At 41.1% G+C, this 144,179-nt stretch overlaps 1 protein-coding gene and 1 long non-coding RNA gene across 2 annotated transcripts in view; one reads left to right on the top strand and one right to left on the bottom strand.

Annotated features, from left to right (window-relative positions):
- Positions 1–43,561: 43,561 nt before the first annotated feature.
- Positions 43,562–121,749, top strand: LOC119801307. The gene is made up of 3 exons (XR_005283160.1): positions 43,562–43,685; positions 54,341–54,438; positions 120,522–121,749. It is a non-coding gene; the product is annotated as an uncharacterized LOC119801307 (long non-coding RNA).
- A 21,280-nt stretch (positions 121,750–143,029) lies between these two features.
- LOC119800661 (60S ribosomal protein L7a-like) overlaps positions 143,030–144,179 on the bottom strand; it is a 1,633-nt gene continuing 483 nt past the window's right edge. Inside the window, exon 2 of the mRNA XM_038310841.1 lies at positions 143,030–143,516. Coding sequence (XP_038166769.1) covers positions 143,076–143,516 — 441 coding nt within the window. The 3' untranslated portion in view covers positions 143,030–143,075. The remainder of the gene's footprint in view (positions 143,517–144,179) is intronic.

Raw genomic sequence — 144,179 nt, 5'->3', positions numbered from 1 at the left:
ATTGACTCTGTGTATTGCTTTTGGTAGGATGCTTGTTTTCATATTAGTTCTACGAATCCATAAGCATGGGGTGGAGTGGGGAGTCTTTCCATTCTCCAGCATCTTCCCCAATCTCTGTCTTCAGGGATTTGAAGGTTTTACTGTAGAAAGTTTCCACAACTTTGGTTAGGTCTATTACTAAATATTTTATTTTTTTTGAGGTTATTATGAATAGGAATGTTTCCATGATCTTTTTTCTCAGAGTGTTTGTTGTTGCTATATATAAACCAATTGATTTTTTTTTTGTGACTTGATTTTGTATCCTGCCACTTTGCTGAAAATATTGATAATTTCTAGTTTTCTGGTGGACTTTATTAGGATCTCTTATGTATATCACCTGAAAATAGTGATAATTTAACTTATTTTCCCATTTGTATCCCTTTAATTTCTTACTCTTGACTGCTCTAGCTAGAACTTCAAGTAGTATGTTGAGAAGAAATGGAGATAGTGGGCAGCCCTGTCTCATTTCTGATTTTGATGAGGATGGTGTTGGCTTGGGTTCTTCATGTATATAATATTTATAATGTTGAGGATGTACCCTCTAGTCCTGTTCTCTAGGATTTTTATCATGAAGATATATTGGATTTTGCCAAAGGCCTTTTTGTGTCTATTGGGATGATTCTGTGATGTTTGTCTTTAGATCCATTTATATAATTTATTATATTTATTGTATTATGTATATCGAGCTCTCCCTGAATTCCTGGAATAAAGACAACCTGATATTGGTGAATTATCTTTTGGTTATATACTTATATTTAGTTTGTTAGTATTTTACTGAGAATTTTTACATCTATGTTCATCTGATATGAATCTGTATTTTTCTTATTCTGTTGTGTCTTTCTTGGTTTTGGCATTAGAACAATACTGGCTTTGTAATAGGAGTTTCTATTTTAAAAAGTAATTGAAGAATTATTGGCTGAAGATCTTTAAAATTCTGGTAGGATTCTGCTCTGCATCCATCTGGCCCTGAGCTTTTTGCACTTGACTTTTATTACTCTTTCAATCTGTCTATTTACTATGGGTCTGTTTAAATTGTTGATCTCCTCTTGATTCAGATTTTTTCATTTAGTTGAAAATAGGAACTTGTCCTTTTTTTATATTTTCTTACTTAACAGAGTATTTTTTTAAAGTATTGTCTTATATTTTGGGTTCTTTGGTGTCTGTTTTAATGTTTCCCTTTTCATCTCTGATTCTGTTAATTTGGGTCATCTCTTTCTACAGACATGCAGAGCAATGAAGCAAATCAGAAGACCCGAACACTGAGCACACATAATTACAGCCATCTCGTATTTGACAAAGATGCACATTAAAATGTGCACTGTGGAAAAGAGCAGCATCATCAAAAACAGGAGCTGGAGAAACTAGATGTCCACAAGTAGAAGGATGAAATTAGATTCTGCACAAAAATTAACTCCAGATGAATCCTGGGACTCGGTGTAAAACCTGGGATTCTGGAACTGCTATGAGAATGCATAGGCATATCTTACAAGTTGTAACCATAGGAAAGGACTAAATTCACTAAATAGGGCTTCATTCACACAGGAATTACCGCCAACAATTGACAAATGGGTCTTCAAGAAATAAAAAAGTTGTGTATGACAAAGCAGCCAACCAAGTAAAGAGGAAGCCCGTTGAGTAATGTGAGAATATTTCCCATACACATCTATTTGATAAACGATTAATACCTGGAATATACAAAGAACTCAAAAAAGCAAAGTCAAGAAAAGAACGCCCCCCCCCCCTTAAATGGGCTAGGGATCTAAACAGAGAATTCTCAAAAGAAGAAATAAAAACAGCTAGGAAATATCTTAAAAATTTTCCAACGTTCTTAGCAATTATGGAAATGCAAATTAAAACTAGCATGAGATGGTTAAGATAAGGAAAATAACTGATGACAAATGCTTGTGAGGACATAAGGAAAGGGGAATCTTCACTCATGGTTGCTGGCATTGCAAACTGGTACAGCCGCCATGGGATTCACTGTGGAGAATTCTCAAGAAGCTAAAAGTAGATCTCCCATATAACCTAGCCATGCCACTTCTTGACATCGGCCCAAAGGGTCTGTCATCCCACTGCTCAGATACTTGCTCGGCCCTGATCATTGCTTCTCACTCCACAATAGCTAGGAAATGGAAGAACTTAAATGTCCTTCAGCTGATGAATGGAAAATGAAAATGTGGGACATAACATATACACTATAGAAAGAAAAATAAAACCATAAAATTTGCAGGTAAATTGATGTAATTAGAAAGCACATAGAGTGAGGTAACCCAGATTAGAAGGACAAATGCTTTGTGATTTCTCTTATTTGTGAATCCGAGCTAGGAATCTTTAAATATGAATTTATAAGCTGGAATAACTACGGAAACCAGGAAAGTAAAAAGGGACCATAGGGCAGGGAGTAGGGGGAAGCTCTAGAGAGGAGGGCAATAGTGCTTTGAAGGGAGACATGGGAAAAACAGGGAGCAGGATTTATCTGGGAAGAGGGAAGGAGGAGGGATAAGGTACACTAAGATTGATTGAAAAAGTCATAGGGAAACACTTAATATTTACTTAGAAAACATATAATATGTAAGTGTTATGCTACTTGTATTGATGATGCCCCACAAGAGCCATAGTCATCTAACAAAACCCTAGCACAAGGCATGGGAAATCTGCATTAAGTTGTTGGTCAGAGGGGTGCATGAGATTCCCAAAAGAATATAGGCTATTGCCATTGCTCTTGATGCCCCCTAGACCTTGACGGTAAGGCCCTGTTGCTGAAGGCACCATAAGCTTTGGACACAGGACTTGGAGGCACCAAGTGGAAACTGATCCAGAAGCCTCTGTCCCTGAGGACTAGCTCTCTTAGTATCATAAGGTGCCGTGAAAACGGCAAAGGGGAAAAAAGTAATTAATAGTCCTGCCTAGTTGTGATACTTGAAACCACAGCAATGACCAGCATTTATGTCAAAATATACACAAGAGTAAAATAGTGGCATTTATATTTGGGAGTGACCAACAGTCATCTTTATTGGACTTAAAGTCTGATCACTGGGGGGTGGGAGGGATCTCCTGAATAGTACCATAAATCTAGCTAACTACCTATAGCTACTGAGATTATTGGCTCTAGAAGAGAACCTACTATAGCTACTTTCTTAAACCAGTATAATTTCCAACTGCATTTTAAATACTTATCCTTGTATCCACAAATAAGTGTAGCTTACCACCTCATCCAGGAAGCTCTGTTTACAGAAGGTGGAGATCATTACAGAAAAAAGTCCACAAATGTCAAATACAGAGAGCATCTAACTGTGGGGTTCCCATTCCCAGTTGACAAACCTGCAACACAACCCCTAAATCTCAGAGAACATTGCCTAAGGGTTGTGGTGTCAAAGGGTCTCTGAGATGAGATAGTATCTTCTGTTTATGATAGAAATTTCACACGAAATATTTTTTAAATGAGAGCAATTTTTCAGACAATGTTTTCTGATCATGATTTTTTCTCTCCCAACTCTTCCCACACTCTCCCCACCTTCCTACCAACTCCATGCCTTTCCTTTCTCTCTTCCAAAAACAAAAATCTCCCACCAACACACTAACCAACAAACCACACACAACCCTACCTACAAAACCATAAAATCAAAACCTCAAGATACACAAGCACAAGACCAATAAGTCAAAAAAATACTGAAAATAAGTTTTATGAGAAAAAGTCTACAAAGACCAATACTGAGTTTGTTTTGTGTTGACCAACTACTCTTGAGCATGGAATCTACTCTGAAGTGTGGTAAATATACTCAGTGGGATTCAATTAGAGAAGACAAATCTTAAATGTGGTCACCTACACAAGACTGACACCATGATAGCAAACAACAGGTAACAGCAAAATGTGAGTGGGGGAAATCTCACAAATCCACCTCTAGAAGAACAGCACAGGCAATTAATGACCCTTGTTTTAATTTATTTTTTTTATTTTACTTGCCAACCACAGTTTCCCCTTACTCCTCTCCTCCCATCCCCCCTTCTTTTTACCTCACTCCCATCTGCTCCTCAGAAAGGGTAAGACCTCCCTATGGGGAGTCAACAATGCCTGGAATATGAAGTTGAGGTGAGACCATTTTTCTCCCCCCTGTATCAAGGATGAGCAAGACATCCAACCATAGGGAATCGGTTCCAAAAAGTCAGCTCATGTGCCAGGGACAGATCCTGGTCCCAGTGCTAGGGCCCCCACAAAATTAATGACCTCTAAGAGAGGAAGAATCAGTCTTCTCTAGACACACACTCCCCGATAGATTATCCAATCCCAAGTGGTCAGCCTCAGACACATATACAAATAAGCAACACTAAATGAACCTAGTAGGGTGTGTGTGTGTGTGTGTGTGTGTGTGTGTGAGTGTGTACATATATGTAACAAAGAAGAGGTCATGAATTGAGAGTTAAGGAATTAGGGAATAACGGGAAGAGTTGGAAAGGAAAAATTTAGGGTGGAAATGATGTAAATACAGTACTCATATCACACACACACACACACACACACACATGCACAACCAGACAAACAATCAGAATATTTCCCTAACAACCCCTACCAGCTTCTGTTTGCTATCTGAGCCAACAATTGCTGTCTAAATCTCTCTTTCCCCCAAACCATTTCATGTTGCTTTGGAATGCCAAGCTACATTGATTTCTCCTGCTGTCCTAATCCCAATGTGGACATGAGTGGATGATCTCACACTGTGGATGTGTCTGGTTTCCTTATTATGCTCTCATGTTGAGGAGAGGTCTCCCTGGGTTGACCTCTGGCAGGACTCAGGATTCAGAAGTAGTTTAGGAACTTCGCATCTTTGACCCTAGTAGAACAAAACTGGCAAACCTAAGAGAAATTCGATCTTTAAATGTCAATGTGCAAGAGCTAAATGATCTGAATGTGCTGAAATAATGCAGTTATTAATGGGTGTAAGTGCTTCTTTATGACATCATAACACCGGTGGCATAGTTTGGGAGGATAATATGTCTGTAAGTACTCCTGACATTCCATTGTAAAGTTGATTTCTAAATAAATGGGCTGAAACTCAATTACTAGAAGGGTTCTAGGGCTACCTTGGTCTAAATGATGGAGTCATAGGTGCCAACTAAAAAGCATATTCCAGATGCTTGCATTAAAATATGTAAACTGAGAGTGTCTTAAGTGCATCTGAGTACTTTGGTATTTCTCAAATAGTCCAGTAACATTATCAAGCCCGGATACTGAGACACTAATAAGCTAACTGCTTACTTTTGATAATGATGTGTGCTTGAGCCGAAGGAAATACCGAGGATGGCTAGGGTATTGTGGTGCTCCTTTTTTGCTCTTGTTACAGAATCCTCAGCAATCTAAGGAAGCAGAAGAGAAGTATTTACTGTATGCCACATACTGTCTGTTATAAATGGAGTCCTCTGAGGTTGTTTGGCTAAGATGATAAACATGGTAACAGGAAACTGTGCGCATGGCCAAGTACATTCAGCTTCCTGGTTTTCTACTATTCACTCGATGAATAGTTGATCTCTTGGTTCAATGACGTTCAAAAACTACATTAAGGAAACTGAGATTGCCCGCATTTATAATCTCCCCATTTAGGTTATGCGGACAGGGCCATGTCTTTCATAATTGTTTTCCTCAGTGAGTTTTCTGTATAGTGGGAATTTCCCCATAGATACTGATTGTACATTTAATAAATTACTCCCCTCCTTTATTAACCAAAGCAGCCGTCTCACTGGTAAAACTAAACATAGTTTTTGATCATAGAGTCTTGGTTATGTTCTGCAACCATTTGTATCACTTTCTCCCATCTCTACATATTAATTCTCTGCATTATGTCCCAGATCTATGGTATTTCTGAGACAGCCTGTGACATGCAGGATTATGATTCTTTCACACCTGAGCGGAACTGTTGGTGGCTGAAGCATGCATTTCAACTGGAAGGCATCATAAAGACAGATCAGAGTGTCTTTCTCCCTACAGCTTCATTCCCCTGCTCCCTTCCTAAAGCACCACAGAAGCCCGAGGAGGTATTACTAATTTAGATAAACTTAGAGCACTTTTCATGTTTGTTTAACGCAACAAAATCCACAAAAATCCTGTGTTATATAGGGCAGAGACAGGCAAGGTCTCTTCTGCTAAGCATTAATTATTTAGAATCGGAGAACAGACTTCAGCCCCAGTCAGCCCGATTTCTGTCAAGTAACAAAGAAGATGAATGTATCATTCTTAGAGGGCAGAAGATAGGTTGGAAAATCGGGTAACTTAATTTGAAATATGCAATGTAGCTAATTGATTTGCAATACTGTCCCTGAGGTATGGCCCATTGCAAATGCAAGATTCAGAGGTTTGTGGGACTGTGACACTAGATACGAAAATATCTACTCTTTCTGCTCTTTTTTAGGAAACAGAAGAAATGGGAGAAATATGAGGGCGGGTGTTGCATGACTTTGCAACTCCTGGGGGCTGCTTCGCCTCAGCCACCTCTGGAAGACGGATAGCACAGAAACCTGTAATGGGGGTGCCTCGCTCTTAGCTGTGACATTAACTAGTGTATGTATATTGCCCAACCCTTAATGAAGACTCTCAGATAGTTAACAGGATTTAGATTAGGGTGTGGGTGGGCCAAAAAGTCTGCTTTCTGGCAAGAGACAAAAATGTTCTTTTATCCAGCTTGTATTTATTTGGCTAACGAAGTAATATTACCAAGTGGTGAGTGAATTCTTTTATTCTTGGGGTCTAACTTAGGTCATTTCTTTTCTCTGTCTCTAGAAGGGCATTACACTTCAGAAATGGAACTCTAATTAGTATTACAGTCATCCCAATTGCCAACAAAGGTTTTAAAGCTCATCATCATCAAAGTTCTGAAAGCCGTTTTAAAGATGCGCAAGAGGTTTTAAAATTCTGAGGAAGTACTGCCGTTTCTTACAAGCATAGATCTGGACAGCTAGAAAGGATTAAGATAATGGTTGCTAAGAATAGCAACATCCTCAATAAATATGGTCAACTACTGAAAATCACTATGTTCTATCTGTTTTCTTGAATGATGCCTCCCCTTCCAGAAACAGGCTATTGGAGAGTTCTGTTTCAAAGAAAGGACATCAGAAATAATTTTGGCTAGTTAGATGGGGGCCAATTTATTTGTCTATTATCTAGCTACAAAGTGTTAAGCATAGTATATTAAAATGATATGGAGTATGTGAATAATTAATTTCAAAAGGTAAATTAATACTATAGGTGAAATAAGAAAATCACTACTATCATTATCACATATATATATATGTGTGTGTATGACGTCTGTGTGTATGCATACTTGCATATGTGTGTATAGGTGCCTATGTATTTAGGGGTACACACAAGTGGAAGTTTGTTGTGGATGTTGGGAGTCTCCTTGGGTTGCTTTCCACCTTATACATTGAAGCAGGGCTTTCCCTCAAGCCTATAGGTCACCAATACAGCTAGCTAGTCTAGCTAACCATCTTGTTCTGAGGGTACCCTGTCTCTGCCCTGAGAACACTGGAATTACAGGTGGGTCTCCACATCCATCCAGCATTTATGGGCATTCAGGGGATCTGAACTTTGGTCTGTACACTTGCTGCTTGTGTGGTGAATGCTTCAACCTCTGAGCAGTCTTCCCAGTCCCATAAATAAATTACTAAGTGAAGTATGAATTAATTAAGGTGCAATGATTATTACTTCTAAAAACTGAACAGCTAGCAAAAAAGTAACACATTTTTCTGGGTGGTGGTGGCACACGCCTTTAATCCCAGCACTTGGGAGGCAGAGATAGGTGGATCTCTGTGTGCTGAAGGCCAGCCTGGTCTACAGAGTGAGTTCCAGGACAGGCTCCAAACCCTGTCTCGTTAATAAAAATAAATAACACATTTTGTCAATTGTATGTATTTTCCTTTTTACAAATTATAATGATGGCTTTTATGGATATTTATCTTTGACATAGTTTAAGGTTATTGCCTATGAATGTAGAAACTGGCTTTTGAATAAGGATGGTTTATTAAAATTCTTAAATTTGTTGTTGAGATAAAATAATACATTAATTACTGAAGCATTTCATACAGTCCTAGTTTATGACTGTCTATATACACATATGGCTACATACATGTTTATTTATATATACACATAGCATACATTAAGAATATTATTTATCATGTAATGTATATATGTATTATATACCATTTGATAAAGATGTCTACTAATAATATCAGAAATAACTTCTGTGTTCTGATTCTCAAATCAGTCTAATGTTTGTGTCTTGTTGTCCAGATATATTCATATTATTTTATTTCTGGTAAAAATCTTTCCTGATGATATGTTAGCATCTGACGGACCCCAAAGCATCACTTTGATGCTCTTTAATTTCTGTTGTCCCCTTCCCGCTGCCAGAATCCTGCAGCTGCTTGTTTGCCTCTAAATGATATTTCAGCTCTGAAGAGCTTGGTATGGTAATGAGTTTTAAAGTTCAGCTTGCATGTGCTCAGCACATTTCTTCTTGTCAATTTCTGTAACATTCTCAGGCCATGTTTTAAATTAGAACACCATTAATTTATCCTCAAATATGCAAAGTCTAGGGCACCAGTTAGCAACAGTATCATTCCACTTATGTCTTTAAAAATCTAAATTACCAGGTAACTTCAACATCATCTTTGCCTTAAAAGGTTTTTTTTTTTTTTCCACGGCGATTTTTATTTTGAGTTACTTTCCATCATAAAATATGCCGGAACTACAAAAATCTCTAAGAATTGTTAATCAATGGAATATTCTCTTAAATTCACTAAGCAATATGACTTGCTTAAAACAAGAAATACAGTCATTGGTTTGCTTAACGCAGTGGAGTAAAGCTTGTGCCCCTTTTAGTCCGTGCTTCTGTCTGAGGAGATTTGGAGGCACAGGGAGAACTCAGGAGTCTACAGTGCAAGCATTCAGGTTTGAATTCTAGGTCTCTGTGTTCCTGAAGTTCTCTGAGCCTTCAGTCTCCTGATAAGGGGTGACGATAGACGGTTTATCTTGGATTAAATATGAATTAAGTAAAATATTATCTACTTATCACGGTACCTGACATACATTTGATCTGACATGCTCTAAAACGTGTTTGTCTAGTTTGGCAGAAAGTCAAACATTGGTGTTCAGCGATTCTTCTCAATTGAATGGATGACCTGGTCACAGGACAAACACAGTTATGTATTAATAGTTGATTCTGGGTCCCTTAATTCATGTCAATGAACAAAGCGCCTACCCAGCATTTTGCTCATTCCGTCTTTACACTGGTCTGTATTACATTCCTGGCGGCATCCTTGCCGGCTGAGTGTACTGGATCTGCTGAGCTAAACAAGTTCATCCACAGCTAATGTCCCCTGGATTGAAGATTCACGGAAAGGGCAGGAACAGGGCAAACAGTTTATCCCACCTGAGAGCATCTCCCTAAAGGATACTGGTGCTGACAAGTACCCCATCAAGAAAAGAACAAGAAAGATGATTTGATACTTAGAGATCATTTTGGACACCAAGAGTCCCATCACAGCAAACCAAATGAAGAGACTAGCTGACCTCAGTTAATCTATTTCTGTGGTTGTGAAATAAAGACAACATTTGCCTGGCCTTGTTTCCCCCTTGGTTAGATTGTAACCTACTAAAAAACAAGACAAACAGGGAAAGGAGACGCAAAGGAGAATACTAGAGAGGTCTGGGGAATGTCCACTGCTGGATAGAAGGAACAACTGATACTTTTCGAAGATTGATTCATTTGCTGGGGACCTAGAATGATAAGTGTGAGCCACAGTTGAGGTTCCTAGTGGCAACTGCTGCCAGTTTAACAAAAGAGCAGTACTTTGGGAGCCAGATTTGGAGAACAGATTTTGTGAAGAATCCAGGATTCTGCTGCTTCCCAGGACTTGGTTCTAATTTTGGTGTTGGGCTGTCCTCCCTGCTCCCTCCTCTCATGCATTCATTCCATTTGGGGGCTTATTGTGGAGGAAGCCAGCTAATACTACATCGAGAGAGAGAGGAGAGAGAGAGAGAGAGAGAGAGAGAGAGAGAGAGAGAGAGAGAGAGAGAGAGAGAGAGAGAGAGAGAGAGAAACAAAAAAGCCCAAGTATATTTTCCTTTGTTATTGAAACAGAAAAACAAACTCAAAATGATCTGCATTTTGTAAGTTTACAGATGCCCATAGTCACTGACAGCCCAACAATGGACTCATCTCTGCTTACTGGGAACAGATCCTTCAGGGCCATTTTACCCCTCACCTGTGAAAGCAAATTTCGGTATAGTTCAGCTCTACTTCCTCATCTTTTGGCCTCCAGAGGTTTTACTCTGATCTTTTGCTTACCCTCCCCCCCCATCCCTGCTCTTGTTGATATGAGGACTCGGGAGTGGAAGAAAAGGTAGCTTTCAGGCTCTTACTGGTGCTGCTCAGTGTGGGTAGATATGAGGGCAGCGCATTGGGCTTCTTGCAAACACTATTTCTCCCTCATGCTTGGAGCTTGGGCTGTCCTTTGCAACAAGCTTGGCCATTCAAGCAGGTCAACTCATATTCTTTAGTAGCTTCTGGGGTGAGGAGATGTAAGCAAAAGTGCTTGCCTTATCATTGCCTAGTGGGCAAGGTGCTTGCCTTGTAAGCATAAAGAGGTAAGTTTAGCACCCATGTGAAAGCTGTGTGTGTGGTGTGTGGGCCTGTAATCCTAGCTCAGGAGAGACAGAGACAGGTGGATCCCTGGAGCTTGTTGGTGAGGTCCAGGTTTAATGAGAAACCCTGTCTCATAAAAGTAACATGGGTAGTGATCAAGGAAGACACTTAGCAGTGACCTCTGGCTTCTACATGCATGCACACACGTACCTCATATACATGTGTGCACACATGAACTCTCTCTCACACACATGTGAACACACACCCTTCCTGTGAATAGACTCCTTTGCTGTTAGGCTTCTGAGGCTGTTAGGACTGAGAACAAAATCAAAAGTGAGGACGGAAGATGCCATGCAGCAGGACTGCTTTGTTCTGATATGTGAAAGAGTTGCATAGGACGGTAGGTTGACTCAGCATACCCATGCCTCCGTACGCTGTTTCCTACAGCGTGCACTGAATCAGTCTCCCAAGATCTCCCACCTGCCCCATGGGTTAACTATGTCTAGTCACCCCAGACAGGGCACCAAGAGCAGACCCAAATATATTATTTTAACCATGTCTAGCTAGCTTGGTGAACCAATGCATTTTTTGGAGTCACTTGCAGAAGTGTGGGAACCTCCCCAAAAGCTACATCACTGAAAAAATAATCTCACCCCAGCATGGTTAATGACTTCCCTAGAGCCATGTTCAGTTGACCTCCCACCCACTAGCACCTACTGAGACTATGGGGCAGTTGGGTCAGAATTACACGCAGCTAGGAGGGTAGCAAAAGAGGTGGGAACAGGAGAGGGTGGCTTGTAGCAAGTCTTTTTCTGTACCGCCAGCTCCCAAATAACAATATGGAGACTTGTTATCAATTATGAAAGCTTGGCCTTAACTTGGGCTTTCCTACTAGCTCTTATAACTTAAATGAACCCATTTATTTTCATCAACATTCTGTTGTGTGACTCATCTCTCACACTACTCATGCTGTTTTCTCTGCATCTGGCTGACGACCCTGCATTTCTTCCTTCCTGAGTCCTCTCTGTCCCCAGAAGTCCTGCCTACCTTCTTTCTGCCTAGCTGTTGGCTGTTCATCTCATTATTAAACCAACCACAGTGACACTTCTTCACACAGTGCAAATGAATATTCTACAAAAGTGGCTAGGATGTCAGGTGAGGATTGAATAACCCTTTTCCATCCTCTCATTCCATGGGGCAACATCAGCAGACTAGGCCTTGTTCTCTTGCAAGTTATCTCAGCTGCCAATTAAGCTGATAATTTTATGCTCAGAGGACAGGTTCCCCAGCACTGCCTTTGGGATGAATAAAACCGTCCTAATTCCATGGATTGCCAAAGACTTTGTGCTCAATGGGCAAAACAAGTGAGACCCACTGCATTCCAATGATGGCCATTGCCTAAGGTCGCATCCGCACATCATCTTTTCTCTCTGTTTTACTTCGATAAGATACATCTGCCCTGTGGCACTCAGGCAATGCATGGAGCTTTACTCTACTTGCCAAATTGCTGCCTAATTTTGAAATTCCCATCTTCTCAAGAGTCCAAAGACCACTTTTGTGATTAAGTCACAATCCGGGGATTTGTTCTCAATTTCTCTCTGTGTATATTTCTGAAATTACAAGTGCTTTAGCTCGGAACTGGCATTCTGGCTGGGTAGTAGGTTTTGACGGGGACTTCCCCGTTTTCAGCTGTGTGCGGATGTTTTTGATAGTCTGGAGATTCTGAAATCAAGTCCCACTTTTTGGAACTGATACCATAGTTGTGGCCACTACAGAAGAATCTGGACTTACAGTTGACAGTGGCTTTCTCAGAATCCATAGGGAACTTACAGAGCAAAACAAGAGAGGGACAAGTTTCTGGAGAGGTGGGATTTCCTTTGTATCCAATAACGGGTGTCAAGACACACAGTGTTTCCCCAGCTCATACCACTGCTTTGAAAGTTAAATGTCTGGATGTGGCTCATGGGAAAGTCCCCTAGAACAGTTACCCCTACATCCTCTATGGTGTCTCGGAATGGCTGGGTTAGGGTGGGATGAAGGGTGAAGCTCCGACTACAGTACTACTACAGTCACACTGTAGAATTTGTTATTGTTCTGTAAGTGTTTGGCTCATTTTCCCCCCTCAGGTGGGGAAACTGAGTATTCAAACTCATGGGAGAATGAAGAAAGAAGGCAGAAAGTGCCTGCAGCATAGTGAAGACCTGCTGCTTAGGTCTCATGCCTTTAGGTTCACCAGTTGCAGTGGAAAGAATAAAAGAGATAAACAAAGGACATTGGAGTAAGCCCTCAGATCCTCTAGGGTAGCTTCTGGAGGATGAAGATTCTGGTTTGCTTCTTCATCTTTATCTTGTACCAGAAGCAGCTATGGAATCTCAGAAAGTACAAATTCTATCCCAGGCCTCCAAAACCATAATTTTTAGTGATGGGTTTGAGAAGCCCACTAAAATAACCACACAGATAAATAAATGCCCAGGCAGGTGTAAGCAGAGACTGTACATTGGTTTCCCGAATGCCCAAACATTACAGGCAGGTAATTGTTTGATGGTAGCTTTGGGAATCTTCTAGGATTTTGCCTCTAATTTTAGTCTTGGGAATCCTTTGCCAGAGGCAGTATGTCTCCTGAATATAAACTCATTAGCACACTTATCCCAAATGACTGATTATGGATCTGAGCGACAATTAATAGTAAGAACTACGTTAAACATCTGGCCCTCATTTGTTGGAGGTCCTGCATTCTTCAAATGCTCATGTAAGTCAGTTTTCCATTAGTGAAACAAAATACCAGAGCAAATTAACCCTTAAAGAGGTTTATTTTGGACTGTATTTCTGGAAGTCTCAGGCATGGTTAGTTGACCTGATTGTTTGGGTCCTGTGTTAAGGCAGCACATGATGGCAGAAGTCCAACTGCTCTCTTCACAATTGAGAAGTGAAGGAGAAAGGAAGACCATAACTCTCATTGAGAGCATGCCTCACTCACCTGAAGATGTCCCAGCTGGTCACTTCCCGAAGGGTTTACTGCCTTCCAGTAGCACCAAGTTGGGGACTCAGCCTTTACTAATGGACCTTCGGGAAGACACCGGATCAAAACTCTAAAGAGTTGGCCAGGAAAGCAGTGATCCACAGGAAAGAGAGGCAGGGTCATTAAACATCATGAATGTGAGGCAGTCACCCTCCTCAGAAGCTATATACAGGACAAAGAGAATAGCCCATGTTCACAGGCTTAGATGAATCAGTAGATCTTTATCTTTGCTTACATTCATTGCTAATGATGTAATGATGCTCATTGGCATCCTGCAAATAGATCATTTTAAAGCTATCAAATACAGTAGATTATCTTTATATTTTTCTACTTAAAAATCACAATCTAGATACCTAGAGTCAGTAAGAATCACAGAGAAATAGATACCCTTATACATGGCTAGTTTTTGGGAAATTAGTATAATCTTTTAGGAGGGTTTTTTGGCACAGCTTTTGGAAGCTTCTAGAATACACAAAACAGTAGCAATTTTGAAGTCCAAAAATGGAAATAGATCAATTTATTACTGTGTATAGTCACAACCAAGTGATCCATAGTCAAGTTGTAGGATAAAACTTAATATGTAGAAAGTTCTTAAAATTCATTGTTAATTAAAAAATAGTACACTTGTGTATGAAAAAACTTTCATCAAATGTCAACAATTTTTCCTGGATGGTTGGTGTATGAGTAATTTTTTTCTCTTCTTCTTTTTAATTAATCTACATGTCTGTTTTAAACATAATTCATATGCTAATTTTATCATAAGAAAAAACAAAACATTATTATAAAAGATTTAATCATCATGATTTGCTCTATGGTTATGCATGAGTCGCCATAATATGTGAAAAGCCACAGTGTGGAGTGTTGAGGTCAGAGGGGCTGGAGCAAGATATACTAGTGAGATGGGAAGAGAAGAGAGACTGGAAAGGAAAGTCAAGCGGAGCGATGAGCTGGTGCTGGGTAGTGTAATGCCTGGTGTGCCCTGTCACGAGATCTTAAGTTGACCTCTGCAGCAATGGACATTGACAGGGAAAGTGACTGATAGCATCATTTCTAAGGACCACACTGGGTGAGGCTGTAAAAAATGGGAGCGGTTAGGGTGAGAGGTCTGAGGCCTGAGGCAGGGCAGATGGTTAGGAAGCTATCAGCCATTACAGGGGAGAGATAACAAGGGTCTGGCCTAGTGAGTAGCCCTGGAAATGGAGTGGAAAGGCTTAATTTGAGAGAGTCCTCTGATCAATAGGGAGATTCCTTACTCCAATCACGTTTCATAGGTTTTAATGCATTCTCCATACATTTTTTTTGAGATGGAAATCTCTACATTGAGCTCTCCCAGCTCAAACTTGGTTTAGTGCACCTGCATCTGACGAAGCCCAGTGGCTCCAAATCCCATTTGTATCGAGTGCATCCCCCCCCACCCCAATGAGTAATTGCTGCAGTGTACAAAACAAAACCACCCCCGGCTCACATGTGCGCCTATGATTCCGTCAGATGCAGGGAGAAGATGAAAACAGTTCCCAGTGTTGGTTTTTAAGAAAATGTCAGATGCAAAACATTCAGAGATATTCTCTCTCTGACTCAATATGCCTGTAGTTTTCAGCAAGATACCTTTAGAAATAGCATAATATTATTGGTTGAGGTTGGCTGTTGATTAATGGAGAAAATGCAACATTTGGATCCAGATAGGCCTGTATATGTGATGTCAGGAAAGCTACATAATTTCTTAGCTCATTCACTTGTGAAATGGAAATATTTATATCATTTCTCAGGGACACTGTGAGCACTACAGATAATGTATGTAAAACATTGCACATTCTTGCTCCATGAAACTTCAAGAATTAGCTTTTTAGTCCAGCTCACTCTTGCACAAATTTGTTCTTAGCAGACCATATGTTAAGGGTTGTGTTGTTTCTGCTTATGGCAGCCTAGGGAAGACAGTGATGAGCCAAATGCTATTAGGAAAATAAAATGAAAATGCAAAGAGTTCAGAAGCATTTTTTGTGTGTGTATAAGATGCTTCATTTTCCTTATATGTAGAGAGTTGTATATAATCTTCCTATTTTCTTCTTAGTCTTGGCCTCCTGGAAACTCTGAGGTATATTTGATACTCAAATTCAGCAGCTATATTTGGAATGGTATGCTTCGTCCTTTGGAAAGATATAACACATACACAAATTCAGTAGCTGATATATAAATATGCATATATATATATTTATGTCTTTAAGGTTTGAGTCATTGCCATGTAGAAAAGAAGATGTATGTACATTGTTTTAAACAGCAAATGTTTGACCAATAGATGAGAGGTACAGAATAATCACTGAGGTGAAGAAAACTAGATATTAAAACAACATAATGGAAAGGAGTTGTTTTTATGAGAAAAACTCTTCCTCTCCTATTGGAAAAAACTATACTTACCACATAATTAATTATAGAATCAGAAAAAGCAATTCTAAAATATATATGAGCCTCAATAATCAAAGCAATCTTGAACAACAAGGAGAAGAAGGCAGGAAATATCACACTTCTCCATTTCAAAACATCATAAAACCACAGTAATTAGGACTGTACAGAGCCACCTAAAATAAGATACTTAGGCCAATAGAACGGAAGAGAGAGTCCATGGAAACCATGCACATATTATCAAGCAGTGCCTGAAAAGTGCCAAGAGTACAAAATTGGGTCGGTTCAGTGTCTGTATGAAATGTGATTGGGAAAACTAGATATTTACATGTGGAAACGAGCCTTTATGTCATGCCACGAACAAAATGCAATTCAAAATAGGCTCAAGGAATGAAAGGAAGACACAAAGCTATGAATCTATTAGAAGAAAACATGAAGAAGGGTCTTTCTTTCCCTGGTTTGGGAACTCATACACTTCCACAGCAAAACTACCTAAATAACCTGACTACAAAATAGGCACTAGAGATTTTACTTTTAAAATATCATTTCTTTGTTAGCACATAATTAAATAATTTAACCTCTAAGGCCATATTTATGATTCCACTTGAAAATTAACATCAAATTACATAATTGACATTTACTCCTGTTGAAAACTTGCATATATTACTGTGATTATGGCTTGGCACAGAGTTGCTAAGCATCAAGAAGGATGAAGCAAAAAGATCATGAATGAGAACATCCTGGACTCCAATGTGATTTTGAAGGCAGTTTGGCCACAGATCAAGACCCTGTCTCAAAGAAAAAAAGATTTATTTCATAACAGAAATTAGCAATCACTGGTCATTAATATCTCTTAATATCAATGGAATCAATTCACCTATAAAAAGACACAGGCTAAGAGAATGGCTACAAAAGCAGGATCTAGCCTTCTGCTGTACACAAGAAACATACCTCATCCTCAAAGACAGACACTACCTCAGAGTAAAAGATTGGGAAAAGATTTTCCAGTCAAATGGACCTAAGAAACAAGTGAGTGTAGCTATTCAAATATCTAACAAAATAGACTTCAAACTAAAATCCATCAAAAGAGATGGACAAAGACACTTTTTACTCATAACAGGAACAATCCATCAAGATGAAATCTCAATCCTGAACATCTATGCCCCAAATACAAGAGCATCCACATATGTAAAAGAAACATTACTAAAACTTAAATCTTACATCAAACCTGACACACTAATGGTAGGAGACTTCAACACCCACACTCCTCAATAGAGAGGTCAAGTAGACAGAAACCTAACAGAGAAATAAATAACAGATATCATGACTCAAATGAAATTACAGCCATCTATAGAACATTCCACTCAAACACAAAAGAATATGCCTTCTTCTCAGCACCTATGGAACCTTCTTTAAATTTGACCACATACTTGATAACAAAGCAAACCTTAACAGATATTAAAAATTTGGAGTAATGCCCTGTATCTTATCAGATCTCCATGGTTTAAAGTTTGAGTTTAACAACACTACTCTCAGAAAGCCTACAGTGCTCTATTGAACCACCCCTTGGTCAAGGAAGAAAGAAAGAAAGAAATTAAAGACTTTCTATAACTCAATGAAAATAAAGGCACAACATACCCAAACTTATGGGACACCATGAAAGCAGTGCTAAGAAGAAAGTTCATAGCACTAAGTGCCTACATAAAGGAAGTGGAGAAAGCTCACAGTAGGGACTTAATAGCACATCTGAAAGCTCTAGAACAAAAAGAAGTAAACTAACCCAGGAGGAGTAGATGACAGGAAATAATCAATTTCAGAGCTGGAATCAACAAAATAGAAACAAAGGAAACAATACAAAAAATAAATGAAACAAAGAGCTGGTTCTTTGAAAAAATCAACAAGATAGACAATCCATTATCCAAGCTAATCAAAGGGCAGAGAGAGGACATCCAAATTAACAAAATCAGAAATGAAAAGAGAGATGTAACAACAGACAAGGAGGAAATCCAGAGAATCATTAGGTAATACTACAAAAACTCGTACTCCACATAATTGGAAAATGTAAAAGAAATGGACAATTTTCTAGAGAGGTACCACATACCAAAATTAAATCAAGACCAGGTGGACAATTTAAATAAACCTATAAACTGCAAGGAAATAGAAGCTGTCATCAAATGTCTCCCAACCACAAAAAGCCCAGGACCAGATGGTTTTAGTACAGAATTCTACCAGAACTTCAAAGAAGAGCTAATACCTAACTTCTCAAAGTGTTCCACATAATAGAAACAGAAAGGACATCACCAAGCTCTTTTGTTTTCTCTTCTTTTTTATTGATTTTATTGAGCTTTACATTTTTCTCTGTTCCTCTGCCTTCCTCTCCCCTCCCTTTTAACCCTCTCCCAAGGTTTCCATGCTCTCAATTTACTCAGGAGATCTTGTCTTTTTCATTTCCCATGTAGATTAGATCCATGTATGTCTCTCTTAGGGTCCTCTTTGTTGTGCAGGTTCTCTGGGATTGTGAATTGTAGGCTTATTTTTCTTGCTTTATGTCTAAAAGCCACTTATGGATGAGCACATATGATATTTGTCTTTCTGGGTCTGGATTACCTTACTCATTAAGATGTTTTCTTGATTCATCCATTTGCCTGCAAATTTCAAGATGTCATTATTTTGTCCTGCTATGTAGTCCTTCATTGTGTAAATGTACCACATTTTCCTTATTTATTCTTTGGTCCATGGGCATTTTGGTTGTTTCCAGGTTCTGGCTATAACAACCAATGCTGCTATGAACATAGTTGAGCACATGTCTTTGTGGTACAATTGAGCATCCTTTGGGCATATACCTAAAAGCAGTATTGCTGAATCTTGAGGAAGGTTGTTTCCTAATTTTCTGAGAGATCACCATACTGATATCCACAGGGACTGTACCAATTTGTATCCCCACCAGAAATGCAGGAGCGTTCCCTTTACCCCACAACCTTCCAGCGTAAGTTATCATCAGTGTTTTTGATCTTGGCCATTCTTACAGGTATAAGATAGAATCTCAGAGTTGTTTGATTTTCATTTCTCTGATGGTTAAGGATGTTGAGAATTTCCTTAAGTGTCTTTCAGCCATTTTAGATTTCTCTGTTGAGAGTTCTCTGTTTAGGTCTGTACTACATTTTTTATTGGATTATTTGTTCTTTTGATGATCAATTTCTTTGTATATTTTGGAGATGAGACCTCTATCTGGTGTGGGGTTGGTGAAGATGTTTTCCCATTCTGTAGGCTGCCATTTTGTCTTGTCAATCATGTTCTTTGCTTTATAGAAGCATCTCAGTTTCAGGAGGTCCCATTTATTAATTGTTTCTCTCAGTGTCTGTGCTACTGGGGTTCTATTTAGAAAGTGGTCTCTTGTACCAATGTGTTCAAGTGTACTTCCCACTTTCTCTTCTATGAGGTTCAGTGTGGTTGGCTTTATGTTGTGGTCTTTGATCCATTTGGACTTGAGTTTTGTGCATGGTGATAGATATGGATCTATTTTCATTCTTCTACATGTTGATATCCAGTTATGCCAGCACCATTTGTTAAATGTGCTTTCTTTTTCCTATTTTTTGTTTCTTTGTCAAAAATTAAATGTTTGTAGGTGTGTGGATTAGTATCCAGGTATTTGATTCAGTTCCATTGGTCCTCCTGTCTGTTTTTGTGCCAGTACCAGGCTGCCAAACTCCTTTTATGAGGCTACAGTTACCCTGATACCAAAACCACACAAGGACTCAACCAAGAAAGAGAATTACAGACCAATCTCACTTATGAACATAGATACAAAAATACTAGATAAAATATTGGCAAATCAAATCCAAGAACACATCAACAAAAATCATCCACATGATCAAGTCGAGTTTATCACAGAGATGTAAGGTTTAGCATATGAAAATCTATCAATGTAATCCACCACATAAATAAACTGAATAAAAAAACATATGAATATCTCATTAGATGCTGAAAAACCTGAAAACAGGCAAAAGACCTGTTCAACAAGAACTTTAAGTCTTTAATTTTAAAGAAATTGAAGATACCAGAAAATGGAAAGATCCCCCATGTTCTTGGATAGGTAGGATCAACATAGTAAAAGTGGCAATCCTACCAAAAGCAATCTATAGATTCAATGCAATTCCCATCAAAATTCCAGCACAATTTTTTCACAGACCTTGAAAGAACAATAATCAACTTCATTTGAAAAAACAAAAAACTCAGGATAGCCAAAACAATCCTGTACAATATAGGAACTTCCAGAGGCATCACCATCCCTAACATCAAACTTTATTATAGAGCTACAGTAATGAAAACAGCTTGGTATTGGCATAAAAACAGACAGGTTAACCAACGGAATCGAATCGAAGACCTGAATACTAATCCACACACCAATGTGTTAGGAATAATTCCTAAGATGAGCCTCTCCGCCGACACAAATAATTCCAATCAGACCAAATTAGACCGAATATAAAATTGCCCATGTTTAATAAATGCAGCACTCCCGGGTGGCCGGGAGCATGGCAAGGGAGAAAGAGACAGGGAGTGGGGGACGACCATGCAAAACTCAAAGAGCACATATTCTTTTTCTCAGTGGTAATCTAAATACCCTGTGGGAGTGGTCCTGACCCTCCCTAGGGAGGAGTTAGCACTTGGTGGCCTTTTTCAGAGGTGGAGTCTGGACCAAGGTAACTCCCAGGGGGAAGGGCCTTGAAATGGAGCTTCCTGCTCCATTCCTGCTCCAATGGTGGGTGCCAGGGGCTGGGGTGATGCTTTCAATTAATCATCCCAGGCTCCTTGGATATAAGGGTGTTAGTGAACTGGGGTCAGACATCCCAGAGTCCTTGGATATAGGGGCATCGGCTCAAGTCTGGCTACTTCCTGAGGGTGTGGGGTGACATGGGAGAGGGGGGAGTTGGGAATTGGGCTCACTGCTCAGTGAGAGGAGTGGCTGGAGCAGCATCTGGTTTATTGTTATCTTGGAGTCCTCAGGCAGCTGCTTTTTGAGGAAGATGAGAAGGCAGGTGGCTAGGAGAAAAAAATATTATTGGCCCTATAAATGGAGCTAGCCATAGGAAGTAATCAACTGTCCGAAGTGCCCTGGATGTACAGGTGAGACTTGGGTGTATAATTGGGAGACAACAGCAGATAAAAACAGATTTTAGTTGGTAGGTGTTCTTGATCCAGGAGAGTTGGTACCAATGGTGAAGTCCCAGGAGCAGGCTTAGATGTTGGAAGAGTGCTTTATACGTTGGTCTTGGCCCAGAGAATAGGAGTGACCTGTAAAATATGCTTGAAACTGTCTGGGGTTAAAATAGGATCTGGAGACTGTTAAATTTTTGTCAGACTTGATTTTTGATACAGCAGTAGAACTTTTTCCAGGAACCTGTAGGTATCTGTCATAGCAAAAGGCTATTGCTTTAGGGTAAAAGGTATGAACAATTTAAAAGATGATTAAAGGGAATTGGGAACTCTGGATTTTTAGTCCTGAACTATGAAGCCTGCACACCTCTCTGTATTTTACCTTCCTGAACTATGAAGCCTGTGGAAGAGGCACACCTGTCTGTATCTCAGCAGGAAACTTAACAAATATAATGAGTTACCAGTACCTTAAGTCATCAGATGCCATTAGTCAGATCTGGGAGGGATAAATGAGCAAAAAGGAGACAGCTTTTCTTTTAGCTATACAGGCAATCCCAAATTTCTTTTCAGTCTTTGGAAAACATCAGTCTAGAAGCAGTGCTTGCTGTTAGCTGCTGAGTACAAGAGGCCCAAAGATTTTCCTGTGAGAGGGGAAGATTTAGTCTATCTGTCTTGGCAGGATGAGAAAATTGATTCCCCCGGGGTGGCATCTAGGAAGCTGAAGAGGTGAAAGGCCACTTTTTGCTGTGTGGGTGGCTTTGCCAAGCCAAAAGGCAAGCATGAAGGTCCAAACTTGTCCCTCTCAATGTGGGTGACAGTTGTATGGCTGGAGCAGAGTGAGGGACCACTAGCAGTGGCACCAGGATTATCCCTACTGCTTGTACTGGCTTTTTGGGAACCTATTCTCTTTGGAGAGATACCTTGCTCAGTCTAAACATACTAGGGAGGGCCTTGGACCTTCCCCAAAGCAACGTGCCTTACACTCTCTGAGGAGTGAATGAGAAGTGGGATTTGGGGTGGGGAGGTGGAGGGAGTGGGATGGAGGGAGGGAGTGGGAACTGGGATTGGTATGTAAAATGAAAAAAGTTTGTTTTCTCTTTAAAAAAAATAAAGAAAGAAGGTAACAAAAGACATGTTCTTCCTGTTCTATTCTAATTTCTCAACATAATTGCTTTTATTTTCAAAAAGTTGCTTTGGGGGCATAAATGTTAATAGCACAGAGGGAGTATATGAGTTTTTAAGTATAAAACATTTAGTTCACATTTCTTGGCAAGCCTGCTAACTCTGAGCCAGATCTCTAGCTCACCTAATGTTCTTACTTCTTCCCAAGTGATGTGTTGCCTGCTAATGTGGAGCCTGGCTGAATGCACTTTCTGCTAGCATCACATTTATAGTGATTTGTGATGATTAGCGTTAATTGTCAGTTTGACAGGGATCTAGAATCACTTAGGACAGTGGTTCTCAACCTGTGGTTCTTGACCCTTTGGTGGGTTGAACCACCCTTTCACAGGGGGTCACATATCAGATATCCTGCATATCAGATAATTACAGTATGATTCATAGCTATAGCAAAATCGCGGTTATGAAGTAGAAGTGAAATAATTTTGTGGTTCAGGGTCACCGCAACACGAGGCACTGTATTAAAGGGTTGCAGTGTTAAGAAGGTTGAGAACCACTGCTCCAGGGGATCGGCCTCTGCAGCATGCCTGTGAGGGTTATCTTGATTCTGTTCACTGATGTTCTCACACCCATTTTGATTCTGAGCTGAGTTCAAGCAGTTGTTACTCTTGTCTTCCCACTAACAGAGAATGCAACAAACACATCAGACTCCTGCCGCCTTGACCTTCCCTGTGACGGCTGATTGTATCTCAACACCGAGCCAAAATACAATCTTCTGCCCTCATGTTGCCTTTGTCAGAGTATTTTTATCAGGGCCAAAGGGATAGAAACTGGAACGGGAATTCTTTTTTAAAATTTTTTATTCATTTTTACTGAGCTATACATTTTTTCTCTGCTCCTTTCCTTCTTCTCTCCTCCCCTTAAACCCTCTCCCATGGTTCCCATGCTCCCAATTTACTCAGATCTTGTCTTTTTTTATCCCATGTAGATTAGATCCATGTATGTCTCTCTTAGGGTCCTCTTTGTTGTCTAGGTTCTCTGGGATTGTGAATTGTAGGCTGTTTTTTTCTTTATGGCTAAAAGTCACTTATGAGTGAGTACATATGATAATTGTCTTTCTGGGTCCGGGTTACCTCACTCTACCATGAATCTTTGTGTATTCAGGTAGGCCCTGCACCGGGCCATGTGCTGTGCCATTTTGTGCCAGTTTCTGATGCCAGCTGAGCTTTAAGAAGGTTCTGACATTTTGAGTCCTACTGTTTCCCACTGCTATGGGTTCTGATTTTATTTCAGAAGGTAGGAATATTTATTTATTTTTTCCTCTCTCATGGAGTCTTGCTCTGCTGTGTTCCAGTCAGCCAGCAACACATACATCAAAGTAAATATCCTGGGATTAAAAGCACGTGCCCTGCTCTGACTAAATTATTTGTTGCACATAATCTCCCACTGGTATAAGAATTAGACATGTCTAAAGCATACAAATGACCAATGGGCATATGAAGAATACTCGTTATTACTACCTGTGAAGGAAATGCAAATTGAAATTACAATGAGCACTGTTCAGGAGAACATAGCAGGATCATCTGAAGTGTGAAGACAGCCTGGGTCACATAAAAGGTTTATGACTAGCCTGTGCTACACAATGAGACTGTGTCTCAAAAGCAAAGCAAAGCAGAGCAGAGCAAAATAAACCAAGACAAACGGACATGGCAGCATAGACCTGTAATTCTAGCTACTTGGGAGGCTGAGGCAGGAGGATGGCAAGTTCAAAGCCAACTTAAGTTACAGCGTGAGTTCAAAGCTTGCCTGGGTCACTTAGTCAGACTCTACCTCAAAAGAAAAAGTCAGACAGTTCTGTGAGATTACAGCTCAGGGAAGAGTGCTTGCCAAGACCCCTTAAGGGTTACATCCACTCTCTAGTGCCTCACACAAGCAAGCCAATGAATAAGCAAATAAGCATAACCAGATACAAACTGTTAGAATAGCTATTAGCAAAACCATGAAAGATTGCAAGTATTGGCAAGAATGTGGACGAAAGAGATCCTTTGCACATTCTTGGTGGGAATGAAGTTTAATGGAAAATTGTTTCCATTGTGGGCAAGAGTATGATGGTTCCTAAAAGAAGTCAAGAGCAGAGTTGCTCAGGGTTCATATTCCATTATTGCATATAAATCCAAAAGAAATGAACTCAGTACACCAAAGTGAGAGCTGTTTTCTTCAGTCCAATGCAGCCATATTCACATCAACCAAGATATGCACACGGCCTAAATATGAATGACTAGAGGTTGTTTATGTGATTATATGTATATTATATATATATAGTTTATATTCACATATGTATATTATATATATAGTTTATATGCCTTAAAAGAAGAAAGAAACTGTCAGTTGAAATAATGTGGGAGAACCTGTAAAGTGAGTGGAACAAGTCAGACACGGAGAGGTCAATACTACACAATCTCCTTTATGTGAAATCTGAGGTAGCTGAGATCATAGACACAGACAGCTGGACAGTGGTTGCCGGGGTCTGGGGGTGAGGGAAGTGATATTGTGGTCAAGAGATCCAGAGTTTCAGTTATACAAGATAAATAAGTTATGGAGATTCAGTTTCCAGCAAGGGAACCTCAATAGGTTCTCCTCATCTGTGCTGATAAGGAGATATTCCATGGAGGCCTGAAACTGAAAAGAGCTATGCATCCCACATGGGACATGCTTTCTCACCCTCCATAATACTTATGATGCGGTTTAATTGATAATTTAAGTTTAGCCAAAGATTAATGATAATAATTCATAAAAAGAACAATTATAACACCGTATCTAATAAAAGCAGTATGAGTCTCATGGAACACAAAAGCATGGATAGAGAAGGACTGAAGTTACTGATACTGACTGCACGATGTATTGGTGACTTATACAGTAGAAGTCTATTTTTCATTTCACACCTAGGTTCTTGTTTCACCATGAAGCTATGTCACCTGGAAGAGGAAGCTCTCAAAGCCACAGAGGAGGGGAAGAAACTAAGGATTATCATAAGGATATTACGTTTTAATGACTATTTCCCAAATCAGGTTTTTACATAATCCTTTGAGGTTGAGAAAGTGGTGCTCCCAAATCGCTATCTGCCTTCTAACGGGTCCATTTAACCACAGTTTGTTCTACAAGGATGGGCTAGAGACAAATTCCTTAAGATGATGCAGGGCACTGTAGGCAACTGTCCTGACCACAGTTAAATAGACCCATTCTTCAGAAGGCAGGTGGAAACTGGGGAGGGGTGGACTCACTCCCTCAACCTCAGGGGACCGTATGAAATATAATTCTGGAAATATTTTTTCTTTACATTGTCTGTCTTCTTAAGGGTGCTTTGATATACATTATTGTTTAGTGTGCCAAGTGTGCTTTATCTGTGCAAGAACTGAGCCTGCCGGGGGCATTAATTGGAGGTCTGGGAGTGTGCATCTGTTGCCTTCTTCCACTTAGAATATTTATGCCCTCTTCCTCTGATTTGTGTAACGTACAGAGAAAAGCTTCTTTGACCCACTCCCTTTTTCCTACCTTCCAAACTCTGCACCTTCAAAAAGGTACAACGACGATTTCTTTTTTTGTGATGCCTGAAAAGTCCCTGTTCTCAGCCACCTGTCATCCCTAGACATCCAGGAAATGCAATTCAGCCACCTGCAATGAGGAGGAGGCTTAATGTGGGAAAGGTCATAGCAGAACCTAAGTGTATGTTTTCAGGAGCGCTTTGCTTTTGGCATCTAGCGCCTGAAAGATCCTGACTCAGCAATAAATACAATGTCGCAATTTCGCATGGATAGCTTTCTCTCTTGATCATCGTGAGAAGAAGCAAGACAAAATCCAGAACATGGTCTTTGCATGTGCCAAAGACTACTAAACAAGAACATGTGAATTTAGTCGGACTCTTTCCCGATAAAGGCTCGCAATTGGAAGTTGGCTTACTCAGGAAAGAAATCAGCGACTTGTTTTTGTTTCCCACAGCTGTGAGAAAATAAACCTTCTCCACCACGGGAGATGACTGAAAACATTTGCTTCTCAGTATTTCAGGCTGGCTGGGGACAGTACATAGAGAAACAGTCTTCAGACAATACTTTCCCAAGCCTTGCTTCTTCTCAGGAGGCTCCCAGAAGAAGGCTCAGATGTTCAAGATGTACTTCTTTGTTTTATTGTGAGAGAAATGAATTTGTAGAGATCCTAGGAAGGAACAGTAAGCTATGCTTTCAGAGAATGCAGCACCTGTTCTTTCATTGTACGGTGCAGATTCCCATAAATGGATGGCTTTTAATTTCTTTACTCATCTAGGTAGTTGAGGTACTGGTTAGTTTTTGTCAACCTAATGCAAACTAGAGTCACCTGGAAAGAAGGAACCTAAATTAGGAACTGTCTCCATCAGACTAGCTTGTGGCCATATGTATGAGATATTTCACATATATATATATATATGTATGTATGTATTTTGTGCACATATTTAAGTGCCTTGTGGCCTTGTGTCTGGGGATGCCAGAAGAAGGCACTGGATTTGCTGGAATTGGATGAGTTTTAAGTGGTTGTAAACTGTGGTGTGGGTGCTGGGAAGAAAGCTAGGATCCCCTTCAACTGCAGTAAGTGCTCTTAATCGCTGAGCCATCTCTCCATCCCTCAAAAATGAGACATTTCCTTAATTGTTAGTTTATGTGGAAGCACCCAGCTCACTGTGGGTGGTGTCATCCCTAAGCAGGGAGACCTGGTCTGTGTTAAGAAGTATGGCCGAGAAAGTCAGTAAACAGCATCCCTCCATGGTCCCTGCTTCTGTTCCTGCCCAGGTTTCTGCCTTGAGTTCTGGCCCTGACTTCCATCACTGATGGACTGCTACTTGGAAGGATAAGATGAAGTCAACTTTGTGGTTTCACCATAGCAACAGAAAGCAAACTGGGACAGTTATGAAGTCCTTTCTTCACTATTCAAACATAAATTACTGAATTTCTATAATATGGACTCATCCAGCAGTAAAATGTGTGTGTGTGTGTGTGTGTGTGTGTGTGTGTTTTGCAGGAACTCTCAAGGAACCTCACATTACCCAAGGATCTCAATAGGCTGTTTCCTTACTTTAGCCTATGACCTATCTTTTGAGACTTGATTTTTGTAACAAGGACCATTTTTTTCATCATTTTGTATTGCTACCCTCCTATGGATACTGCTTTTTCTTTTAGCTCATTTTCCTTGTTGGTTTCTGGCCAGAGAATAAAGAACCTGGTTAGATATTTCAGTTTTAATAAAGTTGATCAGGTTTTCCTCATACCATCAAGCCTAGATGTCTCTAGTTCTTTTGTTTGACTCCCTGAGCTCATGCCCCATTTTCTTCCAACCTGTACCATATTGCAGATCAGCTTCCCTACTCTTAATCTAGGTCAGAGGCTTGGCACTCCAATTTCTTGGTCACATTAAACCCCCAATATCCTGTCTGACAGTAAATTCAAAGAAACATTTACCCTGCGATAATGCTCTGTGTTGGCACAAAGTGGTGTTGGAAACGGGATGGAAGAGCCTGGGGGTCACTCCCAGGTACACACACGCCAGGGATACTTTGAGCCTTGAGGTCCTCTGGCATAGCCGTCTTGTTTTACAGAAATGATAACTAAAGACTGAAGGGGAAGGCCATAGAGATGGACTCAAACACCTCACGTGTACTGAGCAGAGCCCGTCTTTTGGTGTGAGGCTCAGTGCTCTTCTGGCACTTGTAACGGCCTCTGTGGCCACTTTCTCTTTGCTGGTTACACATTAGGATGGATGCAGGTTCCTTTTCTGTTTTAGTTAGGAGTAGAACAGGTAAGATTTTCTGCTCTGTTCTGCTAATTCCAAGGCCACATCACTGTCTTTGGGGTGCAAGGGAATCTCCCAAGGCCAGGAACTTGTGTATTGGAGGTCATCATCAGGGTCTGTTGGCGTCTGCTACTCTTCTGGAGTGCTGAGTTATTACCCTGGTGTTTCCAAGAATGGTAGCAGCCTGCAGCATCTTCCAAAGCATGTTTCTTGAATGGGTACCTGCTGATTAATTAATTGAGGAAAGCTATTGGAGCACAGATAATCTCACCCCATGTTAGTCATTCCTGGATGGGGGAAGGGGAATCATGTCAGCATTAGCAGTTTCTATTCTGCTCGTGTCTCTGGAGCCCATTTCTCTGGCTCAAAGAACATGAGCTCATGGTTTAATTGGGTTAGAAATTAAATGAATGCTTTTTCCTTCTAAAAGAGAAGGAGAACCGCCCCACACTAAGACTAACAATTAAAACGACAAGACAATACTTGGCAGGAGTGTCAACAGTGAGGAACACACTAAGTAGAGAAGAACGAAGACTCTACCTCCAGCCAAGAGCCTGAAAGTTGGTGAGGAGGCAAATCCTGTCCCTGAGAGCTCTCGGGTGGGGTATAAAGTGGGTTCATAACAATCCACTTTACAATGGTAAGAGAAAAAGGAGACTAAATTATGCTGTAGTCATGTGTTTTTGCTCTAAGAAAATCAAAGACACTTCTGGATGGAATGCTTAGTTAGCGGAAACGATTTTTAAAGTTCCTTCCAAATCTAAATTCCATGACGTCATAGGAAACTCAACCCTACGCAGCTGCTGACCATACACAGCACATTCCCTCACAGTGTCTCTATTACTGTGGGAGTCCTCAAATGAGTGTGTCATGTATGTCCCAAATCCAGCCTGTCATCCACCGGCACTGAGGTGCCTGTGACTTGTCCACGTTTGGTGTCTAAAAATCCTTTGAAGAAATATCATGCAACAATGATCACTTTGTGGTCAGTGTTCACTAAGGGGTGTTACCTCCCCAGGTTCTGAGAGCTGCCAGTCCTAAGAAAAACTGAGAATGCATTGTTTGAAATGGCAGCCATCTTCCAAGGGGGTTTTGTTTGTTAAACTGGCTGTATCTTTCTCCAGAGTGATGAATTTCCCTTTGAGTTGGTCATTATCAGTCTGTAAAACTATATCATTTCTAAAAGTGCCTCATTCTTGGCCCTATTATCAAACCATGTTTTTAAGGAGAAAATATGAAGGACAAAGATAATTCCCAGAATCAAATAGAGGGATGTAGGAGGGAAATCATATAAACCTTGCATAACATCATACATGTTATAAGTAAAAAGGCTATTAAACTCCTGGATAGTTAAATTGTCTATAATTTTGCCCTTTTAAATTAGAAATTTATAATTTATATCTTATATTATAAATCTTATTTGTGGTTGAGTATAAGCTGGAGTAGGTGCAATAACCATTCCCTGCTAGTAGGTGTCATGGCTCACTTGTAGCCACATGACCAGTTTAAGTCTGAATTTTAGTATTAAATGCTAAAGATGTGGATGCTCCATGCTCCATGGATGTCCCTGATTAGTCAATGGCCACATGAACACAAATGCCAAACAGAGACAGCCAGGGAAGCCTGCATCCCACTTGAGCATCTGTGAATGCCAGAAAACTGGACCCAGAAGCCAGTTGAGATGTTTAATGAGAAAATATGAAGTATTGAGTGTAGTGGCTTCTCAGGGTCACTGCATGGGAATTCTATGCCAAAATGAATGACGTGAAGCCTGATGGCAGCTGGCTAGAGCCACTGGAGACCTGAGCCCCATGTTGGGTGCCAACTGTAGAAGCTAACTCAATTTGGGAAATAACCAGAATAGCTTAAACATAAAGACTTATATTTTTTATTTATTGTAAGGAGAAAACTCATGAAACTGAAATGAGAAGTCCAAGCTCAGCTGTGCAGCAAGGGAAACACACACACACAAAGAGAGAGAGAGAGAGAGAGAGAGAGAGAGAGAGAGAGAGAGAGGGAGAGAGAGAGAGAGAGAGAGAGAGAGAGAGAACCTGGGCTGTGTACCTGTTTTCCTCTGGGTCTTAGAAAGACACACCCTAACTTGGTCCCACCTCTTAAAGATAATTGGTTAACAAGACTTCCCCATCACAGAGAGAAAAGGATGCCCGGAATAGGCCAGTGTGCAGGCCAATAGGCCACAGCACAGGGAGTGGAAGAGGGGGAACATGAATGAGGCCAGCCAGATCTTGCAGGGCTTCATTTTTTTAAATGTTAGCTTGATTGAGATAGGGAATAGTCTTGGGCTTTTAGGGCCAACAAGTCAAATGGTCTAACTCATCTTTCAAGAAGAAAAAGAAAAGGGTGGAAGTAGGGATTCCAAGAAGGGAGTGTAGAGATGGCTGAGGCGAGAGGTGGTGGAGGCTTTTGCAGTAAGATGAAGGGGAAGTGGGGAGGAGGCACATGTCTTTCTTTCACAGTTCATAGCACTGATTCTAATATTACATATTGCAACATTTGGTTTCTCTGGCAATGTGAGGTTTTGATTTTGATGAGAGGAAATGAGCTAGTGTGTGTAAACTGCAAAGTTGGTTCCTGGCATATGATAGGCATTTAATTGGTATTAGTTATTGCTTACTGCCTACATTTCCTACCATGGCTATTTATTTAGAACTAATAATCAAAACTCTGTATCTATACACACAATTAATTAAAGTGAAAATGGAGGTAAAAATAGTGTAGGAGAGAGGATTGTAATTGGACCAGAAATTAGACTATTATTATAATTAAATCTTAATTCCATTTCCGAGCTACATGAAAGGTAAAACAATGAAATGTCATAACTCATAAGGTTATGTCTAATGAGAGAAGACATCAGTTTCCAGGAGACTCAGACCTGATCTTGCTGTGACATTCCTATTGATTTTAGTGCAATGGACTCTGATCACTAATATGCAATGTACTCATTGGCAACTTGGCAGGTAATGCAGAGATTTCTTTTTTGCAACATAGTAGTATTATTAGATAATAACTCAGTAAAGCTATTAGAAAGGCAACATGGTACAGCAAAAGGAACATTAAATTAGTTCTTAGAAGAACGGAATATGAGTCCCAGTTGTGCTTATGTAAGCTACACATAACCTCTTTGGTAGACTGGACCCTAATCTGTCTACTGGTTACCGTGACTGTGGCTTGGGTCCATGAACCCTGACTCGGGACAGTGAGGGAATGAAGAAAGAACAGACACACAGACACACAGACAGAAAATCTGGGATCAGGTGGGGTGTGCTCACTCAGATGGAGGGAACCTCCTACTCCAGCAACCTGGAACCTCAGCCTGTTTATTAGGTATGACACAGGGAGACTGGTTAGCTAGTTTTGTAAGGAGACCAGTCTTTGTAGGTGAACAGTCTCTGCTTGTAAACACACAGGTGGGAGAAACAAGAGTTGCCAGTTTTTGTATGCACTAATCAAACCTCCCTAAACACTCCTCTTGAGCCTGACACATACAGGGAGTCAGTTTTGTTAATTTCCCATGGGCCCAAAAGTGGCTGTCATGTCAACAATACACATTCACATACGATCACTCACTCACAGTTTCCTCTGCTCCCTACATTTGGCAAAACTGTGATATACAAACAAGATGGTTCACTTAAAAGCTCATTGTTAGCTGTTAAGCATAATACACATGTTTAAATATTTCTTAATATGCTATATCATGTAATCTATGTAATGTGTTATATGTAATCCTTTAATGTTACTTAAACAGGGTGTGTAGTTAGTTTGCTAAATAATTTAGGAATTCAGCATGAAAGAAACCATTTTTGCTCATTTAATCACTGTTTATTTGCTAAAGGTTCCCTGGGCTTTTGCTTTAGGTGCTGAGAGAAAAAGAAAAACAAAACCCATGAAGTCTAGCACTGAAGAAACTTTAGTGGGGGAAGCTGCACATTAATAAAAAAAATTATACTTAATAAAATTAAGTGAAAATAAGGGATAGGAAAACCTTAAAGTGAAATAAATGGGTGATATTGAGCCTGAAGAAACATGGTGTGAAGCTCTTCCCTGGTTGCCTTTGTCAGATGTTACTTCTGCTCACACCTTGACCTGGTATGTACGTCATGCATTTATTCATTACGTCAATAAACATTTACAGAACTGATTCCACACATTGAAGTCCGGGCAATCTGTTGAATAACTGACTTATTATTGTCAATACATTCACATCTCCAGCCCTGTCACCCTGTGACCAGCAGCCATCTATGTAGACCAAACAATGGTTCTCAGTCTATGCAAATCAACACATCCATAAGGGCTAACACTTCTATGTGTTATCCAGTCACCATAACAAAACATTACAGGGTACAAGACTGAATTGTCAGTTCAGTTTCTTGCAGGCCTGGAGGCTGCAAGTCTAAGTCTTGGATGTTGGCACAATTGGTTTTTCTTGGACCCATCCTCTTGGTTTATAGATAGCTATCATCTCACGCTATCTCCACAGGACTTTCCACTCTGTCTCTACATCCTTTCTTCTTTATCAGTCAGATTAAATTAGGGTGACTTCAAGGACTGCATTAGGTTAAACACCTCTTTAACAGCCCCAGCTCCAAATACAGTCGCATCCTGGGGTTTTGGGGATTAGGGTTTGTGTTAGTTACCATCCTTGTAGCTATGACAGGATACACAACAAACACAATTTAAAGGAGGAAGGAATTTATCTTGGCTCATGGTACAGTACATCATGATAGAGAAGCTACAGTTTATGGTGGTAGAAGCATACTGCAGGATGCCTTAGACCTTGGTGGGTTAGAAATCAGAGAGACAGACAGGAACCAGGTGTGGATCAAGCCTTCAAAGGACCCCTCTAAATGATCCATCTCTATGTTTACTAGTGAGACACTATCATTGTGAATACCAATACCACTGGAGAAGACCACTCAGACAAGTGTTCAAATCAATGGGAAGACTTTATTAGCCATCTGGCTACTACACTGAGCATGGGGAAACCAACTGCATTCCTGAGCCTTTTTTTTCAGGATGAGCTTTAAGGCAAAAACCACATACTGGGTTGACGCACCTTGAGTAGCAATAGTAGTTACCTAGAAGCAGAACTACAGAAGCCCAAAAGCAAGGTTAGTACATTTAGGGACTTTTTCCAGAACTGTTGGCTTTGATCGATCAGGTCTTTGTTCTCTTTTGGCAGGTGTTTGCTGCCTTCGGGCTGGGTTCTGAGACCCGAATGGTAGTTCTATCATAACGTCAGTTGTGCTAAGTTTTGGGGGTTTGTAACACCATGCCCCAAGGGTTCCACAACATTCTGAAACTGGACCACCTGCTGGGGACCAAGTATTTTAACATATGTCCCCGTGAAGATATTTTATATTCAAAATATGGTAAGGCTTTAACATAAAAAATTGTTGGGGGACAAATCTGGTTGCTAACAGCCCACTTTTTATACTAGTCAAGTCTGTCACCACACCTAAATCTCCTCAGAGGCGTGTGGTTCCCTTGTCTCCCATCCCCCACCCCCGCTTTGGGATTTCCTTTTTCCCTCACCAAATTCACGTATATTCTTTCCAATGCCATCTCCTCCAAGAATCCCTGCTGGATCAATCTTGCAGGTGTGTGAGAACTTCCTTGTTCTTTTACAAATACAATGGAACTGAATCGAAGACTCTAACATAAACCTACACATCATCTTTTCCACATAAGAAGGGTTAATATACTGTACCTAGAAAGGTCACAATTGAGTTCAAAGTGACGTGCTTAGTTATAATGGCCATCACCTGCAGTCATAGACTAATTCATTTGGAGGTTTCTTTCTAAACTCAAGTTGACCAAACTGTCTAAATTGTCCACGCATGACACCCATCCAAAAGCAGGCTTCCAGCCCTACCCTCTGTTCTTTCTTGAGGCTGAATGTAAATATCTTAGTTTTGTTTTAAGTGCAATCACCCTTGTTAGAAAATAATGGCAGGCCATTGCTGCCAGTGCTGTGTGCATGCTCCCTGGCCATCTGGCAGCTCTCTGGGCTGCTGGTAGGATTAGTGGACATCTTTCAAAAACAGGTCAACAGAGTGGGTAATAGCTAAGGTCTAGAGTCAGCCTGCTGGAGTCGAAGGCTCAGTTCTGGCATTTATTGTCACGTGTAGGCCTGTCTTGCTCTCTCTATAAAATGGGGTTAATGCTTCCCCACCTTCCCTAGAGCCTTGCTGTGATGATTCCATGAATATGTAGAAAGGGCTTAGAGCACAACCTGGGAAACCCCAGCCACTTACCCGCGAAGTGGTGGGTATTGATATCTTCTGTGCCTATGTGACAGACTCCTTCCCTGACTCCAGCCCTTGATGATGACGGACTTGCTTCTATCATTCTTTGTGCTTCCCACCAATCCTGCTAGGTGTTTCCCCATCCCGAACAGGAGCTTTTACAAAAGTGCTTTTGTATAAGGCAGTATACTTTAATTGGAAAAACTACTTCATGCACCAGCCATTCCCCCTGTCCCCCTTGATTTCATCTAATGTGAGGCACTTTGTTCCAGTATGGACCTGTAACTGACCAGAGGGATCCTCTCTGATTTGTTCCCCTGAACTCAGCTCTCTACTCAGTAACAAAGAAACCTCTTTAAAATACAAATCCGCCGGGCGGTGGTGGCGCACGCCTTTAATCCCAGCACTCGGGAGGCAGAGGCAGGCGGATCTCTGTGAGTTCGAGGCCAGCCTGGTCTACAAGAGCTAGTTCCAGGACAGGCTCTAAGAAAGCTGCAGAGAAACCCTGTCTCGAAAAAAAAACCAAAAAAAAAAGAAAAAAGAATAAAATACAAATCCAATTGGTTCTCCTCTGCTGAAATATTCAGTTTCTTTCTACAGCATTTGAAAATCAAAGACCTTTCTGCCTGGCTCCGGGACTCCACCTGATCTGGTCTGAGTCCCCAGTGGCACTCTTTCTGATTTTGACAGGCAGAACAGTCTCCACCACAGGATTTTACTGGCTCGTTCCCCTGTGTCTGAACTCTCTGTGGATCTGTGTGGGTTGGTGCCTGGTCATCCAGGCTTCAACTCAAACACAGGCAGCGGAGGATCACGGCCATGTCATGAGGAACCTGACTGCCTGGGTTGTTATCTCAGGCTTCACCACTTTCTGACAGTGCGCCTGTGTGGCTGTGTGGCTGTGTGGCTGTGTGGCTGTGTGGTTGTGTGGCTGTGTGGCTGTGTGGCTGTGCAGTTGTGCAGCTGTGCGGCTGTGTGGCTGTGTGGCTGTGTGAAAGTTACTTGCTCCCATTTTCTTACCTGTAATAAAATGACAGCAGGGGCTGAAGTATAGTTCAGAGGAAGATCACTTGCCTGGGTATAGCTCAAAGGAAGACAATATGACATAAAACTGTGACTATATATATATATATATATATATATATGATTTTGTTGTACTTAAGAAAAAGAGTGATCCAACAGTCAATACCACGTAGGTTATGCTTTATCAGTGAAATTGTTATTACATCCCCAAATTATTTTCTGATCCATTCTGAGTTACTATCTTTCCCATAATTGCCACTTAAAATGAAAATATGTTTTTTTGCATCCCAATTTCAGAGATCACTTACTTGTGCATTGAGGGGCTCTGCTTCTATATTTAAGGTTCATGGTGAGAAAACTCCCATGTGCCTACTCTTTATGGAGCTCTCACCCATTCCCATTTCTAAGAACAGTGTTAGCATATACGCTTAGTTGACATTCAGCAAATGAAAACACCTGCGTTCTAGGCAGGACTCTACTGGGGCAGTCGCTTTTGTATAGAAGACAATCTCTCTAGGCTCAATTACAAAATGCATAGTAATACCTACAGCTCCTAGCATTGTTGCATAGCATAAACACCTGGGTGTTAATGCAGATTATCTTTGTGAGACAGAATTACAAGAGATTTATTTTTCTACTTTGTTCATTTATTTTACTTTGAAAACAACAAGTGTGGCCTGATTTTGTGATTAATAGCCGTTCACAATTAAATAATGTTTGCAAAGGATTCAACACGGTGTCTGACTCACTGCAGGCACTTAATAAACAGTGTTATTACTCCTAAAAGGCTTCCGTCCTCAATGGCATGGGGCTCTAGTAACAAATCCCAGTCTGAGGCTTCGGGCTCATTTACGATCACATCTAGGAGGGGAGAGCTTGTTTGCTTCTCTCAGGCTCAGTGCCTGTCTGTCAGCCAAGAGGCTTTTTCTTTCAGACCAGTACATTCTCAGCCTATAGAGCCCAGGTTCACCCCCTGATTGTGGGAGGATGAGCTCCTCACAGCACTCAGTCTTCATCCCACTCCTGACAGAATGCACAGAACATATTAACATGGTAAATTCCATTGTTTCTCTCTGCTCCTCCCCCACCACCCCCGCCCAATCGCTTTCATTGTTGAGGAGAGAGACTGTGCCCAGTTGCAGGAATTTAATCAGGAGCTGTGCTGCATAGCCCTGGGAGATGGAGCTGACTCAAAGCTGTGATTCTTCAGCTCGTGAATTTCCCGTGTAAGATGGAGGCTTGTTTACCGAGACCCCAGTCTGGTGGATGGACTTCAGGCTTATTCTTCATCAGCTAGGAAAAGGGAGTAGGTTACCCCTTCCTCAAGGCTGAAAGCAGCAGCTGACAATGCTGGATGCCAGGGAATTGCCTGAGAACTCATCTTTCAGCAGGAATCCTATAGTTTTTTTCTTGTCAGGCTATCAGTCCATAGCTGGCTCCAGGCAGGGAATCTGGGTCCTAATAGTCTGCTTTCTACTTGCCTCTTTGACTCTGGTTTTGAAGACTACCGTGGATGAATAAGGAAGTCATTGTCTTTGTTCCAAATATACAAAGGAAAAATATCTTCATAAAGGTTCTGTGAGTTTTGCAGATGTGCCAGTGTATTAGGAAAGAGGTTTCAGGAGCCGAAGGACACATGACTGCTAGATGGCTCTGCAGTTACAAGTTTGTGCTGCTGCACTCAAGGTGAGCAGATGATAATAGTTGGAATTTTATTGGTGCTCTGAATGCCACTCCTCCTGCACTGAGAGCCACGGCGAAGATCCCAGAACAAGTCCAAGTTTTGATCACTAAAATTCTGCCTGGACTTCTCTCATGGAGCCCAGATCACAGGAAGGAGAGATTTTATGGATAAATTATGCATTCTCTCTTATGGCAGCTCCATTCATCCAACCATCCATTTGTCCAGCCATCAAAATGTCCATCCACCTACCCAACAGAGTAATTTTATATTGTTTCTGCACGCATACTGGAAACTAGGTAGGCACCGTATGTGTGCACATGAGCCCCTGAATCACACTCTGGGTTCACAGGCAAGTCATTATGCATCTTTTGGCTCACTTGTAAAACAGGGATTAGAGTCTGCCCCATGAAAATGAAGCAATGTATGTTCCATGCTTAGGCAGTTTTATACATCCCAAATTCTCCATTAATAGTTGCTAGTGGCACTGTTCCAATGTAAGACTCAGAAATTAAAGTTATGGTCTCTTACCTTGGGAAGAGGGTGAATGCACACAGTTGGCATCTTGGCACAGAACAGGATTCAGATGATCTTATTTGGGGCAAGGGAATTTTCCCTATAGGCTACGAACTCCCAAAGTAAAAGACCATTTCTGACGGCGGCCTAGCTGCAGAGTAGATCTAGCTGCTGAGTGGTAATCACTTCTCATAAGTCTTGAAATGCCTGCATTCTGCCAGTTCTCACTATTTTCCCCTAAGATTTCCCTTTTCTTTAGCTTGAGATAAAATAAAACGAATCATTTGAAGCTGGAATTGAAAAATAGCCTGGCACTGTCATTTTAAAGTAATATCCCTTGTTTATGCTGCATCTTGGTGAACGATTCCCTTTCACCATGGGGCCTTACCAGAGAAATGATGGATGAGTTAGCTTCTCTGTGGTTTATCTTATGTCTTGGCCAAATTACTGTAGGAAACCCTGAATTATAATTTGTGTGATCATTAATTCATCTAATTACAAATTCCTCACAAGTCATGGCACTGAAGAGAAATTACTAACCAGCCCATTATAGCTAATATACAGCTTTTAAAAAATGATGGCTAGTAACTCAACTGAGATATCAATGGAAGTCTTGATTTTTCTTTTATTTAGTACCCTTGCTTTGATGATAACTACTCGGTACATTATATAAATATAAACCATACTTTAATTTTCACATTACCCTTTAAAGTAGGTGCTGTTATAATCAGATGAAACAAACTGAGGCATAGAGAGGGAAGAGGCTTGCCTAAGGTCACCCACTAAGTGTGTGGGAGGACCAGCATTGTCTGCATCAGCTGGTATTAGCTCCTTTCTCTGACAGAATCCTTAAGCAGTCTCTCTTTCCTGAATACACTAAATCCACACAGTGGTACATTCAGTGGAAAAAATATCAAAAAGAATAAATGTGGTTTCCTAAGCAGTCCTTCCTCTTACCTAAGGACAGTAGCACCCTAAGTCCTAAGCACTTTGGACTCCCCACATGCCGTTTCCTCCAGGGGTACTTGGGTTTTAATCCGTTTGGGTTCTTTTTTGCCTATAAGATTAAGATCCTTCCTTTTCTGTTCTAAAAACTCTTAGATTATTTAGAAATGTGATCATCAATCACAGCACTTCAGATGGAGGGAAGGAGGATGGGCCAATGCCCTGGCGGTTGACAGCAGGTAGACAGTAGCTCCCTCTCAACTTGACTGGAGTCCATTCTACCCAGAGGCAGCCCAGGAAACTGCTTTCAGGCTTTCTTCAATTCACTGGTTAGGTGGTTATTTGTCCCAAAGAGAATCCCTATTTGAATCCCGAGAAGAGTAAATCCGGCACCTCGCCTGCCCAGAACCTCTCCTTGTTGAAGTGAGGTCAATCCCAGGCACTGGTATGACTCAAATCTCGAGGTGAAAAGCAAAAGCAGAGAGTGTAGAGGGTGAAAAGTTAACACCTAGAGAGCTTTGGATCTTAAAAGGATCAATTTGGGATCCACAGAAGCACAGCGATATTTTCTAGAGACCCACAGTGAATGAAACTGTAGGGAATAAGAGAACAGGAGGTGCTCAGCCCTGAGTGGGAATCCACATGTCCCCTCCCCGAGGCTCAGAGATGACTGAGGAAGAGGAGGGGGGAAAGAACGATTTTAAGAGCCAGTGGTCTCAGAGGACCACTGTGAAACATGACAGGCCTTCTTCACAGATAAACTCACAGAGACTGTGGCTGCATACAATGGACCTGCATAAGACCAAACCAATCAAAACAGCAGCATGGATGGCTCTTGGTGCTCCACCCCTGACTGAATAATTATTGACAGTTGATAGTTGCTGGGGAGAGGAAAATCAGGTTCTAAAGGATACAACCCTGCATATGTCGCCCATGCTCCAGTGGATGACCCTATGCCCGTGTACATACTTACAGAAGCAAAAGGATGCAGTGAAGTACATGAAGAAGTGCATAAAGTACATGAAGTTGGGAGAGAAGGAGAGGTGGTGGTGGAGATCGGGGAAGAGTTCTATGGGAGGGGTTGGGGTAGTATTGCAAGAGCAGGCTGCTTGTTGGTTCCCAGCTGCTCAGACCTGAAATAATCACACAAAACTGTATTAATTAAATCATTGCTTAGCCTATTAGCTCCAAATTCTTATTGGCTAGCTCTTACATATTAATTTAGCTCATTTCTATTAATCTGTGTATCGCCACAAGGCTGTGACTTACCTGGTAAAATTCCGGTGTCTTTCTCTGGTAGGGTTACATGGCTTCTCCCTGACCCCACCCTTCTTTCTCCCAGCATTCAGTTTAGTTTTCCCTGCCTATCTACCCTATCAGGCCAAACCGGTTTCTTTATTCACAGCACACAAAGGGGAATCCCAAATCAGGGTGGATTTTCCATGTATGAAATTCTCAAAGAATAGATAAAAATATATTTAAAATAATTTGAGAAGTGATTGAAATAGACATCCTACATTTGCCTCTGGCCTCAACATGCATACATGCACACATAGAGACATGTGAACTCCCCTACACACTAAATGGCTACCATGATCTCAGAAACACACTCCAATTTTCCTGTTGGCTTCCAATGCCTCCAGAATCTGTTCCCTGCTGCATCACCTCCTGGATGCTAAATTAGCCTGTCTTCTGTGTGTTGTTTCCCCTCATGGGGTACCTTCTTGCTGAGGTGAACAGAACTGATTACTTCAGGGAGATAGGAAATCTCAGGGGAGCTAGCAGGAAAGACACAAAGGTGCCAGCTTCCTTCAGGGCTCCCTGTTCACCTTGCCTGTTCAGGTCACACCTAGGCCTGTGTTTCAGATGGAAATAAAACCCTTCCTTTTCTTTCTATTCTTGTTCATAGCAGCAAAGTGTTTGGTGAGTTCTTTATCTAGGACTGACAGGTTGGTGCCAACCAAAGGAGGCCAAGCTCATTAATCATTACAACTGGGCTGTGCCCTGCCCTGGAGACTGTGCCTACCACTTGTCATTTCCTGGCAGCTCCTCATTCTGGTACCCAGACTGTTCGCAATTGAGACTCTCCAACTTTTGTGACCTTCAAAAGTGGCATGAAAAATGACCAATTGGCCACAAGCAGTTCCATGCAGCAATCGAATTTTCAGGCCTTGTCTGAGCCAAGGTGTGGTGGCTTACTCATAAAAGGTCTGCAGAGCAGGTCAACTCAGAGAATTCAGAGGCATGGCCATCCTCTTTCCCTCATAGGCTGAGATGACAAGGATGGTTCTAGTTCTAGAGTTTCTATGCAAGAATTTAAACTGAACAGTTAGGAAGGAGGAGCTAGCACACTTATTTTACTGGTGAACTTGAAAAGAAAGCAGTTTTTGAAGTTAGATTGTTTAATGGGGTAGGTTTGGGGGCCTCTCGGGGGTGATGGCAACAGCTCTCTAGATGAGCCTTGGTGTTCCTTGTTCAACATCCTTCTCCTATGCTGCTCTATGTGGCGTTTCCATGGTTTCCTTGCTCTCTGACAATGGAGTAGATAATTAGAAAGTTAGAGACAAAGAGAACTGGGCAAGCCAGGAGCATCTGTTCTAGCCACTCTTTTTGGAAGCATCTCCATGAGAGTCTGCACGTTTACTTTGACCCTCACCACTGGACCTCCTCTGCCAAAGTCTGACCACCTAACCCCTGTCTCTTTCTTTCCAGCTCTGGGATTGAGAGGAACATCCTGCTGATTGTCATCTTGGCTATTCTCCTTTTTGTTCCTTTACTTCTGTAACACTGGCCCCTGTCTTAATAAATTGGTGGCATGGTTGGCAGTTTCCTGATTGGGCTTTCCTTTTCAAATAATGCATTGGTACAATAAGTAGGAATGAACTTGAAGACACGCATTTAGTGGAAGCAATTGGAACCTTTGACCTTTGCTAAGGAGATCAAATATCTACTCATTTCAGACTGGGTGCAGAAGACAGACCAAAGGAATAGTGCCACCAAAGTCCAATTTGATGAACACACACATATTTTTATTGGGATAGCTTGTAAAAGTCTGGGCGAGGAGTTACTTCTAGGAGCACAGATGACATAGCACTGCAAAGCCCACCCTAGCCTGGGTTCGACTTCCTGACAATTGCATCACTGAAGCTCGCCCCAAAAGCTGCAGACTGTTTGATCAGACTGTCTTCTGTCTCCAGCAGACCTTACTGCCTATCTGATTTGGAAAGGGGCCGATCACTGTGCATGTTTCAGGAACTTCCTGAAACTTGTGTTGTGCACACGCTGATCCTTTCATGTTTTGTTTTGTTTCTGAGTCCTAACAAGACCTGTGCCTAGTTTGGAAGGTTTCGATTCCGAGGACATTGCTATACAGCAGCATATTTTCCCATGCCACACTTTCTCTGCTAGATAACCATGCGGGTCACGGAGAGAAGGGGTTGTTGTCACTTCATGGATTCTGTAGGGCACAGAATTTTCTTCCCGAACAATGCATGGTGTCTTCTGAATGTTGTGAGGAAGGAGGAGAACAAGGTGGTGCTCATTTGGGAGGGTTACAAATTAGAGGAAGGACCAGAAACCAGGGAAAAGATAGCAGAGCATGCAGAAGTCACTGCTTCTTCCTGGGCTAATAGTCTCTCTATCAGCCTAATCCACACCTCTGCTGGCCTAAAGCTGGCCAGAAAGCACCACAAGGTGGAAACATCCTAACATCAATCTTAGAATGACAGTTCCCCAAACAGAGGGTCCCAAACATATTTCACATGTCCCCACACAATACCACAGAGGCAGCCCTAATCTTGTTTATGTGTTGGTTGAATACTCAGTTTGTGATTTAGTTCATCTCTTAAAGAAGTTTGAAGGTTCCATCCTCCAAAAGTCCCTGTTTTGGTGACAGAGATGTGGTGGACTCACTCCCCAAAAATCTTCCTATATGCAGCATTTAGAGCCAGGACAAGAGCTTGAAGAGGGCAGGTGAGAGGAAGGGCTCACACTGGCTCAACTCTAGAAAGCTGCATTAGACTCACAGTGCAACAAAGAACGTATACTTTGTAGGTGTTGTTCTATGTCATCATCTGTCCAGTCCTGGGGCTTTCTGTCATTATTCCTAGTCCATGGAAAACTGAGGCTACAAGAAGTGATATATTCCATATTTATATACCTAGCAAGTGGTAGAATTGGACACGATGCCTGCTTTGTTTAATTTTGATCTCATTACATTTATACCATTTTTTTCTGTCTCTAATAACTCTGTTCGTGTTTATTCAGTAAAGATATGGGAGGAGGGTGGGACACTCAGGAGACCACTCAGGAGAGACTGTGTTCCAGAGATCTGCAGAGTGGGTCGTGTAAAAGACTAAAGGCGGAGAGATGAGTCAGAGATGAGCTAGGGGGCTATGATGACAGTCCAGATATGATTACTGGAGAATCGAAAAGAAAGACAGTTAGGAAGGTCAGCCGGCAGGCAGGCCTGGCTGGATGACTGAACAAGGAGCATAAAGGAAAAAGGATTGGGGAGAATGAGCTTGGATGACTCATAACTGAAATCTATCCGACCGATTTTGAAAATAAATACCTTCCCCACTTTAAAATTGAATACAAAATGCTGTCTTTTATCCCCTCCGGGTAGAAAATGTTTCGTGGTTATTAAATAGAAAACCGAGATGTCTCTGTGATTTATGATGAGCCTCGTTCGCCAATCTGTCAGCTCCATGGGCCAGAGGGATGTACTTGAGTTGTTGTTTGGCTTTGGATAAGCAAATTCAGGCTTTGGAAAATGCAGTGTCCCACCAAAGAAGTTCCAGAATTAGATTCTGAGGAGTGGTGGTGGTGGTAATTGAGAGTATTTCTGGCCAGGATCGTGGCACACGCTTGTAGTTTCAGTGCTTGGGAGGCTGATGCAAGAGGGTCCAGAGTTCAAGGCCACCCTGGGCTATTTAGTGAAACCGAAACAACAAAATAAACCGGAAAGCAACAGAAGAGTGTTTCTAGGTTTAATGTGAGGTGGCTACAGAAAGGACGTAGTAGCCTGAAGTTTGGCATTCACCAAGAAAGAACTAAGTCTTCCGAGTACTGGGACTGTGAGTAAATCAGCTAATTCTTGTAGAGCCAAAACACAAAGATAGCAACAAACAAATGTAAACATAGATTTGTATTTTAAGATGTAGTCAATAAGAGTTAAATGACAGCCCTGTAATCTGCCTACCAGGATGTGCAGTCTGTAGTGTGACCTGTGATGTCCTGCCGTTGTTAGTTGTCCATTGTTTTGAAGAGGAAAGTGAGTGAAAAAAATCTACTAAGGATACAAGAAAAAAGGCTGTAGGTCATAGTAATAAATCATCTATCCCCCAGTAGAGGTGTGGGAAGAAGAGCCGTGGAAGTGAACTGTTGTGAATATTACCATATTTACTGTGGGGCTTCAGTGGGGTTAGGTCAGCCCGAAAGAAGAAGTATCAGTATGTGAATAGTCATGCTATCTATGCTTGGGATGGTCCAGCCCAAACTTCTCATTTCAGAGATCAGGAAATTCAACAGTGGTGTTAAGAGACTTCTGGGAAGGTGTCAGACTGGGAGATGCAGGCATTGGGCTGTCAGTCAAGGGCTGAGAGAAAGGTGAATTAAGAAATGAAACTGCTGATATTGAAGTTTTGAGTTTTGAGGAAATTCTATAGCCACATATAGAGAAGAAAATATACACTGAACTGTGTATTTACTTAAACAAAGGGACAGAGATATTTCAGCATAAAGGAGGCCTATGAAAAAGATTTTGAGGAGCAAAAGACTATCCAATATCAAGAATTTTTCCACATGGAAGGAAATAAGATGTAAACAGTTTCTGGTTTTGCAATTTGATCTTTAAGGGCACAGTGTTGATAAGGTGACATCAGTGGGAGGATAATAAAATAGTGGCGTGTGTATGTGGGGGTGGTACATATAGGATATGACTGTGTGTATTTGGTGTGTTTGGTATATAAAGTGTTTATGTACTGTGTTGGTGTATGTATGGAAAATGCATGTGTGGTATGTATATATCTGTATGTGTAGTATGTGTGTGTGTGTGCTGTGGAGTATGTATATGGTTTGCGGTATGTGCGTAGTATATGATAAGTACATGTAGTGTGTGTGGATACCATGTGTGTAATGTGTGTGTGCATGTGCACGCTCACATGTTTTATTTTCTGATGAACACAGAACTTCATGTCTGAGTCTTCCAGCTTTGACTAGGAAGTATTGGTATCTGAAAGAGAAAAATGGTTTCTGTCAGAGCAGAAGTTGATGGTGCCTCACCTCCACACCATGGAAAATGCCCCAATCAGATCTTAGAACTGAATGGGGGTCTGACTTCTGAGAGAGGGCTGTTAAAAGGGGCTCCAAGTTCACACAAAGAAGCACCCATTACAAGCTGAGGACAGAGACCAGGAAAGGGCAAAGCACTTTTAGGAGCTGATCCTGGATGCCCTGATTGCGTTCAGCGACTGCAGCATCTGCAAACGCAGAATTCTGGTGGGATTGCCATGTGTGGAAATTGATGACACAGCACACACAAGAATCAGTATGTTGCATGTATAACCGAGTAATCAAGGATGCTAATTACAGTCCCAGAGGATCTCATTTCCATTCAAACCACAACTAGGTTCACGCAGAATGAAGGTAACAATGTGTTAGGAAAACAGAAGTAATCAAGGAGTGCTCTCATGCATTATTTCTGTATGTTCACCAACCACTCACACTGAAAACAGCAGCAAAGAAAGAAGGGGAAAGGCGGGGGACCTCATAGCTCGTCATTCAGCTCTCTCCTGCTTGTAACTATAAGCCTGGTGGAACTGAATATTGGCAAGAATAGAATGAAAACAGTGTTATCACATTTGTGTAGTGCTCCTACCCACCATCCCTTTATTCTCACAAGAGTGATATTTAGATGCATATAAAAGCTAGGAAATATAAATCGTAATATCAATGAATCCATATATGAGTTTAGTGCTCATATTTTCATTTAATACTGACATTATACAATATAAAGATGAATGGGAACTCACAGTGATAATTATATTTCCCTTTTTACTTAGAATGGCATTAAATGTCAAGTAAAAGCCACCATGTTTATTTAAAAGAGAAACTTGAAAGAAAGGAAAAGTTTTAGTAACCTTCAAAAGCAGGGTTTTTTTTTTTTTTTTGATGGACTTTGAACACAAAGCTATTCATTTTCATTTTGCTATTTTGTAGGCAGCTCTGGGTGGAATGTTTGGTTATATATGCGTGTTCAGGGTTCAAAGACAGTCCTAAGACCCCAAGGAGAAGAAAGAAATTGATGAAGGTGAATCTTGGTCAGATACTCATGGGCTTTCCAGACCCCAGTGTTGGCTACTAATGGGGAGCTGAGGGAACCATAACCCATAGAAACTGTGGTCTTTCTTCTGGCTGCTCTCCCATACTCCAGCATGCCTAACACTTCTGCTTCTGTTCTCCAGGAACCATTCCATGTTGCGTGAGTGATATTCTTCTTATGTTCCTCCCGCTATTCTGAATGCTCTGTCAGATCTCAGGCTCCAAAGAATGACCCTGAAGAGCAGGGGCAGCAGGCTGGTGGGGGGAGGGTGTCAGTTTGGCAGACCCTGCCTGTGCCTTGCTGCCTCCTGTAGTCCTTCTTTGTTCTCCATTAGAGACGATCTCAGAGGACCTGACTCTGGTGCCCACTCCCAGCTGCCTTATGTACTTCTCTGTGCTACTCTCAGGCCCAACTTTCTGCTACTGACATTCAGGCAAAGTAGGGATGGTGGCCTGCAGGAGGATGTTACTGTAAGGTCCCTAAAAGCTGGACAGATGGGTCAGACTCTGGGGATAAATTTGAGTGAAATTTTAGATGGCAGCTACTCAACCATAGGTAGAAAAAATGTTTGAGGGAATGGATAGGATTCTTAGATCCTAGACAAACCAGTGAAGAGGGTCTGGAAAACTGGAATCAATGAGAAACGGAGGGAGCTGCCTAAGGAGGATTAACGAGAAGTGTAAGAGAAAGATCTAGAGGTAGTGGCATTCAGACGTCAAGGCAAGAGAATTGGGAACAGAAGTGAAGAGCACCAGTGAGTTTCCTGACCTCTTCCTCGGGAGACATGAGCAGAGTCTGCTTCCTTCAGATAGGGCACTGTGACAGATCCAAATAACCATTCCGCCACAGTCCAACTCCCCAATCTGTTTACTGAGCTTACTTAGAGCGCAAAGTGCTGCTCAGAAGCATGCACGTGACTCCAAAGCAGCTGCATGACCAGAAAGTCTCAACCCAAGAAGGAGGGACATCTTGATGGCTGTGTAGATGGAATCTTCTGCAGTCAACTTCTCATGCATTCTGTTACATCCTTATGTACCAGGTGGCAGTAGGGGTACCGGGGAGTGGCTGAGATCTCTGGTGAGGGTCTCATGTTTCTCCCCATCGTTTCCCTCTGTGAGGCAATGCCCATGTCAAAAGGCCCTATGGTGAATGTCTCTCCTGAGCGGGCCAAATGCTTCTGGTGAAGATGACGCTGAAGGTTATAATGCTCCACAACACAGCTACAGAAAGAAAAGGTCAAATTAGATGACAGCAGCTGAAGTTATATTAGTTAGAATTAGCAACAGTGTTATTGGTCACGTGAGAAGTGTTACAGGGGAGTGATGTGGTTGGAAGCTGAGCACTGAGGAGTGGGAGTGGGAGGTGAGGAAATGCCTGGAACAAATATAGACTTCACGAGGTTTGACTTCAAAGGGAGAAAAGAAGCAGGGTACCAGCTAATGCAGGACCTGTGATCCAAGGAGACTGTTGACGTTGAGGTTTAAAAGTGTTGTTTAGCAGATTTAAATAGTGTGTGTGTGTGTGTGTGTGTGTGAGAGAGAGAGAGAGAGAGAGAGAGAGAGAGAGAGAGAGAGAGAGAGGAGAGAGAGAGAATTATTCCAAAATGCTTTGATATTTAGTTGGTTATTTAGCCTTACAGCTAATTTAGAAATTAGCATCCCACCATCTATTTTCAGGTAGAGGAACCACATGAAGCCTGGAATTTGAATTGAGTTTGCTAAGATTACATGTCAGAAAATGAGAGAGATAAGCCCAGGCTCAAGGTTCCAGTAGATAGTAAAGCTTCAGGAAGAAAAATGGACCTCCACTTGCAAAATCCCTCGTGCTCACAGCACATTCAAGGTTCTGTAACTGAGGTGCCCCCCGCTCCCCCACCCTCAGCCAGCAGGGCCCAGGCTCCAGCGCTTATCAGCCTCTTTTGAGTGGAAGCTTTAATGACCAGCAGCAATCTGTTCTTTTCCTCTTGTTTGCCTTGCGAGTTGCTCTTTTATTTCGCATGGAGGGAAGGAGAGGGAGATGAATATTAAAAGCTCACATCAAGGGAACTAGGGAGGCAGAGAGACAGGGCCTTTGTCAGTATGCAGAGAAAGAAGCAGGGCTTTGACATGAGGCAAGAGCTGTAGCCCCAGATGTGCTGATCCCTGACAAGCCTGGCCTTGGGGAATGTTGCTCACCAGACAGCTTGGCTGCTGGGAAGGGCTTGTTTTGGAATTGTCTGCCCTGTGTCAGCTTACCCTAAAAAGACAACAGAAAGAAAGCAACCATTGTTGAGACCTTGCGAGAACTGTGGTTTCAAGGGTGGGAGCAAGGTGAGTAAGGGGTTCCTGGCACAGGACACGTCTGGGAAGGGCAGCGCTGGGTAGTCTGGATGGTAGTGGAGTGGGGAGGGTGGGTGGAAATGGTCTAAGTGTCGGTGGTATGAATATTTCCTTTGGTCCTTACTCAATTCTGGGGCTCAGGTTCCCCAGTTTAACTTTCTAATTGGTGAAGCTCCTGTATTGAGACCAGTAAATGAATGGATCTTGGCTACTCTTGTTGAAGCTGGTCCGTTTGGAGGGCGGCATCAGGGCTGTTGGGTGAAGATCAGGGTTGATGGCAGCTGGTCTTGCTTGCTCTCTGGTGCTGCAATAAAATACTGACTCACAGCAACCTGGGGAGGAAAGGGTTCATTTGACTTCTGTGTTCAGATGATAGTCCATCATCGAGGGAGGCCAAGGAAGGAACTCAAGGAAGGCAGGAACCTGGCGGCAAGAACTGAGGGAGAAACTGCAGAGGAGCACTGCTTGCCAGCTTGCTTCCACAGCTTGCTCAGTTTGCTTTATAATACAAGGCCACCTTAACAGAGGTGGTACCACCCACAGTGGGCTGGGCCTTCCCTTGTCAATCATTAATCAAGAAAATGTTCCACAGACCAGCTTGCGGACAATCTGATGGAGGTCGTTGCTCAGTTGAGGCTCCTTCTTCCCAGACAACACTGTGTCAAGCTGACAAAAACTTAACCTGCACTGCGACTGTTCGTTGAGACAATAGTTTTAAGATTTATTTATTTATTATATATACAACATTCTGCCTCCATATATGCCTGCACTCCAGAGGAGGGCACCGGATCTCAGTACAGATGGTTGTGAGCCACCATGTGCTTGCTGGGAATTGAACTCAGGACCTCTGGAAGAGCAGGCAGTGCTCTTAACCTCTGAGCCATCTCTCCAGCCTGAGACAATAGTTTTATACCAAGCACAACATTACATACATCAGGCCTCTCCAAGTTCAGTCACAATGCATGGAGCATAGTAGCGCCTGAGCGGTCTTTCTTTATTCTAATGTTGTCAGCAATGCAATTCAACACTTATTTACTGAGTACCTATGAAGAGGAACCTGGCAGGCCCTGTAAGGAGTTTGTCATACAGGTCACAGCATGTGCCATCAGTGCTTGTATATCTTTTCCTGTGAGACTTGTTTCCTAAGCAAGCCATCAATTTCTTATTGACACCATCTGTCAATATTGACACTCCCTTGGCCTCACAGGTCTCCGAGGTTGCAGGGCACTGCTCAGCCTATGCAAGGCACAAGTTTGAGGTAGGATAAGTAGATGCTCCTGGGTGAAGTTTCAGTTAATGACAAATGGGAGTTGGAGAGTAAATACCTTAACTTCCTGATCTCTTAGATAGAACAACTCTGAATGTGTCCTACATGATCTCCTAGGAGTTCCCAGTGAGACTGAGCTCATTCCCACAGTATACCAGTGTTGACTTCCTGACTTTCCTCTATCCTAATGCCAATACTGGCGCTTCTAGGGGAAGTCTTCCAAATAAGAATTTGAAGTCAAATGTTTGTGTTAAGGCCCAATTTTTGGGGAACATAGCTTAAAAGGTTCAAAGATAAATGCAAAATATACTATGTATAGATATAAAAGCCACTGTGGAAGGACTTTGGAATAGTACTGGGAAAAATGGGACATTGCAGTAAAAGTGAGTAAGAAGGACCCAAGACCACAGCTGAAGGTTTGCCTAAGAAGCTGTCTTAGGAGATGAGCCCTCTCAAGAGAGGGCTGTGCTGGGCTGAATGGTGTTCCCCTAGATACACGTCCACCTCAACCTCAGAAGATGACCTCAGTATTTAAAGATGGAAGTTAGAGCTCCAAACCCAGGAAATGACCATTGGAAGAGGAAATGACACAAGGATTTACATACAAGGAAAAAGGCCATGCAATGGCAGAGAATAGAGTGATGTAGACACATGACAAAGAGTTCAGTTGGCTTCTAGAAGCCTCCAGAAACCAAGAAGACGTATACAAAAGCTCTATCCCAGAGTCTTCATGTGAAACATGGGCCAAGTGGTAAACTGATTTTAAAATGCCAGCTTCTGGAATCACGAGAAAATAAATTCCTGTGGCTTTAAGCCACTGGGTTTGTAAAGCTTTGTTATGGCAACCGTAGGAAACTGGAACAGAAATAAAAACACAATAGGCAAGAAACGTGTGGAACATGGAGCGCTGTATATAAACTGTGATGTAAAACCCAGGTGATTTCTTTCTTACTATTATGATTTTCCTTTCAGTTCCCCATTTCTCTTGCCTGCCCACAGTGTTCATTAATTAGGTAAAAAACCCCAAAGGGAATCTAGCAGGCGCTTTCTCCTCTCTTCTGCCTCACATAGGCAACCCTGGGGGCACAGTCTGCAGAGCCAAGTCTGTTTGCTGTAGGAAGATGCTTGTTCTCTGAGCTCCAGGGTGAGGAGGATGGAGGACTTCAGAGGGTACTGAAGGCACTGAGAAATGTCAGTGGAATGTTCACTTGGTGTGTAGGGAGAGCGCTCTGATGCCTAATGAGCTTTGAAAAAAATATTTAGAAGGAAACATCAAAGCAACTGGTTAGGAAATTGGATAAGAAGCATAGGGAAGAGGAGAATACATTAGGTTAAGAGAGGAAAAAGAATGGGTAGGGTGGGGAGGGAGACAGCTATGCTCTCGTCTCGTCCAGGGCCAACTCCCTATTTCTCCTCTGCACAGCAGTACCTCCCCTGATATTAGACCTTGACTTTTCTTTGGTCTCAGGCTGTGCACACACAGGGTCTGTAAGACATGCTTCCACGAGAAATACACCGTGACGCCAAAGGCTTTCCTAGTTTGCTGCCTTCATCTTTCTTCATTTATGGGCCAGTTTTCACAAAGCAAAACAAAACAAACAAACAAACAAATAAAAAAACAGGACTGTGCATGCTAGTGGCATAGGGTAGTAACACGCTACCTTAAATTTAGTCTCAGAGCAAATTTTGAGGGAGAATAAGAAGGAAGAGAGAAGGCAGACTCGGCGCCTTCTGTCTTTTCTCTCTTTTCTCAGAAACAGACCCAAGCAGTCCTTCCCAGGGGCTAGACTGTAGGACCAGCTTCTCATGACTTTCATACTCCTGACTCCTGCTCCTCAGGAACTCTTTCTTCATACAATGCTGCATCCACCTTTTCCCAGAGGAGATCTCACTGGATATGCATTTGGAAGTAAGGACGAAAGCAGAGCTCGCATCTTATGAAGGCTTCCAAAGTAGCTTCATGGCAGGCCTCTCTGTTCTTTGGGAAGTGGAATCTGGTCTCCAGGGGAAGCATCTCTGAGGCCTGCTGAGCCAGTTTCAGACTGACGCTAGGTCCGGTGAGGGTGCATGGTAAGACGGTGAGTGGTGGGAGTTAAGAGGCAGGAGTCTGGGCAGAAGTGGCAGAGGAATCCCTCTCTTAGCTGACCACATTCCTCCTGGGTTTTCAAACTGGATTTAATTGTTTCTGAGCAAGAAACCTGCCATAGTTAAAGGCTCCATTTACTTATCAGATGCCCATAAGAGCTTTCAGGGCAGGACAAAGAATGCCCAACCTTGAGTGGGCACTAGCAGCTTGGCTACCATAGGAAGCATGTAAGGAAACCAAGCCAGAAGAGCCCTGGACACTTGTGCCTCTTTCTTGTTTCTTGTACGTGAGGCTTTGGCTTCATCAGCCCTGTAGAGCCAAGCTGGTGTGAAAAAGCTTCAGTGAAGGCAGGAGAAGATAGCCTCAAGCATGTTTCTTCCCTGGGCACACCGAATCAGGTCTGACTCCCGCATATTCCTGTAAGCCTAGGACCTATTTATATCCCTTCATCTTAGACACTCCTTGACTTGTCTCAGGAGCATCCTGTAGCCTCTGAAAGGTGACAGGGGACCCCTTCCTAAGGCAGGGTTTCTTCACAAAGAGCAGCCATGATACTGAAGAAAAACATGACATTGGGGGTTCTTCATCGCCTACATCTTTTGGGAGTTTGATGATCTGAAGAATTTTTAAAAGTCAAATCACTCTTGAAGTCCTGGGAGTCTTTGATCAGTCCTTCTCCCCAGGTACTATGGATAAATATATTTCCCTCCATTTTAGCTCTACGGTACCATGAGGATGCTAATGTCTTAGGGCATCCTTTTTAGGTTGCTAAGGATGTGTGGAGGCAGAGAAGACCTAGGGACCTCTGCAGAAGTGTTACTACTTTCCAAACATCAAGCTATTTACAAGGAACCTAGGAACCTGTGTGAGACTTCAGTTCTATATTTCTGGTGAGCCCTTAAGCCAGAAGTTCACACACACACACACACACACACACACACACACACACACACACACACACCTTTAAAGAGCCAAATAACAAATATTTCCAGCATTTTAGTCCACAATGAGACTGAATAGGAAAGGCTGGATTTCCCAAACATTTTCTGTCTTTAGTGAAAAGCAGATTTTTGCAGGATGCACATCCTAAACTGGTATGCTTTGCCACCTGCTTCCTCTGAAGTTTGGAAAGCCATTTTCTCCAACTTACGTGTGCACAGAATGCCCGGCTCAGGTTATTATATGACCTTCCTATGGTGGTGATAGTGACTCTACCATCTTGTGTGATGTGAGCATAGAGATCCAACATGTAAGAGCAAAGCACAGGGTTGTGAACTGCCCTGGTGCCAGAGCTGAAGACCAGAAGGGATACATGAAAAAGTCCCAAGCCAGGCATCACAGCTGCCAGGCTGCCAAAGCAAGCCTCCTATGTAAATGCCCTACTTTATTGAGACCTGTCCTATTGACTGCTACTTTGTGCTGGAGCATAGGTCCCAATATAGCCTCATTCATTTGATATTATTTTGCTGTGCACGTGTGTGTGTGTGTGTGTGATTTCTGTCCTGAATTAAGAAAAGATCCCTAGGTTTACTAGCTTACTAGCAACATGGCTACTGTTGCAGTTGCCTACAAAAGTTGATGGAGACCAAGGCCAGACTTGACTCGAAATCCTGTCCTACACAATTTTGTCCTACAGACATTTTGGCCCATTGAACATACTTTGAGCAGAAAATGATATGATTCAGCCAACTTTGACTTTTGACTTTGGACTTCAGTCTTTTGACTTCCTTGACAAGGATTATGGAAGAGCTGTTCTCCTGGGTAGACCATCGATGGTGGAGTGTAGGCCTGTCGTGGTAGGGTGAGCTAGAGGCACTTATTTTTTACCCATGAAGGGCCTGGGGGAGACTCAGTGCAGATGTAAATCTTGACCTATGAATATTTCAGTGGCATTTGTGCTTTTTTTTTTTAAAGTCCAAAGGAGATTCCTCTTCCTTGAGGCTGAATTGTTATGTTAAGTGACCCAAAGGAATCTGACCTGCTTTTACTAATTTTCTTTTCCCTAGAAAAATCTCTCCCTGGATTGGGAAGAGAAAGAAGGCTGTGAAGTTTATAGTCTGTAGAGAGGTGCTGGAGCCCTGATTATACCCATCCCTTGAACACAGACATTGCATACTTCTGAATGAGCACGTTACCTTCTCCTTAATCCTGCTTGTCCTAGATCAGTCATCATGCAAAGGCATTAATCTAGGACTTCTTCTGTGGAGGAGGAAGAGACTGAACTAAAAAAAAAAAACAAAAAACAAAAAACCAACGAAACAAAACAAAACACTCCTCCATAAAAGAAATACAAAAAAACCAAAAAGGCAAGTAATGCTGTGGTTTAAGGGCATGCACCACTTCAACATTTTGATTAAGAATTTAGTTTATAAGATATCACCATGATATTTACTAGTTGCGTGACTATTACAACACTAATCGAAAGAAAAATATTAAAACACAGAAATGTATTTAACACTAAAAGTAAGATGTTTCCTGTGTAAAATTCCTACTTTCCCACCCCTAGGATAATCTCTCTCTGATTGGTTCCATTAGTAGCCTTTCTCACTGCTGTAACCAAATACTTGACAGGCAGCAGCTTCAGGGAGCAAAGGTTAATTTTGGCTCAGTCTTTCATGGCAAAAAAGGAATGGTGGTGGTCACAGTTCATTCAGACTGAGGAGCCAGAGAGAGAGAGAGGGATTCTGACAATCACGCTTTTGGTTTTATTTATTTATTTGTTTGTTTGTTTGTTTCAGGACCTCAGCCCTATAGGATGATGCGGCCCACTGTCAGGGTGGGTGTTATCTTCTCATTTAAACGTCTCTGGATATACCTTTGCAGGCACATCTCTTAGGTGAGCCCAAACCCAATCAATTGACAATAATGATTAACTATCAGAATGCTCAGTCTGTGTTTATTAAATGGACATTATAAAACTAAAAAAGAATTCCTCAACGGTTTGAGTATTTCTTCCAAGACCTAAGTCTTCTATCTTAAAGGAGAGCTTGTTAAGACACTGGGTATTAAAAGAGAGGTGAAGTTCTACCCAGTGTTAAACTCAGGAAGTAAACAATGTAATAGCTTTAGGAAGTTCCTGAACCTGAGCAGATTCACTGGGCTTTTCTCTAGTCAAGTGTATACAAAATTTAGACCACTGTGGACACTTGCAGACCAACCAACCTGCATGGGAGAAGGAGAGAGCAGTTGAGCTGTCTGAGAGAGGCCCAGATACAGGGATAACTGAGATACAGGGAAAGGATACACTCTAGCCCCTTGAACTGCCTGGAGGTTGTGCAATATGGGCTGGGTTTTCAGCTTTCATGTATTATTACCAGATCTGGGGTGGCTTTTGGTGATGCAGCTGTCTTTGAGTCATTTCTGCTCTCACACATATTCTTAATTGTTTATGTATCCTCACTTTTGTCTCTCATTGGTTCCCTCTTTGGGATGAGTAGACATTTGTTCATGTATCCACAGGAGTAGTTTCAAACAACACACCAATGGCCATGTACTGTCAACTGTTCTTTTGTTAGTATCCATTGCTCTTTTATCATTATAATAATATCTCGTGCATCTTTTGTGTTAGTACATAAATATATCTTTCTTTAAAAACTGGTTCATGTTATTCTGATAGACTATAAATTAATAAATGACCATTTGTTTAACCCTTCAATTGTAGGAACGTGGTGCATGAACAAAGCTGTGTGAGGAGATTTCTGAGACCCTGTGAGGAAACTCCAAGTAAACAAGATAAGAGTCTTGTAACCTCTGTTCCTCATAACATGGCTTGTTCTTAGAATGTGCTTCCATGCTCCTCCCAGGTGTACTGGATAGGAGTGAACTTTCTTCAGATTACTTACTACAGCTGGCTACTGCTATCTTTTATATGCAGCTATGCAAAACAAGTTTTGTCATGTGTGACTTGTCCTGTGATTGTACACTTTACTCAAGTGACTCTTTCTAGCCCTCAGAGTATCAATTGTCTGACTCTGAAAAAAGTTGACTATTGCAGAAGACTAGTCTGCCTCATTTTTAGGTCCCACTCTTCCAGGTTCATGTCACCAATTAGAGCAACAACATTTAATTCTCAATTTTCTCATAATTTTAGTAAGGGTAGTAATAGTACCTATTTCATAGGGCTGTTGTAAAGGTAGAATTAAATTTCTCTTTGGAAGGGGTTGAATATAATATTTACTGTATTTTAAAAACCCAATGATTATAATTATATGTTATTCACATCTCATATTTACATCTGAAGAATTTATAAAGGTATAGATGATGCCAACTCATAGAGTTAAACATGAAAACAGAATCCATGCCTAGTGGAGGTAGACAAACCAGGAGTGCTTGTATCACTGCAGAGTGGCTCACTACATCAAGTTCTCAGATGCTAAGGGTCATCAAACTAGCCAATGTACAAGATTTATCTAAAAGATAAAATTTAATTTGGGCCTGAATCTTTATTGAACTTTTTATTAGTGTATCATGGACATAACCAAAGGTATGGCAGGGCTGGATGCTTGGTTTGTGTTACAATCAACTAATTATCTCAATGAAGGTTGTAAATCATGATTTTGATGTACCATCATCATATTAATGGAAAGCACACTTGGCATGGATTTCTAAAACATGGACTTAGCCTGGGTTCTGCAACGAACAGACCTTCGTTCAAATCCATGTTTTAGAATTATATTTTATTTTTCTTATCAGTAAAAACATCTCCCAGGCTTTTTATGAGCCTTAAATCCCTGGAATCACCAAAGAAATCTTTACTGAGATCACTAAGAACCGAGTGCATAGGTTGTTCTCCTGCAGTTAAAGCAGGAAGGGGACCGTTCAGATCACAGTTCCTCCACAAGTTCAAAAACAGGATGGGACTCTACTACTGGGTTCTGCACAGGCTCTCCCTCAGGTCCTCTGTGCTGGTCTAAGCTTCTTGATGTGGGATGCAGTGTGTATTAGACACATGACTGCCTCCACCTCCTTGTAATATCTGAAGGGCCTCTGTGTAGCCCAAGACTTTTTAGATGATAACTTGGGAAATTTGTATTCAATATAAGAAACATTTTACCTACAAAGTGGAGCAGAGAAACGAAATTCCCAGTAATTCTATGGCCTGGAGGGGTGTGTAGGGGTGGTGATGGTAAACAAAGGTGGACGACCACAGGTCTCACACCTTGGGGGAGTGGTTGAGACAGCTTGCTTCTGAATCTTCTGAGATTTTGGTAGTCAGCCACATCATGGATGATTCTGAGAAGCAGACACAGATTTCCAGAGATTTATATTTATTGACAATGGCACATTGTCCAGGAAGAAAGAACTTTGAATCATTATTCAAGATACTTTAATCATTTCTATACTACTATAAAAGAAATTAAGTCTGTATTTGTTATGGCTTATGTTATTCCGATATCTGTGATCTTACTTATAAATATGATCTTTACAGATCACAGAAGTATCAAAATGAAGTCATCAAGGTAGGTACTAGTGCAGAAGGACTGCTGTTCTCATAATAATGGGCATGGATGCAGAACGGGACACACATAGGAAAGAGACAGTGTGATGGCTCAGAGAGAAGGCTCATGTGCAGACAGAGCACCATCAAAGTGTCATTACTGAAGCTAAGAGATACTCAAGGCTACCAGAAACCAGGAGGCCTCAAAATGATTTTTTTCCCCGAGCACCTTCAGTGCCAGCTTGGCCCTGCCAGTGCTGTGGTTGAGACTCCCAGCCTTGAGAACCATAAGGTAATAGATTCCCATTATGCCAAGGTATCCAGTTTTATTGCTTTGCTATGGCAGTCCTAGGAAACTAGTAAACACATATTCTTGGACTGTGTGTTGTGCAAAGAGGTATACATGTAGAAAAACCCTTTCATTCTAGAGTTGATAAAACAGTCTCAGGACTCTTCTAATAAGGCAATTTACAGTAAAGTTTAAACTTGACCAGAATAAAGGATATGACAAAATACAAGGGAAAAGATTATGCATGGTGGGAAAATACAACCCACAAAAAGAAAACATATGTTAAGCATTTTGTTGCAGAAAATGTTTGAGACTCCTTTAGCCTTGAATTGACTTATTGCTACAATTTTGCATTTCTATTTAGAAGACAGATCTAACTTTAGATAATAAAAAGAGGTCTAAGCTGTTGTTGCCCAAACTCTCTGATAGCTTATGTAATTGGTGGGAGATGGAGGAGAGCTGCCTGCTTGTCTAGGCTTCAGGGCAGAGACAGGATGTGGGCTGGGTCTCTGCTGTACCTACTTTGTTTTCAAGTTCACATGCCCTGTGGGCGGCACCAGAATAACTCTGCGGAAGTTCACACCTCTCAGTCAGGGAGGGTGCTCAAAGCACTGGTGTGTGTGTGTGTGTGTGTGTGTGTGTGTGTATGTGGTGTTCATGTGTACACAAAACACCGAGAGGCTAGAACAAAGGTGAATAATTTTTTATATTTATTTATTTGCTTACGTATTTATTCGCTTGTTTATTTATTCTCTGTGTCTTTCAGATCATGTATCTTGATCTCATTCATTTCCTAGTCTCTTCATATCCACCCTCTGTCATTACAACAACCCCCATTAAAATAAAATTTAAGAGAAAAAAGAAATAAAAAGGAAAATCAGTCTCATCATGGAAGCTGTAGTGTGACACAGTGAGTCATGCAGTAAACGCTTTTATCCGTATATCTTTACTTGTAAGTGTTAATTACAAAGAGTCCTTGGTTTGGTTTAAGGTCTCTGGTTTCTGCTACACTATCAATGCTGGGCCCTCACTAGGACTCTTCTTGGATATTTTGTTGTTTCCTGGGTTGTAGAAACCCTGCAGCTTTGAGTCTGCAGGACTGACCCCTTCGAATCCTCCAGCAGATCATAGATGCAGTGGATGTTGGGGTGGGCCAACTCATAACCCTGGTTCTGGGCCTGGGTAATTGCAGGGTTGGTCAGTCAGCCCGCTATCCCTTCTCCTCACTACCAGGATTAGCCTTCCTGTATTGCTCTGGCTAGTTCACCCCTTGCAGTTATGAGCAAGGGGTGGGGTCAAGTCTCCTGCTTTCAAGTCCTCAGAGTTGGCTCTCCCACACTTGCACAATCAGGGCCAGCTCTACTGTTGCCCAGGCAAGGTGCAGGGGCCTTTCTCCCATTGCTGCAGCAGATTAGAGGCAGGGCCAGCTCTCTCTCTCTCTCTCTCTCTCTCTCTCTCTCTCTCTCTCTCTCTCTCTCTCTCTCTCTCTCTCATAACCTCAGGACCAGGAGAATTTTATTTTTTAAAAGTGGAAGAAAAGTTGGCTATCCTATACTTTACTCCTAATAACCACCTATGAGTGAGTACATACCTTGTTTGTCTTTCTTGGCCTGGGTTACCTCACTTAGAAAGATTTTTTTCTAGTTCCATCCATTTGCCTGCAAATTTCATGAGTTCAACATTTTTTACAGCTGAGTAGTACTCCGTTGTGCAAAGTTCCCCACTATATCAAGTTCACAGATGCTAAGAGCTCTGAGCTCTGAGAGTCTTAAGGGAGAAAGTAAGGAGAGATTGTACCATCCAGGGGGGGTCATGATGGGGGAACCCACAGAGACAGTTGATCTAAGCTTGCAGGAGTTCACGGATGCTGGACCAACAGTCAGGGAGCCTGCATAGGACCGACCTAGGCCCTCTGCGTATGTGTGACAGTTGTATAGCTTGGTCTCTTAGTAAGGCTTCTAACAGTGAGAGCAGGCCCTCACCCTGTTACTTTTGGTAACTTGCTTCCCATGCTGGATTACCTGGCCCTGCCTCAACGGAAGGGTAGGAACTTGGTCCTCCCTCAACTTGATGTGCCATGCATTGTGCAAGTTCATGGGAAGCCTGTCCCTTTTCTGAATAGACATGGAGAAGGAGTGTGTGGGGAGGAGGGTAGGTGAGAAAGGGGAGGGCACAAGAGGAGAGAAAGGAGGAGAAACTGTGGAAGAAAGAATTGACTCCAATACAGTAAACTTTGGGAGTTTTTTCATCATATGCAATCAGAATTCTTGAGTTCAAGAGTTGGAAGATGCCTGGGAAATGTAGATGAATGATCTCATTTTTAAAAGAAAAAAAATAAGCCTGAAGCCTATTAGAAGTAAATATGTTGTTTCTATAAGATTATTTCCCCAGGTGCAAGAAGGGGGCACAAACCAAAAGGGAAAAGGGGTGAGGTTGTGGGGCTATCCCTTAAAGATAAAGCAACTCTGTCTGTGGGGAGATGTGCTCCAGTTTGTGTCAGGTGCTTGTCATATCACATCAGTTTTCTCTCCTTTTGGAAATAAATAAGTGAGCATAGAGACAGTCTCTAACAAGCCAAAAAGTCTCATTTTTCCCATGAGAAGGAAGGAGGGAAACTATTTGCTTGTGTCTGTCTCTATGCTTAGTTGCAGCCAATGAACAGTGCCCAGATATTTTTTCTTCTGGTGGTTATCAATTCTATCCAGCCAAATGGATAGGCAGGTTAAGTACAGTGGTATCTGCATTGTAAAAGAGAACAGCAAGCACTGGCAGACCCAGAAGCAGGATGAGGGTCTCTTGGCTCGAGATGACACTAGGAAGGAGACTCAAGGATTGGAACAACAAGGATTAGCTCTGAGGCAGGATGAGGTAGCTAAATCGGATGCTCTCCTATAGCTGGTAAAATCCCAGTCAACCTAGGGCAGGAATAGATTGACAGCCAGAGAAAACTTACTCTTTTTATTGGTCTCGGGGGCAGGGAGGTAGTGAGTTCTTTTTGGAATATAGTGAACAGAGAATGATTTGTTTTCTGTAATCCACCATTTTAATTATATTCGAGGCTAGAGACAAATTAAATTTTATCAAGTCACAAGGATGGGAATTTACCATGACCCACATGACTTGTTTACTGAAATCCTCCCTCACTAGGGGTGGCAAAGGAATGAAGAAAGGGCAGGCACATCAACACATATACAGAAAAGATGGAGTCAGGTGAGGTGAGCTATCCCTGCAACCCAAAACATCCGAACGTTTTTGTATACAACACAGAGGGAGGGACAACTAGCTCAGTAGAAAGTCTCTGTATGTGAGCAGTTTCAGGCTGTAAACATCCAAGGGAGGAGGAGGAAGCTGCAGTTGTTTGCTTTAGTAAATATTGTTGACTGGCTGACTTGCACTCAAAATCCCAAGAAAAGCTTTGCTGTTCCTCTTGAGATTGGCTCATAATGGGGAAATGGCTTTGTAATTTTCCATGAGTCTGAGGCCTTGAGTGTTCGGCATGGTAGTGCCCATGTCAACAATAAATATTCAGTCAGGACTTTACTCACTCAGGAATTTATTTGGTTTCAGTTGGGTTTTTCCCCTACTTACTTGAATTCTCCCTTGCTTCATACCCCCATTCTGGGTTTTTATACTGTATACCTCCATACTGAATTGTTCTGTGTTTCATAACCATTTGGTCTTGTACTTGAATACACATGACTCTCTTAGACCAAAAGTTAACTCAAATAAAAGAAAATTCCATAGATCTTGGAGCTACACACAATAACAATTTATTTAAGGCACCCTTAAGAATGACTAGTAAGAAGATGGAGTGCCAGTCTTCACACAGCCCACAATCCACCATAAAATTTCGCATGGAAGAGTGCTTACAGAGCCTGTGTCCTCTTTCATCTTGTTCTGCTGGCTTGATTATCTCTCACCTAGTCAGTTCCGTTCAGGCTATAATCCAGGTATCTAATCTTGGCCTCAGGGATGAATTGAGTTCTACAGTACTGAAAGGATTCATGTGGATTAGCCCTTGGAACTGTGATTTGTAAGTAGAACAGAAAATAATAAACCATAACTTGAAAAAGCAATTTTTGATGCAGCCAGATGGGTTTTAAACCATAGGTATAGAGCCAGGCAGATGGGTAGTATTGAGCGAGAATGTCAGTGCTAACATTGCCATGGACCACTAAGCACATAGTTTCTCCATCCCAGAGTTCAGGTGAGTAAGGCCACATAACATTGAAGTGAGATTCAAGATTTCATGGATGACCTCCAGTAAACAACAACAGAAAGGATGAGTTTCTGGTGCAGCCTTGGATCCAGTTCCCAAAACACAGCCAATTTAGGAGAGTCAAATGGCTGTGGTACCCCTGTCCTTGGTACTGAAACAAAGATTACTGTTTCCCTGAATGTGTCTATTGTCCCTGCCACATCGTAGTGCCTGAGGGTAGTGGTGGGACTCAATGCTTCATTCTACTTTCAGAGGGAGTGGAGTGATAAATGCTAAAATGCACCAGATTTCTTGTTGCATGGATGCCTATTAGTGGCTTAGAAAGTTGATCTCTGCAACTCCATGCTTCTTCATAACCTAGGAAAGCATGTATATTTTTCAAGACTAGGTCTTATCACCAAGAATTGAGAGCACAAATATCAAGCCCATACTGTTGCTATATGAAAGCTGTGCTGTTTGTTAATCCTTGTGCTTGTGGCTGCCATGGTGCTTCAGTGTGATTGACATTTAAAGACATTGGATTGACATGTTTATGGGCTGCCTTTACTACATAGTAAGTTGTACCACAGTCTTTTATTTATGTCAATATTTAATAAAGCACTAGCATATAGTGAATGTTCAATGGATTCTTTGGAAATAAAAATAAACAATTAGCTTTTGATTATATGTTTAAAGAACCTAGTGCAAATTTATAAGTGTTGTTTTCTTCTAGTAAAATTTATTTCATGTTGTTTATTCCTCCTTCTACAATATGTTAGCAGATTAAATAGGACAGAGAAGGGGTATCTATAATGGGGTCTAGATAGTATAACTTACCAGAATAGTAAATCGAATACTTGTTTTATTCTTGAAAAAGAAAGGAATCTAGAGCCAAGACTGTTAACTCAGGAGAATTTCATTTTACTCTATAGTATCTTGTCCTAATAAGAAACCGCATGGGTTTGTGGTGTGCATAGCATCAAACCCCACCAATGCTATTGCATCCCTGCCTTATCTCCAGAATTATGGTGGCAGGTGGGATAAGAAGCCAAAGGCCAAGAGAGTTACCTGGAAATGACAATGTGAAAATTTTGTATTCCTGCTTTTCTGTGAACTCTTCTGAAGTGTCAATGCTTTGATCACTGCAACATGGATATGAGTAGTTGCACCAAGCAGGGGAGTATTTATAAACGTGCAGTAAAAGTGAAGCTGAGAGATGTTAAATGTTTAGCCAATAAAACAGCAGTTTATAGCTTCTCTTGAAAAGGCAATTTAAGTCCTTTGACTTCTAAACCCGGGTTCCTTCCTTTGCTCAGTAGCTGTCAAGGAACTGTTGAAATAAGCCTGATGTGTCTTGGCTGATCTACTGGGATCTGTGGAGACTGGGGACCTTTAAATGAGGTTTCCTGATAGAAATCATTCTACCTCAGTAATAAAAATGCTTTTTCTTTCATGGGAACAAATAGAAATGACCGTATCACTCGGTTAAATGCTGCCTAGTACCATTTATTCTAGATAAGTGTCCTCCCTTGCCTTAACGTCCTTCCAGCTTGGAAAGTCTTCAGTTTTTTTGTCTACTACCTTGGCTTTTCTTACATTTAGGACTGTTACAGTGGGCTCCAGCACTAAGCATAAATAAACAGCCCTAAGTTATCTTGTGTACCTCTTACTTATCCATTCAATATTTAATGACAAATTTCCCCTTTATAGGTAGACTTGATTTCTTGAAGGGGAGCTATGACAGGCTCCAAAAAGACTTGGTTCTAGCAGCGCCTCACAGAATTGCGGGAATATGCTCAATAAAGCTGTGACATGTTGAGTCATGATTAGCACAGTTTAAGACAAGAGGAGATTTATCATAAAGAAGTACTTGACTGACAGCCAAGCCTGTGTTGTAGACAAGATTGTTGTAGTTTTGAGATATTGTATATCATTTTCAGAGGGAGGGAGGGAGGGAGGGAGGGAGGGGGGAGACAGTGAGAAAGGTGAAAGACAAAGATTTAGGAGAAAGAAAGCCTACAGCTACCTTGATATTGGACTTTTGATCTTCAGAAGTGTGAGAAAATAAATCTCTTGTTGTTTAAGAGAAAACAGACAAACAAAATCCTTATTGAGTTTTCTTTGTTCTCTGACCCAAGGCCATGCACTAGGGGACTCTTGCACTCTTGGATCATACAGAGCAGAAGTAGGATGTATAGGTTTCTGGGGGCATATAGAGAGAATCCAAGACACACTGTTTTGAGGGTTAGGAAAGCTAATTTAGAGGAAGTAAAATTTTAGTTGAGATTTAAAGTTCAGGTAGAAATCAAGGGTGACTGGAAAATGTCAGATGGTTATTTCAAGCAGTGAAAACATGCACAGTGGCTAACAAATGCAATGTCTATTTCTAAAAAGGGATGTGCAGTTTTCTACAGCCCAGTGTTTGAGGCAGGAAGTCATAAGAGTGGTAGCTGGAGATCATACACTGCCTTGGGCTTTGAACAGAAAATCAAGGCCTACCCAAGGGGAGGGATGCAGATCTTGAAAGATGTTTATCAGAGAAATAACATGAATTCTGTACCCCTTAAAGGCTTCTCAAGGTACTTTGTGGGGGAGTAGAATGGAAGGCACAGATAAGCCCAACTGAGGGGTGGGGTCTGTTACTATATTCACTTAGGCAAAAGCAAATGGTGTGAGGGACTATGAGCCATGGAATTGAGAAAAGCGCGTGGGTTCGACACAGCCATGAGAGTCAAACCATGAAATTAATTATGGGTTGAATATAGAATGTGAGAGAAATGAGGGGAGAGTGACGATGCTTCTAGTTTCTGGCTCTTACCGCATCACACTTTCTTTTTGCGTGTGACTGACTCATCGAGCGAATGATCCTCGTATTGAGTCTCTAAGTGGTTCATTTGGCTGGGTGATCTGAGGATGGATGTGTGCCTTCCCACTCCCAGTCCCCACTGCTGTCTCATCTCTGAATTCTGCCTCTTATTTTCTCTCCTGAGACCTCGCCTAAATTCCAGGAAGACTCACACAGAGGATAAGAGATGAAGTGGTGGGGGGGGGGGGGGGGAAGCTAGGGAATTAAAGATGGCCGTGTGAGTCAATTTGCTTTTTTTTGTTTCCAAGAAAACAACCTCCCTTCTGACTTCAGGATTTGCTTTGAGTTGCAGGATAAATCCCCTGTCTATTTTGGTCTGCCACTTAGTGTCAACCTGGTGATACTCGGAGAAATAAACAAATATTTGCTGCATCATACAGGGCAAGAAAGACCTGGCCTTAACTATTCATTATTTCCTTGCTTGCTACCTTTCCTGGGTATATTGGAAAGGGGGGTCAAGGAAAAGTCGATTTGGCTCTGTGAAGAAGAAAGGATGTTGTGAAGCATCTCCTGTCTGTTTGCTAATTTAGCTGAAAATCTGTCAGAGGACAAAACAAACGACAGAGAAGAACCATCATCTGCTAATCAAGATGTGTAGGTGAAAGGGAAGCCTGGGGATCAGGAGAGAGATGCCTGACAGATGGCTCAGCTTTTTACAGACAGAGGGCACCTGGACCACTACACAGAAGCCAAGGAAGCATGGAGGAAAAAAAGCAGGGCCCAGCTCAGCTTCTGGCAGGTCTGGATAGAGGATGCTTGGGGAGTCATCTGTTTAGACAACACCTTCAAGCTGCTAGTTATTTTAGGGAAAGCTTGGATGTTTCTCTAACCTTTCCCTTTCTGTTTTAGAAACAAGAGCACGTAGCTTTCAGCCTGCAATGGAAAGGACAGTGCAGCAGGAGGTATCGCTTCTGCAAGTCTCTGAGGCCGACTAGATGGGTCCCCAAAGAGTTTTCCCACAAGCCGGGGTGGAGTGTGGCAGAAGTGTGACAGGAAACCTTGTTTCCATCAGCTTTTCAAAACATACCCAAGAAGTTTGATCTTGCTTGGCACGAGCTTCCTGCCGGCTGTGTTGGTAAAATAAGGAGGACTCACCATTTTGAGCTGTTTTTCATCCTGGTGACACCTTTTGAAGAACTACATCATTAGCCAGGCTGGAAGTGGTTTTCAAAGATTTCTTTGCTCAGGCATGTGAGGCAGGGTTAGAGAGGCTGCTGCAGGGAGGGTAGTGACCTTGGAACCATGTGGAAAAACCCTCCTTGGGGTTGCATTGTCCCCAGAGGTGGCAAGCTGTGAGACAGAGGTCAGAGGTCCTCGGTGTCTCCAGACACAGTGAAACCTCTGTGGGTGTGTCACGGCAAATAGGACTGGAAGAGCAGTAACAAGCAGTGTTGATGTAGCCCGAGGTGCTTTATGGAGTTTAATCTTGCCCTTCAACTTTATGCCTTATCAGACATTAATGAGCTCAGGTCTCCGTGTGAGGATGTTTTGATCACAGAGATTTCAAAACCCAAATTCTTGGTTTCAATTCTTAAAATATTGACTCTTTTTTAAAAAGTGGATTTTCAGCCAGACATGGAGGCTTACATCTATAATGTCAGCTGAGATAGGAGGATTGTCCTGAGTGCTGAAGTAGCCTGGGATACAGGATGCATTCCAGGCAAGTCTATGTTACCGAATGAGATATTATCCTGCCCCCCTCTCCAAAAGAAGAGTGGAGGTCTCAGAGCTGGCTTTAGAGTCCTTGAATCTGATGATTTATGTTGGGAAGCAACCACCTGCATTTCTAACAAGCCTCTGGAGGGCATAAAATGCACACAGAAGTTTGGAAAGTATTATGTTTGAACATCTGTTCCTGAGCATCCCAGGCTCCCTGGCTCTCATTTCTGTAGCCAAGGGACTTGGAGCCAGTGTGGGTGTATGCCACAAGCAGCGGTGTTGAGAGTTCCAGCAGAGAAATGCAGGAAACCCAGGTCCAAAACAGAGGCCACCGCGGGGCAGCAGCCAGGACGCTGCTGGAAATTCAGAGGGAGCTCTCAGGATCCTCAGCCAGCTGGGCGCTCATGCTCTGATTCTGAAATGTCAGGGCTGCTCAGGATGCCTCTCCAGAGATCTGACTGCTCCCAAAGAATGAGATAATAATTGCGCTGAAAATTCAGGAGAAGCAGAAAATTCAGGAGAAGCAGAAGGCTTGTAGAACACAGTGGGAATTTTAATCACTTTCTCAGAATGGCTTTGATTAACATCCCTCTTGCCCTTCCTAGGTGTGTCCAAAGCCTCCCTCATTTTAGCTGACAGGTAATTAGTTCTCTGGTTGAGAAAGGAATGGCAGGCTGCTCAGATCGAGTAAGAGAATGCAAACAAAGACACTGTAGCAACTGTAAAGGCTGCACCTGGGAAGGGAAGCTCCTGACCCCAATGCAGTTCAGACTGCTTTCACCCAGAGCCACTCGAAGACCCATTCACATCACGTCATCTGACACCACTGCTCAAGCTGTCTTCCTCCTGCCCAGAATGCACAGATGATCTGTGCTTTTTCTGCCCACGAACCCCACTCATTTCTCAAGGCTGACTTCATAGGAAATTGCTTGGGAGCAATCCCCTTCTCCCTGGCAAAATCAAGCACCCTGTGTTTTCCTATATTATGGCATTTTGAAAAAGACTGTATAGTTTCTGGCATGTAGTTACTCCATGATAAATAGCCTCTTCGTTTTGCTCACAGCTTTGTTCTTTGCGTGTCTGTCTCTCCCAGCATAAGAAATGAGCTCCTTATTCTTGATATTCAACAATGAATACACAAAGCCTGGTTAATGAGTGCTCGACAAATGTTTGTTGAACTAAAACATTAACATCAGTGAGAGAAGATAACCTGGAAGTTGTGAAAGAGAAGGAAATGATTGGCTGAGCTGGGAACCCTTTCAGAATGCCAGATTATTCTGAGTTCATCCAAGAACTATACAGAGAAAGGCGATGCTTCTAATTCTAATGCATAAGCACTAAGGAACTCCCACCAGCATACCTATATTCTAATAGTATGCAGTCTTGTTTAGCACTGCTGGTGTTTTAAGTTACAATGGTTTAGAGTTCAAAAGGATCCAGTGAGATGCCCCTCAGGTCTGCAATATGTAACACAGAAAATCAGGACTGTATGAGTAATCCTGCCTTTTCCCCCCTGTGACACATTTTTAGAAGACGGGTGTCATGGGGGTGGGTGTGTATAGTTCTTCTGATACAGTGCCATTTGTTACAAGTGGGAAGAAGGGTGGGCCTGGAGATGGGGAAGAGACTAATAATTGCTTTTCTCTTCTTTTTCCTCAATTGTCTCTGATGCTGCATTCCAGGCTAACTTATTCAAACCTACAAGGAAAAGAAGAGATTAACATTCATTGCCCCGCAACACTTCCCAAAAGAGACCTCTGTTCTAGGCTTTGGCCAACAGTTTTGGCACCACCCAGGATTTTCTTAAAAAAATATAGAATCTTAGATACAGACGTGGTGGCACATGCCCTTAATGCCTGCACACAGGAGACTGAGGCAGAATGACATTTGTAAGTTTGACACCAGTCTAGTTTACATAGTGGGTTCCAGGTCATCCAGGGTTACTCCGTGAGACCCTGTCTCAAAATAAAACAAAACAAACAAAAAACAAAACCAACAAAACAAACAAGAAACTCCACAAACTCCACACAAATCAACAAACTCCTGGAATCTCAGGCCCTGCTCCAGACCTACTAAGTCAGAATATGGCTTTTAATAAGACCCACAGGTACAGGCATGGTGTAGCATAAAACATTTGTGAAAGTAAAGAGAAGCAGGAAAAATAGATGCATATGATCTTACAAATGACGTTATATTCACCAAGATAGGGGGAAATGGAACAAAAATTCCTCTAAGAATTACTAAAGTCTGTCATAGTGAAGTGATAGGAACATATTCTCTGAGACTTTGTCTCATAAACAAGGCGGATGGTAACTGAGAAAGAATGACATCTTAGGTTTTTCTCTTGTACACACACACACAAGGGTAGTGATATTTCAATTGTATTTTAATAAATAAAGCCTGCCTGAAGATCTGAGAGTAAAACAGTCCCACTGGTTAGCCTTACAGACAAGGTTATGGTAACACACACCTTTAATCCCAGTAGCCACACTAGTTGTCATAGAAACCAGGCAGTGCATGTCTTAATGATGGTGGTACACACCTTTAACCCCAGTCCTGGAGAGGAATATAAACGAGAGGAAATAGCTCTCAACATAGTCTCATTCTGAGATTCCAGGAGGCAGGATCACCATTTTAGACTGAGGTTGAGGTAAGAGCCAGTGTCTGGCTGTTTTGTTTTTTGGATCTTCAGGTTAAACCCCAATTTCTGATCCTAAGTTTTTATTAATTGTGCTTCACATACACACACTTATATATGCACATACACATGAACACACAAACACACACACACACGAAAACAAAAATGGACACAGACATAAATACATACACTACTACTCACAAAAATATTATTTTAACTATTCCAATCCTTTCTAATTCCTCACGAAAACCTTAATTTTAGCCTAGTTTTCTTTTTTGAAAACAGTGACATTTTGATAGTGTTTTCATAGAATCTCTAGATTATTTGGTAAGAATGGGCATGTTAATAATATCAGGTCATACAACATGAACATAATATTCATTGCTATTTCTTTAAGTCTTTCAATTTATCTTGACAATGTTTTATAGTTCTCAGAATAGGCACTTTCCATTAGAGTTCTAGATGTTTAATTTTTTGGTAAGTGATAGTTTCAAGTTTCTTTTATTCCAGTTGCTCCTGTCTACTTTACAGCAATTAAGTCAGTTTTTATATAATTATCTTGATTTGCATTTAAATGTTGCAGTCACTCTACATCCTGTGATAAATTCATTTAAAGTTGCATTATCTGTCTGGACCACTTTGGAAGAAACCATTCACTTTGAGGGAAGGTCTTCTCCCTTCACCAAATGCTTTCTGAAAATCCCTCCCACAGATACACAGAGAGGTGTCACCTCGTCTTCCACAATTATCCCTGAGCCTTGAGGAGTGACTGTGATATCAGTGCTAAATTTAGGGCTGAGCATCTGAAATTCACGTACTCTCTGCACCTTGAACAGTTATAGGTTTCTATGATAGTCACCCTCTATGACAAATAGAAAAGAAACTTCTCTAGTGAGTGTTGAGAGAGGCATTAAGCTAAGTACAATAGGTTTTTAGGAGTCAGTTTAGAACTTTGTCCGTCCTGCAGAGTAAAAGTAGAGTGCTCTGCCGTAGGCCTATAACCTGTCTACTCATAGATTCTTGGCTTGATAATGACGTCAGGTATGAGTTTCATCTTGAGGAGTGGAACGTAAATCCAAGCGGAAAGTAGTTGGTTACTCCCATGATGTTTTACCGCTATTACACCAGTATTCATGTCATGCCGGGTCAGTATTTTCTGGAGTTCACAGGGTTTCTTGTTAGGTAAGACTGATGACTACTTTTCTTCTCTAGTAGTGTGCACGGCATCTCTGAGCACTATGGAAGCTAACCATTAGTGGTAAAACATCCAGATTGCCAAAACCTTAATTTCACTATGTTCTGTGACTCAAATATGTAATATCTTCAGCAATAGGTTCTTACCACCAAGTTCTGGAGGGTAACCAAGAGCACTGGTAACAGTTTGCAATATGAGGGCCTATGGGTCCTCAATTCTAACAACTTTAAATAAATAGCCTATTCTAGCCCCAGGCTTTACACACACACACACACACACACACACACACACACACACACACACACCTCTATCTTTATCTCTATCTGTGTATCATCTATATCTATATTTATATTTATATCTATATCTGTATCTATATCTATACCTATATCTATATCTCTCTTCTTTGGTAGTAGGTTTGTGCTTTCTTCCTATAAGAAGTTTGGAAGAAAGTCCTAACCTCTATTTTCCTAAGTTTATACAGCATTAGTATCATTTTTCCTAAGTAGTTCACTTAATTTACCACTGAACTCTCCAGGACAACAGTTTCCTTCATTGGGAAGACTTTTGAGCATATATTTGAATTATCCCACTTAACATATAGATTCATAGCTATTAAGATTTTTTTATTGCCTCCCTCTTTGGGAGGATGTGGTCGGGATATAAAATAAATAAATTAATAAATATTTTTTATGTCTTGTGCACATTTTAGTAATTTCTCAGCGTAAATTGCCAAACATTTTGGCATGATTTTGTTTATTGTTTATTATATTGCTCAATTTTCCCTTTCCCATGTGATACACACACACACACACACACACACACACAAAAATATATATGGTATATATTCTCTCATTTTTTCCCTGAGATTATAAATTTAAATTTCCTCCTGTAATTCTCTTTCAATATTTGGGTTGCTATTGTCACTTAACAAGGTAACCTTAATGCTAGCAGCTGAAAAACACCAATTTGGCTTGTGGCTCAAAAGTTTTAGAATAGTTCAACTTGACCACGGGAATCCTCAGTGCATCTGCATTTAGCTGTCAGAGGGGTTTGGTCATGTCAGTCTCTAGGCTGGACAGCCAAGCTTCCTCACAAAGCTGGTTGTCGATGCTGACTATGGGCTGACAGAGTGCTCATCAGCTGTCTTCCTCCAGGGCAGGACTCTCAAGAGAAATCAGGTGAAAGTTAATTTCCCTGTTCTCATATAGTATGGAAGTAAATCAGTGCCATATCCACCAAATTCTATTAGTCTCGAGCAAATCATCAAAGCCAGCCTTGTTTAAGGGGAGCTAGTACAGGCTTTGTCTTTTGTTGAGAAAAATATAGAAAAGATTCTAATGCACGCTGTTTAACCTTGCCAATCAGCCCAGGTGGTGATCAGGATTATCAGTTTCATTAATATTTTCAAATAATCAATATTTGCATTTATTTTTATCTGTTTGATCACTTTATGTTGCTGATTTCTTATGATTATTTTCTTCTATTTACTTTGAATTTCATTTTCTCTTTGATTTCAGCTTATTGAAGTGGGAGTAAACGTGAATCACTGATTTTCTTTTTTCTTCTTGGTCTAATAAAGATACTTAAAGTATTTGAAGCTACAAAGTTCCAAAGCATTACAAATGTGAAAAGTTTTTAATTTGCAAAATTGTAAAGATTGCCACACACTCTTCATGTAGAGTCTTATAGAGAGTTATTTAAGGTTTCCAGAAGGCATAGGAGTTAGGCTGGTGAATTACATTTCCTAGAAGAGATCATATTTTGTGTTGAACATTATTTTTTTTAATTTTTAAAATTCATTTTGCATACCAACCACAGTTCCCCCTCCCCTCCTTCTTCCCCACATCCCTTTCCTCATCCACTCCTGAGAGAGGGTAATGCCTCCCATGGGGAGTCAACAAAGTCTGACATATGAAGTTGAGGCAAGACCAAGTCTCTCCCACCCATCTTCCAACCCCCCACCCCCATATCAAAGCTGAGCATGGTATCCCACTATAGGGAATGGACTCCACAAAACCAGTTAATGGGTCAGGTCCCACTGCCAGAGGCCCCACAAAAAGACCAAGCTATATAATTGTCACCCACATTCAGAGAGCCTAGTTTAGTCCCAAGCAGGCTCCCCAGTTGTCAGTCCAGAGTCCACAAGCTCCCACTAGTTCAGGTCAGCTATCTCTGTGAGTTTCTCCATTATGATCTTGACACACCTCTTGCTCATATTCTATTCTCTTTCCTCTCTTCTATTGGATTCCAGTAGCTTGTCCCAGTGCTTGATTGTGGATCTCTGCATCTGCTTCCATCAGTTACTGGATTAAGGTTCTAGGATGACAACTAGGGTAGTCACCAGTCTGATTATAGGAGGAGATCAGTTCAGGGATCCTCTCCACTATTGCTAGATGTCTTAGCTTGGCTCATCCTTGTGGATTCCTGGGTGTTTCCCTAGTCCCAAGTTTCTCCCTAATCCCATAGTGGTGGAATGGGGATAAGAACATAAGGGAACTGGGTGGTTGAGTTGGGGGAGGGATGGAGAGGGAGAGCAATGAAAGCCATATCTTGATAGAGAGTTGAACATTCTTCAGAGTCTAGTTAGAAATTCTGTGCTTGTAAGAGAGGTTGGGAAACTTCAAGTTAAGAGTTTAATTACCTTGGGCTATCTTGGACTGCTTTGAATATTCCTTCATTGACTGTGTATATTACCTAACATCATATACGATGTGTATATATGTGTAAAACGTAAGGACTGTAAATAATTTTGAAATGCTTCACTAACTCAGAATCTAAGGATGCCATCAGATAGCATTTGAGGCCTACAGCAGAGGAGTCTCTGTTTTGCTGCTGCCCATCTACTTGATGTGCCCACCAATGTGTTTGGAAAGTGTGTCAATCCATGACCTTCTTAGCTCTGTTACTCAAGAATGCTTCATGGGAATTTTATGTTATTGGGACATGGAATTTGTGGTAACCTACATTTTTATTTCTGGACCATGGTCACTAATATTTGTCTTTAGAATAAAACTGTCTCTTATCTCCTTTAAGTGAGAGCTGTTTTCTATTGCTGTTGTCTGTTTTTTTTTTTTAAATGTTGACAAGGCTGACTACACCACTCTCTTTTCTGGTGTATAGACCAGGAGCAAAGACCTAAAGCCGTATTTCCTGGAGTTAATCCAACCTCTGTACTTAGGAGCTGGGTGATTCTGGCCAATTACTGAGCTATTTATGCTTCAATTCATCCTCAAATAATAGATTAACCAATTATTGACAGGCTGCGTGCAAAGTGCAAATGCATAGCGCCATGTATCTCAAAGGTTAACTAAGTTAAGGTTTGCAAAGCACTCAGCTTAGAACTGAAAAAAATTCTCAGTATCTTTGCTGTATTAAAATAGGAGGACAAGAGAGGGGCTCATTATGTAATTAAAGTGATTGCATCTGGTATACATCAAGCAGTTGTGCCTGACATTCGTTTTCTCATTTAAAATCACTCTAAAGCTTTACCATCATTTTCTTTCAGGGTTTTAGGAAATGGCCATTAGTATGTTCTGTGTAATTTACAGCTACTTTCACAGCTCCTGAATCCATAGATATAAAGCATCTAGTTATTACTAAATCTCAAGTACCACTTAAGTGCATTATTAATACAGATATCAATAGCTTTTTGCAATGTAACTCAAAAGTCTCCAAATTTGTGGGAATCTGTAGACTAATTAGCCTCTGGTCTTCTTTACATCAGGACTGATCCTCAGCTCATAGTCTAGCTTCTTACAAAGAATAGCTGGGCTAGTTTTCATACCAAGTCTCTGGGACTTTCTGATATTTCCTCTGTTCACAGTTGACTTTAAGTCTGGGTAGACAACAGAGCTCAGGGGTTAGAAACACAATCCCTGAAACCAGATACATCTGAATTGAGTCCTAAGTTACCCTTTGTTAGCTGTGTGATTTTGACATCTGGTCTACCATTGTTTGATTTATGAGCAGTGGTGTAATACTAGGCTCCATTCTGCACTATGGGGGAGAAAGCAAGGAGAATCTCTGTCTATAGAAACCTTAAATCCTGGTGGTTCTACAGCTTCTTTTTACAATTGTCCTGAGCATCAATGGCATAATACAGGTTTGTAAAGTTTAGCACAGTGTTCCTAGTATATACTTAAAAAGTTATAATAGCAGAAAAATGAAAACACTCCCTAAATTTTATTTTTAAAAGAGGTACTTTGCTTGACATAGAAATGTAGAGGAGTTGCCTAAAAGAATAACATAATTTCTACTGTATATGGTCAGAGGATTTTTCTTCATTGGTCACTCTTCCAAAGACCAAAAGATGAAAACACAGTAAGATATTATAGCATTTTAAAGTATTTGTGACAGTCTCTAAGACAACTAGAGAGGAAATTTTACTTGGCTCTTAATCAAGAAGACAAAGGTTATTGGCTATTAATTGTCCACCCTTCACTGTTCATCTCAGTCCTTTAGACAGATGTTCTAAATGAGACTGAGACTCACCAATGATTTTGAAGCTCATTTTAAACCCAAATGTTATTGTCCTAAACGTGACCACATACATAGTAGCAGTAGAGGGATCAAATGGATGAAGAATAATACGGGGCCAGGGGGTGGTGGTGTATTCCTTTAATCCCAGAACTTGGGAGGCAGAGACAGGAGGATTTCTGTGAGTTCATGGCCAGCCTGGTCTACAAAGTGAGTTCTAGGACAGCTAGGGCTGTTACACAGAGAAACCCTTTCTCAAAATAAAAAATAAAAGAAAAAACAAAAAAGAATAACATGGAACACACCATTTAATACTTCTGGAGAGAAACCATGTATACCTAGAGAATTAATACCCTTTACTCTCATTTGTTTTAATTAGTGGGCATTATCATCATCCTATGAAAGATCAACCCCTTAAATATGACTCTATGTTGTAGTCATTCCTTAGTCACCTGTTTCTCCCTGGGTGGATATTGCCCTCTTAGCGGCAGGGATCATGTGCCATGTCTTTATATTTCTTGCTTATATCATGATGCCTGGCACATAGTTGATAATGAATGTCTTTTGAATTGAACTAAAACATTTATTTCAAAAATTAGTTGAACACAGTATTGATAGTCTAAAATCAATTCTGTCTATCTTTCTCTTAGATTTATAGAAACTACCAAAACTTGATGTAGGATTCCCCTTTGCATGCTGTGAATATGTTTTATTACCATTGGTTCATAAAGAAGTTGCTTTGGCTATGGCAGGGCAGAATAGAGCAAGATGGGAAATCCTAGCAGAGATAGAGGAGGAAAGAAGGCAGAGTCAGGGAGATGCCATGTAGCTGTCAAAAGAGAAAGATGCCAGAACCTTACCAGTAAGCCACAGCTTTGTGGTGATACACAGATTGATAGAAATGGGTTAATTTAAGATGTAAGAGCTAGCTAGAACTGTGCATGAGACCTCAGTCAAACAGTATGGTAATTAATATAGTTTCTGTGTTATTATTTGAGTCTGGGATATTGGGAAACATAAGTGTAGTCTCTGTTTACAAAAACCATCAAACCAATGATGGTATTTAATTTAAAATACGTTGAATCAAAGTCAGCTAAATCCCAAGTTAAAAACTTGAAATATTTTTACAAATATCATGCTTAGCTCAAATAACCAATTTATAATAGATTACTGCATAGATATCTAGTATAAAATCAGAAATAGGATCTATTGACAGGAGACACGATTCCAAGAGTGAAGTTTTAAAAGTATCATTTTAACATCTGTTTGGCTTATTAAACTACTTGGCATAAATATTAGATGACTAAGTTTTACATTATTTGGTTATAACAAAGACGGATATCATTTTCTATTTGGGGACATTGCTCAAGCAATTTTCAGTTGACTGTTAATAGATGAAGGGACTGACATCTGCTCAAGCTTCGATAGTTATTTTAGGAAGATTAGTGAAGGGAGAATTAATAAAAAAAGGAATAATTGCACTTTAATACTCAAATTGGGGAGCAGAAGCCTAGACTGAGGAATTAAGGGCTGAAAGTTATTTGACAAATATGGATCAAGCATCTCTTCTAGGACTGCCCCCATCCAGGTCCTATAGAAAAGAGAGAAGCTAAGGACAATGGCGATGGGCTCTGATTCTACAGCATGGAAGGGCTCTGTGTGAGTCTTGTCAGTTTGGTTGCTCACCTTCCTGGACCTGGGGGGAGTTGGGAGGACCTTGGACTTAACATAGTGTAGGAAACCCTGATGGCTCTTTGGTCTGGAGAGGGAGGGAGTGGGGGTATGGGTGGAGGGGATGGGAGGGAAGTGGGAGGAGAGGAGGAGATGGAAATTTTTAATAAAAAAAAAAAGAAAAAAACGAGAAGCCTTCTTTGTGGAGTGGGGCCTTCAGGAACATCTCTTTAAAGAAAGCTGAACTTCAGAATATAAGGGTTTGGTTCCCACCCCTTTGTTTCCTGGAGCTTTTTGGCATAATTCAAATTTGCTTAGTTCCTTTGCACTTCTGAGCTCCAGAAACTCAAAGAAATTAGGAGAAACCACATGGGCATGCACAAAGCAGGTGCTGTTACATAACATTTCTTGGGGACCGAACACCAGCTTGTCTTACATTTAACATAAACACGGGAGGCTACTCAAATAACTCTTCTCTAAACAGAAAGTGTGTTCCAAGGTGACTGCTGCATTTCCAGTGAGCGCTGGCTGGCATCATCCCTGCTAACATAAATAAATCTAAATAAATGCTAGAGCATAAAAAATATTTTCTGTCTCACCAGGCATCTACATAATATGAAAAGCAAAGTAGATGTTGTACAGGGTCTAGATTGGTGCCTGGCATGAATTAAGTCTTAAATGTGTGTGTGCTGCACATGCCCACCACCCTTGTGCAGCTACTTTGAGAAGTACATGGCCCTGCTTCTGAGAGAGAATATAAATCAGGCCCTTCATCATCCAGCCTAGGCAGCTGGCCTCACCTCCTGCACATCTGGTATGTAAAACATATGAATCTCCCTTCAATCAACAATTCAGAAGAATAGCATTTCCGACTCTCGTCAGAAAATCCGAACAGTAACTGATTGCACTGCAGCTCCTGCCAAATGTTTCCTGGGACAGTCGATGCTCCAGAGAAACTGACTAATGGATATGTTATCTATATGTGTTCTTCTCTAAGCTTTTTCTTTGAATTTAGAGGCCATTAAAATGGATCTGGACTAAATTATAGCAATTTTGCATAAAATCCTTTTCCTATTTGAAGTGTTCTGCCCCTTTATCTATTTTTTAGACTATCTATACTGAAACTATCTATTTAATCTGGTACCATAGATCTGCAATAAATATTTGAATATTGGTAGACTAAATATTTAATATATTTCTGAGTTTTCTCCTCCAATAAAGGCAAAAATGAAAAATAGCATTTATGAAGTTTTTCTTTATATTATTTTTTTTCTCTTGGGACCACTTCTTCCATTTGTTCTTTATATCTTAACTGGCTATAACATCTTACTTTCTTTCTTAGATAGAATTCTAAGATTTTGCCACCCTGGTCTCAAGCACAGTTAATATCCAGACCCATGCTTTTGTAATTGTTTGCACTCCTGTATCATTGTTTACTTGACTGTGAGCCATTTCAGCACATACCTGCTCCTTCTTCATCTTTGTAACTGCAGAATATGGCACAGGGCCTTGCCCAAAGTAGGTTAATAAATGTTTGAATGTCAAGAGAAAGAATAAAGCAATTCAGTCTCACTTATATAACCAACAGACCATTTCTCCCTTGAATTTGGTCACAGAGAAACTTACTTTCAGCACATTTTAATGGGTTCTTGCCTTATGCAAAATGTATGTTTTTTTTAAACATATCATGAGATATCATCGTGGTTCTTGCCACTCAGGAGATCTTCTCCATCAGCATGCCTATACGCATATTCAAAGCAATCCAGATTCAGTATTTAAACACCAACATAAAGAAGGTGACTAAGAGGGTGGGGGTGATGGAGATGACTAAACTAATCTCATTGTGATTTAGAGGAGATTTGTGGCTTGAGGTTGACTATAAATGAGTGGAATTAGAATTTTTAGCAGGCAGGCCTGGGTATGGGACACTTATGCCATGTAGAGGGGAGAGCTGTCATTCATGTATCAATTCATCCATTCGTTCCACAAGACCTAATGGAGGACTGAGGTTTCTATTTCCATCTTGTGTTCATGTAGACTTTGTATAATCCTGGCACATGATAACTCTTCAGTAGATACTTATTGCAAAATAGTTTATAAATAGAGAGGTAAATAAGACAGGAAAAGATAGTTTAAACCTAGGTGGGAAAGATTCAGTTCTGCTTGTGTCACTGAGGGTTCTTGACTTGGGGAAGGGTATAGTCACATTTGGTTAGAAGTGAAGGACGGATTATGAGAAAAGAGTTAGGAGGCACTGGACACCTTTCTTTGTCCGCAGGACATTTGTTCATGCGTATAAACCTAACAGAAGATATTAGAGCATCTCTGGGAATTTCAATGACTTTCCTGTAGAGGAAGGAATACTTATGCTCACACACACAAAACTCAGTAAGGTCATCAGTCTTGGAACTGGACGTAGGTAAACTGGACTGTAAATCATCAAGCCTCACCCAATCGCAGGGGCCTTCACCTCAGTCCTTTAGTGTCTCATTCTTAAAAACAGGCTGAAAGCAGGGAAGCTAGATATTATAGAAAGGCTTACCCAGGGAAGAGTAAGAGCCAGCAAAATGGCTCAGTGGGTAAGAGTATTGTTGAGAAGTTTGACATCCTGAGTTTGATCCTTGGAATCTACCATGGAAAGGGAGCAACTCCTAGAGAGTGTCCTCTGGCTTCCATAGGAATGTGCCCACACTCACACATATCTATTGTGCATATACAATAATAAATGAAACGAAAATTTAAAATGGAGAAAGAACTCCAAAAACAACGACAGAAACTTCATTTAAAGAAAATATTAACATCCTCAGAGACAAAAATGCTTAAAAATAACTTAATGAACTGAAATGTGCTCATACAAACTCATACTATAACTAAAATTGACAATTTTTAAGAAGCAAAGAAACTTCATTGAGAACAAAACACAATGATACAAATAATAAAGAAAAAAGATATATACATTGGAAGATTCCAGTACCAACTAATAGAAACTATGAAAGGGGGGAAAAGTGGATAAAATATAATTATCAAAGAAATGTTTGATAAAGTTCTTAAGACATGTATGTGTGTAAGGTATGCATTTGTGTGTATATGTGTATTTGTGGTACGTTAGTGCATGTGTATGCATGGATGCACTTGCATATTTACACATGGTTGTGGAGTCTCAAAACTGATGTCAGTTATCTTCCTCAATGGATCTCCACCTTATTCATGTGGCAAGTTTCCTCAGGTAAGCTCAGAATTCCCTGCTTGGGTTACTTGTTTGGCTTAGTTTCATGATTCCATCTTTGCTGTAGTTTTGGGGGGGCAGGGTGGCAGCATGGCCACCCAACTTCTTAGGTGGGTCCTGGGGATCAGAACTCTGGTCTTCATGCTTATACTGCAACTGTGTTTAGCTGGTGAACTGTCTCTCAGTCCTGTTAGCCTTTTGGAAAATGACAACCATAGATATTTAGATTAAACTTTCAAAAGCCATTCCCTCAAAATAGAACTTATTAAAAGGCCTCACCAGGCCGCATCCTTATGAGATTTCAGTACCCTAGGGATAAAGAAAATAGAAGCATGTTCCAAGGGCAAAAGACAGGCTACTTACCAAGCTTCAGTAGTCAGCACCCGTTCTGGAAAGCAGACATTAGTGGAGAATTATTTTCAGTATTATAAAGAAGCATCACTTCCTGCCTGGGAATATATGATTGCCCAAATCACTAACATGCACCACAGATACATTTTAAACAAGTATTTTCAGCAAAGTTACCTCCAAGGTGTCGTGTCTCAAAAAACTTAGGACAACATGCTCCACTCAACAACAACAAAGACATGAAAACCATGCCAGACAGGATGCTGTCAAGAGAGAAGGGAAAGGGATTCTCAGGCTGGGGTTTGAGTGCGTATCTGGAGGGGCTTTTTTTTTCAAGATAGTGACTATGTCACTGATTCAGAAAGGAAGTGATCTACAGAGCAGGAGTGCCAAAGGTGGAAAAGGTACATTTTTAAGAAAAACAATGGCACGCTCAGAGGCTGTATTTGAGAAGCTGTTGGAGGAAATGAGAAATGAGAAGATACAGGCAGTTATTGATGAGCAGAGTATTAAGAGACTTGGAAAGATAAGGAGGCCAGCGGTAACAATGCTAAAAATTGAAGGTTGCAGAAGAAAGCAATCAGAGCAATGCCCACTACTGTGGGACTCAGAAATGGATATTGAGTACAGGATTCTGACAAGGTAAATGTTGACTGTTGGTATGAAGAAAATTACAATGTAACTATACAGAGAGGATCAAGAAGAAAAGCCGTGGGGAAGGCTTGTGGGGAGCTTGAGGAAGTCAAATAGCCTTACATTGGGACATCAGCACACAGCTATATTGAAAAATCTTGGGCAAATACTACAAGCTTATTATGTAGATTATGAAGACAAATACTAGCTGACATATCTAAAAGAATTGAAAATGGTTTCACACCAACTATATTATTATCCATGATGACTATTGAGGGTTTTTTTTAAACAGTGAATGGCTCTAGAGAACACTATTCCAATCTCATGCTGCTGTCTCTGACTTACAATTGTGTGACAATGATACTTATTAAATAAAAACTGTACTTTTAATTTGACATTTTTGGGCCCTCCAATTAGAATAGGACTATTTCTTGAAATGCTTAGAAGCAGCCATAATCTGAAACTCCATATCATTCCTCATCATAGGTTATGGGTACTCAGCCATGAGCTGATACCAATGTTCTTGGATGTTTTGTTTTCTGTTTTTACATGCCACTATGTCTACAAAACACCCATCTGTGCATATACAGGAAGTATACAGCAATGTGCTATATGAAGCAGACTGTGTTAGATGATTTCACTCAACTGTAGGCTAATTCAGATGTTCTGAAGCCCATCTTTTTAAGTGCTTTAAATGTACACTGAAGATGTTTTTCAAGCTATGATGGATTAACCTAGCTTCAACCTTGCGTGGAAGTCAAGAAGCAAGTGTGTTTCACATTTCTTCGAGTTGAGACCTGTATTTATTTGCAGGCTTACATAGTAGCATCTCTGTCTCTTGGGGGCAGAACTAGGGCTGGGTCAGGTTACTGAGAGATGGGGCTTGCTACATAGTGTTTTTTTTTAAAGCTTATAATTGTTTGCCTTTTACATGTATGTGTTTGATATTCTTTAGAAGTCTAAAATGAAAAAGGGAGAAGAAAGATTTGAGATATAGATTTCAGACAGAATCATTAAGATTCGGCAACCTTATAGGCAGATAAAAGGGAGAAAGCAAGCAGAGAACACTCAGCTAAATAAAGAAAACAAAAGCACAATTAGAACAACGTAAAATCTCCCCCATCAGAGGATGTCAGAACCACAGAAGTAGAAAAACAACATAAAATAAAATAAAAAAATAAAAACAAAGCCAACTTCCAGGGAACATGGTGGATAACAGCGCCACTTGCTGGTGAGTGAGGAATGATACAAGCCTTGCGTCTCAGCACCATGGTTCCTTCTGCTTCCCTCATCTAAAGTTGAGGATGAGGATACCAACTTCACAACTAGCATTGGTGCTGTTTTTATGAAATGTTGTGACAAATTGCTGGAATAAGGTGTTATTCTCAGTGTTACATATTGGAAATATTCTCATAAAATTAATCTGAAGTTTTTTTTTCCAAAGAAAAGGCTGTGCTATTCAAAGTTCTATCAGCTATTTCCATGGTCCTGGGAAAGACAGCTTTTCTTTTAAATGTGATGGGGTTTGGGTGACACTTTCTCGACAGAGAGATGGATCTTGGATTTCAAGATCCTTTTTGAAGACTCTCAGGCAAATTCTCTGGCCCAGAGGATTAACCTCAGCCAGCTACAGTAGAGAACACAGCCTCCTTTCCGGGGCCAGACTCACGATGGGGCTCTTCCTCTGCTGCATGATGGGACTCTTCTCTGCTGTATGCTCCACAATGGTGCTCTTCCCCTAATGCATGCTGCATGATGGGGATATTCTCATGCTGCCTGACGGGGCTCTTACCCCTGTAGTAGATAGGCAACGGAGGCCTGAAAGTGAAGCTCTTGGCTTAGTCCAGGAGGACTTCTCAACAAAGACGAACCACATTTTAAGTCTCAACCCAAGAAGAAACAGAGATGTCTGGAAGGAGAAGCAGTCTGAATAGAATGTGGTTCAATTTTACTACTGTCTGTCTTCTACTGTAGCGCCAAAAATAGGCCTCCCACAGCGATCAGTCTCTGGTAGATCATGGGGGCTGTGGAGGGAAACCCCTAGCTGATTATTCCTGGTGTTTCAAATTCAGGTGAATCCAAACCCCTCTTCCCTCACTGCCAGTTGGTTTCATGGAATTTTCTAATAATGACAACAGCCAGACAGCAGCTCAATAGAAACTCCAGTAAGGTGTTGTGCAACAGGAGTAAGTGCTGAAAAATTCACCGTAACACTATTGTGTCCTTATGTGAATATCACAGAGTATTTACACAAAGTAGACAAGTAGCCTGTTGCAAACCTAGATTTCCAGGCATCCATGCCAGAATGAAGGGGTCTCCTCCATGCTACAGATTTCTTCTGGAAAGGAATTCCTTCTCACAAGCAGTTTATCTCGAGTTTCCCAAAGGTTTTTAATTGTTTTCACGTTAACTCACAGAATAATGAGTCCAGAATCATTTAAATCACCTAGTATTTGCATGGTATTCAAGATCAAAATCAGGCCCGCCCTTTCTTTTAGCCCTGAAAACACACTCTGCGTTGTCCTTATGGTCTTGCTGCTGATGCAGCTCAGTGCCTGGCCATCAGCTCAGGTCATCAGAAGTTCCTGCACATCTGATATGGGCTCTTCTTGAAGCTTTGTTTGTGTTGCTACTTTCAGTGACGTCACAGCTTCTGACGATCGGCAATTCTTCTTCAAGATCATAGCTAAATGGGCCATGCCTGACTAGAGAAAAATAACCATCTTTGATTTTGTACTTCATGGTCCCTAACCATTTTTAGTTTTGTTTCTAGGCCAATCACTCACCATAGTCCCTAACCAACAACCTTAGCACTAGATCCTGTTCATTTAGAGGCCACGGTGAACCAAAAAACATACAGTTAAGTCAAACGTAAGAAAGAATGATGCTCAAGCTGTGAGGAATGACGTCAGAGGTAATACAGCACATTGTTTTTCGGAGCTGTTTTCTTCTATAAACAAAAGGAGTACACTCTAAGACTAAAAAAGTACAGTAGAAAAATACAAACCAAAAGCAGAGTCATTTATTGTGATTGTCAAGGATTATATACTATATACAATTATATGAGACTGTGGTGCTGTAGCATTAATTATACAAACCAGCAACACTTCAAACAGGTGACTAATGTATTGCCTTAGAGTGTGATGTCACTATGCCTATGACATCATTAGAGGAAGGAACATTTCAGCGTAAGTATAATATGGGCCCTGACATAAATGTGACCCACAACTGACTCAAATGTTATGTGATGCATAATTGCACTGTACCCCATGTACTATTCTCAGCACTCAGACAGCTACATATATATTTATATATACAAATATGTATATATTTACATATATAGAATGTGGTTCAATTTTACTACTGTCTGTCTTCTACTGTAGCGCCAAAAATAGGCCTCCCACAGCGATCAGTCTCTGGTAGATCATGGGGGCTGTGGAGGGAAACCCCTAGCTGATTATTCCTGGTGTTTCAAATTCAGGTGAATCCAAATCCCTCTTCCCTCACTGCCAGTTGGTTTCATGGAATTTTCTAATAATGACAACAGCCAGACAGCAGCTCAATAGAAACTCCAGTAAGGTGTTGTGCAACAGGAGTAAGTGCTGAAAAATTCACCGTAACACTATTGTGTCCTTATGTGAATATCACAGAGTATTTACACAAAGTAGACGAGTAGCCTGTTGCAAACCTAGATTTCCAGGCATCCATGGAAATATGTATATATTTGTATATATAAATATGCATGTATGTAACTATGCATGATCTAGTCTTGTTTGGTTCAACACAATCTCTAAAATTTATCTGTGGTCTAAATGAACAGGATCCACCCACTAATGTCAGTAAGAGCCAAATTGGCTCTTCAGTCCAGTCTCCCCACTCTGGCACCAAGGTAGATATGTGGGAGTTACAAAGGAAGAAACCAATGAGGCACTTAGGGACACTGTACTCCAAACATCTCAGCAGGCTTGATCTGAGCCAACTAAACTGACATTCCTGTTTTAACCACAGTTAAAATACTTGCTCTTGCCTGACGGTGGTGGCTCATGCCTTTAAATCTGAGCACTCAGGGGGGAGAGGCAGGTGGATTCCTGTGAGTTTGAAGATAGCCTGGTCTGTCTGTCTATCTATCTATCTATCTATCTATCTATCTATCTATCTATCTATCTATCTATCCATCCATCCATCCATCCATCCATCCATCCATCCATCCATCCATCCATCCATCTATCTATCTATCTATCTATCTATCTATCTATCTATCTATCTATCTATCTATCTATCTATCTATCTATCATTCCAGAACAGGCAAATCTACATAGGGAAACTCTGTCTCTGGAAAAAAAACAATTACTCTTTTCAGAGTCTCTGAGAACTTTTAAATTTAATGTTTATGTCTTCTTCTTCTTCTTCTTCTTCTTCTTCTTCTTCTTCTTCTTCTTCTTCTTCTTCTTCTTCTTCTTCTTCTTCTTCCTTCTCCTCCTCTCCTCTTCCTTCTCCTCCTTCTTTTCTTCCTCTTCCTCCTCCTTTCCCCTTCCTTATACCTAAAATGCCCCAGTTTTCTTGGCAAATTTCTGTTCTTTTTTCATGATTCTGATTACCTGACACTGTCTCTAAGAAGCATTTTTTGGATCAGTTAAACAGTAAACCTGGGGGTAAGAAGAACATTCTTTTGGGAGCATGAGTAACCTTCACATGCATACATGAGAAGAAGGACACCCTTGATCAGCTGGAAGATGGGCCAAAGAAAGACCTGTGGAGTATCTACAGTTCCCCACAATGTTTGGGGGTCAATCAGGCCACCAAATAGCTGGTGAAGGACTCAACACCATTGAACATATCTGCAACAAATATATCAGAGAAAAAGAAATGAAGAAAGGAGACACTGAGCTTCAAAAGGATGCTGGGTCACTCCTTCTGGCTATTGACACTTGATGGTTAATGCTCTGGGATGAAGGACATGTGAACTTCATCCACTTGTCTTCTGGGTCCTATGAATAATACTGCTATGAGCATGCAAATACAAGTGTCTGCTTGAGCCTCTGATTTATGGTTATTCTGGGTATACACTCAGAAATAGATAGATCATATGGTAATTCTATTTTTAATTTTTCTGAGGATATGCTGTTCTGTTTTCCATAGCATCTATACCGTTTTACATCTCCATCAACAGAAAAAATATGCTCCAATTTCTTCACATCCTCACTAACACATTTTCTCTTTTCCTTTCTTCTCAACCCCTTCATATTTTTTGTTTTTTTAATTTATTAGATTTTTTTAAAAAAATACCAATCTGAGTTCCCACTCTCTTGCATCCTCCCATTCCCTCCACACACCCTCCCACCCCCAGCCAATCTTCAGAGAGGGTTAGGCACATTGCCTTGTGGAAGGTCCAAGGCCCTCCCTACTATATCTAAGCTGAGCAAGGTCTATATCCAAAGAGAATAGGATACCAAAAAGCCAGTACATGTAGTAGGGATAAATCCTGGTGCCACTGCCAGTGACCCCTCAGTCTTCCCAGCCATGCAACTCTCAACCACATTTAGAGGAACTAGTTTGGTCCTATGCTTGTTCCTTCCCAGTCTGGCTGGAGTTGGTGAGCTCCCATTAGCTCAGGTAGACTGTTTCAGTGGGTGAGCCCATCGTGGTCTTGACCTCCTTGCTCATATCCTTACTCCTCCCACTCTTCAGCTGGACTTTGGTAGCTCAGTCCAGTACTTTGATGTGGGTCTCTACCTCTGCCTCCATCAGTTGCTGAATGGAGGCTCTATGGTGATAGTTCAGATAATCATCAGTCGGACTACAGAGCAAGTCAAGATCAGACACCCTCTCCTCGATTGCCCAGGGTCCTAGGTGGGGTCATCCTTTTGGATTCCTGGGAATTTCTCTAGAGCCAGGTTTCTGCTAACCCTATAATGGTTCCCTCAATCAAGATATCTCTCTCCTTGCTCTCACCTCTGTTCTTCCTCTATCTTGACCATCCCATTCCCTCAAGTTCTCCTCTCCCCTCCCCCTCTCCACTCTTCTCCTACCCTCCCCTTCCCCCAACCCCATGCTCCCAAACCCTGCCAGTCAATCTTGTCCGTTTCCAATTTCCAGATGGGTCTCTTTATTTTTCTTTGGTTCACCTTATTATTTAGCTTCTCTAGGATCATGAACTATAGGCTCAGTGTCCTTTGTTTATAGCTAGTATCCACTTATGAGTGAGTATATACCATATTTATCTTTTTGGATCTGGGTTACTTCATTCTTGATAGTGTTTTCTAATTCCACCCCTTTGCATGCAAAATTCAAGATGTCATTGCTTTTTACCACTGAGTAGTACTCTAATGTATAAATGTGCCATATTTTCTTTATCCATTCTTTGGTTGAGAGGCATCTAGGTTGTTTCTACGTTATGGCTATTACAAATAATGCTGCTATAAACATAGTTGAACAAATGCTTCTGTAGTATGATTGAGCATCTTTTGGTTAAATGCCCAAAAGTGGTATTGCTGGATCCTGAGATAAGTTGATTCCAACTTTCTGAGAAACTACCATACTGATTTCTAAAGTAGTTGTACAAGTTTGCATTCCCACCAGCAATGGATGAGTGTTCCTCTTACTCCACATCCTCTCCAGCATAAGCTATCATTAATGTTTTTGATCTTAGTCATTCTGACAGGTGTAAGATGGTATCTCATATTTGTTTTGATTTTCATTTCCCTTATAGCTAAGGATGTTGAACATTTCTTTAAGTATCTTTTGGCCATTTGAGATTCTTCTATTGAGACTTCTCTGTTTAGTCAGTACCCCATTTTTAAATTGGGTTATTTAGAATTTTAATGTCTGATTTCTTGAGTTCCTTATATATTTTGGAGATCAGTCCTTTGTCTGATGTGGGGTTGGTGAAGATCTTTTCCTATTTAGTAGGCTTCCTTTTTGTCTTATTGACTGCGTCCTTTGCTTTATAGATGTGGCGGCCGCACTTACATTCGCCATTACAAGATGGCGCCGAGGGCTAAAGTAAACAAGTATGTGGCGCGAACTTTTCGCGCCACATCTGCCTGGCAACAGGTTTCCACCAATCCTTTTCTGCCACGTCACCTAATCAGTAGACACGCCCCGTCCTCCTCTATATAAGCCGCCACCCAGCCCGGCTCGGAGCCCCCTGCTTCCAGCTCTCCCTCAACCAAGCAGCGCTTCATTAAAGTGTGATCAGAGAAGAATCCTGTGTCGGTGGTGATCTTTCCCTGCTGGTCAGGGCTCGCTCGCCGCAGCTGGTGCCGAAACCCGGGAACTTCGGCGGACACACGCGGGGGGTCGAAGAGGATTCAGAACTCTACACACGAAGCGGTCGGCGCCGGTAAGTATCCTCAGGTATGCTTCTTGGAGGAATTAGTCCTTTGTGGTTTGCACTAGCAGTGGTTGTTTTTGCTGTAGTGGTTTATGCCTTTTGCATTTTTATCCGTTGTCATAGACCAGGAGAGGAGTGTCTCTGCTGCAACATCTAAAGCGAAAGTAAGTCCGTGGCAGATAAGGCGATTTTTCTGCCCTTTTGTAAGCCTCTTGTAGAAAAGTAAGCAAAGATGGGAAACGATCAGTCTGTCTCCAGTGTATGCGATTTTGTAGATCCCATACAGCGGTTACTCCAGGAGAGAGGATTGAAAATCTCGAAATCCACCATAAAGGTGATTGTCGGGGATATTGATCGCTCGGCTCCGTGGTTTGCGGTGTCTGGGGATCTAAATCTGCATTGCTGGAGAAAGCTAGGCAAAGATTTGGAGGCAGCAAAGGAACAGGGGCAATTAAAGAAGGGGACTTATCCTTTTTGGAGATTAGTACACTCCTGTTTAAAAGACGGAAAAAATGTAGAGGAGTTAAGAGAAGGAAGGAAAATGTTGGCAAGACACCAGGACAGCCTTTCAGAAGCAGGTTCAAAGACAGAGGAGGATACAGAAGAAAAGTGCACGGTAATAAGGAACAAAAAAGGAGAAAAGAAAGATATAAAAGAAAAAGAGGATCCTAAGATAAATAAACCTTCAGCACCTCCCCTGTATCCGGTGCTGGATGAATTCGCAGCCTTGCGGCTGGCTGAAGAGGAGCTGGTAGAGGCAGAGGAGGAGAGCTTAGAGGAGGAAGATGCACGTTATGAGGAGGAGAGATATGGGCCAGCTCTAAAAGTGCCCACTAGAGAGTTTCCCCCTCCTTACGTGCAGCCCAGGAGTAGCTGCCATTTCATCGACAGGGGCACTCTTGCGCAGTTAGCTGTGCATTATCCACCTTCAGTGGTGGTATTTCCTGTTTTTGAGGATCAAAATCAACAAAGATATCATGAGCCAGTTCCTTATAAAGAGTTAAAAGATTTAGTGGAAGCGGCAAAGACTTATGGAGCTAATGCGCAGTATACCCGCACATTACTGACTCGGTTGACCACCAGAGCTATGACACCAACAGATTGGTGGGAAATTGCTAGAGCATGCCTTTCTACAGGTCAATATCTAGATTATAGATCTATAGTGGTAGAAGCTGCTCACACTCAGGCTCGAGTAAATGCGCAAACGCCAAATCGAGCTCCCTGGAATGCAGACATGTTATTAGGGCAAGGGCAATGGACGGCTAATCAAACAGCCTATCCAGTGGAGGTTTATCAACAGATTAATGAAATTTACACAAGAGCATGGAAAATGATACCAAAAAGAGGTGAAGTGACAGGCAACCTTACTAAAATTATTCAAGGCCCTACTGAACCTTTTTCGGAGTTTGTGGCTCGCATGATGGAAGCCGCAGGGAAGGTGTTTGGTGAAGCCGAAGAAGCTATGCCTTTGGTTCAGCAGTTAGTGTTTGAACAGGCTACTAAAGAATGTAAGAGAGCCATCATGCCATGGAAAAATAAAGGACTGGATGCTTGGCTTAAGGCCTGCCGAGAGATAGGCGGCCCTCTAACTAATGCTGGCCTAGCGGCTGCTATGCTAGCAGTCTCCAGGGGGCAGGGAAGATCAGGTACCTGCTTTAATTGCGGGAAGCCGGGGCATGTACGAAAAAATTGCCCCCAAGGCACACATAAAAAGAGCCAAGGTCAGAGACAGCCGGGCACATGCCCGCGGTGCAAAAAGGGAAAACACTGGGCAAATGAGTGTCGATCCGTAAAGGATATCAATGGACAGCCCATACCTAATGCAACATCAGCCATGTCAAAAAACGGGCAGAAGGGCCCACTACCCCAGGGCCCGAGAATTTATGGGGCAATTCAGGAGCCAAACATGAGACCACCCCAGTCATCAGAAGGGCCACCACAGGCTCCGCAGGGTTGGACCTCCGTGCCACCACCGGATTGGTACTGACTCAGAGTATGGGTGTTCAAGCTATAGACACAGATATGTCAGGACCTCTAGAGGAAGGAACAGTGGGATTAGTTTTAGGAAGATCCTCTAGTACTCTTAGAGGGTTATTAGTGCTACCTGGAGTGATCGACCCTGACTACAAAGGCATTATTAAGGTAATGTGTCATTCTCCGTTTGGCATCATTTCGATTGCACCCGGAGATCGTATTGCACAATTGTTAATTCTTCGATCAGACCATGAAAAATTTCCCTCTTATGAGAAAGAGAGGGGCAAGCGAGGGTTCGGCTCCTCTGGGGTTGAACTAGCATGCTTGTCTATAGGACTTGATGATCGCCCCATGTGTACCCTAGAAATAGAAGGAAAGCTCTTTACGGGCCTATTGGATACCGGAGCGGACAGAAGTGTGATGCGTAAACAGGATTGGCCGAAGAGGTGGCCGTTACAGACGGCTGCACAAACCTTACAGGGTCTAGGATACAAAAATACTCCAGATATGAGTGCTAAGCAATTGCATTGGAGGATGGAACACAGTCAAGGCACTTTTCAGCCTTTTGTCATAGACCTTCCTTTAAATTTATGGGGAAGGGATGTACAACAACAATTAAAATTGATAATTACCAATGATTATTCTCAAGTGAGTAAAGATGTCATGAAGGCACAAGGCTTTGTACCAGGAAAAGGGCTGGGGGCTCGCCTTCAAGGACGAAGTGATCCCGTGTTGCCCACTCCCAAATCTGATCGGAAGGGCTTGGGTTTTTCCTAGGGGCCACTGATGATGCGTTACGCATCCCCTGGGGCACAGATACACCCGTTTGGGTGCCTCAGTGGCCCCTGTCTATGGAAAAGCTCCAGGCCGCACACATATTAGTTAAAGAACAACTTCAGCTTGGTCATATTGAACCTTCTGTGTCTCCTTGGAATTCCCCTATTTTCATCATAAAAAAGAAGTCAGGAAAATGGAGGCTGCTGCATGACCTTAGAGCAGTTAATGCACAAATGCAACTCATGGGATCTGTCCAAAGAGGGTTGCCTCTTTTAAGTGCTTTACCAAGAGATTGGCCTGTTTTTGCCATAGATGTTAAGGATTGCTTCTTTTCTATACCCTTGCATGTTTTAGATAAACATCGTTTTGCATTTACTGTTCCTTCTATAAATCATGAACAGCCTGATGAACGCTATCAATGGAAGGTTTTACCACAGGGTATGGCCAACAGTCCCACCATGTGCCAGCTATACGTGAATCAGGCGTTACAACCAGTGAGACGTAGTTTTCCAAAAGTTAGGCTGATCCATTACATGGATGATATCCTATTGGCAGCAAAACAAGAGCATATGCTAGAACGGGCATTAGTTGCCCTGGAGGCATCCTTAAAACAAAAGGGGCTGATTATTGCCGCCGATAAGATTCAAAAGACAAGTATTATAGAGTTTTTAGGAGCCCGTGTTACCCCAAAACAGATTTTTCCACAAAAAATTTGCATTCGTACATCACATTTACGCACTTTAAATGATTTTCAAAAGTTGCTCGGAGATATAAATTGGCTGAGAGGATATCTCCCCATTACCCGTGAAGCTTTGCAGCCGTTGTTCTCAATATTAGAAGGAAATCCTGATGTAACGTCACCTAGAGAGCTTACACCCAAGGGAAAAGAAGCATTAAAGATAGTGGAAAAGGCCATAGAACAAGCGCAGGTTCTTCGGTTTGATCCAGAACAACCATTATTGCTTTGCATTCTGCGCACTGTTGGTCATCCTACTGGAGTATTGTGGCAGACAGGCCCGATTTGGTGGATACATGGTCATACACTTGGTTCGCGCACGTTAAGCTATTATCCTGATTTAGTGGCACAACAGGCATTATTGGGAGTGAGGTTCAGCTTGACCTCCTTTGGCAAAATGCCAGAGAAGTTAATATTGCCCTATACCAAAGATCAAATTGAGGTTTTGACAGGGACTACGGATGATTGGGCCGTATTGATTTCCTCATATTCAGGCGTTATTGATAATCATTATCCGTCTGATAAATTGCTGTCCTTTATGGCACAGAATGTTGTATATTTTCCAAAGATTACCAGTGCTTCTCCTTTGAATAATGGCTTGACTATTTTTACTGATGGGTCCAAAACTGGAATTGGAGCCTATATGGTATATGGCTCCCCGCCTGTTACTCTGAAATTTCGCTCTGGAGCACCCCAAGTCGTGGAGTGTCAAGTAGTGTTGGAGGTCTTTAAGGCCTTTCCCCATCAGCCTTTTAATTTGTATTCTGATTCATGCTATGTAGTTAATGCTGTAAAACATCTGGAAGTGGCTGCATATGTTAAACCTAGTAGCATGGTTGCATCTTTGTTATTACAAATTCAGAATTGTATAATTCAACGTGCTAAACCATTTTTTATCGGTCATATTAGAGCTCATTCCGGTCTTCCTGGACCTATGACTAAAGCTAATGATATGGTTGATAGGGCTACCAGGGAAATGGCTTTAGTTGCCCTGGATCCTATGCAATCGGCTGAACAATTTCATAGAAAGTTTCATGTGCCTGCAAATACCCTTCGCCTTAAGTTTAATATTACTCGCGACCAAGCGCGTGAGATAGTTAAACAATGTTCCTCCTGTGTGATTTTTCATCATCCGCCTCATATTGGGGTTAATCCACGTGGGTTAAAGCCACTTACCCTTTGGCAGATGGATGTTACTCATGTTTCAGAATTTGGCAAACAAAAATATTTGCATGTTTCTGTGGACACTTGTTCAGGTGTTATACATGCCACCCCGTTATGTGGTGAAAAGGTCCTTAACGTAAGGACCCATTGCCTAGAAGCCTGGGCTGCTTGGGGCAAGCCTTATTCTTTAAAAACTGATAATGGCCCGGCATATGCCTCTAAAAGTTTTCAACAGTTCTGCTCTATTTTTGAAATTAATCATACTACTGGTTTGCCCTATAATCCACAAGGACAAGGCATCGTGGAAAGGGCTAACCGCACCATTAAGGAATTGCTTCAAAAACAAAAAGGGGGAATAGCCGAGGGCGCATCCCCGCGAGATAGAATATCTCTCGCTCTCTTTACATTTAATTTTTTGACCTTGGATTCCAATGGCTGTTCAGCCGCGGAAAGACATATGGACCACAGACACAGAAATACAGAATTAGTAAAATGGAAGGATGTAATTGATAACAAATGGTATGGACCGGACCCTGTGATACAGAGGTCCAGGGGAGCTGTTTGTGTCTTTCCTCAGAATCGGCCAGATCCGGTGTGGATCCCTACCAGACTGACAAGGATCGTGACAACACTGGAACAGCCTGACGAAGAGCAAGGAGATGTTGCTGCTCCTGATCCTGTTGGTGAACCTGCCGGTTCCAGTTGAATCTGAAGAATCTTATTTCTGGGCTGTGGCCCGTACATGGCCCATTCCAATTCCTGTTCACAATGAGTCCACAATATTGCCACAATTTTTTGTTGATAGTTGCCAATTGAACTTAGTTTGCAAAAAGGTGGATGCTCAGGAACAAAAATTTAATCAAACTGTAGTGCCCCTAGCAGGAACTTTATGTTTTACCACAAATCAGAGCACTTCTATCTCAGACTGCATCTTGCTAGATGCTATGAATCTTACTGTAGCTAGAGATCCATTTTTAGAAGATACCCCTAATTTTTTGAGAAAGGCCATTAGCGTAGCCCTGCCTCAGGTCAGATCTGGAGCTAAATCTGGATCTGGCTCCTATTTCGGTTCCAATGATACTGTTAATGTTACCACTTATGGGATCAGTTGCAACCTTACAACGCCCAATTGGGTACAGGTTAGCAAGGTTAATAATAGTGATTCACAGGTTGGCAATAGTAATCATACTAGTAATAATATTTTTTCTTGGTCTGTCCCTAGATGCTCTGGTAATGATTTGAGCTATCCCCCTGAATTTGTGGATTGCAGAGGACGATATGATAAGTTTTACAATAATTCTGGATGGGTTCTTAGGAATCTTAACCATTTTAAGGTTAAAAGAAAACTTATGATAAAGGTTGGATCACCCTTTACACCATGGATACTTATGAATTCCAGAGGAGCTATAACTGAGTTGTCTCCATTTGCTACATTTGTTCGCTCTGGAATAATTATGTTAAATAATTATACAGGGATTATGAATCACACTTCTAAAGAAATTAATATAACTAGTGTAGAGAAAAAACATAATACTACTCTACGGCAAACCAGAGTTTGCCTGGATCCTCCCTTTGTCTGGCTTTTGTTTAATACTACAGGGAGTTCAAATAATACTGCAGTTGATTGCAAGAAGGATAATTGCTCTCTGTCACAATGTTGGAATTTCTACCATTCAGGTGCGATTGTTATGCGCATCCCTACCTTTGTGTTTTTGCCTGTAAAAGCCAATCCTAAGAACTTCCCATTAGCCACCCTGGTTCGCCGGAAAAGGGATTTTGGCATTACAGCAACTATTGTGACGGCTATTGCAGTGTCTGCTGCTGCAGCTGTTACTGCAGGAGTAGCTATGGCCAATCAAGTTCAGACAGTTACTTTTATCAATTCCGTGGTTCAAAAAACCTCGGACGCTATGTATATACAAGAAAAGATTAACCATCAATTAATGTCAGGTATTTTATTGTTAAATAAGAGAGTTGATTTGGTGGAAAGAAATATGTTAAAAATGTTTGATATAGTTACCTTTGGTTGTGTAGATCGTACTAAGCATTTGTGTGTTACCCCCTATACTGCTACCCTTAATGAATCCCGAGCGATTTCTCAATATCTAAATGGCAATTGGACAAGGGAATTGGAACAATTGCAAGCAAATTTTAGTTTGAAGATTTTGGCTTTGAATCAAACCCAGGCGACGATGGTTTCGCTGGGGGAATTTACAGATTGGCTGGTAGATACCTTTTCATATATTAAGGAATGGGCAGGGGTTGGCGTGCTAGGATTAATATTAACTTCGGGAGTGATATTGGCGTTGTTTCTGATTCTAAGGCTGATTCGGGTAAGGAAACGGGAAAAGGTGGCCATTGCTCGTGCCCTCGCAGCCTTGGAGGCCGGTAACTCCCCCCAAGCTTGGATCAGCATCTTACAGGACTCCTGACCCTAATCCCTGCTTTTGCACCCGAAGGCCATTGAGCCATTGCACTCGGAAAGAGGGATCGATGAGGTTCCCCTGAATCTGGGGATGTGTTGTCCTGGACAGGAGGTTTTGCACCTAAGAGTGCACTGAGTAGATCCACTCAGGAGATCATGACCTTATGCATATGGGTAGTCCCGCTTATTTTTCCCATCCCTGAGAAAAACGGGACATGTCTACATTTTCAGGGTAAGGTCCTCTGACCTCAGCCTTGACTGTCTTTTAAATTTCATAAAATTAAAAGGGGGGAACTGTGGCGGCCGCACTTACATTCGCCATTACAAGATGGCGCCGAGGGCTAAAGTAAACAAGTATGTGGCGCGAACTTTTCGCGCCACATCTGCCTGGCAACAGGTTTCCACCAATCCTTTTCTGCCACGTCACCTAATCAGTAGACACGCCCCGTCCTCCTCTATATAAGCCGCCACCCAGCCCGGCTCGGAGCCCCCTGCTTCCAGCTCTCCCTCAACCAAGCAGCGCTTCATTAAAGTGTGATCAGAGAAGAATCCTGTGTCGGTGGTGATCTTTCCCTGCTGGTCAGGGCTCGCTCGCCGCATATAGAAGCTTCTCAGTTTCAGTAGGTCCCATTTATTTATCGTTGCTCTGAGTATGTGCTACTGGGATTTTATTTAGGAAGTTGTCTCCTGTGCCCATGTATTGCAGGCTACTTCCCACTTTCTCTTCTATCAGGTTTATTGTGGCTGGATCTATATTGTGATCTTTGATCCATTTGGACTTGAGTTTTGTGCATGGTGATAGATTTGGATCTATTTTTATTCTTCTACACATTGACATCCAGTTATGCTGGCACCATTTGCTGAAAATACTTTATTTCATTGTATAATTTTAGCTTCTTTGTCAAAATTCAGGTGTTCATAGGTGTGTGGATTAATATCCAGGTCTTCGATTCAATTCCATTGGTCAACCTCTCTGTTTTTATGCCAATATCAAGCTGTTTTCATTACTGTAGCTGTGTAATAGAGCTTGATGTCAGGGATGGTGATACCTCTGGAAGTTCCTTGATTGTACAGGATTGTTTTGGCTCTCCTGGGTTTTTTGTTTTTCCATATGAAGTTAGTTGATTATTGTTCTTTCAAGGTCTGTGAAGATTTGTGTTGGGTTTTTTCTTTCATTATTAAGTTATGTTTAATCAATTCTTTTAAAACTTTTTTTATTAAAAATTTCTGCCTCCTCCCTGCCTCCCATTTACCTCCCTCTTCCCCCTTCACTCTCCCTCCCTCTCCTGTCCGAAGAGCAGTAAGGGCTCCCTGCCCTGTGGGAAGCCCAAGTTCCTCCCCCTTCCATCCAGGTCTAGGAAGGTGAGCATCCAAGCAGGCTAGGCCCCCCCAAAGCCAGTATGCGTAGTAGGATCAAAATCCAGTGCCATTGTCCTTGGCTTCTCAGCAGCCCTCATTGTCTGCCATGTTCAGGGAGTCCGGTTTTATCCCGTGCTTTTTCAGTCCTAGTCCAGCTGGCCTTAGTGAGCTCCCATTAGATCAGCCCCACCATCTCGGTGGATAGGAGCACCCCTCGCAGTCCTGACTTCCTTGCTCATGTTCTCCCTCTTTCTGCTCCTCATTTGGACCTTGGGAGCTCAGTCTGGTGCACCAATGTGTGGCTCTGTCTCTATCTCCATCCATCGCCAGATGAAGGTTCTATGGTGATATGCAAGATATTCATCAGTATGACTATAGGATCTGGCCTTTTCCAGCTCCCTCTCCTCAGCTGCCCAAGGAACTAGCTGGGGGCATCTCCCTGGATACCTGGGAACCCCTCTAGAGTCAAGTCTCTGCCAACCCTAGAATGGCTCCCTTAATTAAGATATATAATTCCTTGTTCCAATATCCACTTTTCCTATATCCCAACCATCCCATTCACCCAAGCTCTCCCCATCCTCCCCTTCACACTTTTCTCTCCCCATCTCTCCTTATCCCAATCCCACCCCGCCCCCAAGTTCCCAATTTTTGCCCGGCAATCTTGACTACTTCCAATATCCAGGAGGATAACTATCTGTTTTGCTTTGGGTTCACCTTCTTATTTATCTTCTCTAGGATCACAAATTATAGGCTTGATGTCCTTTATTTATGGCTAGAAACCAATTATGAGTGAGTACATCCCATGTTCCTCTTTTTAGGCCTGGGTTACCTCGCTCAGGATGGTGTTTTCTATTTCCATCCATTTGCATGCAAAATTCAAGATGTCATTGTTTTTTACCGCCGAGTAGTACTCTAATATGTATATATTCCACAGTTTCTTCATCCATTCTTCCACTGAAGGGCATCTAGGTTGTTTCCAGGTTCTGGCTATTACAAATAATGCTGCTATGAACATAGTTGAACAAATGCTTTTGTAATATGATAGGGCATCTTTTGGGTATATTCCCAAGAGTGGAATTGCTGGGTCCTGGGGTAGGTTGATCCCGAATTCCCTGAGAAACCGCCACACTGCTTTCCAAAGTGGTTGCACAAGTTTGCATTCCCACCAGCAATGGATGAGTGTACCCCTTATTCCACAACCTCTCCAGCAAAGACTATCATTGGTGTTTTTGATTTTAGCCAATCTGACAGGTGTAAGATGGTATCTCAAAGTTGTTTTGATTTGCATTTCTTTTTTTATTCTGTATGTTTTGTGTTTTGATTATTATATGGTGAGGAGATGGGTTTTTTTTTTTCATTCAGTCTATTTGGTGTTCTGTAAGCTTCTTGTACCTTCATAGGGATATCCTTCTTTAGGTTGGGAAAGTTTTATTCTATGATTTTGTTATATTTTCTGTGCCTTTGAGGTGAAGTTCTTCTCCCTCTTCTACCCCTATTATTTTTAGGTTTGGTCTTTTCATGGTGTCCCAGATTTCCTGGATGTTTTATGTTAAGAATTTGTTGGATTTAATGTTTTCGTTGACCAGTGAGTCTATTTCCTTTATAGTATCTTCTGTGTCTGAGATTCTTTCTTCCATCTCTTGTATTCTGTTGGTTATACTTGTCTCTGTAGTTCCTGTTTGTTTATGCAGATTTTCCATATCCAGTATTCCTCAGTTTGTGTTTTCTTTATTACCTCTATTTCAGTATTCAAGTCTTGATCTGTTTCGTTTACCTGTTTGTTTTTTCTTGGTTTTCCTTGAGGGATGTATTAATTTCTTCCAATTTTTTGTTTGTTTTCTTCTCCATTTCTTTAAGGGAGTTTCTCATTCCTTCTTTAAAGGTCACCATCATTTTCATAAAGTTACGTTTAAAGTTGTTTTCTTCTACTTCTTCTGGGTTAGGATGATCAAGTCTTCCTGTTGTGTGACTACTGGGTTCTGGTGTTACCATGTTGCTTTTTAGGTTGTTGGAGCAATTCTTGCATTGGCGCCTATCCATCTCTTCCTTCAGATGAGGCCGGCAGTGTCTTGGCATCTTGGTCTGTCCTTGCTGTGGCTGTCTAAGTATTTGGGGGTTTTTCTTGGTCTGCTCTGTACTGTCAATGTCTGTCTCAGAAAGCCTCTGAGGTCTCTGTACGCCCGGTCTCTTGGTCTTCTCTCTTGGTTTGCTCTCTGGTGCTCTCTCTTAATCCCCTCAGTGTTGTAGCAAGCTTTTTGTCCCTCTTAAGCCCCCTCAGTATTGGAGTAAGCTGTGTCTCAGAGTTCCACCAAGGTTGCAGGAGGATAGGCAATTTTGCGGGCCGGGTGTAGCTAGTAGTTTGGATGGTGGCTGGATGGGTTTGGGTTTGGGGGGATTCTAGCCACAGGAAACTCCCTGATGGCTAGCTAGAAAAGCCAAGGGAGTTGGGGGAGGGGCCTAGGGTTTTATCCCACTGGGGCAGTCCTAGAGAGTGGGGCGTCCTGCTGTATGGCTGTTCCTCATCTCTTAAGTCCCCTCAGTGTTGGAGTAACCCGTGTTTCAGAGTTCCACTGTGGAAAAGGAAGATATATATATATATATATATATATATATATATATATATATATATATATATAAAATTGGCATGTTCTTGCTAATGAAGCCCAGACTGACTGACTGGTCTCAAACTGGTCTTCCTGCCTCTGCCTCACAAATGCTGGGGTTGAGAACTGTGATTAAGGGTGAGCCAAACTAACTGTGTTCCTTAAGAAAGAGAAAACAAGTGTTCCACATGTTTCCCTACTTCCCATTCCCTGAGGTTTTACTCAATAGCCTCCAATGAGAGAAAATAACTGTCCATGACTTCAGATTAGAAGAGGGCTAGGGTGGATGGTGGAGTGAGCAGGGAAGGGCTCACAATGCACAAAAAACTTCCATTTATGAATCATCTAGGTTTTGGGACTGTCTTCTGTGATCTGCTGTGGATATGCAGACAGAGGTCACACAGTCGCTCCAAGCCACTGCTCAGTCTTCTTTGCAAGTCCCATTCAGAGGATCTGGCATGCACTCCAGACTTCAGAGTCTATACATAGAAACCTTTCTCTTGGGGCCTTGGTAAACATAAAATGAGATAGCTGTATTTAAACAGCACATGACAATGTCCTTTCTATATAGAGAGCCTGACACATGGCAAACACCCAGGAAATGTCATTAATCAACTGAGTAAATGAACGTTAGTCAATACTGTGACTTCTGCTAACAATACTATTATTACCTGGGCAGGCTTTGCTCTTGTAAACCTCCTCACTGTTCTTGTTCTGACTTTCCAAATCTTTGAAGTTTCTTGTCTTTCTGGGTTCTGTTTCATCTACCTTCTGTTTGTTCCCATCTGGAGAACCCAAGTTCTTCCTCTCAGCTTCAGATAAGCTATGGCCACACCTGCAGCTCTTTCCTTTTCCCTAGACTATTCCTGTTCCCTCCTTACTCCTATTTCCCCTCCCTCCTGGCATCTTCTTTCCCACTGCACAACTTTCACTTGTGTTCGAGCCTCACAGCTCCATGACTTTGAATCATGGCTCATGGGTCTATACAGCCCTAACTAGCATGCCTGGACTCAGAAAGGTTGTGAATGATGAGCTATAAATGAGTGACTAATGAATGATCATGAATATCAGTGAATTAGTCAATCCCTGGTCATTGGTTAACAAGGCACTAGAAGAGAATCCTCCCCAGTGAATCTTGCCTTTGTTATTAGCCTGGTCCAGCAGTTTAAAATGGGATTTTGGTGGTTAAAAATGGAGGAAATTTCTCTGCATATAAATTGACCTAGATTTTACCTTAGACAGATGAACTACAGCAGGCATATGGCATACATTATATCTTCATAATAGAGTGTCCCATAGCCTTTGCCCACAGAAAATACTACCAAGGGTGTATGACCATTGTAGCCAGTGTTTAGAGCAGCAGAGGCTCATATTCACTCGTCATGCTGTTTGTTGTCCCTGTATTCCTGAACCTGCTCCTGGAAGAGTCATACAAACCTGTGATTATTAGTCTTGTAAGACACTGGACATACCCTGCCTCAGGAAGTTTACGCAGGGAGTTTGTTTCCCCATTTCACTTGGGATCACTTGTCTTCAGATCCAATAGCTAATGTTCGCTCTCCTCTTCTTGAAAGCATCTACCACAGTTGATGGGTCATTTTATTGGCCCTTAAATACATTCTTCATTTACTTTCCTGTCTTCTTCCCTTTTATCTAGCTGCTCATTACATTACCAACAATTGCCTTTTTCTGTTTTACTTTTAATAATAGCCCTCCTACTGATCATGATGTGGTATCTCATTGTGGGTTTGATTTTCATTTTTGTGATGTTGAGCATCATTTTGACATCTAAAAGCAATAGAAAATGATTTTTGTATTGCTTTAGTTTTAGAGGGAATGTATAGGCATCACACCAATGTCATCAAGCTATTTGTTTATGATCTCAAATATTTTAAACACATCCCTCTTTATCTCATAGGCTTTGATGGTTCTATTGTGTCTATCAAAATCATAGCCAGCCCCACTCTCAGTTCTTAGTGAACAAGTGTATGCAATTTGGAATTAAGGCCAAGATTACATACATTTTCTCATGATTAGTTCCTGCTCATGATAATATAATGGACACACTTCAGTTTTCTGCTATGACTTTGAGTTATTTTTTCAGTCAGTGAGAAGTCTATGATAATGAATTTCAAAAATTCCTAGGTGGCATTTTCTGATTTCTGTTATACACGCCTTTCTCAGTCAAGCAAGGCACCAGGAGGGTAAAGCTTTTATTTGCTAGATCAGAATATGCATAAAATGATTTAAGGTAATAGCAATCTGTTCAGAGGAGAGGAGGACAGATGTCTCCTTTGAGGCATCTAAGATTGAAAAAATTCTTGATGGAGTAGCTCAGATAGAGCTAGCAAAATCTGAGGCGTACACAGTCAGTCTCCCAACCTCCTCTGAACAATCATGACTCTATACAGGCTCTGGAGAAGCTACACAAAGGTAAGTATGGAGAAACTCACCCTTTCTGCTCAGACCAGAGTAAATAATGTCTAGCTACAATATTCAGTATATAATATAGATAAGAAAATGAGTAATGATTTTCTGGGATTTGCTCCATGCTCTAACATTTAGTGATATGGTGCTCTGAGGAAAGTGAGTTTAGTTTTTTTTTTTTAAATCAGTAAACCTATCTATAAAACAACTGTCCATTGTAATCTACCTATTCTCTAAAAGCTTGAAAGAAGGGCTCATCAGAATCACTGACAGTTTTTGTTTGTCTGTTTGTTTTAGTGTTTATATTAAGGAGATTTTCTCTGAGACTGAAGAATAAATACAGATTAGCATCAGAAGGAGAAGGCATGTTTGAGCAGACAGAGCATCTTCATCTTGTTGGATGAATAACTCAATGCCAGACACAAGGAATTCTGTTCTTTGTAGTGCACAGCAGGAGGTGACTGAGATAAGAGTGACTCATTGGCCATCATTCTTATCAAGCTTTCCATTTTTTTTGTTTCTTGACAGTCACAGAAATAAATGGTCTAACCCATAATAAACAAAATTTCTAAAGCAAAAGGCATGCTAGTTTATGAGAATTAAAACTAACCTCTTAAACACACTTTATGCAATATTCTAAAGGCCAGCACTGCTCTGTCTTTTAACATGGTCTTGAGTGGCTGCAGTTTCTTTGCCTGACTTGGCATTTGAAACCCTTTAGCAGAGCTGGACATGCCCACACACGAGTGTAACCTCAGCATTTGTGAGGCAAGAACAGGAGAATTGGGAGTTTGAAGTCAACTTGGACTGTATAGAAAGACTGTTTCAAAAATCAAACCAACCAACTTCCTACTCCAATAACCCTCCACAGAGGACTTAAAACCCCCAGAAAAATCTGATCTATAGAATCCTCCTATAGAATTATAAATGGCCATGTCTTGAGCAAGGACACATGCTGCTCCTGGTCTTTATGGTATGGGGTGAGTGTGTGGAGGAGGAGTGTTACAGGACAAAAGCCTCGGAAGTCATGGTCTAGCTTTGTATCCTGACTGCACTGCTTTTTACCTGTGAGGCTCTAGATGCACTAAACTCCCTGTATCCAAATCATATTATAAATGGTAATAATAATGAGATATATTGATGAGGATGTATATGAGAATTCCGTGGAAATTTATACAAAGTGCTTTGAGGTTGAGTTAGCAATAACATTTAATAATAATTACTATTGCCACTGATAGTAATTTTATAGTGTTACCCTCTCTCCTTTGATCACAATAAGAAACTATAGCCCTTATCTGCCTGTCCCCATTCTTTCAGCTATTTGTTCCTGGAAATGATTTACCTTTAGAATACACAGGTAAGTTCACCTTCCTGGAAGTAAGACTTCTTGGGAACTTATCCGAGGAAGAATTCTTTCACACTCCTTAAAGGGAGAAGGTGGTTTAATAATTGATGAGGAGAACTTCAGGCTCAAATTCATCCTTGAAGTCAGTGTTCCTTCTTGAACCAAAAGGGCTTCTTTGAAGGCCCAGGAGAAAATATGCCAATTTTTATTCATAATTTTGTAATGTTTTTCTTAAAGAGGTCTATAAAACAATACAGTCCTGAATCCCCACAAAAGTCTAAATTTACTACTTTATGGGAATTATGAAGATAGAACACATTTTATTTATTTTTTTGTGAGACCTCCAATAAAAAGGATCCATCTTGTAATAGCCCTTTAAAGGATGTCTAGACAGTCTCATTTTGGCTTCTTCCTGATGTGAGATTAATATGTTTTATTACCATTAATTAATAAAGACGCTTCTTTGATCTAAGACAGGGCAGAACAGAGCTAGGTGAAGAACACTAATCTGAATTCTGAGAGAAAGAAGGCAGAGTCAAGGAGACGCCATGTAGCTGCCAAAGAAGAGAAATGCTGGAACCTTACTGGTAGTCTATAGCCTCATGGCAAAACATAGATTAATAGAAATAGGTTAATTTAAGATGTAAGAGTTACAGGTGTCCAAGGAGATGTCCCCAACTTGTTCCTTGAGCAGCTGAGGAGAGGGCGCCTGAACTGGCCCTATACTATAGCCAATCTGTTGAATATCTTGTGTACTACCATAGAACCTTCATCTGGTGATAGATGGAGCTAGAGACAGAGACCCACATTGGAGCACTGGACTGAGCTCCCAAGGTCCAAATGAGGAGCAGAAGAAGAGAGAACATGAGCAAGGAAGTCAGGGCCGTGAGGGGTGTGCCCACCCACTGTGACGGTGGGGCCAATCTAATGGGAACTCACCAAGGCCAGCTGGACTGGGTCTGATGAAGCATGTGATTAAACTGGACTCTCTGAACGTGGCTTACATGGAAGGCTGACTGAGAAGCCAAGGACAATGGCACTGGGATTTGATTCTACTCCATGTACTGACTTTGTGGGAACCTAGTCTGTTTGGATGATCACCTTCCTAGACCTGGATGGAGAGGGGAGGACCTTGGACTTCCCACAGGGCAGGGAACCCTGACTGCTCATTGGACTGGAGAGGGAGGGGAAGGGGGAATAGGAGGAGGGGAGGGAAATGGGAGGAGGGGTGGAGGTGAAAATTTGTAATAATAATAATAATAAAAGAAAAAAAGATGTAAGAGTTAGTTAACAAGAAGCCTGAGCTAATAGGCTAAACAGTGTTGTAATTAATATAGTTTCTATGTGATTATTCAGGTCTGGGCAACCGGGGAACAAATGAGCAGTCTTCTTTTACATCTACCAGTGATTTGCCACTTTGTAGTGCTAGGGATATATTACATGAACATATCACTAATTATGAGAACGTGGGGGTGTTAAATAGGCTAAGCTTTGCATGTTCATTTTACCGTGGCAAGTACTCCAAGTAGGTCTTCCAGCAATAGGAGGGAGGCATGCCTTTTGTGCTATACACTTTCTCTGGAAATGTCTTAGATTTCTGCCACAATTAATATTTAGAATATGTGAACCTAAGATCAAACCTTGATAAAGGGTGCTTCTAAGAATTAAAATGGAATGGAAAGAAACAAAGCCATGATGGGAACCCAGTCATGGATTTTTTGTCAACAAATTTAAGGGCAGTGGCTATTGTGAGATGTGCCTGAAGGAAATCTTTCTATGCATTGGAAGGGAAATCTTCCAGGGTCAGCTCTTGCTGGGGCCTCCTGATGATTGTCTCTACTTTCCTGACAGTCTACTTCCAGCATGGAGAGTCTTTCTCACTGGGAGGCTTGGTAAAGCAAACACTTGCAAAGAGAAAGTTGCTCTTCTGAGTGTGGAGAAAGTGCAAAGCCAAGTTTGATGCACATTGTACTTGGGTCTGCTCCCACCCAATGCTTGTCAAGAACCCCCTCCTGATCACAACTAGCTTCATTTATGACACTTTCTTAAGACAAACTAATTTATTTATTCAAATCTTTATTTATTTGGTGATTCTTTCATTCTAAAGATGTTTTCAACAAGAATTTCCTGCCACTGTTAGGAGCTACACCTTAGTGATCAATTTATTGTTAACCTTTCCTTTTATCAGTGAGGATATATACCTTGAATTGTTTTGCCCAACATAGTAACCACTTATAACTATTTAGTTTTTATTTAAACATTTAACTTTTTGAGAATTTTAAACATGAGTACCGTGTTTACATTATTTCCATCCCCCATCTCCCCTTTCCTCCTGTGTTCTTTCTACTATCTCAAATCTTGACCTCTATTATTTTTAAACACACAAACACACACACAGAGACACACACAGACGCACACAGACACACACACACAGACACAGACACACACAGACACACACAGACACACAACACACAGACACACACAGACACACACACACACACTTGACACCAGCGTGGGGACCACTGGCATTCCAAAGCTATAGCTACTCAACCAAAAGAGCCCCTTTTTATCATCCTATGAGAATCCCAAACCTTTGAAAACAACCCTTCCAAACTGAATGTAAACTTCTCAAACCTCAAGACTTAATTATATACTGTACAAGAGTTTATTTTTCTTTTCCCAATTAGAGTATAATGATAGCAAGAGTGAACATCTGCAGGAACATGGTGTCTTGGGTCTTGTCTCCTAATGTGTCTACCCTGGGTGATCCCCTGCTGCCCTCAACTTTAAAATCCATGTTCAGGTAGATCATTGATGTCTAAGATGACTTGGATACCTCCTATGTATCTGAAGGCAGCAAATCCCATCAGAACGCTTGAGCTCACCCCTCCTTCCTACCTGCCCTTCCGACCACACTTTTTCCTTCATTTTCACTCTCCAGCCCTTCAGCCCCTACTTACAAAACACCTTACAGATCTCCCTGTCCTGTCTTCCCTCTGAGCTGTTCAAGCATCTTTTCCTGGATAACCCCAGAAGCCTCCTGTTTTCTATATTTTGGTACTCTGGCCAACTTGAAATCAATGGGCAGTGATGACTACTTGGCCCTGCTTCAAGTTAAAGCGATAAGAAGTCAAAGCAATGACAGCAGGAAGAATACAAGTTAGATTTCAAAACAACTTCTTGTCAAAATAATGACTTCTTGTATGTGTGGGATAGATATTAACTTGCAAGAAGCATAAGGAAAATGTTTGGGCTGCTGGAAACATTCTGTTTCACAATGTAGATGTTGATTATACGGGCACACACACACACACACACACACACACACATTCATGTAAGTTACACATCAATTTTGAATAGGTTAAAAAAGGAAAAAAGAAAGGACTTTTTGCAAAGATTATAAAGAGTTTGGCAGTATGTGAAGGGCTGCTGTGAACTGGCTTTCCTGGCTCTCTTTTAGGATGGAGTCCTAGCCCCCTGGGGGAGTGCGGTGCCTTGAATTAAAGATATAGAATCAGAAATCACATTTGCTCTGCTGTGCTCTGCCCTTGGCTCTGCATTAGGTGCATCATGATGAATATTTAATGTGTCACTTAACATTTCATCATAGAAGAGGATTTAAGGGCATTATGAATAATTAACATTTTGGGTGGAGAACTGTTTGAGAATATCCAGTCTGGGCCATTCTCACTGTGAGATTCTTTGGGTTTAAAAGCTGTCGTCCACATGCCAAACTTTTCCTGGATCTGCCCAAATGATACAGTGTCCTTTAGTTTTAAAATAAGCAAGTCTCAATCATAGAGACTCTAGTGATAAGAGTAGCAATTTACATTTATGGAGTGACACATATGGTTTCCCAAAGAAGTGCAGCTGATGCATTCTCTTCTCATGTCCCAAGACAATAAGAGATCTTGACCAACTGGCACCCAATGTGCAGACACAATCTAGACACATTGTCACCTTCTGGCAGGTGCCTACATTTGCAGTATTGTGTGGTTTGAAAGTGAAGGAGTTTTGAATACCATGAGGTAGTTCAGAAGCTCAAGAATGAGGCCCAGAGCTACAATATTGATTTTCAGTGGTTGCAAGCTTCTAAATCTCTGTCTAAAGTAGATAAGGTGAACATCAGATACATAGGGCTGTTTTCATATTTTTGAGTTTTAGCTACTTTACATGTAATAAACATTCCTTGGCATATGATATGACTTCTACAGAAAATACATATCTATCATCTATCTATCTATCTATCTATCTATCTATCTATCTATCTATCTATCGATCGATCGATCGATCGATCGATCTATCTATCTATCTATCTATCATCTATCTATCATCTATCTATGTATCTATCTATCTATCTATCTATCTATCTATCTATCTATCTATCTATCTATCTATAGTAAGAACTGGTCAAAATTTTAAACCTAAAATTGTGAGCTTTTGTTTTAACCTACTGCTAGCCCTTTCCCTGAAGGCACTTCATGCTGGAGAAGGCATGCTGGTCATTAGGGAATAAGAGATGGTAAATACATCTCCTGGCTCTGAGTCTTGACTTCATGATGCAGTCCCAGGCTGAGGGCTTGGGGTGGCATTGGCAGAACAAGATCCAAATTCTAGCCTTGTTACCTCCCACATGTGTAATCCTAAGTATGTCACTCACTTCTCAGCTAAAAACTCCATAACCGTGTAGTAAGAAATTAGATTTGAGGGCTTCAAAGCGCCTGCTAACTCGAACCTTGACATTTCCCAGGTTCAGCTTCCAAACAGCCTTTCCTGCAGCATTTCTCTGTTTGGTTAAGAGGCTGTGATTGGGGGACTGGGGCTGGTGTGCTACTCGTCTGTGAAGTGTCTGAGGGCAACCCAGATAACAAATGGATCTGGACAAATCTTTCTTCCACCGCTGCCAGAATTGATTTCTTCCAAATGATGAATCAATGCCCTGCTGAGATGGGAGACGGGGACAGGACCCAGTGCTCTTCTCCAGCCCACAGAGGGCAGCCCCTCACAAAGCTGTCTGCTCCAGTTGTTTGTCTGTGTAGTACTTCCTACGTGTTGTGCTTCCTGTACCGTGAGGAAACAATTAAACTGCGGGGATGGGGAATGTGTGTATGTATGTGAGAATAGAGCAGAATCAGACTAATTTGGCGTCCCACACTTGCCATGACCTTGGAAGACAATCTTGGCAGTCAATCCCGAGTCCTCATTTTTCATCCACGTGCCACCCTGAAGCTCGAGAAGGAATTGTTAGAAATGTCCTAGACAACTGCTGGATTACAAAACAGCTCTGCTGCTCAGCGGGTGACTGTCTTCTGTGAATAATCGACATTTTCAAAGGTAGGAAATTGAGACCCAGACCAGCTCAGGAACTTCTCCAGAACAGAGCTGTACAGCAAGGGTAAGCCAGGCCTTAAAAGCATGTGGGGCTTTCGTGTCCTTACTAGGATGCTCCTCCCTTAGCTTGTCTGGGGAGAGGTGTCTCCGTATAATGTTTACCTGAGTCATATCAGTGAAGCCAGAGAACTGTACTACCTCGGGACTACTCTGGTCTATCTCAACACAGCCACAGGTAATCCTGTCAGTTAAATCCCTACAACACACCTGAGTGCCAAGAGTTCTATTGCTATTACCTTCTACACTAAACTCTTCTCTTCTCTTTGTTTCCATGGCCAGCAGACCTTCAAAATTAAGTTAGGTTAAATTAAGAAGGCAACAACTTCTACCTCCTCATGCCAGCCCTCAAAGGACTGCTCAAATGCTCTACAACTAAGTCTGAAGATGACCTTGAACTTGAGCTTCAGGGAGGGTCTAGAATGTGATCATTTCGCAGCAAGAGAGTAAGAGTTGTTCACTTTGATTCGATTAACTTTCCTTTCCTTTGTGTGGTATGAAAATACTCCAAACCCAGAGGTACTAATGTGCTTCCCTTCCTTGGGATGATGTTCAGCTGATAGCCTGATGACGTCTCTCTGCATCCTCTTCTGAACTCTCCTGTCTCACTCTCTTTTCTCACCAAGCAAGAGAAATATCTGAATAGTAAGGATAGAAATTTCTGAACACATTCAGACATTTTGGGGGCATTTTCTGGGGTGGCAGCTTTCAGCAGTAACAATGCCTGAGAGTATGTATACACAGGATCCTGTACCTTGAACACCCCCTAGGGTAGGACTTAATTGCATTTAGCTTCTGGAGACATTTCCCTGAGTACCTTTGCTGTTTTGATTTTTCTGTGGTGGTGTTCTGCCCTCTGGTGCTCAATATATAGAAGAACACCATCCTGAGTGAGGTAACCCAGGCCCAAAAAGATGAACATGGGATGTACTCACTCATAGTTGGGTTCTAGCCATAAATAAAGGACATCGAGCCTATAATTTGTAAAAATCCTAGAGAAGCTATATAAGAAGGTGAACCCAAAGAAAAACATATAGTTATCCTCCTGGATACTGGAAGTAGACAAGATTGCCGGACAAAAAATGGGAACATAGGGGTGGGGTGGGATGGGGGGAGGGGGGATGGGGCGAGAAAAGTGTGAAGTGGAGGATGGAAAGAGCTTGGGGGAATAGGATGGTTGGGATATAGGAAGGGTGGATATGGGAACAAGGAATTATATATCTTACTTAAGGGAGCCATTCTAGGGTTGGCAGAGACTTGACTCTAGAGGGGCTCCCAGGTGTCCAGGAAGATGCCCCCAGCTAGGTCCTTGGGCAGCTGAGGAGAGGGTGCCAGAAATGGCCAGATCCTATTGCCATACTCATGAATATCTTGCATATCACCATAGAACCTTCACCTGGCATTGGATGGAGAAAATGACAGAGCCCCACATAGGAGCACCGGACTGAGCTCCCAAGGTCCCGATGAGGAGCAAAAGGAGGGAGATCATGAGCAAGGAAGTCAGGACCGTGAGGAGTGCGTTTACCCATTGAGACGGTGGGACAGATCTAACGGGAGACCACCAAGTCCAGTTGGAATGGAACTGATGGAACAGGGGACCAAACCGGGCTCTCTGAATGTGGCTGACGGTGGAGGAGGACTGAGAAACCAAGGACAACGGCAATGAATGTAAACTCTACAGCATGGACGGGCTCACTGTGAGCCTTAACCTTCACCTGGCGATGGATGGAGATAGAGACAGAGCCCCACATTGGAGCACCGGACTGAGCTCCCAAAGTTCTGATGAGGAGCGGATGGAGAGAGATCATGAGAAAGTCAGAACCATGAGGGACGCGTTCACCCACTGAGACGGCAGGACAGAACTAATGGGAGACCACCAAGTCCACTTGGAATGGGACTGATGGAACATGCGACCAAATCGGACTCTCTGAGGGTGGCTGATGGTGGAGGCTGACCGAGGAGCCAAGGACAATGGCGATGGGCTTGGTCTCTACGACATGGACGGGCTCTGTGTGAGCCTTGTCAGTTCGGTTGCTCACCTTCCTGGACCTGGGGGGAGTTGGGAGGACCTTGGTCTCAACATAGTGTAGAGAACCCTGATGGCTGTTTGGCCTCAAGAGGGAGGGAGTGGGGGTGTGGGTGGAGGGGAGGGGAGGGAAGGGGAGGAGGAGGGGAGCAGATGGCAATTTTTAATAAAAAATAAATAAACTGGAAAAAAAGAATACTAAAAAACAAAACAAAACAAAACAAAACAAAACAAAACAAAACAAAAAGAAGTGATCTCATCTTAGCACTGATTTCTGAAAGCATCTGTGACTTGAGTCCCAAAGTGGAACCGAGCTCTCTTGAAACAGGAAAAGATTGTTCTCACTGGTTCCCTTATAACAGGGGAGAGAGGTGGAGTATGCCACCAGATGGGAAAGAAACACTGGATTGGATCTCTGGACACAAAGAATCAGTCCTCTCTCACTCCCGTAGTATCCATGAATGTGAGGTATGGATGGATGTTCCTGCTAGTAGTGCCAGTGCCATTTTCTACCTTCCCTTCCTTCCTCTGTCCTCTGGGCTTATATTATTGTATCCTGTTGTACCAGGACCTGTCAAAGACTGTCAAGAGAAGACCATGAGTAGGTTGTAAGAACACAATCACTAGTGACATCTCCGTGGGGGTACTCCTGAAGTCTAGCCAGGTAGATTCCATGCTATGGACTCATTGTAAAGTTAATAATAATCACAACTAATAGAAAGTTGAGATGCATTTGTGGAAGGATATAACATTTCATCTAGGCAGAATAAACCATGGTGAGTACTGCTAACAACAGTAGACTGTACACTCAAAAACTGCTGAGAGGAAATTTCAAGGGCTCTCATACCAAAAGGTAATCATATACAGTAATGCATATGCAGGAGCTTGACTTAGCCATTCCACATGACTAAATTGCCGTGCTGCACACCATAAATACATGTAATATTTACCTGTCAACAAAAACTCATACACAACAACCAATTTATCTACAGTGCTTAGTCTGTGCCAGGCACATTCTAATTTAATGCCACATTTACTCATCGACCACTCAGGGCCCCTTAAACGCAGGACCTGCCTTAGTCCATTTCAGTGGTGAGGAAGCAGAGAGATTAACTTGTCACTCAGAAGTAGCAGGCCCCGAATGTGAGGCTCGATCATCTGGCCACTCTGTCAATCTGTTTCTGTTATTTCCCCTGACTCAAAACAGTGGCTAACAAAGGCCTGGATAGAAAGGAGAGCTAGGGCCTGTCTCTGTCCCTGGTAGTGGGATTCCTGGAACCCATGAAGGGAAGAAGCCTGAGACTGGCGCTCTCTTTGAGCTGGAGTTTTTCTAGAGAATATCATCTGAGATGGACTCCTTGAATGCCTATTTTTTTTCAAACAAGATTGAGATAACAATGGCTGACAGTCCCTACTCTGTAAATCCTCATCTTATCATATTAATAGCGACCAATGGTTAACAGTTTACACTGAGCTGGCACATGATAAATGCAGGATGTTGGATGGATCTGTGGGTAGTTAGCAATTACAATATGCTATACACCATTTAAAATTTATTAGATTTTACTTATCCTCTCTCTCTCTCCCCTCTCTCTTTCTTCCTTCTCTCTGCGTGTGTGTGTGTGAGAGAGAGAGAGAGAGAGAGAGAGAGAGAGAGAGAGAGAGAGAGAGAGAGAGAGAGAGAGAGAATACATATGGAAGTCAGAGCACAATTTTCAAGTGTTGGTTTTCTCTTTCTACCATGTGGGTGTTGAGGATCAGACTTAGAGACTTAGGTTCAGGTTTGGCTAAAGATACCTTTACTATGGAGCCATCTTGTGTGGATGTTATGTGCTTTTATATAGGGCACTATCACGTTCCTTTTATATATGTCATTCTCGCATTCCTTGACACATGATTATTCTCATTGCCACCTCCATTTTATAGGCAGAGAACCAAGGCAGCGCAGATTAAGTTACTGTCTTAAAGTCACATGGGATGGAGCAAGTATTTTAGTCCAAGTAAAATCTTCAGTGTCCATTCTCCTCAGCACTGTGCTGACTGATTCTGGTTCATAAGGAAGACAAAAAATATAATAAGAGGGATAAAAACACGTAGTTCACTTGAAATGGACACACACTTTCTCACCGAAAGACTTGATGGAATACAAAATTTCAAAAAGCAGACTTTTTTGGCAGGGAGAGGCATGTTATTTAACCGGTACATCCTTGCCAACTGTTGAGATGAGTGATTTTTAGGCCTCAAACTTCCTCCAGGAAGTAAATACCATGATCATCACCATTCTGCCAAAGAAATCTGAGCACAAAGAGGCTAAGTAGCCTTTGTAAGATCACTTAGCCACTAAGTGATAAAATTGTAACTTGAGCACAGGTAGTCTGGTTCTTGCCTCTGGATTCCCAACCACTGTACTTTTGAGCCTAGAGACTTTGCTATAATAAAAGTGGATACCAGATATCACACAATTATCTAGACTTATTCATGAATATTTCATGGGAAAATCAGGTCTTTTGCGTTTTCTTATATATGAAAGTATAAGCATCCCTATAAGGAATTTGCTATAGTTTGGACGTTAAACCATCCCTCCAAAGTCCATATGTTTAAGGCTTCGTTCCAAAATGGTTCTGTTGGGAAATGTGTAAACTTTAGGAGGTGGGGTAGTGCTTAGGTCTTTGGAAATGTGTCCATGAAGGGGGCTGTGGGCTCAGAGCTCTCTCCTCTTCCTCTTCTACTTCCTGGTTCAGTATTTTTGTTTTACTGCACACTCAGTACCATTACCACTAAGCATCTCTGAAGTCCTAGGTGTGTCTCATGTTGGATTTGCACATACAGACTGAGCCAAACAAACAAAACACCTACCAACTTTTATCTTTAAAGTCCTTTATTCTAGACATGTTGTTAAGGTGATGGAAAAGGCAATATACAAGTAGATAGTGTCACATGAACATGAGAAATTCCATACAAGAGCAGCATAAATGTGAGGGACACATTATGCAAATACAGAAGGACAAAAGAGAAGTTTAGTGAGACTGGATCTACTGGTCTCTGGTGGGGTTCACTCGCCTCTGGTCTTTGCTTCCCTTTCACACCTCTCTCCTTGAATTAATTTAACTCCTTTGTTCTTTTTTTTTTGTGGTGCAGACAGAGATGTTCAGTTACTTTTTGCCTTTTATTATTATAGACTTTTATCTGGGAAGTGGGAAGATGATGATCAAGATTAATAAATGAGCCGGGTGGTGGTGGCGCATGCCTTTAATCCCAGCACTCAGGAGGCAGAGGCAGGTGGATCTTTGTGAGTTGGAGGCCAGCCTGGTCTACAAGAGCTAGTTCCAGGACAGGCTCCAAAGCTACAGAGAAACCCTGTCTCAAAAAGAAAAAAAAGATTAATAAATGATTTTCCTAACAGGGTTTTCAATCTTCCTCCTCTGGTCAGGTAATGCCATTTTATTGATATTTGTAAGTCTGTATCTTTCATTCAATGTAATTTTGTGTTTGAAGAATCATTTTATTCTCATGAGTATTAGACATCAAAAGTTGTAGTTTTTATCTAAAATTTTGAGGATTGAAATTTATTCTTAAAGATATACATTGACCCAATTGTCATGAGCTGACCTTAGATTTCTTGACTTGCATTTAAAATATTTTCCATTTGTGCTGGTCTTTATTGTTATCTTGATACAACATACAGTCAAGGGGAGAGAAGGAACCTCATTTCCAAGATTAGACTGACCTGAGGTCAAGTCTTTAAGAGATTACCTTGACTGATAATTGATGTAGAGAATCCAGACTGCTGTGGGTAGCACCAACCATAGGCAGGTGGACCCGAACCGTATAAGAAAAATATCTGAGCATGATCAAGAGAGCAATTTAGCAAGCTACATTCTTTCTGCTTGATTTCCTGTCTTGGCTTTCCTCTGTGATAAATTAGGACCTGGGAGTGTAAAATGAAATAAACTCTCTTTCTCCTAGTTGCTTTTGTCAGGGTGTTTTTTCATAGCAACAGAATATCAAAATAGAGCATTATTTTAGTAAACCGAAGCAATTGTATGTTAAATAAATGAGGTGGTGAGAGAGTGGTTGTAGACTGTGAAACTAGATCAAGATGCCAAGGCAGGGAGGGACCAAGAAGTGCTGAGGATGTTGGGTAAGGGAGGGAGGAGAGGATGATTGGCACATGTGGCATGGAAGCTAGAAGGTAAAAAGGAGGGATGGGTTAGAGGAAGAAGGGCAAAAAGAAATAACCAGAGTAAAAATTGTTTGAAAAATGTTGTAACAAAATTCAATAGTTGTATATTAATAGAAATAAATGAGGGAACCTCTGAGGGAGTAGGCAGGAACCAGAGACCACTGTAGGTCTGGGAATGAGTCTGGGACCTCTGAAGGAGTGGGAATGAGGCAGGACTTCTATAGGTCCAGGCTTGAGTCTAGGACCTCTGAGGGCATAGACCAGAGCAAGGAATCTTTGCAGGACCTAACTCAAGAAAGAAACTTCTGCAGGCACAAGCCCAGACCAGGGACATCCAGGAAGTAGACTGGAGCCAGAGACCTCTGAGGGACAGAGCCCAAGTCAGGGACTTCCATGGGGAACAGATCCAGGCCAGGGACATCTACAGAAACATGTCTGAGCCAGCGACTTCTGTTGAAGCAGGCCTGAGGTAGCAAATTCCACAGGAGCAGGTACAAGGGAGCAACTGCTGAGGGAGTAGGGCAGAGCCAGAGACCTCCACAGGACCAGGAGCAGATACAAGGGAGCAGGACTGAACCAGAGACCTCTGCCAGATAGGATGTGAATTAGTGACTTCTGAGGTAGCAGACCCAAGCCAGCGAAATCTGCTGGAGCAGGTCTAATCCAGAGACCTTCACCAGAACAGGCCTGAGCCAGTGACCTCTACCACAGCAGGCCCAAGGAAGCAACTTCAGAAGAAAGAGCTCCCACACAAGCAATCTCCACAGGAGCAGTCCCAAACGACCCCTGGTACTAAAGAGCAGACTTTGGGAGTGCCGAGCAACCTCCAGGAACAGAGAGTGACCAAAGGAGTGACTGGAACCATTGCCCTGACTGCACCATGAGGAGCAACCATCTGAGTCTTGGATCCACTGGCACCTGGAAGATTGATTACCAGAGTCACAGACAGCCCCATTACCGAGAAAGAGAATTACAGACCAATCTCACTTATGAATACTGATGCAAAAATACTCAATTAAATACTGGCAAATTGAATCCAAGAACACATCGGAAAAATCATCCACCATGATCAAGTTGGCTTCATCCCAGAGATGCAGGGATGGTTCAACATACAAAAATCTGTCAATATAATCCAAAAATAGACTACATGATCATCTCATTAGATGCTGAAAAAGACTTCAACAAAATGCAACATCCCTTCATGATAAAGGTCTTAGAGAGAGCAGGGATACAAGGAACATACCTAAACATAATAAAGGCAATACACAGCAAGCCAATAGCCAACATCAAATGAAACAGAAACTCATAGTGATCCCACTGAAATCAGGAACAAGACAAGGTTGTCCACTCTCTCCACATCTCTTCAACATAGCTCTTGAAATTTTAGCAATCGCAATAAGACAACAAAATGAGATCAAGTGGATACAAATCAGAAAAGAAGAAGTCAAACTCTCACTATTTGCTGATGATATGATAGTTTACATAAGTGACCCCAAAAATTCTACCAATGAACTTCTATAACTCATAAACACTTTCAGTAATGTAGCTGGATACCAGATTGACTCCTTAGTTAATCAGTAGCCCTCCTTCACACAGATGATAAATGGGCTGAGAAAGAAATCAGAGAAACATCGCCCTTCACAATAGCCACAAATAGCACAAAATATCTTAGAGTAACTGTAACCAAACAAATGGAAGACCTGTATAACAAGAACTTTAAATCTTTGAAGAAAGAAATTGAAGAAGACACCAGAAAATGGAAACATAGTAAAAATGGCAATCTTACCAAAAGCAATCTACAGATTCACTGCAATGCCCATCAAAATCCCAGCAAAATTCTTCTCAGACCTTGAAAGAACAATAATCAACTTCATATGGAAAAGCAAAAAACCTAGGATAGCCAAAACAATCCTGTACAATCAAGGAACTTCTGGAGGCATTACAATCCCTGACTCCAAACTCTACTACAGAACTACAGTACTGAAAACAGCCTGGTATTGCCATAAAACCAGACAGGAGGACCAATGGAACAAAATTAAATACCCAAATATTAATCTACATACATAAGAACACCTGATTTTTGACAAGCAAAAAATCAAATGGAAAAAAGCATATTTAACAAATGGTGCTGGCATAACTGGATATTAACATGCAGAAGAATAAAAATAGATCCCTATCTATCACCATGCACAAAACCCAAGTTCAAATGGATCAAAGACCTCAACATAAACCACACTGAACCTCATAGAAGAGATAGTGGGAAGTACTTTTGGATGAATTGACACAAGAGACCACTTCCTAACTATAATCCCAGTAGCACAGACTCTGAGAGAAACAATTAATAAATGGGACCTCCCGAAAGTGAAAGCTTCTATAAATCAAAGGACACGGTCAACAAGACAAACCAACCTACACAATGGGAAAACATCTTTACCAACCCCACATCAGATAGAGGACTGATCTCCAAAATATACCAAAGACTCAAGAAATTGGTTATCAAAAGAACAAATAATTGAATAAAAAATGGAGTACAGCCCTAAACAGAAAACTCTCAACAGAAGAATCTAAAATGGCTGAAAGACACTTAAGAAAATGCTCAACATCCTTCGTCATCAGAGAAATGCAAATCTGAACAACTCTGAGATTCCATCTTACACCTGTAAGAATGGCCAAGATAAAAAACACTGATGACAGCTTATTCTGGAGAGAATGTCAGGAAAAGGGAACACTCCTGCATTACTGGTGGGAGTGAAAATTGGTACAGGCCCTTTGAATATCCGTATGGTGGTTTCTTTGAAAATTAGGAAACAACCTTCCTCAAGACCCAGCAATATCACTTTTGGGTATATATTCAAAGGATGCTCAATCATTCCATAAGGACATGTACTCAACTATGTTCATAGCAACATTGTTTGTCATAGCCAGAACCTGGAAACAACCTAAATGCCCCTTGATTGAAGAATGGATAAGGAAAATGGAACAATGGAATACTATACAACAGAAAAAATAATGACATCTTTAAATTTACAAGCAAATGGATGGATCTAGAAAACATCATATGGAGTGAGTTAACCAAGACCCAGAAAGACAAATATCATATGTACTCACTCTTAAGTGGTTTTAGACATAAAACAAAGAAAACCAGCCTACAGATCACAATCCCAGAGAACCTAGACAACAATGAGGACCCTAAGAGACACATACATGGATCTAATCTACATGAGAAGTAGAAAAAGACAAGATCCCTTGAGTAAATTGGGAACATGGGGATCATGGGAGTGGGTTGAAGGGGAGGGGAGAAGAAGAGAGGGGAGCAGAGAAAAATGTATATCTCAATAAAACCAATAAAAGCTATAAATGAAAAGCATTGAGGAAACACACTAAATATATTCCACGACTGGTTAATAAACCTTATTCTATAATATAAAAAATACTGTCCTTGTGGTTTCTTCATCCTGTGAATATTACCCAGCTAGATTCATGGTGAGGATGATTCTCTGAGAAAAGTCTATTCGTTCCTATCTCATTTCATTACTGCTTTGGTATCCCCCAGTCATCTGTTTTGTCCATGAATGAGTTTGGGTAGTCTTCTTAGATGTGGAATAAGGAAGTAGGCTGTATAGGAGATTTGGATTCTTGGTCAATGAATTTTGTTTGTTAAATTCAAGCTATGATTGTAAGTGATAGAATCTATCCATGGTGTGGTGGTTTGGAAGAAATGACCCCCAAAAGGAGTGAAGCTATTAGAAGGTGTGACTTTATTGCAGTAAAATATGATCATGTGGAGGAAGTATGTCACTGTTGAGGTGGGCTTTGAAGTCTCATATATTCTCCAAGATACTGTCCAGTGTCTCAGACCACTTCCTGTTGCTTGCAAGATATAAGACTTTCAACTACATTTCCAGCACCATATCTGCCTGTACACCACGATGTCTCACGATGATGATAATGGAATGAACCTCTGAAACTATAAGAGAGCCACCCCAATTAAAGTTTTTCCTTCATAAGAGGGGCCATAGTTATGGTGTCTCTTCACAGCAATAGTAACCTTAACTAAGACACAAGGTGTTGAAAAGAGTATTCCTAGTAGGCAGTGACCAAAATGTTGTGTCATTGGCATTTTTTTTTTTGTTTTTTTCGAGACAGGGTTTCTCTGTAGCTTTGGAGCCTGTCCTGGAACTAGCTCTTGTAGACCAGGCTGGTCTCGAACTCACAGAGATCCACCTGCCTCTGCCTCCCGAGTGCTGGGATTAAAGGCGCGCGCCACCACCGCCCAGCTGTCATTGGCATTTTCTTCAGTGACCAGGGTACAGAGGCATACCATCTCTCTGCTATTTAACAGAGGTTGTTCATGAACCTAAAACTGTGGAATTGTGCCGGGTGGTGGTGGCGCACGCCTTTAATCCCAGCACTCGGGAGGCAGAGGCAGGCGGATCTCTGTGAGTTCGAGACCAGCCTGGTCTACAAGAGCTAGTTCCAGGACAGGCTCCAAAGCCACAGAGAAACCCTGTCTCGAAAAACCAAAAAAAAAAAACTGTGGAATTGTAAGTTAGTGATAGGTATTAGGAGTTGAACAAGTGATTATCTGTAGCCATGGTTTAACTAATCAAAATTAGGAAGTCCTATATACCTGTGTTCTAATTCTGGCTTACTAGACATTTATAAATATCACCTAATTTTTAACATAACAAAAATTTAACATGTCTATACCTACAACATAGAAGAGTAAAAAAATGAGAATGTTTTCACTTGCTAATAATTTTTCTTCAAACACTGGCTAAGAAACCAGGCTTGGTAGTCTTCTCCAACTAGTACGAACTGGCTATCCAATACTGAATGGTCAGTCCTAAAATATACAGCAAGTAACAGTATACCATCTGAGCAGGTTGTCCTTGTGTATTTAGGAACTATGAAACACTGTCTTCTGGGAATGACATGACTGTTGCATGCAGGAATGCATTGCAGCCGTAGTTACTCACACAACACTCACATAAGATCAAGTCAGTTAAAAATTCTAGCATGGAAGTAAAAAGGAGAATTCAGTGCGGGGGATGCATGAGTCTCCTTGGGAAGAGGAAACAGAAGAGATATGGGTAGACTGGGCATGGATGGGATAGGAACAGGAGGTAACAGGTTAGGGGAGGATGGAGGGAGAGAGTACTGGGTGTGAGAACTGGAATGGGAAGGCATCTGGGAATGAGCTAGGCACCTAGCACAACTGTAAACAGAAGGTTCTGTCCTACCAGTTCTGCAGTTGTTCAGTCCCAAAGAAACACATAGAGGCTTATATTAATTATAAACTACTTGGTCTATTATATTATATTAATAATTATATAATTAATGATTAGATAATAAATAATTGTATTAATATAGAATATATCAATATATAACATATTTGGCCTATTATATCATATTAATAACTATATAATTAATAAATACATTAATTATAAACTGTTGGCCAGGAATATACAAGGATGACGCTATCTAAAATGCCTAGCAATGGGGGATAAAGGGCCTGAACAGGTCATCTCCTCTAACCAGATAAGACTTTCTTCAATATGGCAATTTCTCAGGAAATTGGCAATCATTCTACTTCAAGACCCAGCTATGCCACCCTTGAGCATATACTCAAAGGATGCTCCATCAAGCCACAAAGACACTTGCTCAACTATGTCCATAGCAGCTTTATTTATAATAATAAGAAACTGGGAACAATTTAGATGTTGTTTCCCTCAACCGAAGAATGGATAAAGAAAATGTGGTACATTTGCACAATGAAATATTACTCAGCTATTAAAAATGATTGACACCATGAAATTTTTGGGCAAATGGAATGAACTAGAAAAAAAGTCATCTCGTGTAAAGTAACTCAGATCCAGAAAGACAAACATGATATGCATTCATTTATAAGTGGATATTAAAAGTAAAGAATAACCATGCTATAATACATAGACCTAGAGAAGCTAAGCAGCAAGCAGGGAGGACTCATGGGTGAGGAAAACTTTGATCTCTCTGGGAAGGGGAAATACAATAGATATGGATGAACTGGGGTGGTTAGGGAATGGGACAGGAGGGACCAGTGGTAGCATGGAGGGGGAAGTACGAAAAGAGATGACTGGAAAGGGGGGGTGCTATTTTGATATGAGGTAAAAACCTAGTACAATGGAAACTCTCAAGAGTCTACAAGGGTGACTCTTGCTAAGACTTCTAGCAATAAGGGATACATAGCCTGAATCAGCCATCTCCTGTAACCAGACTTCCAGTGGAGGGATTGGGACACCAACCCGGCAACATAATCTTCAACCTACAGTTTGTCCTACCTATAAGATGTGCTAGGGTAAAGGTGGCACAGAGATTGTGGGAGTGGCCAACCAATGACAAGTCCAGCCTGAGACCCACAACATGAAAGGGAGCCCATCCCTGACACTACCTGGAAGGCCAGGACCCAGATGCTGAATAGCCCAGAGACCTAAGACAGAACCAAACATGATTCACTAAAAGGTCAATGTCATGATGCCTAATGACATTCTGTTATACTCATAGATTGATGCCTGCCCAATTGTCATCAGAGAGGCTTCATCCAGCAGCTGATGGAAGTAGATGCAGAGAACCACAGTCGAACATTAGTTGGAGCTCAGAAAATCCTGTGGAAGAAAGGAAAGAAAGATGCAGAGGAGTCAAGGACACGACAAGAAAACCCACGGAATCAACTAACCTGGGCTCCTAGAGCCTCACAAAGACTGAATTGACAATCATGGAACTAACCTAGGCCCTTTGCATATATGTTACAGTTGTGTAGTTGGCCTTCTTATGGGATTCCTAACAGTGGAAGTGGAAGCTGTCTCTGTCTCTGTTGCCTACTTTTGGGACCCCTTTCCTCCTACTGGGTTACCTCCTCCAGACTCAATATGAGGGGAGATGTCTAGTCTTGTTGCAACTTGATATGCCATGTTTGGTTGATATCCCTGGGAATCCTGTCCTTTTCTGAAGGGAAAGGAGAAGGAGTGGTTGTGGGTAGGGTGGAGAGAACTGGGAGGGGATGGGAGAGAGGAACACGGTCAGGATGTAATATTTGAGAGAAGAACAAATTTAAAAATTAATTTAAAAATTCTACTATGAGTTGGGGTGAAGCTCACAAGCCTCAACCTCTAGCTGAGGGCCTATTGTAATGTTCTGAGCTTCTTTATATGGTTCTATACCTGAAAACTCATGCAGAAAATGTCATACATGCTCCAGAAAGCCTCAGAAAGTGTCATTGTCCCAAGCTGGTTATGGCTATAGGTTAGCAAGAAGTTCCTTTTTACAAAGACAAGATGTATCAATATTGGAAGACAATTTAAAAATATATAATTCTGGACTTGTACAAACCAGTAATTAGTAACCGTGAAGTGTCATGTGTAGAATTCCACCTTTAAATGGGTTACATAGCCTTTAAAAGAATTTGTTTCTAAATTTTTCTTTTGATAGGCAGAACGTTTTTCTTCCTAAGTGACACATCTTTATTTGTTGAGATTATTCCACAATCACTCATTTTTATAAACATAAGAAAGAACTCTGGTATTTTTGGAAGGTACATAGGAAGAGTCAAATGAGTAATTAAAGAAATATGGAGGTCCTAAATTACTTTATACTTGAATAAATTAATAAATTGTTTTACTTAAAGGACTGAGACATTTAATGATAAAAATACTGAGAAGCCAAGGACAATGGCACTGGGTTTTGATCCTACTGCATGCACTGGCTTTGAGGGAGCCTAGTCTGTTTAGGTGCGCACCTTCCTGGACCTGAATGGAGGGGGGAGGACCTTGGACTTCCCACAGGGCAGGGAACCCTGACTGCTCTTTGGACTGGAGAGGGATGGGGAGGGGAGTGGAGGAAGGAAATGGAAGGTGGGGAGGAGGTGGAAAATTTTAATAATAAAATATTTTTAAAAACCCTCTAAACCTTGTGAATTTATTGTTATTCAATAGATTCTGAAACTGTGAAAAACATAAACACATCCATCCGTTTGTGGCAGTGTGTTTAAAATAATCATTCCCATATTTTCCCTTTTTTCTTAGCTATAATTCTAATATATAAAGTATCCAGTATTCAAAAAAAATTATTGGAGTAGTACTTCACATGTTGCCACCAGATGGCGATAGAGAGTTAAAGTTATATTTATACATACCATTTATCAGTGGGTTAGGTTAATCACTTTAGAAAAAGATGAACTGTTTTCTTACATATTTTACCTGAATAATAGATCATTTAGCTATACTATAAGTTGTATTACTAAGTCACTAAGGAGAATATTATCACCATATTATTGATGAAGACACTGAAACTAAGAAATCTTAACATCTGGAATATTTGGAGCTAAAAGTTTCCCAGAAATGTATTTGAAAATTTTCAGAGATATACTAAAATATCTTTAAAGGCTTTTTTCTACTATGTGAACCATATATTTAGCCATATAACCCAGGAACCTCACTTGTAATCTGCCCACAAGAAATAAAAACGTAAGTCCACACCTAAATACAGTATTTATAGAAGTTTTATTTATAATATCCCAAACAACCTAAACGCCCATCAACTTAGAAGTGTCTGACCAGAGGATTATTTGAATAAACAACATATGGAACACTTGGCAGCAAGTAGAAGTAACTGCTTCCACATATACAAAAGGCATGAATCTTAAAATGTTAAGAGAGGAAGGAGCTGCTGACTAATCAAAACTAGGTGGAATTCTAAATAATAAACCTATTTAAGAAAAATATTAAGATAAAGTTAGAGCTCAAACCTTAAAGTAATATTGAACCAGCTAGCTTATCCAATCTATGTACCATGTGATCTTTTAAACTGTAACACTTCTGCTGTTGTTTCTGCTGGACAGCTACCTAATGAATGAAGTTAGCCTTCAATTATATCTACAACCAAGGAGGCCTTTGTGTTGGAAGATTTAAGCAAGGGTGTTGTGACCTGGAATATGTAACTTAAAGTCCTATTATATGTTGTTCAGTAATTCACAGCCCTTAGGTAATAATATTCAAACAGATATTCTTGGTTTCTGAAAACAAAAACCAGTTTCCAACATTCTCTACTGTAAGTCAATGTATATTTGCTTGTTTTGGGGAGGTGATGCTGGGGATTGAGCACAGGGCTTTGCTCATGTCTAGTACCTGCTCTTCTATTGAGCTGAACCCATAGACATTGTTTCCTTTCTGTGGTAGTTTGAATGAAAATGGCCCCATAGGCTCATAGGGACTGACACTATTAGGAGGTGTGGCTTTGTTGGAGTAAGTGTGTCACTATAGAAGGGCTTTGAGGTTCCAGAAGCTCAAGCCAGGCCTAGTGTGGCCTATTCTCTTCAGCTGTCTCTCCAGCACCATGTCTTCCTGCATGCCACCATACTTCCCACCATGATGATGATGGACTAAACCTCTGAACTGCAAGCCAGTGTCAATTAAATGTTTAATGTTTTCCTTTAAAAGAGTTGCCATGGTCATGGCATCTCTTCATAGCAATAGAAACCCTAAACACTTTTCAGAGAAAAAGCCTTTAAAGCCTCTAAAGTCCCTATACATGAAAGGAAGGAATTCTTACAGATTAATTACCTTATTAAGGTGTAGTAATTATTCATTATCTTATTGAGGTGTGGGAATGATTATTGTCATTTTAATTCACAAAAATGTATTTTTTGTGTAAAGCAGGAGAAATAACATCTTCTAAGAGCTAGAAGATGGTAGTAATGTTTGGATATTAAGGAAAGAAATAAAGATTTTGAGCACCCATTGAAAATATGAGAAATGACTGACTTATGACGCCTAAGAACACTGCCAAACAGCACAGTGTTGGGTTGGGCTGGCTTTGAAAAGGCCCTAATATAGAATGCATGCTTGTGTTATTTTCCACAACAATCCAAAGAGTAGAAGAGCTAGGAGGTTGGATCAATGTATTTTAATCTTATGCTACAGATGGACTATGAGACAAAAGAGCTGAGGATTCTGAAAAGTCAGAGTTAATAGTGACACATAATTTTTCCACTGGAAAATTATGAAATTAAAAATTAGAGGGAAACACTAAGTTTTCAGAATAAGGGAAGGTCAAACAGAAAATTTGGTAAATATAATTATCAGACCATAGGTACAATGACAGTAGGAGGTGAGAAAACTTGAAGGACATAAAGCTTCAGTGGTCCTCGTTTTAAAGATGGAAAATGTTTAAACTACAGAACCATGAGGCTTGGGATGGAAGTGTAGATTAAGAACACAGTAGCTGTCTGACAAAGTTCACAAAATGAATTTGGGGGAGGTCACAAAGTCCCACCCTCAGTTGAAGAATTTAAGAGCGATTTGTAATTAATGACTAGTGGGAGAAAGAATTTTCTTCAGGGATGAAGCCACTGAGATCCTACCCACTTCAGTAAATGTCACTATACAGATGCACAGAGACCCTAATCAGACTCAGTGAATCAGAAAAAAATACATGAAGTTGGTTAGAAAAAGTAGTGGAGGAAGGGAAGAATTGAAGGGGAGTATATGAAGGGCAGATTTGGCCAAATTTTGTGCTTAATGTATTAATATAATCATGTATTAAGTTCCCAACAACAACAAAAATACAGTGGTTAAAAAAAAGGAGATCTTAAAATATTGGCATATTATGATACTTTGGTGTTGAAGGTTTCATAAAATGACATTTCGAGCCACATTGATGAGCCAAGTGCCAAAACTTTATAGATGAGATAGCCAGGCCTAATCTTGCCTCACATATGAGTTGTCCCCGGGGTGAATTCCAGGAGATTTTGCTCCTTATTGTGGGATGTGGAGAAACCCTGCCTCTTCATTTCTGTGTTTGTGTTTATTTGCAACAGGGTTGTTATTAGAGACGCTGAAGCAATCTTAGAATCATTAAAGAGGTAAAAGAACACCATGGTGAAGGCATCTCAAGACTCTGACATGCGGAACTGGTAAGGAACTCTTGTGTGAAAGAACCCTTGCAGCTTCTCAGAAGTGGCTCAGGTATTTTCTGGAGCCTTCTTACCCATTCTTGAGAATTGGAGGATGAAGGTTAGTGAAAGAAGCATGAATGGAGGTGTTGGTGTTATTCAGATATCTCCATCCTTCAACATGGGACAGCCTGGCATGAGCAAAGTTAAGAGCTTTTAACAATGGATAATCTTGATCTATGCTACTAAGTGGGGGTGATTATATAATTAATCACAAGTCCCAAGAACAACTGCTTAAAATTTTCATAATTTTCTCTTCATTTAAATTGGCCTCAAAGCCTAAGGGACATCATTAAAAGTTTAGAGCGTTACATATCAGGGGAATATAGATTTGCTTACACTTATCTGGTCTTAATGAGAAATGGCCCAATGACTATATTATTAAGATTTGGTATTCACTTCCTCCCTTGCTCACCAGTAGAGCTATAAAAAAGTCTAACTCTCTGTGGACAGCTTCTTTAAGTTACAAGAATAGGGGCCCCTGGGGAGCATGAGCAATGAAACAGTTTTAGGTGAGAACTTCCCTTCTCAGAGATGAAGGTTGTTATTTCAAATGAGCATCCCCAGGAGCATAAACTTGCACACATGGTTGCAGGTCCTGTGATTCATGATACTTACACCCATGAGTAATGAGGCTGCTAGATTGTGAGTTGTAGTGCTGGCCTCAGAGGAGGTGAAGAAATTGTAATATCCAGTTCCCCAGGAATGTATCACTTGCTGCCACTAATAACTTCTAGGAAACTAGAATAAAATGTGGCCAAAAAGAATCTTTTGTTCAGATATCTTATATTGACAGCCATTTTAGGCAAGGATGACTTCAAACTGACCTGTCATGAGGCTGGTGATGTCACGATACAGATGGTCCATGCAGTCTTCTGACTCACTCCATCTGCTCACCATCCTCTAGCACAGTCTCTGAGTCATCTCTTTTCCCTCTTGCATTTAGACAATAGCTATGCCTTTGAGTTTCTATTTTGGTAATGCCTCAAATTTAAGCACTTAGCATATAACAGAAGCTCTCTTAAGTGTTTTATGTATGTCAAGTCATTTATTGTATACAATAGGCTCCACAAGATAAACACAATTGTTCTCCTTTTTCATATAAGAAATTTAAGGTTTAGTAGATCAAGTCACTGATTGGGTCTTATGATTGAAATGTGATAGAATCTATACTCCACTTTCCCAGACTCCATGGTCCATGTTTCTCATCACTATTTTATTAATTCTCTGTAACTAGGACCAGGGAATCATTGTGATAAGAGTCAGCATCTGATCTTTAATGTATTCCCAAGCCTGCATTACTCTGCAAAGCAGAGTCAATAAGAAATAAGGATGCCTTTTCCATAAGACCTTCCGTAGACAAGAAGAAGACAGGTAAGTGTCAGAAGTCTCAGAAGTCTTCTCCATACCAACAAGTAGAAAGGAAATAAATATAAAACATTCAATCCAGATCATAGTATATTTAGGAGAGAGCAGTGCTTTAGAGCAGTGACCATTCCCACATTCTTAAGAACTTATTTACTAGGGAGCTAGAGAAACTTTTCAAATTCTGCTAAAAGTTTCTGTGCATAGCATAATGGGAAATCCAGAAGTAGTTCAGGAGTGACACATTGGATTAAAGAGGGCATAAAGATGCAGGGTTCTTTATATTGTTCTAAGGTAGGGAGAAATAGATGGGGATTAATTCTTTGAGTTTACTTTTTCCTGAATGTTTTATCCTTCTGACTTATGACTATCCAATCTACCTTAGGAAATGGACCTTTCAGGTGAACCTTTTTTCCACAATATTTTAAAATATAACATATATTATATCTTTTTAGCATAGTTGTATATAGCATCATTACTAGATACAAACAAACATCTAGTTCTTCAGTATAGGCCAGCAATGACAGACCAATATAAATATTCCCTCAAGTCGAATATAGTGATCCACAAAGCTTACTGGGGTGGCTTACAGGAGCATGAGCAAATCAAAGGCAATGGGACTACTAGAAAGCCTACCCCAGTGTAGAGGATGACTCACAAAAGCTGTATCCTTGGGGTCTGAGTATGACCCTCTAGAAGCCTGGCTGGTGGGGGAGTATCTTCTCTTTAGCAATTATTTGATGCTTTTATAATTTTGAGAAGGGGCCTTACAAATCATGTAAGCTTTGAAAGCATCCTGACTTTCATTTAATTCACTTTCTGAGTCTTGGGATCTTCCCTTTCTCTCTAAGAAGAGATTAGCAATTTGGATTAAATGGCTAAGAAATATTCCACACCTTTTGAAGTGGATTCCCTCCTGTATGCTGTGAGTATGTTTTATTACCAATTGTTAATAAAGAATCTGCTCTGGGCCTATGGTAGTACAGAATAGGGCAAGGCAGGAATTCCAAGCAGAGATAAAGAAGAAAAGAAGGTGGAGTCAGGGAGATGCCATGTAGCTGCTGAAGGATACAGACACCCCAGAACCTTACAGGTAAACCACAAGTGTCATGGTGAAATATAAAATAGTAGAAATGGGTTAATTTAAGATGTAAGATCTGGCTAGAAATATCTTAAGCTATTGACTAAACAGTATTATAATTAATATCATTTCTGTGTGGTTATTTGGGGTCTGGGTGGCCAGGAATGAACAAGCAGCCTCTGCCTTTCTCCAGCCCTGTGTTCTTTCTTCCTCCTCTTCCATGATTTTCCTGAACCTTGGAGGGGGTGATATAAATATCCTATATCATATATATGGCAGAAAATTTGGGCCACCATGCCACAGCATAAGTCACGTGTCCCTGGGAGACTGTCTGGCCCTCGTGTTTCCATCTGATTGCAGAAAGACAGTACTAGGCAAACAGCTTCACTCAGAGTGTCTTAGTCAGTGTTCTACTGCTGTGAAAAGACACAATGACCAAGGCAATTCTTATAAGAGAAAACAGTTAATTGGAGTTTACTTACAGTTGTTATGATATGGCATGACATGGACCTTCACCACGCCAAGAAGTCCCACGGTGGGTGATAGACAGACACACCCTGCAAACAGTGCTCATGTAGAAGGGCTTTATTGAGAGAAAGGGAATGGAAAAAGGGGAGGGAAGGGGGAGACCAGCCTCTGGGGACAATAGCAGTAGAAGAGAAGAAAGAGAAGAAAGAGACAAAGAGACAGGCAGAGAGATACAGAGATAGACAGACAAAGACAGAGGTAGCACAAAGATTTGCCTGCCTCTTCTTGAGATGAGCAGTAGGAAAGAGAGAGCCAGAAGGGTGGTACTTGTATCTTTTGTTTGTTTGTTTTGTCTTTCGAGACAGGGTTTCACTGTAGCTTTGGAGACTGTACTGGAATTATCTCTTGTAGACCAGGCAGGCATTGAACTCACAGAGATCCTCCTGCCTCTGCCTCCAGAGTGCTGGGATTAGGTGTGTGCCACCACCACCTGGATTAAAGACTTCTTAAAAGATGAAACACAAATGACTGAGAAGCATTTAAAATGTTCAACAGTCTTAGTCATCAAGGAAATGCAAATAAAACCTACTTTGAGATTTCATCTTACAACTGTCAGAATGGCCAGTCTCAGTAAATCAAATGATAGCTCATTCATGCTGGCAAGGATGTAGAGGAAGGGGGACACTCATTCATTGCTGATGGAAGTGTGCACTTGTACAATCACTATGAAAATCAATGTGATGGTTCCTCTGGAAGCTAGGAATAGATCTACTTCAAGACACAGCTACACTACTTTTGTGAATAAGCCCAAAGGACTTTATATCTTATTATAGAGACATTTGTTAAACTGTGTTCATTGCTGCTCTATTCATAACCAGAAATTGGAAGCAGACTAAATGTCTGTCAATGGATGAGCATATAAAGAAAATAATGTACATTTACACAATGGGAAATCACTCAATTGTTAAAATAAAATCTTGACATTCTATACTAGGTTTCTGGTCTATTCAGACTTTGGTTCCTGACCCGCCAGGCAGTGTCAGGTGTAGGCTTCCTCTTGTGGCATCGGTCTCAAGTTGGACCAGTCATTGGTTGGCCATTCCCACAAGTTCCATGCCACCTTTACCCCAGCACATCTTCCAGGAAGAACAAGTTATAGGTTGGAAGTTTGGTGACTGGGTTGGTATGCCAATTCCCCCACTGGAAGCCTTGCCTGGCCATGGAAGATGGCCATCTCAAGCTCTATATCCCATGCTTACTAAGAGTCTTAGCCAGTGTCATCCTTGTGCATTCCTGGGAGTTTCCATTACACTAGATTGATATCTCTGGGATACCTTCCCTTTTCTAGAGGAAAAGGAAGAGGAGTGGATCTGGAGTGAGGGAAGATGAAGGGAGGGACTTGGAAGAGAGGAGGGAGATTTGGCATGGGGTGGCGTGGGATTGGAACATTGTGGAAAGGCAAAATAGAATAGATATTTACAGTTGTATAGTGAGGTTGGAATGTGAGGATCAAATGGAGAGGGAGAAGGAAAATGAGGGTTAAGGAGTGATTACAGAGAGGGAAAGCCAAATCTAAGGGTAAATATGGAAACCTAGTATAATAGGAGCTTTCTAAAATATACATACATGTAAAGGTGATTTAAATGAAACTGCCAAAACTCAAGAGAGACAGTGCCCCAAGTGGGTATCTCTCATCACCAAATGAAGCTCCTAGTACAGGGGATGGATGGCATCTAATTGAGTTGTTGACCAAAGGATCCCCATGAGAACCCCCAAACAACCCAAGCTATTGCTAAGGCTATTTGTTACTCCCCAGAAACTGATGGGCAAGGTCTATTGCTTAAGACAACACCTACACAACTCATAAACATGGAGAAATTATGCTGGTGCATACATTCTTTCATTCCTGCTGACTAGTGTTTGCAGTGCTGGAAGGTACTCTGCATACTCCCAAAGGAGAAAGGTAAATGCTAACCCTGCTGCAAACCCTCTGATCTATAATAGTGACCTACCAGCAAGATACACTAGTGCAAGAGTAGCACATAGCTTGTGGGAGCAACCAACCACTCTCTGATTGGAATTAAATCTCACTATATGAAACAGAACTCATCTGCAACAATTCTCTCATGGTCTAAAACCTGAGACCAGATAGGGACCTATGGGAAAACCAAGTACTCCAATTTTGTTAATTTTGCTAAAGGAATATAGCCATAAAATGACTCCTCACAACATCCTTCTATACTGATAGATCAGTGCCTTGCTCAGTCATCATAAGAGAAACTTATTCCTTTAGTACATGGGAAGAAATACAGAGGTCTATAGCTAGACACGGTGCAGAGAACACCCAGTCCCAAGTGGGATGCCTCCATCAAATCCTTCCCCTCAGGGGTCAGGAAACCCTGTGGAAGTGGATTTGAAAAGATCTTAAGACCCAGGGGAGATGGAGAACACCAAGGAAGCAAGGTCCTCTAAACACAGCAGTGCTGATGCACATATGAACTCACAGAGACTGAGGCAGTATATACAGGGCCTAGATGGGTCTGCACCCATGGGGTCCCAGAGCAGAGAGAAGTGGACATAAGCCTCTAACCCTAACCCAAATGCTATCTCCAGGGGACAATCACTGGCAAATAAATAATTTTTGTCTGTTGGAGTCTCAATGAGTATAAAGTCACTCTTAAGGGCAGTACCCATGCCCAGCAGTAGGTGGCCAACAGAAAACAATTTCAATGATGATTTTGTCTCATTATGTTTTGTTTGGGTATTTTTTTAAGTCGGGCAAGTACTTTGCTTAAATATTATGGGCTTTAATATTGTGTTTTTAGGGAATTTCTGTTCATGTCAAGAAAAGCACAAGAAACATATAGATAAACACACACACACACACACACACACACACACACACATACGTGTTTCCTGTGCTTTTTCTTTGACTCTTTGTTTTTCTGTTCATTTGTTTGCTTTGCCCTAATCAAGTTTGGCATTACTATTATTATTATTTTAGATATGTTTGTTTTCTAATGAGATAACATGGAAGGGTATTGGTTTGGATGGATAAAGAGGTACGGAGAATCTTGGAAGAGTGGTGGGAGGGGCAAACATAATCATAATATATTTATAAAATCTATTTTCAATAAAAATTATACTATGGTGATTACAACCAAACAAATGAATACAGAAATAAAATATACAAGAGGGGCTGGAAATATGCCTCAGCGGTTTAAAGAACTTGCTGCTCTTGCTGAGGACCAGAATTTGATTCCCAACATTTATACAGGTGAATCATAATTGCCTGTAATTCCAGCTCCAGGGTAAATCGTACCTTCTTCTGTGTCAGCAGGTACCATCATGCATGTATGAATGCATATATAAACTCAGGTATAAATTAAACAAAAATTTAAAGTCTAAAATGTACAAAAGCTCTATACAGAAAATTATAAACTTTTAGTGAGAGAAATACAAAGTCTTGAATGGAGAGAAAGTATGCTCATCATCTATGAAACTAATTCAAAGTCCTAATCTCTGTGTGTATATCCATATGAACAAACATGTGGAATGCTATCATCAGATATTAAGGTTTTTAAAATAAAAATTAAAGTGACTAAGAACAGCTAAAACACTATTGAGTTAAAATAATGATATGATCCTATACTTAAGAGACCTTAAACACCCCACCAAAAAACTCTTAGATGTGATGAATTCTTTCAGCTAAGTAGCAGATACAAAGTTGACATACAAATACTAGGTTTTTAAATGTACACACACACACACACACACACACACACACCAATAACAGACATGTTAAGAAAGAAATGAGAAAACCAATCCCATTCACAATAGCTTAAAAATATCAAAAATATCAAGATTAGTTTCTAAGAAGAAAGTCAATGAATAAAACCAAGAATTAAAAATGTGATTGCATAAAAATAAAAGATACATTTACAGAGAAGAAACAACTAACTGAACAAAGAGACCCTACAGAAAAGAGGGAAAGGATCTTTGCTAGTTAATTGGCAAAAATGAATCAAGACAAACATTTTCATCACAGAAGAGTTTTCTGTCTTTTAAATTATTGCCACAAATATTATGTATAGCAATCAACAACACAGCCTACTATCATTAAATGAGAAACACTTATTGCTCATGTGTTGGCAGAGGCTGCTTATTTGTTTCCCCAGCTGTCCAGACCTGAATTAACCACACAGAAACTATATTAATTAAATCACTGCTGGCCTATTAGCCCTGGCTTCTTATTAGTTAACTCTTACATCTTAAATTAACATATTTCTATTAATCTGTGTATTGCCATGTTGCTGTGGCTTACCGCATAAAGTTCCATCCATGTCTTCAGTGGAGCTACATGGCTTCTCCTTACTTTGCATTCTTTTTTTTTTTTTTTGGTTTTTTTTTTTTCGAGACAGGGTTTCTCTGTAGCTTTGAAGCCTATCCTGGAACTAGCTCTTGTAGACCAGGCTGGTCTCGAACTCACAGAGATCCGCCTGCCTCTGCCTCCCGAGTGCTGGGATTAAAGGCGTGCGCCACCACCGCCCGGCTTACTTTGCATTCTTTAAGTCAGCATTCAGTTTAGTTTTCCCCACCTAGTTCTATATTGCCTTATTATAGGCCAAAGCAGCTTCTTTATTAACCAATGATAATAAAACATATTCACAGCATACAGAGGGGAATCCCACATCACCTCCCTTTTCCTGTCTAAATAAAAAGAAAGGTTTTAACTTTAACATAGTAAAATTACATATAACAAGTATCAAGAAAGAATTATAGTTACAATATTTATATTTTATGTTTTATCATAAAACTAAGTCTGACCTCGAGTGCCATAAAAAAAACCAATTTAACCAACCAGCCATACAGAAGCTATAAAGGAAGGTAAATGGATTGCTCCCCAGAGCTCCCAGAAAAAAATGCAACTTTTGTAATATTGGTTTTATTTCAGTGAAATACATTTCAGAATGCTGGCCTTTGAAGGCAATAAAGTAATATAATTACGGTGCTGTAAGCCATGCAGTTTATATTAGTTTGTTATTGCATTATAAAATTAAAGCACAAGAGTTTGGAGTATACATTTACCTGAAAAGTCTACACAAATTCAGAAAAGCATTACCACAATGGTTTCTGTGGTGGTAGGAAGGCAAAGAGAATAGCAGGATTTAAGTGTTATGATAGAATAAATAGAAAAAGGAAGTGGAAGGAAAGGAAGGTAAATATAGGAGGAGGAGGTAAGTAAAATAACAAAATGATGAGCTGAAAAGCCACAAGGAATCATAATACTATTAACTCTTTACCTGAATCTCAACAAAGACTCCATAACACATGCAATTCAGTGGATAAATATAAATGTTCAGCATTAATAAACTTTTTAAATCTAGGCTCATGGTGCTCCCTCTAAGAACCAAAGACAACCATGCCTAACAAAAATACTAATATCAGACATGAGAAGCTCTCTTTGATTGTTGGCCAGAGATGTTTAAGATACCTATAAAACATATAGACCATTGCTGTTGCATTTGGTTATTCTCTAGAGAGAGAAGGCAATTTCCCATTGCTAAAGACTTTTGAGTACTTCAGAAACTGCTCAGACGGCCATGAGTTGGAACTGACCACAATGACCCCATTCCCAAGCATTACATTTCATGGTGTGAGAGGAAGTGCCATGCAAGCTTTCAAAAGAGGGAGGCAGCTCTTATACCTTTGGATCTAATTAATATTGCTTACTAAGCCTACAGGCACAGTAGTAGCACACATAGCTGACAGTAACCAGCTACTCTAATTAGATTTAAGATTCACTCCACAAGAAGGATACCAAACCTGGTATTGGAAACTTCTCATTGCTGATGAAGTCATGCTTTTTGGAGAAGAATCTACAACCAAGAATTTACCCATACAGCATAATCCCCAAACCAATCTGTAAACATTTGTCATTATACCCATAGTTAAGTGTAGTCTTCATCCCTCATAAAGGAAACATTTCTTTGCAATGGATGGAGAGCACTACATAAATCTACAGCCAATCAATACACAGAGTTGTGAAGTCCAGTCCCAATGAATACATCTACCAAATACTCCCACACCTAAGACTTAAGAAACATTACAGAAGAGGGCACAGAAAGAGTGTAAGATTTAGAGGATCAGAGACTTTACTATGAGATTGTGTCCTCTGATAATATCAGATGTGATACCTGTGAAGTCTCACCAATATGACACAAACATGAACAAAAGATGACAACAGCAAACACATCAAACTCCATGGGGAAAGTTCCACCAAGTCTCAACCAAACAACGAAGCATAAGCAACTCAATAAATCTGGGAAACAAGAGAGGCAAAGCTCTCCAAAGGAAAGCATGACAATTGGTTACCCAGTTCCAGATAGAAAGCCCTGAAATCATACATACAAGCAACATTATGAGGATATAATAGGTTATATTTATGAGTATGTAACAACTGATAGAAAAAGAGACCATGATTTTGAAGGAGAGCAGAGAAGATTATATGGGAGGTTTTAAAGAGAGAAAAGGAAGAGAGAAATGTTGTAAGTAAAATACAATTTCAAAATTAGCAACAAAACAAAATATGAGTTTGTAGTATGCATCCCCTGCAAAGTACACACAGATTCTCAAAGCCATTACCATAAATCTTTTGTGGTGGTTTTAATGAAAATAATGCCCTCAGGCTCATTTATTAGAATACTTGTTCCCTAGTTGGTGGCACTATTTGGGAAAGATTAGGAGGTATGGGCATTGTTGGAGGAGGTTTGTGAAGAGGTAGTCTTTGAGAAATTTCAGATAGTCTTTGAGGTAGTTTTTCAAAAATGTCATGCCATTCACAGTCTCTTTTTCTGTCTCATACTTGTGAATTGATGTAAGTTCTCAGATACTGCTCCAATACCATACCTGCCTATCTACTGTCATATTGTCTTCAATGATGGTCATAGACTTTAACCCTATAAAACTACAAGTTCTAAATAAACACCTTTTTACTAAAGTTGCTTTGGTCACAATATCACAGCAAGAGAAAACTAACTAAGCCAAGTCTCCACATTGAGCCATTAATGGGACCAGAGAGAAAATGAAAGTGTATTCTCTAAGCATAGACTACAAAAAACTTTAATTATGGAATTCTTCAATGTGAATTACAATAAAAACAACACATTTAAAAAAGATATTGTTATGACTTTGACCCAAGATTTAGACAACATGAGCTTACCTACTGTTCTACCCAATGTTTCACTGGGACTTCTTGGTGTCCTATGCTTTTGATCCTAGCTATAGGCCCTAGCCTACTTTCCCTCTCATCTACCTCCTCCTGAGGATGATGTAGCAGCCTGTATACACTTTTAGGGACCCACTGCACTGTAGCCTGAGCTCCTGTCACCAAGGGACAACCTGTAGAAACTGGTTATCTTACCACAGACTTCTGAAGAGTTGAAGCATCAAGTCTAACAAAAAGTTTGCTCCTGGACTCAGAAGTTGCACCAACACATAGTTGATTAGGGAACACTTAGGACACCATCTTTGTACATGAACACAGAATTACCCCAAGAGTGAACCACAGTGACATTCAGTTTATTCACAACCTGACAAAATTGGTGTAGTAGCAAACAATAATGCAAATACCCACTCATCAAAGATGAGACACGATATCTTCATCAAAAGATACAATTGTTGACCTAACACACGATATCTAAGTCCCATCAAAAAAACCACAAGCAACATGAATAATCTAAGCAATATTTCATACAGAAATTAGTATACAACCCATAGTGAAGACTGAGAAAACAGGTGGAGTTAGAAAACAATGATCAAGTTGTAAAAGTAGAATTTAATATATTATTATTTTTTGTAAGTTTTTATTAGTTCTTTGAGAGTTTTGCATTTCATACAATGTGTTTTGATCATATTCTTTTTAGAAGAAATTCAAATGGCCAAAGACATTTAAGGAATGACTCAACATCCTGAATTATTGGGGAAACACAAATCAAAATGACTCTGAGATACCATCTTACATTTGTCTTAATGGTTAAGATCAAAAATGCTGATGACAGCTTATGTTGGAGTGGATGTGGAATAAGGGGAACACTCCTCCATTGCTGGTGGGAGCAGACTGATACAGCCACTTTGGAAATCAGTATGGTGGCTTCTCAGAAAATTGAAAATCAATCTACCTCAAGTTTCAACAATACCACTCTTGGGCATACACCTAAAGAATGTTCAGAGTACCACAAGGACACTTGTTCAACTATGTTTATAGCAGCAGTTTTTGTAATAGCCAGAACATGTAAACAGCCTAGGTGGCCCTCAACTAAAGAATGAATAAAGAAAATGTACATTTACACAATGGGGAATTATTCAGTTGTAAAAAACAATGACCTCATGAAATTTTTAGGCAAATGGATGGAACTAGAAAATATAATTCTGATTGAGGTAACTCAGACCCAGAAAGATAAACATGCTAGGTATTCACTCATAAATGGATATTTGGGTAAAGTAATAGGATAACCAACCTACAATTCACAGACCCAGAGAGGCTAGATAACAAGGAGGGCCCAAAATGGGATGCATGATTTCCCTGGAAAGGGGAAATAGAAGATATATCCTGAGTAAACAGAGGGTGGGGAGGAAGGATGGAGGGATGGCAACTTGAGGGGTCTTGTTTGGGAGGTTAGGTCTGGGAGGTAGGTTAGAGGTGGAATGGAGGGAGAGAGAAACAAAAGAGATGTCTTGATGGGGGGTATTTTGGGATTATGTAGAATCCTGGCACTAGCGAAACCCCAGAAATCCACAGCAATATCCTCAGCTAAGATTCCTAGCAATAGTGAAGAGGGTGCCTGAACTGACCATCTACTATAAACAGACTGAGGACTACCCTAACTGTAATCAGAATACTCTATCCAGTAACTAATGGAGGCTGATGCAAAGGTACACAGTCAAGAACTGGGCTGAGATCTGGGAGTCTTGCTAAAGAAAGGGAGGAGGTATTGTACAAGTCTCGGTGGTCATGACAGGTGAGCACACAGAGACAGCTGCTCTGAGCTCATAGAGCCTGGACCAATAGTTGGGGAGCCTCCATAGGACCGACATGGGCACTCTGCCTGTGTGTGGCAGTTGTGTAGCTTGGTCTGTTTGTAGGGCTCCTAGCAGTGAGATCCCAACCTGTCTCTGGTGCTTAGCTGGTTTTTGGGAACCTGTTCCCCAGGCTGGATTACATTGCCCAGTCTTCAGGCAAGGGAAGGAGCTAGGTCCTGCCTTAAGTTGATGTGCCATGCTTTGTTGGGGTCCATGGGAGGTCTGCTTCTTTCTGAATGGAGACACATAGTTGGAAGGGAAGGGGATAGATGGGAAGTGTGTGTGTGGGAACTGGGAGAGGAAACTGTGGTTGGTATGTAAAATAAATGAAAAAAATGTTATTTAAACAAAATAAAATAAAAAAACAAAAATAAATACAGTCAACTTACCAAGGGCTACACAGTCTTAGAGAAAATTGACCTTTTCTTTCTTGTTGCTAACAGCATGCAATTGCTCCACAGCTATTGGTGAGACTGTATGGCCAATTCCCCTCCTCATGCTGGAGTTTAGTTTGACTTGGACTTGTATAGGTTTTATGCATGCAGTCACAAGCACCATGAGTTCTTATGTGCAGCCACTCTGCTGTGTCCAGAAATTGTTTCCCTGTAGTTATTGATCACCTCTGACTCTTTTGCTCACCCTGCTTCCTCTTCTACAATGCTCCCAATCTTGGGAGGAGTGGGGTATATATTCCCTTCTGCACTGAGCATTCTGCAGTCTCTTATTTTATACACTTTAGTCAGGTGTATCCCTCTGTTAATCACCTTCCACAGACAATGGAAACTTTTTGGATGACAGTTGAGAGAATGACACATTGATTTAATAGCATAATAATAGCAGGCTTAGACCTGTCTAGTCACAGCTTCTTGGCCTAATAATTTGCCACGTATGGGTTTCATCTTGTGAAGCAGGACTTGAAATCCAGTCCAAAAGTGGTTGATTACTACTTATTTTTAATGCCAACATCACACCAATCAGCATGTCTTCCCAGGTCATTGTTATAGCTACCAGAGATCACAGCTGGGAGTAACTGGTGGTCATGTGTTTTCTTTCCCCAGTTGCTGGCATAGCATCTTTCATCATTATGAAATTGAGCCAGTGGGGGTGAGCCCTCCAGGACTGTACCAGCTTGATTTTTTCCTATTTGATGACTCAAGTATGTAGCGTCTTCAGCAGTAGGAGCTTACCATCAAGTTCTGGAAGGAAACCAAGAGCAATGACAATAGCCTGTAATATTTGGTGGGGAGGGGTCTATTCCAAAAGTCCAAAAGAAGCAATCTACTCTCGATAGTGGACTTTTTAGCCTCTGATATCCAGTGGGGAATTGTTGTCCTATTAAAGAATGTGTGTGTGTGTGTGTGTGTGTGTGTGTGTGTGTGTATTGAAGCAGAGGCCATGAAATGATGCTTACTGGCTCATGTCTTGCTCACTAGTAGGTTTCCATGTCTTCTTTGAAAAGTCTTTAGTGTTCTTTGTTCCTCTCTACATTCTCTCCTCTACACTACCCTGCATTCCCCAATGCCAGTTTAACCCTCCCTGTTCCATTATTTCATTTTAACCCTTTATACTAATTCATTTTATTTCTCCTCACTTGAACACCCTTCCTCATGACTTTTTAATAATTTCTTGACCTCTATGAGTATTCCAAATGAAACAGACATATCTGAAAATTCAAAGGTAACATCTACAAATGAGAGAAAATTTGTGATATTTGTCTTTCTGGGCCTGAGTTACCTCACTTAGAATAATTATTTTCAACTCCATCTATTTACTTATACTCCCAGTTTTCTAATAATGCATAAAGGTCTGTTGTGTAAAGATACAAATTTTTCGTGATTCTTTCAGCAACTGGTAGACATTTGGACTGTTGTGAGTAGGGCAGTGAACATGGACTCTGTTCTCTAGAGTAGGTTATGGAATCCTCTGGGTATATGCTCAAGACTGGTATAGTTAGATCTTATAGTAGAGACATTTTTAGTCTTTTTGAGGAAGTTTCACAATGATTTTCACAGTAGTTGCACCACTTTGCATTCCCAGCAGCAGTGAACAAATGGTCCTTGACCCCACATCTGCACCAACATCTGTCATCACTTGGGTATCTCAGTCATTCTGATTAAGTTAAAAGGAAATTTCAGTGAAATTTAACTTCAATTAAATTAGCTTCAAATTTCATTTTTCTGATAGATAAGAATACTTAACATTTTAAAGAGTTTCTCAGCTATTTATATTTCATCTTTTGAGAAATCTGTGTTTAATTTGTGCCCCACATTTTAATTGAGATGTATAGTTGCCCTAGTTAGCTTCCTATTCCTGTGATAAACACCATGACAAAAAGCATTTTGTGAAGGAAAGGGTTTATTTATTTTTATCTTAGTTTTTTTTTTTTTTAAAAAAGCCTGTCTTTTCTTATGTTACATGCCAAATCCATTTCCCACACCTTCCCCTCCTCCTGCTCCCTCCACCTTCCAGCCCTCTCACCCTCCTTCCCACCTCCCCCCATTCACTCCTCAGAGAGGGTAAGCCTTCACATAGAGAATCAACAGAGTCTAGCACATTGCTTTGAGGCAGGACCAAGGCCCTCCCTTATATCTAGGCTGAGCAATGTATCCCTTCAGAGAGAATGGGTTCCAAAAACCAGAACAAACATTAGGGATAAATTCTGGTCTCACTGCCAGTGACCTCACAGTCTGCCCCAGCCATACGACTGTCACCCACATTCAGAGGGTCTAGTTTGATCGTACGCTGGTTCTCTCACTGTCAGGCCAGAGTCGAAATGCTTCCATTAGCTCAGATAAGCTGTTTCAGTGGGTATCCCCATCATAGCTTTGACCTCTTTGCTTGTATTCTCACTCCTCCCTCTCTTTGACTGACTTTGGGAGCTCAACCCAATGTTCTGCTGTGGTTCTCTGCATCTGCTTCCATCAGTTGCTGGATGCAGGTTCTGTGATGATATTTAAGATAGTTATCAATCTGACTACAGAGTAAGGCCAGTTCAGACACCCTCTCTACTATTGCTTAAGTTCTTAGATAGTGTCATCCTTGTGGATTCCTGGGAATTTCTCAAGTGCTAAGTTTTTTTGCTAACCCTATCTCATTCCCTTTTCTTTGTCTTTGTCTTCCCTTATCTTGACCATCCCATTCCTTCTAGTTCTCCCTCTTCTCTTCTTCCCTCCCATCCTCCTCCCCTTCTACCTTCCCTTCTCCTTCCTCCTACAGGCTTCAAATTTTCTCAGGAGATCTCGCCTACTTCTCTTTCCCAGAGGGATCTATGTATGTTTCTCTTAGGATTCTCTTTGTTACTTAGCTTCCCTGGGGCCGTGGACTATAGGCTGGCTATTCTTTGCTTCACAGCTAGTGTTCACCTATGAGTGGGCACATATCATGTTCATCATTCTGGGTCTGGGTTACCTCACTCAGGATGTTTTTTCTAGTTCTATCAATTTGCATGCAAATTTCCTTTTTTGTGTTTTTTAAATTGATTTGACTGAGCTATACATTTTCTGTGATCCCTTCTCTTCCTTTTTCATCCCCTTAAGTCCTCTCCCATTGTCCCCACTCTCCCAATTTACTCAGGAGATTCTGTCTTTTTCTACTTCCCATGTAGATTAGGTCCATGTATGCCTCTCTTAGCGTCCTTGTTGTTGTCTAGGTTCTCTGGGATTGTGATTTTTAGGTTGGTTTTCTTTGCTTTATGTCTAAAAATCACTTATGAGTGAGTACATATGATATTTGTTTTTCTGGGTCTGGGCTACCTTACTTAATATGATGTTTTCTAGCTCTATCCATTTGCCTGCAAATTTCAAGATGTCATTATTTTTTCTGCTGTGTAGTATTCCATTATGTAAATGTACCTCATTTTCCTTATCCATTATTTGGTCAAGGGGCATTTAGATTGTTTCCAGGTTCTGGCTATGACATACAATGCTGCTATGAACATAGTTGAGCACATGTCCTTGTGGCATGATTGAACATCCTTTGGGTATATACCCAAAAGTGGTATTACCAGGTCTTGAGGAAGGTTGTTTCCTAATTTTCTTAGAAATTGCCATACTGACATCCAAAGGGGCTATACCAGCTTGCACTCCCACTAGCAATGCAGGAGTGCTACCTTTACCCCACAACCTCTTCAGAATAAGTTGTCATCAGTGGTTTTGATCTTGGACATTTTCAGAGGTATAATATGGAATCTCAGAGTTGTTTTGATTTGCATTTCTCTGATGGCTAAGGATGCTGAGCATATCCTTAAGCGTCTTTCAGCCATTTTAGATTCTTTTGTTGGCAGTTCTCTGTTTTTTTATTGGATTATTTGTTCTATTGATGACCAATTTTTGGTATCTGTTGAAGTTTGCTTTGTTACTGAGAATGTGGTCAATTTTAGAGAAGGTTCCATAAAGTGTTCAGAAGGTATATTCTTTTGTGTTTGGGGAAATGTTCTATAAATATCTGTTAAGTCCATTTGGGTCATGACATCTGTTAGTTCTCTTATTTCTCTGTTAAGTATCTGTCTGGTTGACCTCTCCCTTGAGGAGAATGGAGTGTTGAAGTCTCCTCCTATTTGTGTGGGGTTTAATGTGTGATTTAAGCTTTAGTAATGATTTTTTTTTTACTTATGTTGGTGCTTTTGTATTTGGGGCATAAATGTTCAGGACTGAGACTTCATCTCGATGGATTTTTTTTCTGTAATGAATATGAAGTGTCATTCTCCATCTCTTCTGATTGATTTTAGTTTGAAGTCTATTTTGTTAGATATTAGGATAGCTACACCCGCTTGTTTCTTGGATCCATTTTATTGGAAAATATTTTTCCATCTCTTTACTCTGAGGCAATATCTGTTTTTGAGGTTGAGGTGTGTTTCTTGTGTAGAGCAAAAGGATTGATTCTGCTTTCATATTCATTCTGTTAGCCTGTGGCTTCTTATAGATGAATTGAGCTCCTTGATATTGTGATTGTTAATTCCTGTTATTTATTGGTGGTAGTGTTTGTGTGTTTCCATTCTTTGTGGTTTGCTGGTGTGAAGTTTTCTGTTGCCTGTGTTTTTTGTGTGTGTGCAGTTAGCTTTCTTGGTTTTAGGTTTTCTTCAAGGTACTATCTATAAGTTTGGGTTTGTGAATATGTGTTGTTTAAATTTGGTTTTGTCATGGAATATCTTGTTTTCTTAATCGATGCTGTTTTAAAGCTTTCCTGGGTATATTAGTCTGGGCTCGCATCTATATTCATTTAGTGTCTGCAGCTTATCCATCCAGGACCTTTGGGCTTTCATGGTTTCCATTGAGATGTTGGGTATAATTCTGATAGATCTGCCTTTATATGTTACTTGGCCTTTTTCCTTTGCAGCTCTTAATATGCTTTCTTTATTCTGTATGTTTTATGTTTTGACTATTATATGGTGAGGGAACTTTTTTGGGTCCAATCTATTTAGTGTTCTGTAAGTCTCTTGTACCTTCATAGGGATATCTTTCTTTAGGTTGGGAAAGTTTTCTTCTATGATTTTGTTGAATATATTTTCTGTGCCTTTGAGTTGGAGTTCTTCTCCTTCTATCCCTGTTATGCTTAGGCTTGGTCTTTTTATGGTATCCCAGATTTCCTTGATGTTTTATGTTAAGAATGTTTTGAATTTAATGTATTCTTTGACCAATGAATATATTTCCTCTATAGTATCTTCAACATTTGAGATTCTATCTTCCATTTCTTGTATTATTTGTTATGCTTGCATCATAGTTCCTATTTGTTTATGCAGATTTTCCATTTCCAGAATTCCCTCAGTTTGTGTTTTCTTTATTGCCTCTATTTCAGTTTTCAAGTCTTAAACTGGTTTTTTTTTGCCTCTTTGATTGCTTTTTCTTGGTTTTCTTGAGTTTCTTTAAGAAATTTATTGATTTCTTTCAATTTTTGTTTGTCTTTGCCTCCATTTCTTTAAGGGAAATTTTCATTTCCTCTTTAAGGGTCTCTCTCATCTTAATAGTTATATTTAAGATCCTTTTCTCTTTCTTCTGGGTTAGGTTATTAAGGTCTTCTTATTGTATGACAACAGAGTTCTGGCATTACCATGTTGCTTTTTAGATTTTTTTTTGAAGTTTTGTAATTATATTTATGTACAGAAAACTCAGCAGTACATTTAACCCAGTTTAGCGGCAAGTTCTTTGGCCTTTGCCTTTTCCAGCTTGGCAATTCGAGCCACAGATTTAGGACCCAGGACGTTGCCTCCCCAGTGGCGGCGGATCTCATCATATCTGTCGTTGTAGTTGGTCCTAATAGCTTCCACCAGCTTGGCCAGAGCACCCTTTTCTTCCGAGTTAACTTGTGTGAAGGCAACAGTGGTGCACGTCTTCCTATGGACCAACTGCCCCAGCCTGGCCTTTCCCTTGATGATGCAGTAGGGGACCCCCATCTTCCGACACAGGGCGGGCAGGAAGACCACCAGCTCAATGGGGTCTACATCGTGGGCAATCACCACCAGCTGAGCCTTCTTGTTCTCTACCAAAGTGGTGACTGTATTGACTCCCGCTCGAAGGACAGGTGGTCTCTTAGTTGGCACATCCCCTTTGCCAACAGCTTTCTTCTCAGCACGGGCCAGCAGCCTTTGCTTTTTAGGTTTTTGAATGAATTTTTGCATTCTTCCTCCAATTGGTGGCCAGCAAAGTCTTTGCCACTTGGTCAAGTCCTTGCAGTTGCTGTCTGTTTCTTAGGGAGCTGCTCTTAGTCCACTCTGTGCAGTAGTTGTCTGTGTCTCAGGGAGTCACTGAGGTTTCTCTTGGTTTGCTCTGTGCAGTTGCAGCCTGTGCTTCAGAGTTCCTCTGAGGTATCAGGGGATGGGTGGGTTTGGGGGTGGATTAGGCCTTGTAGCTTACAAGATCCAATTGATGGGGGAAGGTTGGAGGAGCCTACCTGCAGGAAGCTTGCCTGCTGGCTGATTAGAGAAGCTGAGGAAGGTAGGGGAGTGGCCTGGGGTTTTGCCTCAGTAAGGAGGCCCTAGAGAGTGGGGTATCCAGCTGGCTGGCTGATCACTCACCTCTTGATCCACTGTATGCAGTTGTAGCCTGTGCTTCAGAGTTCCCCAGAGGTTGCAGGGGATAGGTGGGTCGGTTTATCTCTTTTTATATTTTACAGTACATCATAGGAAATCAGGACAGGAGCTCAATGCAGTAACCTCAAGTCATGAACTAAAGCAGACATTTCTTAGAGGAGATGCCTCTTACTGTTTTGATCCTTGTTGCTTGCT

This window comes from Arvicola amphibius, chromosome 14 (assembly GCF_903992535.2).
Source record: "Arvicola amphibius chromosome 14, mArvAmp1.2, whole genome shotgun sequence".
Lineage (NCBI taxonomy): Eukaryota > Metazoa > Chordata > Mammalia > Rodentia > Cricetidae > Arvicola > Arvicola amphibius.
The sequence above is the reverse complement of the archived record's forward strand: the minus strand, read 5'-3'. Positions and strand labels throughout refer to the sequence as shown.